This window comes from Hyaena hyaena, unplaced genomic scaffold (genome assembly GCF_003009895.1).
Source record: "Hyaena hyaena isolate Hyena2069 unplaced genomic scaffold, ASM300989v1 scaffold_105, whole genome shotgun sequence".
Taxonomy (NCBI): domain Eukaryota; kingdom Metazoa; phylum Chordata; class Mammalia; order Carnivora; family Hyaenidae; genus Hyaena; species Hyaena hyaena.
In genome coordinates, this window is record NW_024080737.1 from 3,423,871 (window position 1) to 3,568,049 (window position 144,179).

The 144,179-nt window shown below is 39.0% G+C and overlaps 2 protein-coding genes across 4 annotated transcripts; one reads left to right on the forward strand and one right to left on the reverse strand.

Annotated features, from left to right (window-relative positions):
• Positions 1 to 624: 624 nt before the first annotated feature.
• Positions 625 to 26,479, forward strand: MFSD1 (major facilitator superfamily domain containing 1). Of its 3 annotated transcripts, XM_039236059.1 has the most exons (16): positions 625 to 886; positions 3,403 to 3,455; positions 4,978 to 5,090; positions 7,022 to 7,064; positions 7,368 to 7,435; positions 8,976 to 9,084; positions 14,895 to 14,997; positions 16,790 to 16,888; positions 17,343 to 17,454; positions 19,238 to 19,294; positions 19,628 to 19,784; positions 20,996 to 21,093; positions 21,686 to 21,798; positions 23,474 to 23,521; positions 24,654 to 24,711; positions 26,043 to 26,479. In XM_039236059.1, exons 1-16 carry the CDS (start codon positions 715 to 717, stop codon positions 26,044 to 26,046), a joined length of 1,407 nt encoding a protein of 468 aa, XP_039091990.1. In that variant the 5' UTR covers positions 625 to 714; the 3' UTR covers positions 26,047 to 26,479. The 3 variants fall into 3 exon arrangements, with proteins under 3 accessions (XP_039091990.1, XP_039091991.1, XP_039091993.1); XM_039236060.1 differs by lacking the exon at positions 26,043 to 26,479 and having other exon boundaries at positions 24,654 to 24,715; XM_039236062.1 differs by lacking the exon at positions 625 to 886 and having other exon boundaries at positions 3,409 to 3,496.
• A 10,938-nt stretch (positions 26,480 to 37,417) lies between these two features.
• LOC120234253 lies at positions 37,418 to 62,015 on the reverse strand. Its single transcript, XM_039236029.1, is given in 7 exon segments — positions 37,418 to 37,535; positions 37,537 to 37,844; positions 37,847 to 38,487; positions 40,762 to 40,833; positions 45,093 to 45,199; positions 55,904 to 56,017; positions 61,807 to 62,015. Coding segments are annotated over 7 exon segments (1,569 nt in total).
• Between the last annotated feature and the right edge of the window lie 82,164 nt (positions 62,016 to 144,179).

Below are 144,179 nucleotides of genomic sequence, written 5' to 3' on the forward strand. Positions count from 1 at the left end.
CACCTGTTCTCCCTTTCCGAAATGTCCTTCTTGGGCATAAGCATAGAAATAAGCATAAAATTCAGTGCTTATTTCAGTCACTGTTCTCATTACATTCGTCCATTCAGCTAGTTTTTTAAAATACCAGTTTTTGTCAATACCTCCAACTAAACCGTAAACACCTTGAAGTCCAAAAGCTTATCTTATGACATTTTGTATTCCCAGTACCTGGCATGTCACGACATATCATCAGGCGCTCAATCAAGTATGTGAGTATTAAGAGCACCCAAAAAGGATGCGGAGAGCAAAGCTGCGAGAAGGGCGGCGCCTCTTTCCGGGTCTCCAGCCCACGTCCGATCCCGCGGGAAGAGCCTGGCGTCCAACTGGATGCAAGTTCCGCCCTTTCTTCCGGTGGAGCTGCGCAGTCTGCAACCAGGGCACGGCCGGAAACACAAAGCGCTGCCGGTTTGTAGAAGGCCGGAGCTGAGCCCCTTACCCAGCCCCCCCCCCCCACCCCTCCCCGGGGAAAGGGACGGTGAAAACTCGCCCTCTCCACCTACCCGGCGAGTTCTGCCCACCACGTGATCAGGACGGCTCACGTGAGCGTAGCTCGGCGTGACCTGCCCTGGTGACACGTGAGCTGTTGCAGTCATGTGAACACATTCTTCGCTCGGCTTTTGGCCGCGGAGCTTTATTTCGGAGTTAGCAGTCTTGCGTCCGTCTCTCCCTGGCTCAATGGGAGAGGACGATGAGGAAGCGCGGGCGCTGCTGGAAGGCAGCCCCGGCGAGGACGGCAGAGGGGCTTCGGCCGTCGCCGCCGTCCCCGGGGCGCTGCCGGCCCTCTGCGACCCTAGTCGCCTGGCGCACCGGCTTTTGGTGCTGTTGCTGATGTGCTTCCTGGGCTTCGGTGAGCCATCTGACTGGGTAGGGTGGGGCTGATAATCAAGAAATTTCCGATTTTTACTCGGAGCCCGGAGATCCGCCCTGAGCTGACAGCCGCCACGCGGCCTCAGCGCGGCTTCTCGTTTCAGCTTCTGAGCTTTTTCCCACCCCACCCCCCACAGCCCCCTCCCGCGACCGCACGCTAGCTCTTCGGCATCTGGCTGGTGGGAGTCGGGGGACTGAACTGGGCGAGTTGTGTCCCACCCTTTGCTCTCCCGAGAAGTCCCAGAGGCTAGCAGCCCGCTCCCTGGGGCCGTAGAAGTGAAGCAATCTCTGTATCGTTAAAGCTCCGTCGTTATTCTTTGTTAAGAAGGGGTTCAGAAAGATTTAACTACCCACTCCTAAGCACCCCCCGCCCCGCGTTTAAGTAAATAACACGTTAGCAGTCTGTTTCCCATCGTCTTTGGGTAAAATAGAGGAGTGTGGCTTGCCGATAGCTTCAGTAGCTGTGTTCTCTTACTCTTCCGCTTTGCCGCTAGTGAAGTAATCCTGCTGGACTGGGGTGGTTAGTCTTGGCGGTATTTGGTTTCGGTTACGAAATCTGAGGGCTCAGAAAGCAGTTTCTTAAGATAGTTCTAAAAACACCTGTTTGGGGGCGCCTGGGTGGCTTAGTCGGTTAAGCGTCCGACTTTCGCTTAGGTCATGATCTCACAGTTCGTGGGTTCGAGCCCCGCGTCGGGCTCTGTGCTGACTGCCAGCTCAGAGCCTGGAGCCTATTTCNCAAATAACTCAGTTGTCAAATTATTTTTGTATCCTGGAGTTGGTGCTTACTAATATTAACCTTTTTGAAAAGGAGATTGAGTTTAAAATGTGGATGCTCTTGGGGCGCCTGGGTGGCTTAGTCGGTTAAGACTTTCGCTTGGGTCATGATCTCGCGGTTCGTGGGTTCGAGCCCCGAGTCGGGCTCTGTGCTGACAGCTAGCTCAGAGCCTGAAGCCTGTTTCAGTCTGTGACTCCCTCTCTCTCTGACCCTCCCCTGCTCACGCTGTCTCTCTCTCTCTCTCTCCTAGAAATAAATAAAACATTAAAAAAATTAAAAAAAAATAAAATAAAAATAAAAACACCTGTTTGTATTCCAGCAACTGATGTATTCAGAAGCATTCTAATGTCAGTTTGTTATGGAAGTAATAATGTGCTTTGCAGGGGGCTGGCTAAAACCAGTGTCATCGACAGGTTTAGAACATTAGTATGGTGGATCACTTGATGCTGCTGCTGGAATACTTAAACAGGCATGAAAGATGGTTTGGTCTTAGTTTCCTTGCAACTCTTTGTGCATCCCTTCCCCTACAATTTGTGGAAAGATGATGCCCATCAAAGCTTTAAAGCATGACATTGGTAGCCTATACAGCAGTTAAAGCAGGAATCACAATTTGCTGAGTTTAGAAACCAAAAACAAGAACTATACAAAACACTTAGAATTGCCCCACTCAAGCAGACATTATTTTTGGTAAATTTTGGTTAACTGCCTGGTTTCAGAAGCCAGATTCATATATTTATAATGATAATTTGCTTTGTTTTGAACTGGTAGCTTCTAATTTGTACTTCTAGAAAGTGAAGAAGTGGGCGCAGTATTATCTTGTAGCCCATTAAAAATCTGTTAGTTATATTACTTTATTTTTATTATTTTAAGTTTATGTATTTTGAAAGAGAGAGCAAGGGGGGTAGAGGCAGGGAGAGAGAGATTGGGAGAGAGAGAATCCCAAGCAGGCAACATCACTAGTGCAGAGCGGGGTGCGGGGCTCAGACTCAAGAACTCTGAGATCAAGACCTGAGCTGAACTCAAGAGTGGGATGCTTAACGATTGAGCCGCCCAGGCGCCCCCCTCTCCCAGTTATATTCCTTCAAATCTGAATGCATGAGTATCAAACCTCTCTACACTGCTGTCTTACCCACACAGACTTTATCATCATGTTTTAACTTAATCTTTTAGAACTCTGTTTCTTCTTCAATCCTGGTGCTTTATTCACTAAATTATTTGATCTCGGGTATTCTGTTTGTAGAGTTAGATTCTTCAAACAGAAAGAGTAGTTAAACTACATTCTTGTGCTCTCATGGTAAGTGGTGACCTCAGGTAACATTATTAGGAAATTGCTGAGGATGTTTATTAAATATCCTGTGTGTGTGTGTGTGTTGGTAGCTTTAAATATGGAAAATGTAGCTGCTTCATGAAGATGCTAAAAAATAATAAACATATGAAAGATAAAAGTAAAATGGAAGAACAATTAGTTCATTAACTTCTTAATCTAAGGTCCCAATATTTGCTATATATGCACATAAGTATTTGTAAATGATTTGGCATGTTTTCTCAGCATTGTTTGGCTACAACTTAAAAAATATTAGTGGAAAGGAAGTGGTCCACATGTCAATCCTCAAGCCCCTCATATAAACGTTGAAAATCACCATTTGAGTAGTATTTGCAGCTTGAAACTTTTACATGGGCAGTATTATCACCTATGAAATATTTGTTGTTCTTTATTCTAGGCAGCTATTTTTGCTATGATAATCCTGCTGCCCTTCAGACTCAAGTGAAACGGGTAAATCGACTTTTCACCTTGTCTCTTTCATTGGCTTTGGCGTAAGTATAGTTGTTGAGGCATGGTCAGGTCTCAGATTGCCTAATCTGAAACATTGTCCATTAAGTTCATGTTAACATCCGTAGTCAAATCCATATGTACCAAGGAGTGTTACTGAGTTGAAATGAGTGGCCACAAAGACTTCATTTATAGCACTTGTGACTTGATACTGTTTTATATTTTAAATAAATAATTAAGTGCTATTTCCACAGAAATGCCAAAAAGTATTAGCAGATTTTTGTTTGCATTTCACTCTCCAGTTGCATAATCATGGCAAATGATTGGGTAGCAATAACTTTTTGCTTTCATAAATATGTCTTTGTTATTTTTCTTTCATTTAAAAATTTTATTCTTTAATATTTATTTTTGAGAGAGAGAGACAGAGCATGAGTCAGAGAGAGACAGAGAGAGAGGGAGACACAGAATCTGAAGCTGTCAGCACAGAGCCTGACGTGGGGCTCTAACTCCTGAGCTGTGAGGTCATGACCTGAGCTGAAGGTGGATGCTTAACTGACTGAGCCACCCAGGCATCCCTGTTCGTTCATATTTTTTTTAAAGATTTATTTATTTATTTATTTGAGAGAGAAAGAGAGCAGAGGAAGAGCAGAGAGAGAGGGAGAGAGACTCCTAAGCAGGCTGCACGCTGTCAACACAGAGGCCGATGTGGGGCTGGAACTTACAAACCGTGAGGTCATGACTCCAGCTGAAACCAAGAGTCAGACACTTAATGGACCAAGCCACCCAGGCACCTAGTTCTTTCATTTTTAAAATTTAAAAATTTTCCTTTTCTTGTGTATTTAACTTTTTAAAATTTATTTATTTATTTTGAGAGACAGAGAGAGAGAGAGCAGGGGAGGGGCAGATAAAGGAGAGAGAGAGAATCCCAAGCAGGGTTCATGCTGTCAGCACAGAGCCTGTTATGGGGCTCAAACTCATGAACTGTGAGATCATGACCTAAGCTGAAACCAAGAATCCGGCATTAAACCGACTGAGCCACCTGGAAGCCCCTATTTTCTTGTGTATTTAGATTTCTCCCTTTGGCCAGGAAGAAATAGATTGGCCCCTCACATTCTAGAATGAAAGGGAAAGAAGGCAGGAGTTAGTTGGGAGAGGTAGGGATAGGCTAAGATAGTCTTTTTCCATGTGTTGGTGGTGGGGGGGGCACCAATGCATATAGTATAATGGGAATAAGAGTGTAGAAGATATAGGCAGATGTAGATGGAGGTGGTCTCAGTAAGGGGGAATCTAATTGACCCTGGACTCCATGAGGCCTCTGAAAAGGCATGTGGACCCAGGAGGTTCCCAGGGAGCCCAGGTATGACCATTTTTTTCTGAGGCAGGGGCCATAGCAGACATGAGATTCTCAAAGCAGTTAGTGACTACAAATGATTAAGAAACTACTGCCCTACACAAAAATAATGTTCTGATTTGTTGCTAAACTTAACTGTTTGGAAAAAAAAAGTTTTATTTTCTTTTCATATAGGATATGCAGGTGAATACCACGAAATTCATGATGCTGTATGCCTGGTATTCTTGGCCCAATGTGGTTTTGAGTTTTTTTGGTGGCTTTTTGATAGACCGAGTATTCGGAATACGGTAAGCTTGAAAAACATTCTCACCTGTGGGTAAAATATTATTAGGAAAGCACAGAATTAGTTAAAATATTTCTAGGAAGAACTGAATAAAATTCTGTATCGACTGTGATTTTATGATTTTTTTATGTTCCTGGAATTGACTTTTGAAACTTGGTTGGTATTTCAGTTAAGATTGGGACTGTACTGCTACTAATGGAATATGGTAACTCAGTTATCTAAAAGTATAAATTTTGTCCTCACTGGGGATCAGGCAAACAAGGTCTGAATCCCATTGCTGCCACTTGCTCCACTTCTTACTGTGAGCTGTCCTAACTTCCTGAGCTTTAGTTTCTTTATTGGTAAAGTATGGGTAGTAATGCCTACTTTACATGGTGGTTATGAGGATTGAAAGAGATAGATGTACGGTATTTGGCTCATACATAGTATTTGCCTTTCCCGTCCCCAGTGAGATTTTCTCTTCTTGCCTTTGGGCATTGAAATTTTTGTGGCCACTTCTGTGGCTGAGGAAGGAATAACATAATAAGCTTTGTCACTTTTCATCTTTATGATTGTGTATATATTGTTAGTGGAGACTTTAAGGGGGATGTAGTCTGGGAATATTTTCAGGAGGCAGAGGGGAAAATGGTCAAGGATCTTTCAACCATGTATGATGGGAAAGGATTGAAGAGAAAGTGTTTAGGTTTGGGGCCTTAAAAATTTTGAAGGATTAAGTATAAAGGAGGAATTAAATTTATTTTGCTTGGTAAAGGGATGGAATTAACTTAAAACTTCAGGGGGACAGATTCCACTTAGTATGATGAAGACTTTGTTTGGTCAAGGTTGATGAGGGGTAGTGAATTGCATTGGGATCATAGCAAGTTTTCCAGTGCTAGAGAACATTCAGTAGAATGTGGGATGGCCATTTCATGAGGATCTTGAGAGGGACTTGAGTTTCAGGAGTATGGTTTCCTCATAGGATCTTTAGGGACTGTTCTAATACTGATGTTTTATTACTCTGGGGAAATGTTAATCAGATATTCAAAGTGCAGAATGTGTGAGTAGGCAGATTTGTAATTGTATTAACTTAACTGATACTTGTCCTTTTAAAAATAGTTATGCTACATGGAATAAATCAGACAGAGAAGGACAAATACCATATGATTTCAATCATGTGGATTCTAAAAAAACAAATAAACAAACCGATGAATAAACAAACTAAAAGCAGAATCTTACCCATACAGAAAACAAACTGATGGTTGCCAGAGGGGAGGGAGATGGAGGGTTGGCCAAAATGGCTTAAAGGGAGTGGGAGATACAGGCTTCTAGTTATGGAATGGATAAGTTACAGGAATAAAAGGCACACCATAGGGTATATAGGCAATGGTATTGTAATAGCAACGCATGGTGACAGATGGCAGCTATATTTGTAGTGAACATAACATAATGTATAAACTTGTGAAATCACTATGTTGTATACCTGGAAGTAATATAACACTGGGTCAACTATACTCAAAAAAAAAAAGCAAAAAGCAAACAAACAAAAACCACAAACAGGAAACAAAATAAAATAAAAATGGTTATCAGGAATTGTAACCACTTAAAATTACTTAATCTTGGAATAAATTCTAAATTATTAATAGTAATTTTATAAAGAATGTCCATTTTTAAGTGGGAACCCTGAGAACTTCTTAAAGATTATTTAACAAGTTTTGTTTAAGGGATGATAATGGTTTAAACTAATATGCCATTGCTAAAGCTTCTGGAATCTCCTTACAAGTCAAGACTTGCGTAGATTAGCATTTAGCCTGGGAAAGCTACTGATTTTAGGGACAGATCAGCACTTTGTTTTTCTTTCCTTAGAGGGAATGGATGGGGATAAAGAAAACTGAAGTAGATTATTACTGAAGGACTTGGTGACAGACTCTTAATTCATTCTCTTTCTTTCTCTAACAGATGGGGCACCATTATTTTTAGCTGCTTTGTTTGCATTGGACAGGTAAGAAAATCCAAAGCATTCAGTGATTATGTAACAGTGACTTCTTGTCTAATTCTACCAGAAAAATGTGTTTATTGAAGGCCTGCCTTAATTAAACAGGGTCCAGAAATACCCATGTAGCATAATGCATGGTCCCTTTTAAGCCTTGAGCTACATGAACATTAATATTTAAATTTCACATATTTACTGAGAAGGGATGTTAAAACCATTATAGAAGTTGTTATTGATTTGTAAATTATTTATTTCTCTTGAATACTTGAAATTCACTTTTTCATTGATTCTACATTATATTCTAAATTGTAGGTAGTTTTTGCTCTGGGTGGAATATTTAATGCTTTTTGGCTGATGGAATTTGGAAGGTTTGTGTTTGGGTAAGTTATATATTAATTTCATTCATTCTAATGTATTATTGTTCGTGTGTTCATCTATCAATTTATTTAAGATTTTTAAAAAATCTATTATTTTCTCTTCTGGAGAATTACATCAATTCCTCAAAATCTAGCTACATATATCAGAACTGTTTATTGTCTTTTCCTTTAAGGAACAATTTTGAGTGGTCATAGTTAACTCTCTTCGCTGTTTGGATATTAAATAGTTCTCTATAAATAATATTTTTCTTTGGTGTTTTGTTTTTTTGTTGTATTGAAGACGGATTTAAGCATCATTTAGAAAAGTATAGACATCAATTTGTAGGCTGGTGATTTTGCTGTTTCTTAGTGGATAATGTGCACGTCCTTTTGAATCCTGTTAAAGAGGCTTGAATGAGCAAAATACCGATAGATTGATTACTCTTTATGAATTTCAGTGTCTATTCAGTAAGTCCATTCTGAGTCCAGCCTTGGTCTTCCTGCCCTGAGAGATGCTGATGACATAACTTATTTAAGCTTTTTTAGAAGTACTGGAGACATGTAGACATATGTGGCATACTCCACCAAGTGCTCTAAGTGAGAGAGAAGGAAATAAAATGTATATAAAAATTTGAAAGGGATTCAGAGATGAAAGTGTGGACAGAAACAGCCTCAGAGATGAAGGATGTTTGGGCTGATTAGTATAGGATTTGGATTAGTAGAAAAGAGGGGGAATATTTTTGGATTAGGACAAAGCGAGGAGGGTTCAGTATTAGGATATGGAGGAGAATCTCCTAAGTGAAAGCCTAGAGGGGAGTGGTCAATATGTAGAATTTATAGAAGGCAAGTTAAAACCCAGGAAATAGGAAAATGTCAAATATGAAAGGGATTGGCCTGAAAAATGAATTTTTATATTTTTACAAGTGTGAACCACTCTTCCCACATAGACATTTTTTATAGTGTAGGTAATAATGTAATCCAGACTCTTTTATTACAGGTCATGGTTTTTATGGCAGCACACCACATTCCCCAAAATTTAGCAGTGTCATACAGCAGTTACAATGTGCATGTGGACGTTGTTGGATCAGGAATTTGGACAGGGTACAGCATGGATGGCTTGTCTATGCGCCTGATGTCTGGAGCCTCAGCTCGAAACATTCATGCAAAGTTGGGGATTGGAATCATCTGAAATCTTGTTGACTCACACATCTGGTTCCGGTGTTGGGATGACTTGAAGACTAGTACTACTGGATGGAGTGCCTACATGCGGCCTCTCCATGTGGCTTGGCTTCCCCATAGCGTGGCGTACTGAGGGTAGTTGGACTTTTTACCAGGTGGTTCAGGGCCTCCAAGTGTGAGTGAAAAGGCAGATGTCACCTTTGATAACACAGCACCATTTCCACCATTATTATGTTGGTTGAAGCAGTCTGAAGCTCACCTAGATTCAGGAGTGGGAACGTAGATCCCATCTTCTAATACGAAGGTTGTCAAAAATTTAAACTTGTATTGTTCACTGTGGTATTTCTGTAAAAGCTGTGACTTTTCTTCCTTTCCTCATTTTTAGGATTGGTGGGGAGTCCTTAGCAGTTGCCCAAAATACATATACTGTGAGTTGGTTTAAAGGCAAAGAATTAAACTTGGTGTTTGGACTCCAACTTAGCATGGCTAGAATTGTAAGTATGACAAAGTAATAAAGCCAAATGGGAAGCAAGAGATTAATCTTGTAGTTATCTTTAAAAGTTTTTTTTTTTTTAGGGGTGCCTGGATGGCTCAGTTGGTTAAGCATCTGACATCAGCCCAGGTCATGATCTCACAGTTTGTGAGTTTGAGCCCTGTGTCGGGCTCTGTGCTGACAGCTCAGCCTGGAGCCTGCTTCCAGTTCTGTATCTCCCTCTCTCTCTGCCGCTCCCCTACGTACACCATCAAAAATAAATAAATGTTAAGAAAATTTTTTAAAGTTTTTTTTAAATGTTTATTTATTTTTGAGACAGAGAGAGTATGAACAGGTGAGGAGCAGAGAGAGGAGACACAGAATCTGAAACAGGCTCTAGGCTCAGAGCTGTCAGCACAAAACCTGATGCGAGGCTCGAACCCACAAACCGCGAGATCATGTCTTGAGCCAAAATTGGATGCGTAACCAACTGAGCCACCCAGGCGCCCCTAAAAAAAGGTTTTTTTAATGTTTATTTATTTTTGAGAGAGAGAGAGAGACAGTGTGTGAGTGGGGGAGGGGCAGAGCGAGGGAGACATAGAACCCAAAGCAGGCTTCAGGCTCTGAGCTGTCAGCAGAGTCCGATGTGGGGCTGGAACTCATGAACTGCGAGATCATGAGCTGAGCTGAAGTCTGACAGTTAATCGACTGAGCCACTGAAGCGCCCCTGTAGTTATCTCTTAAAAATAACAGGATGAAGTATATTTTTGTTTGATAAAGTAGGTATTGATTTTTTATATATCTCTAGACCACAGAATAGCATTTACCTTCCTTTAATTAAGGCATTCCTACCTTTATTTCACTTAGGAAACATTTTAAAAAGACAAACTGAGCTTTCATTAGTTCAAAGAATCTGAGCCTTGGGAAGGATCTTACAGGTTTTGTTATCTAATTTCTTTGCCCACTTTCAGCATCCCTGCTATGAAAGTCTTCACATATGGCCATCTAGACTCTCCTTGCACATTTCCAGTGATTGGAAGCTCTCTCTGTGATAGGGCAACTCATCTACTTCAGTTAACTTTACAGTTCAGTCTCACATAGAGATGAAATCTGCCTCCACAAGTATTTTCTGATTGCTCCCATTTTTGCGATCCAGTTAACGTTTATTTCCTCCACTACACCAGCGCTTTGCTTGTAAAGATGGCTTATAAATTCTTGGTCGGACATGCTCATTTCCTGTGGTCGTCTAAGCCATGTGACATGGGTTTCAGCTCCCTGACTATGGTGCTCTGGCCTGCCTGGGCTTCCTGCAGGTGGTCACTACTTTTCCCAGCATTTGAAACCTGGAAATGTTCATGGTGTTTCCAGTTTGGTTTGGTAGGAAACAACATTATACTTTTATTAGTGCAACCTGTAAGGTATTTGGCAATCCCAAACTCCGTTACATTTTTTTTTCCTCACAAACTCCTATGAATGGAGATTTAAAAAAACAAAAAATCCTTGCCATTGGAAATCAGGGTTCAAAAGACCAAGGTTCCAAAATGGCATGAAAATGCTTGTAATATATTCTTAGGAAAGAAGAAATTCAGAACAACAAGTTTTTTAACATATTATTTCATTATATGAAGTATATGGCATATATGTGTCATCTATAGAACATTTTTGCGGGTCTTGTACATGCAGTTCTTTCTAATTTTTCACGATTATAAACAGTGCTGCTGTTGTGTGACATTCTGCAAAACTTGCCTGCGTCTCTGGTTGTTTCCTGAGGCTAGGTTGCTGGGAATGAAATTGAGTCTAGAGGATTTGTTAGGGTTTGTATAATAATATTCCCATATTATCCTCGCAGCAATATTTACACCCCCTTCTGTGGGATATGGAAGGATCCTTTTTATTATAGCTTTGATAGTACAGACTATTATTACATTAAAAAAAGTCATTTTAGGGGTGTCTGGGTGGCTCAATTGATTGAGCGTGTGATACTGGTTCAGGTCATGATCTCATGATTTGTGAGTTCCAGCCCCGCAGTGGGCTTCCTGCTGCAGCTCAGAGCCTGCTTCAGATCTTCTAGTCCTGTCTCTCTCTGTCCCTCCCCTGCTCCCACTCTCAAAAATGAATAAAACATTAAAATTTTTTTTTTAAAAAGTCATTTTATCAAATTGATTAGAAACACTTAAATATTACTTTAATTTGTAATTTTAGCTAGTGTGATTTCCTATATTGTCTAAATTTTATCCACAAGAATATTCTGAGTACTTGATTATGTATCTTGTGCAAGTCCAGATACGTCTGTGGCAGATTGTGAGTCTTGTTGTGTAATAACTTATCAAACAAGGATGTAAGATGCAATCCTGGCAACACCAGTGTTGTCACTAGTGAGTTTCAGGTTCTTTTCTGTGAGGTCACAAATTAGCTCTAATCCATTCACTTGCAGTCTCCGCCTCCCCCCCCCCCCCCCCCAAGCTGCATTCTGAGGAGCCCCAGGTTTCTGGAAAGGAATCTCTGGGGCTTCTAGGATGCAAGGTGGGGATTTTTGGGGTAATGGGGGGAGCTGAGGAGGAGGTGGAATAAGCGAGACCTCAAGCAGGCACCTCTTCAGCCAGGGTGGCTCAACTTTGAGCTGATTTCTGTGCTTAAGATCCTCGTGAGATGCACAAAACCAAAGGATTCCATTACAGAGCTGTTGGGGTAGATGGGGTTTTGGTGTTTTTGCACTTGCCTGGTCCTCATGCATATTCAAAATGGTCAGAGAGGTTCTGGCTTTACATCTCCTTTTCTGTAGCCTGCGCTATGAGTTTGTCTGATTTTGGACGCTTGATCTGTTACCATTATGCCTTCAGGCAGTGAAAGTGCCTTCTCACTTTTATTATCTATCTCTTACTGGGGGGTTGGGAGTCCAGCACCCTTTTGATTTTCATTTGTAATGTGTTTTAAACTTATTATTTCAACAGATATTTATTACTTGTTAAGCCATGTCGTGTTAAGCATTTTAGAATTAAAGGTTTATTAAGGTGACATCCCTATTTTTGAGAAGCTTTTATTTCCAATGATAATGAGGAAAATTTCTAGTTTTATACCTTATTGCTCCATTTATACGTTATTGCTCATTTGAGTAATGCCATAGGCTAGCATTTTGTAGGAAGTAGCCATCTGTGGGGCACCTGGGTGGTGCAGGTGGTTGAACGCTCTACTCTTCATCTTGGATCTCACGGTTCGTGAGTTTGAGCCCTGTGTTGGGCTCTGTGCTGACAGCGTGGAGCCTGCTTGGGGTTATGCCCCTCTCCTGCTTATGCCCTGTCTGTCTGTCTCTCTCTCAAAATAAATAAACTTTAAAAAATATTAAAAAAAAAAAGCCATGTGAAGTTTGCTATCGTGTTTACTGTGAGAATATTGTTGAGGACATGTTCATTTCTCAGTCTTCAGTGTCTGCCCTATCGATTGCATTTAAAACAGCTAACTTTTGGGGCACCTGGGTGGCTCAGTCGGTTCAGCATCCGACTTTGGCTCAGGTCAGATCTCACGGTTTGTGGGTTTGAACCCTGCATTGGGCTCTGTGCTGACAGCTCAGAGCCTGGAGCCTGTTTCAGATTCTGTGTCTCCCTCTCTCTCTGCCCCTTCCCGACTCATACTCTTGTTTCTCTCTGTCTGAAAAATAAATAAACTATAAAAAAATAAATAAATAAAACAGCTAACATTCCCCTTACCTTGATTTCTTCTCTTTTGTTCCAGGACACTGCGTGCTTTCCCTCTTGCCTTCCTATCTCCTCCTTCTGCTTGTTTTGCTGATTCCTTCTCGGTCTTCTCAACTTGTAAATACGGGAGTGCCCCAGGGCTTGGTTATTAGACATCTTCTCTTTTCTTTTGACACTTCCTTGGTGATCTTGTCTAGTTTTGAACTTTTTAAAATACAAACAATAGCATTTATTTACCATTTAAAATTATTTTTAAGAATATAATTTATTATCAGATTGGGTAACATACAGTGTGTGCAATGTGCTCTTGGTTTTGGGGGTAGATTCCTGTGATTCATCACTTACATACCGCACCCAGTGCTCATCCCAACAGGTGACCTCCTCAATGCCCATCACCCATTTTCTCTGCTCCCCACCCCCATCAACCCTCAGTTTATTCTCTGTATTTTAGAGTCTCTTATCGTTTGCCTAGTTTTGAACTTTTAAATAGTGTGTCTTTGCTCCTGAATTCATATCATTGTCCAGGCCTTTCCCCTGAATCCCACACCCCTATATGCAACTTCCTATTTGACATTTTCATTTAGATGTCTAGTAGACATGTCAAACCCAGCTCTTGCTTTTCTACCTACTATCCCCCACACCAGCTTATGCTGTAGTTTTCTCATCCTCAGTTATGGGCCGCTCTTTTCTTCCAATTGCTTGGGCAAAACCTTGGGTGTTATCTTTAAAATTTTTTTCTAAATGTTTATTTATTTATTGAGAGAGAGGGGGAGACAGAGTGCAAGCAGGGGAGGGGCAGAGAGAGAGGGAGACACAGAATCCGAAGCAGGCTCCAGGCTTCGAGCTGTCAGCATGGAGTCTGATGAGAGGCTTGAACTCACAAACTATGAGATCATGACCTGAACCGAAGTCGGACACTTAACTGACTGAGCCACCCAGGCATCTCCTTAGGTGTTGTCTTAAATTACTCCTTCTCCTCCAACACACATTTTCTATTGTCAAACCCTGTTAGCTTTACCATCAAAATACATCTATTTTCTGACCACTTCTCACCATGCCCACTGCTATACACCTAGTCACAAGACCCATCATCTCCATTCTGAATTATTGCACTAGCTCCCTAACGCCTGTCCTTGCTTCTGCCTTCATCACCACTTGTAGTCTCTTTTGAATATAATAGCCAGAGCAAGTCTGTGAAAGTGTATGTAATCCTGCCACTTCTCTACTCAAAACCCCAGTGGCTTCCCATCTCACATAGAATAAAAGCCAGAAGTCCTTATTATAGCTGATAACCTGTCTCCCCCCAGTTTCCTCTCCAGGGATGTCCTCTCATTTTCTGTCTTGTTCACTTACACTGTTCTAGTCCCTGCCCTTCCTGTTGTTCCTTGAGCACGCCGTGTGCACTTACTGGCTATTCCTTCTGCCTGAATACGCTGTCCCTCCCCGGTTCACCTGACAGCTAGCTTCCTTCAAGTTTTTACTCAAAGGCACAGTCTCAGTGAGATTTATGTATGTTCTCCTTCCCTGCTTTGTTTTTTTCCTTATTTTTAAAACTATGTATCACAATTTAATATGCTACATATTCTATCTCTTCTACCCCACTGAAATGTAAGCTTTATGAGAGCTGGAGATTTTTCTGTTTTGTTCTTTGTTATATTCCCAGTATCTAGAACAGTGACTGGTTCAATCAGGGCTCAGTAATTGCTGATTGAAGAAGTGAATGAAGATGATTTTTTCTATATTTTTATATTTCTATAATCTTTACTGTCTCTTTATGGACAGGATGATTTTTTTTAAGGTGTCAATATCAGCAAAAGCTGTGCTTTTTCTGAGCTAAAGTTTATTTTATTCTTAGGTACCCTATGAATTTTGTCACTCATTGTGTTTCATTTTTGCTTTGGCTGCTAGGAAATTCTAAATGTATTGTGCTGTTTTCAATACTTGCATTTTTTTATAAACTGGCATTTTTTGGGTGCAGTAATCTTATCTATGATTTTATCTTAGTTTTTTCCTAGTAATGTTTAAAAAAATCTCTTATTTAATCTGAATCCTGTTGTATCTGTGTCTCCAGCCACCTCACATCCTTTTTGAACAGAGTATATACAAATCAAAATTATATACTTTTTCCCTTTTCTTTCAGGGAAGTACAGTAAACATGAACCTCATGGGATGGCTGTATTCTAAGGTTGAAGCTTCGTTGGGTTCTGCTGGTCACACAACTCTTGGGGTCACACTTCTGATTGGTGAGTGGATCCTGATGTCCCACATTTTGCGTCTTCTGAAAGCATCTCATAGAACGTATGGTTGTAGAGAGGGAAGAACACTGGACTCGGGGTTGGACCACTTTGGTGATAGTTTTTCCTGAGAAGTTCCCTGGTTCTTGGACCTAATTAGAAATAGTGAATCCTTCACCCTTTCCATTTACTTAAAATGGAGAATCTTGGCCCACTTTATCTACTTGAGCATTGTCAGGCTGAGCAAATAAGAGAGTGTGTCTGAAAACACTGGAAACAGAGACTTTATACATGTAGAGTGTTACTAGTCCATAGCAGAGAGATTATGATTTCCTTTTGATCAAATTCAGTTGTATACCTACGGAGCTAAGATTTTATAGAAGTCAGAGGTGACACCATATTTCCACTAAGTTGGGAGTCAGGAGTCTGGGTTCTAGCCCTGGCTCGAACTAGTTCTGTCATCTTGGACAAGGAAGTTAAACTTTGTGTCTCTGTTTTCTTTTCTGTAAAATTTCAGGTGTTTGACCAAAACTGTATAGGTCTCTTCTGGCCCTAAGTTCTGTTAGCTAAGGCTTGGGTTGTACTGATTGCTTGGTGGGTCACTGGGAAACATATGAGGCCTTCTGGAGTTACCACCTGTGCTTTTTCTCTGAGCAGAGCCCCGTGGTGGGTAACAGGGCCACTGTAGAGCCCTACAAAGACCTGTGGGATGGGGAGGTGAACATTCTGTGCCACCTTTTATTCCTTACAATTCCTTGATGATAGCTTGGTGGAGAAAGGGCAGTGGAGAGGAAATCTTGGACATGCAGCTCGTATCGAGGGATTCCTGTGTTCCTCCCGGCATTCTAAAATCCCTTGCCTTATTTAAAACCTCTTTCTTACTCTCAGATGCTCTTCAGGATTCCTTCTAGTCCTCTTCACAATGGAGAATATGAGAATTTTAAAGACTTTTAAGCCAGAAAGGATCTGAGCCATCAATTCAAAGCCTCTAATTTTACAGATAGAAGTTGAAACTCTGAGAGATTAAGTTCTGTGTTCAAGATCATTCAGCTTGTTAGTGGCAGAAGTAGAACCCACACCTACTGACTCTCATTTTAGCAGTTTTCAGCTAGACTACATTATTAATTTAAAGATTCATTTATTTTACTGATCTTCTTTTTAAAAGTCTTGGGAAGTCTAAAGTTTATTCACTCTTTATTCTGATTTGCTTAAATAATACGAGATTAGTATTTAGCGAGTAATGGTGAATATGAAAAGGAAAGAGAGCCTGGGTGAGCTGTGCTGTGGGGAGGGTGGGACCCTTTGGGCTGCCAGAGGGTAGGAAGGCTCAAGGGTTACAGACTTTGGGAAGAAATCTAGAGGAAGATGAGATGATCACAGAATCAGACTTTGCTTTTATAATTTTTCCCTCTGGCATCTGTCAATAATTAGTGTTTAGACGGAGATAAGAAATGAGTACTGATTTGCTAGTGGGTCATCCACTTTCTTAAGTCTGTATTCTGCTTTATCAGCCTAGATTAGATTAGTATGTTCTAGTCTTTCCAGTCTAGTCTCCAACCTTCTATTGGGAAATAATATAGTAAGAGTGATTGTTGTTTCTTGAGTTCTTACCACATGTTATTCCTTTTTTTCTGTCCTGATTTAGTATTGTAGGGTCTTCTTAAATGAATCTAGATGCCATCCTTTCAGTTGCTAAGTTTTCTGCTGTTGTGTAAGGTGCTGCCTCTTAGGAACCTTCAGTCTGATTCTCTTTTAAAAACCTTTCTTTAAATTTTTTTTTTTTTTTTTTTTTTAATTATAGGAGGCATAACATGTATTCTTTCACTAATCTGTGCCTTGGTTCTCGCTTACTTGGATCAGAGAGCAGAAAGAATCCTTCACAAAGAACAAGGAAAAACAGGTTGGTCTAAATGCAAGAAAAGTGGGGCTTTGGGAATTGCAGACCTTGGAGGATAATTTACAAGATAAGTTCTTAATGTAATGTCATAAGCCCAGTGAGGCTTAATACATGTTTTTTTTTTTTTTTTTTTACCCCTCATCTTTACCAACCTATTTCTACTTGTCTAAATTTTGGGGTACATTTTTTTTCTCTTAAGCACTGACAGCATTTATATTCTTGTATTTAAATGCAAAATGATGAGTGTTCCTGGAAGAGAACAGGAAAGTGGACACTGATATTAGATTTTGCTTTTTCTAATATCTTCTTAAGTTTTCCCAGAAGCTATGTTACTGTAATTTACTGAGAAAAGTATTTTGTAAAGTGAATGGTAGAGGTTAATCACATGATAAAAGAAAAATAGTCTTGACTTAGATATGCAAAATTATGCTGATAGTTTCTTCCCTTTCTTTTTAAGGTGAAGTTATTAAGTTAACTGATGTGAAGGACTTTTCCTTACCCCTGTGGCTGATATTTGTCATCTGTGTCTGCTATTACGTGTCAGTGTTCCCCTTCATTGGACTTGGGAAGTGAGTATTCTCTAGCATTCCATTTTTGTTGACTAAATTATAATGAGAATGTAATCACATAAATGTTAGTTTTTTTGCTATGAACAGGAATTGTTTTACATCCTGACATACAATGGATTTTCTTAGCTTAGTTAAGATTTAGTATTTGGCTGAGCCTAAGTGTCCATCAACAGATGAATGGGTCAAGAAGATGTGGTTTATCTATACCATGGAATACTACATGGCAATGAGAAAAAATGAAATCTGGCCATGTGTAGCAACATGGATGGACCTTGAGGGTGTTATGCTGAGAGAAATAAGTCAGGCAGAGAAGGACAAATAACATATGTTTGCACGTATAGGAGGATTAGGAGGAACTTGATGGAGGAACAAGGGGGAGAAGAAGGGGGGAAATGGTGGGGGAAAGGGAGAGAGGCAAACCATGAGAGACTCTTGAATGCTGACAAAAACTGCGGACTGATGGATGTAGAGGGGAGGGGGGATGGGCATGGAGGAGGACACATGTGGGGAAGAGCACTGAGTGTTATGTGGAAACTAATTTGACAATAAACTATTTGTAAAAAAATAAAAAATTAAATAAAATTTAAAAAAAAGATTTAATATTTGGCTTAGTACTTTTCATTATTTTTTTGATGAAATACCTAATAACAGTTTTTGATTCATAATATAGCTTTATTTTAATGCTTTATATTGGATTAGGATTCTTTTTTAGTTCCTCTCTATTCCTTTGTTTGGAAGCTGCTTCTTGAAAAAGGAAACAGTGCTTTGGCTCGTTGTGCCTGGCCACAGTTCCATTTGCTAGGATTATAATTATGCCAGGGTTCAAAATCTTTTTTTTTTTTTTTTTTTTTTGCTGTATCACCTGCCTCTCCCTTTACATTGGCAGCTGCTTAAACAGAGCAGTATTATGAGTGTCTTTGTACTGAGTGTCTTTGTAATCAGAGCCTTTAAATTCAGACTCTTTATGTGACTTTGAGACAAGAGCCCTGGGCACAGAACCTACCCAGTCCCACTTTAAGGGAAAGAAGCATTCTTAATTTCATGTAGTAATATATTTGGTTTTCTGAAAACTTATGTGTACTGTTTGCTGTATATTTAAAATGAAAAAAAAATTGGGGGTGCCTGGATGGCTTAGTCAGTTAAGCATCTGACTTCAGCTCAGATCATCATCTCCCGGTCTGTGAGTTGGAGTTCTGCATCGGGCTTTGTGCTAACAGCTCAGAGCCTGGAGCCTGCTTCAGATTCTGTGTCTCCTCTCCTGCCCCTCTCTGGCTCATGCTTAGTCTCTCTCTCTCTCTCTCAAAAATAAAATAAACATTAACAAATTTTTTAAAATAAAAAAATGAAAAATATTGGGGCGCCTATGAGGCTCAGTTGGTTAAGCATCTGACTTCGGCTCAGGTCATGATCTCGCAGTTCATGAGTTCTCTGCTATCAGCACAGAGCCTGCTTCACATCCTCTGTCTCCTCGCTTTTCTTTGCCCCTCCTCCACTGGTTCTCTCTCTCTTTCAAAATAAATACACTTAAAAAATGGTAAGTAAATAAAATAAAATGAAAAAATTGACATCAGTATATTTTATTTAGTTAGTGAAGTATTTATATAAATACTAAAGCTTTAGGTCCAGTTGTTTGAAGGTAATGTTAAATAAGATGGGAAAGCAGTATCAAGAAGGAAAAGTTGGCTAAACTTAAGAGTTGTTTTTATTTAGTTTTAATTATCGAAAACAGAATAGGTTGCTCTAAAATGCTTATTTTTTTTTCTCTCTCTCTCTTTTATTTTAGAGTTTTCTTTACAGAGAAATTTGGATTTTCTTCCCAGGCAGCAAGTGCTATTAACAGGTATTTCATTAATTCTGTAAGTGCTTATTGTGTGTTTAGTGTGGGTCTATAATTATAACCAAATGTTCTATGAGACAAAGACATGCAACTTAACATCCGTATGTGTAACCAAGATTATGTTGGTACTTGATCCTGAGAGGCCATCTTTGCATTAATGGAAAGCCGAAGTCTTGGACCACCCTTTATATCTTTAAATTTCTGTTGATGACCATTTTAGAAGAATGCTAAATAAAATGCTAAATGAAATGAACTACGATTTGGTTTGCCTAGTGGTTTTAGGGACTTTTTGGATGTCATACATTTCACTAAAGATCTTTCATATTCTCTGGACAGTATCGTGTATGTCATATCAGCTCCGACGTCCCCAATATTTGGGATCCTGGTGGATAAAACAGGGAAGAACATCATCTGGGTTTTGTGTGCAGTGGTTACCACTCTTGCTGCCCACATCTTGCTGGCCTTCACACTGTGGAATCCTTGGATTGCTATGGTAAAATCACTGTTGATGTTTGTGGGGCTCAGGGCTTTAGAGAAGACTCTGTACAGTACAGGTGCAGAGCCACACTCAGCTTCTCTGACAGCAGAGCTTATGACAGTGGGAAGAACCATGCCTTGGTTTTAATTTCTACAAAATAACTATTTCTAAAGTAAATATTAATTATTAGTACATAAGGCATTTTTAACTTTATTTGGCTTATTTAATAGTAATCTCCGTGCTGAAATCAAATTTGAAATAAATTAGTCTTATAAAAGCTAAAATGCTTATTGGTTCCATTTATTTTTCTGTACTTTCATCATAGGTGGCAAAAAAACAGACAAAAAACAAAAAAAACCCAAAAACCTCATTAGCCCAGGATTCATGATTTTGCTTTCTTTTGTCTTTAACTTATAGAAGGTTAAAAAGTGATAACAAATTCATCAGGGTTTTATTATTGTTCTTTAGAATGTCATTTTAAAGACCACAGACTTAAGTGCTGCATTTCTTACTTATTAATAAAAGAATATCTTGAGCATATATGTTTGCACTCTTAGATTTCTATAGGACAGATTCCTGGAAGTAGAAATGCTATCAGAGGGCCTTTGTACATGTAACATCTTGATAGACATCGTGAAACTTCTCCTCTAATAAGTTTTTACCCATTTATAGCTTTATCAGTAATACACAAACATGTCTGTTTTTAGTATCCTAGCCATGTTGGGCATTGGCTCTGTTTTTAATCTTTGCCAATATGGTAAGTTTAGATGATTTTATTTAAACTTAAATCATAAATTTTCTTTTTTAATTAAAGAAAAGTCAGCATTAGATGATAGTTCTCTGCCATGCCCTTCAGTTAGGTGTTGATTACCCAGAGATAATATAATGGAGTGTTGGTGTGATGTTTCCTCAGTTGCTTAATTTGTAATTAATAAATATTGGAATATTGGCTTGCCTGAAACGTTGGTAATAGTATTTTGGAATTGAGCTTTATTTTCTTATTTAATCCTTGATTGTACCCTGAGCCCAGTCAGTTATATATGCATAATATAAAATGGTTAAGACAGTGTGTGTGTATCAAATGTGAATTTTAGCATAACTGCAATAAAACTTGTGTGACTGTTGATATATTTGCACTTATGTCACTCTGGCTAATCTGCATCAAAGGAAAATCACCTTTTGTTTAATGTTAAGATTTTTATCCTTTTTGGTATTGCTTTCTACAGTGTCTCCTGGGAATTTCTTATTCATTGCTTGCCTGTGCATTGTGGCCGATGGTGGCGTATGTGGTTCCTGAACATCAGCTAGGAACTGCATATGGCTTGTAAGTGTTCGCACCATAATGTCTCTCTCTGCTGTATCAATTTAATTATCATGTAAAACTCTTGGTTTCCTGAATCCAGTCACCTTCAGGTTCCTTGGACAGCTCTGAACTTGGAAATCACTGGAAAAGTCAGTTTGATCTATGGGTGATATTTTTGTGGCAACAGAAATCCTCCACAAGAGAGCTGGAGTTAAGCTAACCCATTAGAAGTGATTTCTGACATTGACTTTGGCTGCCTGTTTATCAGAGGCCTTCTCAATGGGAATTTGAGGCTTGGTCTCTGGCCCAAAAGACAAAAGGGGGAAACTGCAACTGTGGTTGTTATTCACTTAGCTCTTTCTTTCATTCAGCAGGAAAGAATTGAGTTCATACTTCACTTAACAAAACAGACTCCCTTACCTTTGAGCATAACATCTAGTAGTAGAAACAGTTATGGGATAAAAAACAATTCTAATCAGGTCATTCCTGGTTGAAAACATCTTTTAACACTAATAGTATGTCGTTTATAGATACTAATGCTTCAATTGAATTGTTACTCTGTGTGTGAAGACTTTCGAAATTGAAATGTGCTTTTATATTTCTTGAATTGTAGCATGCAGTCCATTCAGAATCTTGGGTTGGCGATCATTTCCATCATTGCTGGCATGATACTGGATACTCGGGGATATTTGTTTTTAGAAGTTTTCTTCATTGCCTGTGTTTCTTGTAAGTGTGTGAGGTGGCAACATTTAGTTTCTTTTAATATGTGGCAGAATGTTTTTATTTATTCTCATTTTCCCTCTTTTAAACCAAATCTCTAAGATATATCTCTTGGATTTGCCTATTTCTTAGTCTGTACATCAGAATTTCCAAGCTAGTGGCTCAGTTCTATGAGGATTCACAAGCATTTTTTTAGGGAGATGGCTATTTTCAAAGGTAGTGGTGGAATCTGCTTCATATGCTGTTTTAAATACAATTTTTAGAAAACATTATCTTCTTTTAAGTGGACCCATTTAAAGGGTGCCGAGTATGTCCCTGGTGTGAATGTGTGGACTTCTGTGTGATTTAGGTGTGAATGCTCATCATTTATTCATTAGGCAGCTTTAAATTGCTTTTATTCTTAGTCCTATAATTTAATTTTTACCTGCAATGATTTATTGGTTAGAAATAGGAAATATTGGGAACTGTTGAAGACTACAAAAATAAACTAGTATATTTCCTGTGGTAGGCTTCACCATACACATAGTTGTATTTATCTGAAAAAAGTTATTATATTACATATCAAGTTGTCTATTATTATGCTTTAACATGTGTTTAATTGGCAAACCCTAGTGATGATTTTTATCAGAATTCATTTATAGGGATTAAAGACAATTTATACTCAAAATGTCGTATTTGTAGATAATTGTTATGAAAAGCTTGAATGCATTGTATTACCTCAAACTTTTAGGATAAGCATGTCATATTTCAAAAACATATTATTTGGTTTTAAAAAGTTGATGATGTAGAATTCACAATACTAGGTCATGAAAGTGTTTTTGTCTGTTTTTGATGATGCAACATGTGGTTTAATTTCAGTCCACAATTCCAGGTATATTTGATTCTCAAACCATGCCATTTAAAAAATGTTTTTGTTGCCATATTAACTTAAAGTAAATTAAGTGTGCCTCGCTTGTTAAGGTAAAAATAGAAGTTCTGACTTTCTGAGGTTTTCCTGGTCTCTGGGTTCCTGGGATTCAAATGACCATGTTCTCATATTTGGTTAATTTGTAAAATGGACATGGTGTTTTCAGACTAGAAAGATTCCTTCTGTTTGATTCTATGTAAAAAGATAAACAGGTGGCTGGCAGGAGTTTTTGGAAGTGTAAGGAAAGACTACTACTTAAAAGGGAAAGGAAAGAGCTACAGGGATGATCCATGGGTAGGTCAGCCCGTTCTGTCTCAGGTTCTTTGTTTCAGGTCTTGCCATCCCTGGGCTCATGTAGCCCATGGGAAAAAAAATGGTGTGTAAATAATTTTTAGTGATTTTTGGAAAATGATGTGAATAGAGTTTTTATTTTTATTTTTACTTTTTTTTTTGAGAGAATGTGAGTGGATGTGTAGGGTAGGAGATTTGGGAGAGGGGAGGGGCAGAGGGAGTAGTGAATCTCAAGCAGGCTCCACACCCAATGTAGAGCCTGATATGGGGCTCAGTATTATGACCTTGAGATCATGACCTGAGTTGAAATCAAGAGTCAGACACTTAACTGACTGAGGTACCCAGGCACTCCAGTAGTGTTTTTATTTTTAAATGCCAGCCAATAAAGATTTATCTAAGTTTTACTTTATTATTATGATTGCATAGGAATCATTGAGAAGAAGTACATGTTTTTTAAGGGCCCTGTGTTTTTTCTACTTCCAGTGTCACTTTTAGCTGTGGTCTTACTCTATGTGGTGAATCGTGCTCGAGGTAAGTAGAATTCAGCCATTTTCTTCTTAAACCACCATAGATCATCTTGTGGGGTCCCTGGATTGTCTGCATGCCTCTTTAGAGGCCAGTGCTTTATTTAGTTCGTGTAATAATGACATTCCATTCATAGTGATAGAAACACAATTCATTATTTAACATATAAATGTATTCTGGAACTTCAGGTTTATTAAAATTGTTGTCATTTTCTTTCTGGCCAGTTTAAGTTATGTAACATACCATTTTAGATTGCCTTTTTTATGTTAGCATAAAGAAGTATGGCGATTTTAAAATAACTTAAAGCCATTATTGTGTTACTGTCTCATATTTTAAAAAATAAGTATACAAATTTATGGCTACAGTTTGCATTTTAAGGTTGAAAGTGTTTGATACAGAATGAGGTGTTACAGAATTTTTCTTTTATTGTATATTCTATATGCATTTGCCCTTTAAAAAAATTTTTTTAATGTTTGTTTATGAGAGAGAGAGAGACAGTGTGAGCAGGGGAGGGGCGCAGAGGGAGAGAGAGACAGAGTCTGAAGGAGGCTTCAAGCTCTGAGCTGTCAGCACAGTGGCTGACGGGCTGGAACCCATGAATTGTGAGATCATGACCTGAGCTGAAATCAGATGCTTAACCAACTGAGCCATCCAGAAGCCCCATTTTCTTTTCTTTTTTTTTTTTTTTATAAGATTTTGATGTTACCCTTATTAATTTTTCTAACTGGCTTGCCCCTAAAGGTTGTTACGTACCTAGAAAAATGTGTGTACCTGCTACTTAAATTATTTTAGGTCATTTCCTTTAATTTCTCCTAATTTTCATTCTTATTGAATAGTTAATATGATGTCCCAGTTAATAAGATGTAATAAAATACCTACATCCAAACTTAAAAAAAAAAAACTCACATTATAGAGTGATATTTGTATTTCTATCATATAGAGATTTTTAAAGTACATTTTTTTTCCCCTTGGGAAGTTTCCAGGAGACAAACTATTTCTTTCTCATTTGCTGTAGCCTTTACTGTTACTTTAAGGTATACCAATGTAAATGTGGTATGTGTGTGTGTGTGTGAGTGGATGTTGGAATTTTACTTTTAATAGCCTTGCAGAAAACGTTCTATGCTTATTTGTGTTACAGGGGGGACCCTAAATTATTCTGCAAAACAAAGGGAAGAAATAAAACTTTCCCATGCTGAGTAAGTATTAAAAGAGAAAAGTTGTCTTTCACTTGCAAATCTCAAACATTAGCATTTTATTTCAAAGTATTAGGTTTGGACTTTTAAGAAATTAATCTTGAGGTTTGAGAGCTAGCTAACAGTGATCTCTGGAACTACTATAACAAAATTCTTCTTTGTTCAGAAAATTTATGTAGGGTGGATGTCAAGGGTTAAAATGAAAGGGAAAAGAAGAATTGGGGCTTTAAATTGCTTTCTGAGAAAGAGAGAGAGAGAGACTGAGACCTGTAGTATTTTAATTTATGGGAGGAAAGGTCTTTGTCCTGAACTCCTATTCTGGGCTTACCCTTCCATTGTCTCTGATGTTTTCCTTTTCTTAACTAGTTGAGATAATTTTTCATCTTCTACTGGTACTAACATTCTGTGTCTTCTGATTCATTTGGAACAGATGAATTATATAGTGTGGTGTTTAAGTTAAATTCATTTTTTCCATAAGTATATGCTAAAACATAAGAGGGATTCTATTTCCTGTTATAATTTCTGATTTTTTAGATATTGAATTTTTTATGATTTAAAAATGTGTTTATAAACCTATACCATGTAATTATAAGTTTTGTGAATTTTAGATAGCTTAAAATCTTGTAGAGCAAAGCTGTTTTTTAGAGAGGTGATTCTTGGCCCTTTCAAGTTCCCTGTTAACATAGTAATTCTACTTCTTGAAATACATTGTGAGAAAATAACCAAAAGTATTACATGTTTTAAATGTCTTTATGACAGTCTTGTTATATCAAACAGTTGGAAAGGACATGAATGTCCCAAGGTGGCGAAATGGTTAAATAAATTATGATACATCTGTATAATATGTTGTTAAAATCATGCTTTAGAAGGATTTTAAAAGTCAAGATGACTTTTTTCCATCCCTGGCCCAAGTCAGAGATACCTACCCTACCAGATGTTAAGTAGACAAAAGATTAAAATACGAACATAATATCTGTTTTGTTCAAAAAAGTATGCAAGCATGTGTATTTCTTACTTATTTACTTGTATATGATGAACAAATACTGAAAGGAAAAACCTCAAATACTAACAATTCCATTTGAATGGTAAGGTTACAGGCATACATTATCCTTTATCCATATTTTCCAAATTTTCTACATTGATCTTGTGTTACTTTTGCCATCAAGAGGAGTTAAGAGATACTCAGCAAAGTGTGCAACCTTTAATAATTTGGCACTACTACATATTTTGTAATGCTGTAGTATTATAAAAACTATAGGTTTTTATACTGTAAACCAGATGAGATCTGTTTTTTTCCTCTCCTTTTTGATAACTTACTGCATTGTGTTTTGCAGATGAGAAGATTAAATGTTTGTCGTGAGATGGGCTGCACACATCGTTGGTTTGAAAACTTCCATTTTTTTTAAATCTAGAGATTAATCATTAGGAAAAATAATGATCTGGAAAGTTATTATATTTATATTTCAAAAACGCCTATTTCAAAGTATACTTGTGATGGCTGTTTTGGCCTGTGTCTTATGAATTGTGTATTGCTGAAGAATTCTACTTTGGAGTGGGCTAATCAACAGTGAAGTTTAGAATGTTCCTCTGGCATATGCAGGTGAACTTTAGTAAGGAGAGTAAATAATGGAAAACCTGGATCTTATATTGAGATAATTTTCAAAAGGTGTGTCTTTAAATCTTAAAGCAAAACAAATAAATAAATAAAGGCTTTTGAGGGGTTGAAGGGATATTTTATACAGAATAAACAATGGCATTTTCATAGGCATTCCCTATTTTGATAGGGGATATTTGAAAGATATTTTTTAATGCACTTTCTTCATTTTCACAAATAGCACGTTGTCTTCTGCTCTCATTAGTTATAAGAGGTTGCTGAGCAGTGACCCCTTTTGAGCTTCTTTATATCTCCATTACTCAGGACCCTGATCACTTAGGAATACAATTTTGTGGTAGAGTTTTCCCCTACAGTCTAATTAATTACTAAACATTATCTTTAAATTATAATAATTTCATATCTATATGGATTAAAACACTGAAAAAGGAATACTTGGTGTCTTTTAAAACTTTTGATTTTTTAAAAAAAATATTAAAACACTGATTTTAACTCTTAATTATTTGGAAGATGATCTCTAAAAAAATCTAAGTTGGAGGGATGCCAGGTGGCTCAGTCCTTTAAGCATCTGACTCTTGATCTTGGCTTAGGTCATGTACTCACAGTTTGTGAGTTTGAGCCCCACATCAGGCTCTGTGCTGATGGTGTGGAACCTGCTTGGGATTCTGTCTCTCCTTCTGTCTGCCCCTCCCCAGCTTGTGCTCTCTCCCTCACTCTTTCTTAAACAAACAGACAAACAAAAAATTCTAAGTTGGAATAAAGGAAATTTGCCTAAATATAGTCTTTAAGTCAGTGGAGCACCTTTTTCTCCAGAGTAGGACCTTAAGTAATATTTATATATTTCAGATTAAATAAAATATGGTTATAAAATTTCTTTGACAAGCTTAAATACTTTTTAACTTAGTCCTAGCATATTATATGTTAAAGTTGAGAAATTTTTCATGTGATTTGCTTTTCAGGGACATGCAGATATTTTAGACAACTACTAAACTGTCATATTTAGCTAATTATATTGTTTAAATACATGACATTTTATGCTTGAAAGTTCTTGAACAGATTGAAAATGCATTCCTGATTCAAGTTGTTTATTTACACTCATTTTTTTTCTGATTTAGAGTTTATTGTGTCATTGTTCAGTTGTGAGTTCTTTAGGTTTTGACTGCCCTGTGACTGTTCTAGCCCAGATCATTGAATGCTGGCTTTCTCAGTTGGTGAGAGTAGAGGAAGCCCGCTGCTGCTGTTGCTGGAGGGTTTGTGTGGTCCAGCCCTTGCCTTACTCTTTCTGCCACCTCTGTGCCTCAGCCACAGTGAGCTGCTTAAGTACATTTTTTTAAATGGGTCATGGTCCTTCCCTTTTCAGGGGCCTTGTCCATGCTGCCTTCTCTGCCTAGAATATTTAAATCAAAATTCTCCACGATTTGCTTTCGCCTCATTTACAACAGGAAACCTTAGCACCAGCTCAGAACCATTCTTCCTGTGGAAACTCTTCCAGACCCTTCAGACTATATCAAGTTCTTTTCAAATTTCTGTCATCTTTGAAAAGCCCTGTAACGTTTTCCATCTTAGCTTACCTCAGCTTATAATGAAGAATTTGTGATAGTGGGGGTGTGGTTATCTACCTCTTCCTTTAGATTGTAAGCTCCATGAGGGCAGGGACTGTGTCTATTATGTTATGATTGTGTCAATAGTGCCTAGACAAAGTAGGCACAAAATAAATATTTTTTGAATGATGCATAAATAAAGAGTAAAACGGAATAATCTTTTTTTGGTGGACAAATTGGCAGTATGAATAAAAAGACCTAAAAAAGATGGTGGTGGGTCCTGTGCCTTTTGGCTTAGCAGTTTCATTTCTAATAATTTATCCTAAGGAAACCATTATACACGTACACACATAAATGTCTTTTAAGAAAGTATTTTGATCACGAGATTGCTTATAATAGCCTAACATAGGAAACTACTCGTGTTTATAAGAGTAGAAGTTTTGTTAAGTACATTGTATCATACACTTAGAGTGAAATATTAAAGCAGTCATTAAATGGATTTGTTAGAGAGCATTGACATGGAATGATGGCATTATCACATGAAGATTGAGTGCTGCTGTTTTTGTAAAAACACACAAACGTGTCTGAAGGTTGTGTATGTAAATGTTTCTGGGTGATTATTTTGGCTTATTTGTATTTTCTAATTTTTCAACAGTAAACATTATATAATAAAAATTTTTTAAAAACCTACAAAAAAAATTTAGCACAAGTTTGAGTTCTACTTTTGAGGAAAGTGGAAGTTGGTGTTCAGAAGGGAGAAAGGGAATAGGTACCGTTTCCCAAACAACTTCGGGGATGTAGGTGGGAGTTAAACAGGGCTCTGAGTTAGAAATAGAATTTGCATTGACAGGAAGAAAATTGAATGTGAAGGGAACCTTGAGAGACGGAATAGAGAATGGGGTAAAGGCTAATGAAATAATACACATTCTGGTCCCACCAGTGGCAAAGAACAGCTTCAGGTTGTCTGCAAGCTCCGCATGATTTCTGGAATGCCTTAACCTCAGTTTCATACCCCTTGGCTTCTTCCATTTGCATGTTCTTGGAATGCACCATGGGGAAATTTAATTTAGGTCCTGAATACAAATTTGCTACCTAGAGGTTAATGGGGAAAACTTTGATGTTTTGTAAGAAATACTGAAATGTCCTTGACATCATGCAGGTAGGCCAGACAACCAAACTTATTGCATACTTTTACCACTTACTCCCCTGAGGTATTATGTATAAGGTCATGTACTCAAGCACACATTTCTTTCCCCTGTGGGTCTTTATCAGTCCCACATTTTGGCAGAGGCCCTGCGTAACTCCCTCAACTCCTAAAAGGATTTTTTTTTTCCCAGTAGGTTTGACTGCAAATCAATTGTGTAATGGAAAATCAGTGGACCTATGAGACATTCCATTTGGGATTAGTGTGTACTTTGTAGAAGTTTGCCTTTTTGAAGATCACCTTCTATGCTTGTCTCCCAAGCTTTATTAGGTTGTAGTTTTCTGTGCTTCCATTTTCTGATTAGCGAAACGGAGTTATCACTAGAATTCTTTCTAGCACTCACGTACTTAATGTGTGAAACATACAGATATGGTTGATTGCCACTTGTTAGATGTATATTCATTGATGGATGACCTGAAACACTGTCAAGGGAAATATCTGTCCATTCTTTGCCTTTAGTTGATGGGTTGGAGAAGACAGGCTGCCCTGTGATTATGCTCAGATTCCTTTGGGAACTCTGGCAAATAAATGGAGCAGGACACAAGGTGAACCCTCTTCTCTTTTCCCCCCTCCCCAATCCAATAGAGCCCAGATTTCACATGGGTATGGTGGATAAGAAGTGGACGGTTGATGGAGTGAGGTGGGAAGAGGGTGAGAGGGAGGAGAATCTGGGCTTGAACAGCCACTGATCTGGGAGAGAAATGGCTGGGACATATGTCCCAGGCTGGGACACAGAAGGGGCAGGTGGGCCTGGAGAGAGATTATCTCAGATTTGAGAGTCACTGCTCATGAAATGGAGAGTGTCAAAGGAGAAATAAGTGTCCTCTTTGGGTACTAGTGGGGTCTGGAAGGTGGAACGCAGGCTCGGTGGATGGAGAGTGGGAGGATGGGCCTAAGAGGGCAGGTGTACTTAATGGATGTTTAGAAATATTTTCCATAGCTTTAGTTTTATTTTAAAGTTCTCTGAATTTTAATAGAGATTTGTGTTCAGGCTACCACAATTAAGATACAGAACAAACAATTCCTCAGTTACCATTTCAAAGGAAAAAAATACTATGATATATTAAGGTAAAGTACACATGTTCCCTTCATTTAAGAGTTGTCTGGTTTATTATTTTTTTTTCTTTTATAGTTTATTGTCAAGTTGGTTTCCATGTAACACCCAGTGTTAATCTCAATGTTTGATTTATTTTTTTAACACTTCAATTGCTAAACTGCTTTTCTAGTTTGATGACTACATAAATATGTAAAGTTTTCATGATCATGTTACTTAAGTTAATATGCTGTACTTCATAGACTACAATATTTCACCTTTGACATCTCTGAAATTGGGACATATGTGTGATACCATCTTATAATTCAAAGAAAACCAGTTGTGGGAAAAACCAAGCAGGACGCTAGAATAATGTGATGATGCTTGATGATGTGAGATATGCACAGACTTCTGTGTCATCACTTATTTCTGGCATCACTGAACCTAAAGCTCTTCAGTAGGGGTGGCGATTCAGAGATGTGGAAAATGTAGACCATCCCCCTCAAAGGTTGCATAGATGCATAGGGTAAACAGACAAAGGCTCAGTGATTCTGATTGTGATACAGTGTGATGAGCAGTGTCCTAGAGCAATGGCTAATGGGGTTCAGAGGATCTAGAATACTTCCAAGATTCCCAGAGGAGATGGTCTTCGATCTGTATCATAAAGAATGAGTAAGATAATTCACTTAAGTAGGGAAGGAGTGGGGCAAGAATGGGGAGGACAAGAAGTCCCATAGCTAATGCTGGGCGAGCTTGCTGGTTAATGAAATGGAGTGAAGGGGTGCGCCAGGAGTTGAGCTTGAAAGTTATGTTTGGTACAAACATCATTCCATGTTTGGCGTGATGTTAATCCTGAAGGAAAATGGGAGGAGTTTCTTTTGGGGGCGGGGGGAGATTTTTCTGTTGGGGATTAAGATAGGGTTTGCATTTCAGAAAGATGACCCTAGAAGCAGAAGGAGGGAAATGAAGTAGAGTTTGAGGGGACCAAATCTGGAGTCAAGAGGACGTTTAATAGGTTGGAGCAATGAAGCTTACGAGAGTAATGAGGACTTGAACTAAGGCAGTGGCAGGGAAAATGGGAGAGGAGAGCGCAAGTTCTAGTGATGCTTAGAGGCTGAACTGACAACATGATCATGACATGTGAGGTGGGGGAGAAGCTGGGATTGAGGATGACTCCCAGATTTCTGGCTTGAATGGACGGTGGTGCCATTTAACCAAGAAAGAGCAGCCAGGTTGTAATGATTTGGAGTAGGAATCCAAGGTAGAAATTAGAATAAAAAAGGTAGCCTACTATTACAAGAAACTAGCTCATAGCAAATCAGAGAACATGAGATGCTGGCGAGGATGTGGAGAAATGGGCACACTCCTACACTGTTGGTGGGAATGTAAACTGGTACAGCCCCTCTGGAAAACAGTGTGGAGGTTCCTCAAAAAATTAGCAATAGAACTCCCCTATGACCCAGCAATAGTACTGCTAGGAATTGACCCAAGGGATATAGAAATGCTGAGGCATAGGAGCACATGGACCCCAATGTTCATAGCAGCACTCTCAACAATAGCCAAAACATGGAAAGAGCCTAAGTGTCCATCCACGGATGAATGGATCAAGAAGATGTGGTTTATCTATACCATGGAATACTACATGGCAGTGAGAAAGAATGAAATCTGGCCATGTGTAGCAACATGGATGGACCTTGAGGGTGTTATGCTGAGAGAAATAAGTCAAGCAGAGAAGGACAAATATCATATGTTTGCAAGTATAGGAGGATTAGGAGGAACTTAACTGAGGAACAAGGGGGGGAAGAAGGGGGAAAATGGGGGAAAGGGAGAGAGGCAAACCATGAGAGACTCTTGAATGCTGACAAAAACTGAGAACTGATGGATGTAGGGGGGAGGGGGAATGGGCATGGAGGAGGGCACTCGTGGGGATGAGCACTGGGTGTTATGTGGAAACTAATTTGACAATAAACTATTTGTAAAAAAAAATAAAATAAAATAAATAAATAAAATAGAATGTGCATTGACCTAAAAAAAAAAAAACACGAAACTAGCTCATAAAAGAGAGAACATAAGGAGTCTTCAGTGGCTGTGTGTGTGTGTCTGTTTTATTGTGAGGTTAATGCTTTACAAAGGTCTTGTTAATGTGTTTTTCTACTTGGAGAGTGGAATATTCTCAGACTCTGCGATTCTTTAATTTTCTTGAAGTGGCACTTTTTGCTTTTTGTTCATGGTTTAACCACTGTAAACATTCCCAGCTACAGCTTGCTGCAAGAACATAAATTCTACTTCTCATCATGGATTTCTTCTTGAGGCCATTACCTTTGAAGTTTGATGCATTTAAAAAAACCCTCAACAAAACAAAAAGTTGAGAAATTGAAATACTAGAGAGACTTGGCTTGTTTACAAGAAAGTAAAAGATAATGAGAATATATAACTTTATAAGACTAGGTTAAGTTACATTTAATTGCAAACAACTTTGTGAAACATTTCCCCTCTCTATTGTTTTTATTCCTCTCTTTAAAATGTGGGCTACAAAGGATGAATGCTTGCAGGTATTGTATATTCTGGAATTGCTTTGAATTGGAGTTGGTGAGTGTTAGAACAAATAAATCCCAGGCAACTTGTGATTTAATGTTAAAGGCACACATTCATAAATTGGATTTAGGCAGTAATTCCAGAAAAGCATACACAGGAGTATCATTTGCTTTGTGTTCATTTATTTTACAAAGATTTAGTGAGTACCCATATGTTGAAGCCTCTTCCAGATCCTCTCCAGGGTGGGGGGAGGGTAAGTAAGAGAATTTAAATATTGTTGCTCATGTTTGGTAGAAGGGAGATGCACCTTTGGTGTGGTCAGAGAAGGGAAAGGACGTTCTGATGCATGATCAGGGAAGGTTTCTTGGAAGAGGTGGCGATTGAGTTATTTGCTGAGAGATGGTTGTTCATTCTCTGAATAGTCTGTTTCATGTGACACTCTTGATTAATTACCCCCTTTCTTCAAACTGTTCCCTCATTTGATTTTCCAGCACTCTATTATCCAACACCATTTCCTATCCCTGTGTTACCTGTCAGGATTTCTATGGTTGCCATATCTATAACAGAAACAGGTCTTCTGTTCTTTCTCTTTCCTTTTTCAGAGGTACCATTTAAGTCTGAAGCTTTGAATATTTTGCTGGACAGATTTGTAACTCAGAGCTTGAGCCTAAGCTGTCTCTGAATCTCCATCCTTCATTTCCAGCTGAGGCCTCCCTAGACATTCACATTTAATTTGTCTGAATCTGCACTTTCCCCTGCAATGCACAGCCTGCCTCCCTCCCTCCCTCACTTTCTTTCCCCAATGACTGCTGAGTGCCTACCATGAACTAGGCACTAGTTTATCATTCCTTTGATTTCTCAGACTTGGAGTCTGAGTCATTTTTATTCTGTCTCCCTTATCACTCTTGTCTAAGTAAGTATTTTATTTCTGTTCATTCTTTCCAGTATGTTTTACAATCGTTTTAGTTCTCCTCATTCCCATTATCTGTATGCTTGGATCACTGCAGTGGTCTAAATGTGGATTGCCTTCATCTTCATTATCAGCATCACCATTGCTTACTGAGTGTCTACTATGTTCAGAATGTTGCTAGCATGCCATGTTCTATAGACTGGAAAATGGGAGTATTGGGGGAGAGAAAACAGACCTGGGATGATAATGGAACCCCTCATCAACTCCAAGGTGATAAACCAGTGGGGGAGCCAGCAGTGCAGAGTGAGATGGGAAAGCAGCTGGAGGAAGTAGAATCCAAGGCCTGGGAAGATGAGCACTTAACATGTGGAGAAGTTTTTGGGGAAGGTGTTGAGTGGTAAACATGTGAGGGGTAGAAATCACATGTAGATAGGAGAGTTGTGAGTGTGATGTGGTAGGAGAGTTGTGAGCTTAAAAGTTCAGCTGGGACTAGACTGTGATGCGTGTAGTATGCCCGTATGAGAAGTCCGGGCTTTGTCCTGTAGAAGTGAGGGCATAGGGAGGGCATGGACAGAATTGGGGAGAGTGTGATGTATGAAAAATGCTCTTGTAAAGAAAATGTGGAGGTAGTGTATAGGCTGGCTTTGAAGGGAAGGAATTAGGAGACCTCACAGAAGTCTTCTGTGGACAGTTTGTTTTTCTTCCTTAATTCATTCAAAACATGGGGGCTGCGAGATTAAGCTCCTGAATCATAGCTTTGGTCATATCACTCTCCTGCCCTCAGAGATTGCCTGTGCCTTGAGTGGTTCTTTGCTGGCTTTGGGGTGGCCTTTGCAATCATACTTCAGCCCACCTTTCCAACATTATCTCCACCACCTCCCCTTCAGGAACCAACATTTGGCTCTCACACAGATTTTCCATTTTCTTGAACACTGTGTGGGAAATTGTGCTGTTTGAAATTTCACCGGTCTTCTGCATGCTCATGGCCCTCTCAGCCAGTAGTAGTCTTAACCCTGCTTGTGAAACTTCCCTAGTACTTACTGCCTGTACTGTTCATTTTTGCTTAATCAACAACTGACATGATTTCTTCTGTAGCTGCAGAAACTGTTTAATTAGCATTCATATTGTTTGTATGTTTTTGTTTTGTTTCTCCAACAGTCTGTAGCATCCTTGATCCTTTGGTAGGTGGCTTCAGCCATTATATTGTCATCTACTACAGCCCCAGTCATGGTATTTTGAACATGGTAATATTTGCTGACCTTCTGCTTTGTTTTACCCTGTCAGAACAGCTACGCACATTATGCAAGATTCTTGGGGCTCAGGGCAATATCACATTTGAGGATCCCAGCTTTTACCAGGGTGGTGGGCATTGAATGAGTAGATCCTGGAAGAACTTTCATTTCTTCTAGTCTTCTTGCCCCCTTATGTAGGTGGGTTTTCAATGACCACAAGGGAGTTAGGAATATACCTTTGATTTATGTTGGGCAGTGGGTCCCCAGCTCCTATTACAAGGGGGTCCTGTTTTCTTTTCCTTTTTTTAAAAATTTTTAATGTTTTATTTATTTCTGAGAGAGAGAGACAGCATGAGCAGGGGAGGGTCAGAGAGAGAGGGAGATACAGAATCTGAAACACGCTCCAGGCTCTAAGCTGCAGTCAGCACAGAGCCCAATGCGGGGCTCAAACCCATGAGCCATGAGATCATGGCCTGAGCCGAAGTAGGACACTTAACCAACTGAGCCACCAGGCACCCCTTGGGGAGGGAGTCCTGTTTTCAAAGGGAATAGTCTAGTTTGATTCTTGTCCTGATATAATTGTCCCAGAAAACTGGGATATAATATCAACTAAGTTAAACTTTTTTGATCCCAACTACCCAGAAGTAAGTTAAAAATGGATGCTTATACTTTGCTGTTAAGTAGGTCAGAAGATCTGCAGATGCAAAATTAGCATTATATGGATCGAAGAAATAATTGCAAGTACCTAAGTTAACAAAGACTAAAGGCTGGAAAACCTTGGTCAGGGGTGTTAAAGCACTTGCTTTTTAGATAAAGGTGATATATTCTGAGGATTTTAGATTAGTTTTTTTTTCCCCACCTCCAGGGTTGGCAGGCTGGTGTGCATTAGAGGTAAGGTCTAAGTGGGGGACATGGGGTGGCTTTCTGCTTTTATTGAGGAACCTAGTGCACCAATTTTCCAGTAATATAAACCATATTAATTTGTAAGAGGTGATAATTGGGACTGTTGGTCAGCTGACTCTTCCCTGTGTGCTATGCAAAGAAAGGGACAAAAATGAATAATACAAGCAAGAGAGCTGAGAGAATGCTCAAAAGAGCAAAGTTTTAAATTCTCTTAGCTGCTATAGAGGCACTTATGTAGAAACAGCTGACCTGCTAATTAGAAAACATCCTTGCCTATTCATTAAATTAATTATCCTAAGGCATTCTACTAGGCAACACTTTGTCTGGTTCTAATTATTGTGTGCCCTTGAAAGCAATAAACTGTACTTTTAAAATAAAATTATATAATTTAGACATCTACATGGCTTACTCAGACACTTCCTGTAATTAGGGTAGGATAGTAATGAGGGGTTACACTTTGGTTTTTATTAAAAAGGCTTATCCACCTCTTCATAGGGAGATTATAATGAATTATTAAATAATGCATGTTTAGATTTGAGAACTCCTTAGAGATCATTATTGTTCAAATATGAGAGGTTTTTAAGATTATCTTTTGGATTACTTTGGATCTTTTTTTTTAAATAATGAATATCATATTATGATTAAAGATAGCAGTAAAACTTTTCTGTCATAAACTGACATTATGTTCAAATAAGAATACGGTGAATTGTCATTCATGCAGCCACATTATCCTGTTTTCCCCACTTTATTCTGCAGAACTTTTTCTAAGCTTAATCAGAACCCTGGTTAAGAAGTATAGGAAAAGAACACATACTGTATACCCAGTGGTCTGCCCATGAGAGCAATTCTGTGAAAGTGAACTGACCTAAAACGATGAGCTGGTGCTGTCGAGGAGAACCTGGCTGGCTCTTGACCAGTGCTTGGGTTGGGCTATATAAGTTTCAGTCTTAGGAGTGTATGCTTCAGAGGCCAGTGCCTGGGTTCAAAGCTTCCATCCAGCACTGTGATCTGGGCATTCTCCAGCTGGGTGACCTTGGACAACTACTTAAAGCTCTATGCTTCAGTTTTCTTATCTGTACATGGGGCTAACATTAGCTCCCACCTGCAGGGGCTTTGTGACGATTAAATGAGTCCCTCCATGTAAAGTGCTCTTTCATAGTAAGGGCTTTCTTCACTTATCCATCCAGCCATCCATCCAGCCATCCATCCAGCCATCCATCCACCCATTCTTTACTTATTCAGTCCACTCCTATCCATTGTGCACTCACTATGTGCTGGGCCCGCTGTGGAGGCTGGTGTTGGGGTACAGCAGTCAGGCAAATGAGGTCCCTGTCCTGTTGGAAGGTAAGTTCTAGGGGCAAGAGACACACTATAAATAACTAAAATTAACAAGTTCATGTAGTAAGTGTTAAAAAGACAATAGATAGGGAAATAGAGAGTGACCAGGTTGTAGAGAGAGAGGACATTGCTAACTGAGGTGGGTAGGAATGCCTTTTGAGGAGGTAACAGGTTAAGCTGAGGCCTGAGTGCCAAGATAACTGTCAACTCTGGTTAAAATAAGAAAGTTTTCTTTTGTGTTGTTGGCTCTCTCCATATGCTTATTTTAAAATTTCTTAACATCAATATAAAATCCTTTGTAGCAGGACACCACTAGGAAACCTTGAACCCCTCTCCTAGTAGCAGATAACTGTGTTCACACAAGTCATTGTCAACATCTTGGAGCTCATTGTCCCCAAACTTCATCTTGTCAGTACCCAGATCTGCCCACCCTTGGGTCTCTCGCCCTTGGCTCTAGCTGGATGCTCACCCACCTTGTTATGTCTGAGTTTCTGGAAGAGCTTGACTCTGTTGTTGCCAACTGATAGAAAGTACAGGATTGGGTTGAGGCAGCTGCTCATGCTCACCAGTGGCCTCCATATCTTATAGGCCAAGCTGGCCACCATCAAGAGCTGGCAGTCCTCTGAAGACAGGAAGCGGAGTGTGAGGTAGAGGGAGCGTGTAATGTGGAAGGGCACAAAGCAGACAGTGAAGAGGCCGCACACCAGCAAGATGGTCCGGATGGACTTGGTCCGCGCTGCGTTGCCTGTCCTCAGGAGGGTCTCTCCTGGCTTGACCAGGCTCTTCACCATCAGCGAGTAGCACACCAAAATAACCAAAGAAGGAAAGACGAAGCCGGACAGTGTTAGAACCATGCCGTAGGCGAAAAACTGGTCAAATTTTTCAGGGCTTGTCGTGTCATAGCAGACCGTCTGGCCATTGATGTAGTCTGTTTGGGAGAAGAATAATGTGGGCAGTAGCTGGAGGACCACCAGGGCCCAGGTGGTGGCGGTGCCCAGGAGGGCATGCCGGCGGGTCCGGAAGGGCAGTGAACGCAGGGGATGGCACACACCCAGGAAGCGGTGCACAGATATGCAGGTCAGTAGCAGGATGGTGCCGTAGATGTTGGTATAGAACAGGAAGCGCACCAGCCTGCACAGCAGCTCTCCAAAGAGCCACCTGTCACCCAGGGAGTAGGTGATGATGAGGAAGGGCAGCGTCAGCACGTAAAGTAGGTCAGCTACCATCAGGTTCACCAGATAGATGGTGGCACAGCTCCAGCGCTTGGTTTGGCTCCAGGAGAGCCACAAGACCGTGACATTCAGGGGCAGCCCTAGCATGAGGATGATACTGTAGGTCAGGGAGAGGTAGATTTGCTTGTAGTCTTCTGAGAACTTGCAGAATCTCTGTTCCACTGAGGCATTAGTATCCAGTGTCTCCATCTCCCGGGAGGGTCCTTCTGGGAGAACAGCTGCTCCTCTTTGTACTTCCCCTGGGAGAAAAGAAAATGGGCAGCATAGCATCATGACCTTGGCTGAGTGTTAGCCTCTCCCTTGATCTTGCATTTTATTCTGTGTTCCCAAAGTCTGGTCAGAGTCTTTGTTTGAAAGAGGCCAGCTCCAGGAAAGAAAAGTTAAACCCAAGGGCACAGCAGCCTTTAAAAGGTAAGCTTGTAGACTTACCAAGTCCAGAGGGCTGGCCTTACACTACCTTGTATGCTCTCTGCTCTAGGCTGAGTTGTGACCGGAAACTCAAATACACATGGTATAGGAAGGTGCTGCTGTCATTTAAACAGGGTATACAACCTGGAGCACTCTGACTGCTCCTCTGGCTAGAGTCCTTTGCATAGAGTCAGGAAATCTCCAAGGGGATTTTGATTTGTATCTCTTTCAGGATTTATTAACTGCATATTTGAATACTGAAGCTGATTTGCTTATTAACCATCTCAGCATCCTGAACATCCAAGAAAACAGATGTGAGCCATGAAGCCAGGTGCAAGTTCTTCCATATTCCCATCTCTGTTGACAAAGCAGATCCATAGGCAGATCCGTGTAGCTGAGGAAGCTGTGTGTGGAGCCTGCCGGACTTCTGTCCCATTGGGAAGTCTGTGAGTGGGTCAGCCAATCAGCATGGAACCTACGGGAATGAAAAGTTTATTTCTAAGGTTTAACATTCAAAAAGATAAGTTAATACAGGGCAAGAGAGAAAGATTTAAGATAGGTAATTTCGGGATAAATTGAGTGTTGACTATACAAATTCACAACAGAAGGAACCTCCGTTGCTCTGTCAGTCAACAAACATTTATTGAGCATATCTATTGAGTCTGGCAATAGGGATACAAAGATGAATAAAATCTGTCTCTTGCTATCCAGGATTTCACAGTCTGGTCGAGAAGACAGAAACCAAAACTGCTAATTATAACAGGGTAAAGAAGGGTCATCAAAATGCTGTGAGGACCAGCAGCAGGATGCAGCACTTCTCTGCTAAGGGAGTCGAGTGAAGGCTTTCCAACGAGGTGCCATTTGAGCCACTTGGGAGAAGAACAGAGACCAGGGTAAGGGGCCGTCCCGTGGGGATGGGGGAGGCAGCCCATGAAAGGGAATGGAGCTTAAGGGCACGTGTGTCCTGGGGTGGCAAGAGAGCCAGTGGGGGATGCCGTCATAAAGAGGGTGGAGGTTCTTCAGTAGGATGGTGATGGGATAGGCTGTTTGAGGAAGATCCCAGCAGCCTGGACCTGGGCCTGGAGCAGTCGGACTGGAAGGGGCTGTAGCAGTGCATGCAGGTGAGCGATGCTCAGTATCCCCAGTGAGCCGTGCAGGATGGGTGGAGGGGAGGGACCTGTCCCCAGAGATGCCGCTGGGGCAGGAATGAGAGGACTGAGTGGACTCGGGGTACGCACCAGAGGAGGAGGTGAGGGTGTCCCTCAGACTGGGTGAGGGGGTGGCGAGGCCTGAAGGTTAGGACTGACCTTCTGAGGTTGCAGGATGGTGGCTCTCCTGTGCTGCAGCTTGCCAAGCGGCTCACCACCTCGCTAACTGACTTTACAAATCTACTTGACTGGGAGAGCTAAGCTTTTTGGCTAGGTGAGTAAAAATAATCTCATTTTCTCTCATTTTGTTCCCTGTAATCTTTCATGTGGGGGGGCTTTCAAATGCTTAGTCATTTCCAGCGAAGCTGCCTTCCTAGCTCCGTGTGGGCTCTCAGAGGGAGGCCAGAGAAGGGGACCAGCCCGGCTTTAGTGCAGACTCCGCCAGCCAGTTCACACTGTGATCTTATTTAATCCTCAGAATAACCTTGTGGACGAAGCGTTATGAGCTCCAGTTTACTCCTGAGGAAAGGGAGAGTCAGAGAAGACACCCCTATCGGGTGGGCTCACTAGGCCCTCTGATCAAGTATGCTTGATCCTGATGTGGCTTGGGGGTTTCTGCTCCCTCAGAGCACATTGTGGTGCGGTGGAGAGTGCTCAGACTGGCTCTCCCAGGGACCACTCGTACAGTTTGAAACAAGCCACCTTGTCTCTCTGAGCCATCTCTGGTGAGATTACTGAGAGAATTAGGTGCAAGAAAGGCACACAGGCCCCGCAAGCCTGCCGCAAGGGCGGGCACAGACACATTTTAGTTCTTATCCCACACCCTCCTCCCTCTTTCCCTAGAGACTAGGGTGCTCTGAAAACCTGAGCTCTATTGTTTATATGCGAGGACTGGAGGGCGAGTGTGCCTTTGCCACCCCGGAAGTGGAGAAAGCGACTTTTCTTCATGGCTGTTACCTTCTGCTATGGTCTCAATTGTGTCCCCTACAAATTCATATGTTGAACACTTAAACCCCGCTGTGACTGCAGCTGGAATAAGGAAGTGATTAAGGTTGAGTGAGGTCGTAAGAGTGGGACCTTAGGTCTGTAGGATTAGTTTCTTTGTAATGAAAGGCAGCAGAGAGCTTGCTTTACACGAGGACATAGCGAGAAGATGGCCTGCAGGCCAGGAAGAGAGCTCTTACCAGAAACCAAACCTTGCAGTTTGTTCTTGATCTTGGACTTCGCAGTTTCCAGAACAGTTTCTCTGTTTAAGCCCCTCAGTCTGGTATTTTGTTACAGCAGCTGAGCAGGCCAAGACACCTTACTTGGACTTCAAGGCCAACCTAGTCTGGAGGGACAGCTGTTTAAAGTGAGAGGATGATCATCTTAGTCAAGGCGTAAGTATAGAGAACTATAGTTCTATAGGGTTTGGACTAGTGCATCCCTGAGGTTGCTGTTATGGAGAAAGGAAGAGGGAGAAAAAAGTCAGGCCGTAAAGGGTTAATTGACTTGGCAAAAGCTGTGAGTGTTGACCCCCTCCTTTCCCTTGAAGCCTCTCTTCTGGCTTGTATCATCCGCTGGCTTTTCTCTGCCTCCGTACAACTTCTAACTGTCTCCATTCACTGGGATGAATAACTGAAGGACTATGTAGCTATTTATAGAAGACAGGAAAAGAGTGGAAGCGAGGTTGGGGTTTGACAACAGAAGAGAACGTGGGGGACATTTGCCACGATGAACAGGGTTCTAAGAGGAAGCCCATACTTCCAGGACGTATGTATTGCATATGCGGTTTCCCCTCTTTGCCACCATTTCTTCAAGAGCTTTCAAAAAGACTGACACAGTTCAGAGTTGGAATTTTTTTTTTTTTTTTTTTACATGGGCTCAGTGGGAAGATGGACTTCGTGTAACAATGAAGCAGGAGTCCCCAGTGTGCTGTTAAATGGGTACCAGTTTCTGACCTTGAGCCCAGGGTTCCTCACAATGTTAGTCTCCAAAAGCCTGGGCCTGTCTCTGGGCCCCTGCTGAACAGGGGCCTCAGCAAGCCGTCCCAGGAGCAGTGGTGATCTCTGTGGACCACACTGGACATCTCCCAAAGGGGATGAGGAAGTCTTTATCATCTCAATGGTCTAAAATAGTTATGACCACCCAGGAAAACAACACACCTAAGATGAAAGAAGTGTTCTCCCTCCTTTATAAATGTTTATGAGGTGGTACATATTTCGAGAGTTCAGGAAAGGGAAGATTTATGAATAAATGTGGATAACTGCAAAGTGTTAACTGCCTTTCAGTTGTGGAGGAGTGGTTGTTGAAAGAGAGAATCTTTAAAAAAGATTCTGGGCCAAAGCAATGGGCATTGCTCATTTTCATTTTAAAACACCACTATTAGGGCATCTGAGTGGCTCAGTTGGTTAAGCATCCAACTCTTGATTTCCACTCAGGTCATGATTTCATAGTCATGAGATAGAGCCCCACGTTGGGCTATGAGCTGAGTGTGGAGCCATTCCCTCTCACTCTCTCTCTCTCTCTGCCCCTCTCCTTTCAAAATAAATAAACAAGGGTGCCTGGGTGGCTCAGTCAGGTAAGCGCCCGACTTCAGCTCAGGTCATGAACTCATGGTTCTGTTTGTGAGTTCGAGCCCCGCATCGGGCTCTGTGCTGACAGCTCAGCGCCTGAAGCCTGCTTCAGATTCTGTGTCTCTCTCCCTGCTCCTCCCCTCCTTCTGCGCACGCTCTCTCTCTCTCTCTCTCTCTCAAAGAGAAATGAACATAAAAAAAAAAAAGTGTTAAAGAAAATAAAATGCCACTATTGTATTATACATGTTTAAATCGGTGAATTGATTTTAAAATTTAATATTTTACCTATATTTGGAAACTCTTCTTGTTTAAACAGCTGAAGCTATGTAATGGAGTCTCATTAATGTGCTCAGACAGTAAAAGTTCATTTATACAACTTATTCTGAAAAACTATTGATTAATATGTGTGCTTCTTAATTTATAAAGATGAATTTGGGATGCATTATTCATATCACAACATAATTATTTGATTTTTCAACAGGTTTTTAATTTTAAAAAAAATTAATTTTATGTTTGAGAGAATGCAAATGGGGGAGGGACAGAGAGAGAGGACAGAGGATCCGAAGCAGGTCTTATGCAGATAGCAGTGAGCCCTATGTAGGGGCTCGAACTCATGAATAGTGAGATTATGACCTGAGTTGAAGTCCGATGCTCAACCCACTAAGCCACCCAGGTGCCCCTGATTTTTCAACAAGTTTTTAAAAAGTGAATCCCCTAGGTACATTTAATTAGGTGGTGGGTTAAAGTAGTTGGTGGTTTTCTTTGAATTAACTTTTCTGAAATGTTTCAAATTCACTAGATAATTTGGTGTCATTTGGCCAGCAGACCACTGGGTGGCAGATGAAGACCGACAGGTTACAATCCCCTCCCCCTCGCCCCCAAGGAAGTAGGAATTGAGGTTGGGCTCAGGTCCAGGAATAGCAGTTGTGGATGAGGTATAATTCACTGAGGACATAAAGAAAACCCCACCAACCAAACCATCTCTTATTTTTGTTTTTTGTCTATGTTACAATGCTAGGTTCACACTATGATACATAGTTACAGTTTGCCAAAAGCAGCCTGTTACTGTAATTTATTTTTAAAAAGATCTTGTGAGAGAGGTGTGACAGGCATTATTCCTCCCATTTTGCAGCTGAGCAAACTGAAATTCAGAGAGGTTCAGCAGAAGTCCCATCTGCGATGATTTGGGGAAAGCCTGCATTTCTTTTACAGTCAGAGACTCAGCACATTTCCAGATTTCCAGAAATGGTTTCTTGCCTACCTACCTCCTCCCCCTCTCCCCGCCCCCTTGCTCATAAAACAAAGAAAGAAGACATGGAAATAAAAGAGCAGGTCATCCCTGAAGCACCTATATGTAGTGCCTTTGTTATAGGAGCTGGAACCCTAGCTTAAACAGCATGATCTGGAAATAATGGTAAAGAGAGAACAATGGATAGAATTAAAAGAAAAAAAAAAAAACACCAAGAGTGAGACCTACATAGCAACCCTCCGCCCAGTTTTAAACTATACCTCGAGTCTGAAGATAAAAGACACGGACATTAGCTTTTTAATGATTATATACTATATTTTAACAGTGTAAACTTACTCCTGCTCTATACTTGGATCTCTCTCGTATATTTGAATTGTCTGTCTTAAAACATTGGAGACCAAGGGCCTTTTTTCCTACTAAGGAAAGCAAATTGGACCCTTTAAATAATTTAGAGGACTGTCTAGAAACAGTGAGTACTTAATTTCAATAATTAATTTGTATAGCAGCTTGCACATTTTTGTTTTCTGTTGACAAGGATCTGACATAATTGGCAGCTTTAAATTAGTGTAAACATGGGAAGTGATTGGGAAACATTGCTCTGACATTGTACTGTCACAACAGAGAGAAGGTGGCTGCTCTGAAACTGATGTTACTTTGTCTAGAAAAATAACCACTACTGAAAAAATAACTTGTTTATTCCATCTGCACAATTGTGTGATCCCTCAAACTGACTTTGAAATCAGAATTTTTAACATTAATGATGCAGTAAAAATAACCATAGCTATCTTGTCCTGTGGTGATGGAAGTTCATCGTTGCCTTTGGGTTCACAACCTTGAAAGGGGATCTTTATGAAACTTTCCCTTTTCCTTTCATTTGGCATCAGACAGAGATCTTTAAATGCACCACGACTGAATCTATCCTTCCCTGTGTTTTGTGTCAAGAAAATGTAGAAAGCTGGTTTGGTTTTCGGGGAGAGCAGAGATCAGTAACAGAGCCTGGGGCTCTAAGACTAGTAAAGTTGCCCAAGGCATCTGTAGAGTGGAGGGCTTGTGTCCCAGGATCCCTCCTTCCATCTGCTCTTACCCTCAGGCAGCAAGTTCCCCTCACAGCCTTCACCTAAAATACCGCTTAACGCAGCAACATGCTGACATGCTGTCCATTACCGAAGCCTTTCCTGTTGCTAGGGCGTTGCTAAGGAGCGGGGCAGGGGTGGGAAAAATCCACAATAGCTCTGGACACTGACCACATGGGGGAGGTGGGAGAATACTGTTGTCTTAACGTGAGTCGCCTGGAAAGTAGAGCCGAGGTTTACTGTGCTACCATTTTATTAGGGGGTACAGTCCTAGGGAGCAGGAATGAGGGACAAAGGGGAATAACCTGGTGAATGAGGCAGATTAAGAGGGGGACTCAGAGGTGGGCTATTGAGTTGGCCCCCACAAAAGGCAACTGCATGTTCAATTTTAAGAGGCTGTGATCTGAAAACCTGAATCAATTGCATCCCAAGATGGACCTCCCAGGGCCAGGAAAAAAGGAGACATTTGTCCACCAGTTTCTATCTCCACCTGACCAGGCCCTGCTGGTGGGTTTGTCCTGTGAGCACAGGAGAACATCAGAAAGAGGAGATGCATTTTCTCACCAAGCCCCGTTTCTCTTTTGCCCTATGAGGTGTTACCCATTTCCTTTACACACACTTCTGTGTTGATTTTGCATGGAGGATGAGGGGCTCCTGGTGTATCTCATCCCTTATCCTTTTTTAAAAATATTTTAATGTTTATTTTTGAAGGAGAGAGAGAGACAGTGTGAGTGGGGGGAGGGGCAGAGAGAGGGAGACACAGAATCTGAAGCAGGCTCCAGGCTCTGAGATGTCAGTAGAGAGCCCTAGGTGGGGCTTGAACCCACGAGCTGTGGGGTCATGACCTGAGCTGAAGTCGGATGCTTAACCGACTGAGCCACTCTGGTGCCCCATCATTCCCTATCCTTTTGTGTGAAGTCATTCTTGCAGTTTTTTTTCTGTTCACTTTTTTCTATTGAGTTGCCTTGTTTTTGTTGTTATTCATTTTTAGGAGTTCTTTACATACTTTGGATACTTTGTTCAGTTATTCATGTTATAAATATTGTTTTTTAAATGTTTTATTTATTTCTGAGAGAGAGAGAGAGAGAGAGAGCGAGCGAGCATGAGCAAGGGGGGGTCAGAGAGAGAGGGAGACACAGAATCTGAAACAGGCTCCAGGCTCTGAGCTAGCTGTCAGCACAGAGCCCAATGTGGGGCTCGAACCCACGAACCATGAGATCATGCCCTGAGCCAAAGTCGGACGCTTAACCGACTGAGCCACCCAGCTGCCCCATACAAATATTTTTTCTACTCTGTGGCTTTGCTGGCTTAATATATATATATATATATGTGTGTGTGTGTGTGTGTGTGTGTGTGTGTGTGTGTGTGTGTGTTTATATATGTGTGTGTAATCCCCAAAGGCAAGGGAATCAAGAGCAAAAATGAATTACTAGGACCTCATCAAGATAAAAAGCTTCTGCATGGCAAAGGAAACAATCAATGAAACTAAAAGGCAGCTGACAGAATGGGAAATGATAGTTGCAAATGACATATCAGATAAAGGGCTAGTATCCAAACTCTATAAGGAACTCATCAAACTCCACACCCAAAAAACAAATAATCCAGTGAAGAAATGGGCAGAAGACATGAACAGATACTTCTCCAAAGAGGACATCCAGATGGCCAACAGACACATGAAATGATGCTCAACATCACTCATCATTAGGGAAATACAAATCAAAACCACACTGAGATACCACCTCATGCCAGTCAGAGTGGCTAAAATGAACAAATCAGGAGACTATAGATGCTGGTGAGGATGTGGAGAAACGGGCACCCTCCTACACTGTTGGTGGTAATGTAAGCTGGTGCAACCCCTCTGGAAAACAGTGTGGAGGTTCCTCAAAAAATTAGCAATAGAACTCCCCTATTACCCAGCAATAGCACTGCTAGGAATTTACCCAAGGGATACAGGAGTGCTGATGCATAGGGGCACATGTACCCCAATGTTCATAGCAGCACTCTCCACAATAGCCAAATCATGGAAAGAGCCTAAGTGTCCATCCACGGATGAATGGATCAAGAAGATGTGGTATATTTAGACAATGGAAAACTACATGGCAATGAGAAAGAATGAAATCTGGCCATATGTAGCAACATGGATGGAACTTGAGGGTGTTATGCTGAGCGAAATAAGTCAGGCAGAGAAGGACAGATACCATATGTTTGCACATATAGGTGGATTAGGAGGAAGCTAATGGAGGACTATGCAGGAGAAGAAGGGGAAAATAGTGGGAGAGAGGGAGTGAGACAAATAATGAGAGACTCTTGAATGAGAGAACAAACTGAGGACTGATGGGGGTGGGGGGAGAGGGGAAGGGGGGTGATAGGCATGGGGAGGGCACTTGTTGGGATGAGCACTGGGTGTTATATGTAACCCAACTTGACAATAAACTATTTAAGAAAAAAATAAGATAAAATAGAAAAATAATTATTGATAGGGTGTTTTCCAGAAAACTAAAACTATGATATTCCTTAATTTTCCACTTTGAATATAGCAAAGGTGAATTATGTTTTATATTAATAAAATATGTGTCCTTCTAAAAATGTGTATATATATATGTATGTATATATATGTATTTTTTAAGACACATAGAAGTTCTTAATTTTAATATAGTTGCAATGATCAAGTTTTCTTTTATGGTTTGTGCTTTTTTAAAGTTTATTTTATTTTATTTATTTTTTTAAAAGTTTATTTTATTAGTTTTGAGAGAGAGCACAAATATGCAAGTGGGAAAGGGGCAGAGGGAGAGAAGAGAGAGAATCCCAGTCAGGCTCCATGCTATCAGTACAGAGCCCAATGGCAAGTCTCAAACCCATGAATTGTGAGATCATGAGCTGAGCCAAAAACAATAGTCAGATGCTTAATTGACTGAGCCACCCAGGTGCTCAGTTTGTGCTTTTCGTATCTGGCTTAAAAATCTTAATAAGGATGCCTGGGTGGCTCAGTTGTTTAAGTGTCTGAGTCTTGATTTCAGCTCAGGTCATGATCCCATGGCCCTAAGATCAAGTCCCTGCTTGTGTTCTCAATCTTTCTCAGAAAATAACCAAAACAAAACAAAAACAAAACAAATCTCCACTATCTTGATGTCATAAAGATATTCATCTGTATTAGCATATGATAGTGTTTCCCAATTAGATCTAGTTGATTTTGTCCTACTAATGGGCTTAATGTTTGTATGTGTGTGTGCATGAGAAACACAGGAAAACATGATCAGATTAGACGCTTTTTGGAGATTGGAGAACGAAGGACATTGGAAATAAGTTAGGAGGCATTTGCTCTAGTTTAGGAGGGAGAAGATATTAGCTTTAACTTGAGTGGTGAGCGTGGCAGTGAAGAGAAATGGGCAGATTCAGTTGACATTTAGGAAGTAAATGAACATGACCTGGCAATAATTAAATATGGGGCTGAGGGAGGGGTTAGGGTTTCCCCAGTGGCTTTATTATCTGCTGCTACCAACCAATGCTTTGATTCTTTTGTCTATTAATTCTCTATTTTATTGCTTCTCTCTGTTCAGTTTCTGCTTCTTTCTTGCTTCTTCTGACTTGGCTTTCGCTCTGGGCATCCTTAGGCTTCTGCTACTGTTGTAGATGGCTAACTGAACTCGGAGGCCAAGAAAATTTTCCTGAGACTCTAATTAACCCAGGTATTCACCATTATTCAGAAAGAGAAGACACACTTATGAGAATAATGGGCTTTCTTTTTCACCAAACCCCATTTTTCTTTAATAATGTCTAAACTATGAACTTGCTTTCTAAAATACATACTTAAATAGAAGCTTCTTAAGCTTCTAAAACAGTTGTGGTGGCAAATATAAAATTTAAAGCTGGTCTCCAACACAGAGAGTTTCATTTAGGCCTGTCAGAACTTTGGCTCTGAGATATTTGGTTCATATGTAAACCTTAAATTTAAATTGACAGTCCTATTAATGATGGAATGCAGCTATGTAGGTTAATGGTAAAAGAACAAAGTGGATATTTTTGAACTTTTTGTATGCAAGACAGATTAAAAACAGTAGTCATAGAGAATGCAAACAGACCTTGATGTCATGTTCAGTAAAACATGTCAGAGGTGAGGTCTCGGAAAGCACTAGACTGAAATACGAGGGGAAGGTGTGGAGTTGCAAGGGGTTTCATTTAAACACGAGGCTCCTGTATTAATATTTTCATTGATTTATTTTCATGCCAATATGTTCTGACATAAATATGGTGATCTATAATGTATCGACCATAAAAGTCAACATTATTTTTAAAGCTGACTCAGGGAAATAAAACCTCATTGTTAGTGCTGATATATATGGTATGTTACTGTGTTGAAAAATTAACCTCTCCTGTTCTGCTCCCGATTGAGCTGATAGGAGAGATGCATGCAAACATGCTGACCTTTTGTGCATGTTTTGCTTCATGACCAAAGTTTAGTTTGCAAGGGAACTGGCCCATGGTGTGTAAAGTAAAGAGCAATGCGTATTGGACATTCTTCTGAAAGGAACTTTGACAAGAATGAAAGCTGATCAGCAAGAACCTTTGTCTTTCAGAGGTTAGGCCTAGGAAACTCTCTGGGTTAGATACCGTGGAGCCCGTACCTTGAATCTTCAGTAAACAGTGAGAGTGACTTGAGGCCCCAAGATGTAGAGGAATCTGGGGATAGCGTTGGCCATGGGTGACTGCAGAGGAGAGACTCAGTCTGGAATGCCAGAGGCAGGGGCACACCCTTGTGGTCTGTGCAAGCCAAACCACAAAAGTGATAGGACCTTTTATGAAACGATTCTACGAAGTAGAGAGTGAGCCCAGGAGAGTTTAATTTAGCAGCAAAGAAAAGTATGCTGGTGAGACCTGAGTTTTTGCCACTAAGTTGCAAAAACAGTATAAAGTTTGCTTAAAATAAGAAAGTGCTGAGATTTTTAGAGCCAGAGGAACCCCTGGGTACGAGGCAGGTGTAATCACTTGATAGATGAGGAAACTGTGAAGTGAGCAGTTTGTCTAAAGACATATAGATGGTTAGTGGTTGAGCTGTGTCTAGATTCCAGACCTTCAGATTCTCTGTCCAGGGCTCTTCTTGCTCCATTTTATCAAATAGGAGCCATGAATGATAATATGCGTGCATGGAGGATATTCTATAGAACCACTTGAATCTGGTTTCCAACCCACCACTGTACTGCAACTGATCTTGTCAAGACTCTCAATGGCCTCCATATTGCTACATCCTATGGAAACTTTCTGACTCCATTTAAACCTCGAATCAGCATATGCTATATTCATTGAAACAGTCTTCTCTTGCTTTCTCCATTGGTTAGGATTTCATTGCTGGTGAGGGAAACCCATACCATAGGGGGTACCAAGTAAAACAATAATTTATTGCTCATATAATCACTGACCTGGTACGTGTGGCTTTTGTTACACATGATGCTACCAAGACTGCTTTCTCTATATTTCCTGGCTCCACTGTCTCCAAAGTGGCTCCACCTTTATATGTACTCTATTCTCATAGTGACAGGATGGCTGTCAGAGACTCTACTCTTTCATTTAATGATATACAAATCCAGCAGGAAAGATTATGCATCAGCCAGGAATTCCCAGGATTAGCACTGATAGGTCCTATTGTCTCATTCTAAATTCTGTGTCTATCTCTGAACCAATCACTGTGGCCAGGGGAATGGAATGCATTGATTGGCATAGGCCTTGGTTACATGTTTCAGCTCTAGGACCTTGAGGAGAGAATTGGCTTCATCCAAATCCCATGCATTTAGAGTTGAGGGAGGGGTGGCTCTCCTAAAGCATATTTGGGGTTCTTTTACAAGAAAGGGAGTGAATACCAGGCAGCAAAACTAACAAATACCTGTAACAACTTCTCTGATGTGACAGTGCCCTAATATGCTTCCTACTTCACTCAACTTGCCCTCCTCAACTTGATCCTCAGGGCTCAGCTCCCAACCTTCTCCCTTTCCATGTCTATATCTGCTCTCAAGGTGATTTTATCCAGTCCATTGTGAAAGCAGATCAGCCTAGCCCAGGGCATTTCAAGTCAACCTTGGTTAACATGGTAGTTAAAATTGTAGGCATGGAATTTAGTGAGAAAGAGTGTTGAATGGGAATTCTTGAGAGGAAGGATGATTATTGACATAAGTGTATCTGAGAATATGGAACACCAAGCTACTCCTTATTTTTTGTTCCAAAGGTAAAGGACAAGGTTGCAAAAGATTTACAAATAGTTGCCATAAATGCATAGCAAATAAAGTGTATTAGTCAAGTGGGTTAAAAGTCCTCTTAAGGTTAGATCTATATATACTTGCTCTTCTTCGTGTGAAATTGAATTTCTGACTGTTTTATTTTCTGGGAAGGTAAAGAAATCTCCTAGGATATTTTCCTTCTTTATTACAGAGCTTTATTGTAATCACCCATGGAATAAATTCTTTAACCCCAAGGCTATGGTTACTGCAAAGCTTGTTTTACATATCTGTTGTGGGAAATTGCATTTATTTACTATGTGTCTATTATAAGTAATTGTGTACATTGGAGTATATCTGGGTAGGAGATTGGATTTATGCACCTAAGCTGTTACATTCCAACCAGCACTGTTAATGACCTCACTAGCTTTATTCCATAACTCCATTTCTGCATAAATCCATAAACCCAATTTCTAGTTAGGAGCCATTAAAACCCTTTGTCTTGGCTTTCTTGTTATAAGTTTATTTGAGAAAATAAATTTGTGACTCCATAAGAATAATTTCTAACTAGTATGTGAAACTTGTCTTTTTCATGCCACCCATGTCTTGATAACTCCCTAATCCGCATCCACAGCTCAGTTCTGTGAGCTCCAGTCTTGCGTATCTAACTGCCCTTTTGGCACTACCTGGATATTTACAGATTTCACCAACTTAACCTAGGAGTGAGTTCCTGATTTCCTCTTTTTCTGTGTCTTTTTCTGTGTCTCAGCTCAACATTCTTCATAATTTCAGTAAATGGCATTGTTTCCCTACAGTCCACTCCATTACTTTCACTCAGTCCAGATTATTCTGATGTTGAGTTTGGTCCTAGGTCTCAAATCACAAGTCTATTTCTCTGAAAGCCTGTCTGTTCTATGAACATATCATGCTCATTCATGCCCCCAGAGTCTCTGCAATTCCCCATCCACTCCCCCTCCCCGCCTCCCTGCTTGATGCACACTTTCCACAGCTCTTTATCTGCATGGCTGAATTCATCTTAACCTTCAGATCTTAGCTAAAATGTCATGCTCTGAGAGGATTTTTTATTATCTAAAACAATTTGTGCTGTAATCCCTTACTATAGCATCTTATTTATATGTATATGTTTGTGTGTATATAATTTTTTTTTTTTTTTACAAAATTGGTACATATAGCTTTGCTTGGTTTTTGTCTGTCTGCTGCTAAAATGTAAATGAATTGAGGTCAGGGACCGTGTCTGTTTTGTTCTTTAAATCCTTGGGCCTAGTAGTGCCTTGCACATAGTAAGCATTCAACAGATATTAGTGGAATGAGGTATTATTCTGTGTACTGTCTTAGAAGGGAGGGGTACCAGTGGCTTGCTCTGTTGAGGGTCATGCCACCTCACTCACCCCAGCAGGATGGACTATTTCCTGGATTCATACAGGTGATTATAGGCTGGCTTCTGAGACAGTGGTTGTTGGATGGCTACCATCATGGATAGGCATAAAAAGAAGTAGCTTGAGCCTCCAGCCCCCAAGGCCTTGACTCTGGGAGTGTTGGACCTCTCTATGGCCTGTACTCTTTAGCCTCCTTTTTAAGAGCAAATGATGCTGAGATAGAACATCTTAATTTCATGCAAAGGTCTTGATTCCTTTGATATGAGATATGCATTCTTGAAAAAGCTAAGTAAAAAGCACCAGTAGGGATCCCACAACCAACTTTTAGCACTGCTCTTGGAAAAGAAGTTCTATGCAATGTCGAAGTGAATACATAAAAGAAGAAAACATGAATTATGGCTTGTTCTTATCTTTAGAAATGGTGTATTAGGCTAGTCTCTCTATTCACGATTTGATGGGTTGTTTGTGATGACTGAGCAAACATTTTTGTTGTTTTTGCTTTTTGTTGGTAACTGTATCCGTCAGCTTTTACTAGAGGTGCTGCGATAACAAAGAACTCTGAACTCTTCCTGGCTTACAATAGTTAAGTCTTATTTCTTATTCACAATGTGTTAATTGTGAGTCAGGTTCAGCTCTTCTTTGTGTCTCTTCTTTATCCTGGGATCCAGGTGGTAGGAGTAGTCCCAGTCTGGGACATGCTTATCTTATAGCAGAGAGAAAAAGAGAGAGACAGAGGAAACATAAAATAGTTTTTAAAGCTGCTGCTTAGAAATAGCATGCTTCACTTCTAGTCATATGTCATTTGTCAAAGTAATTCACACAGTCAAGCCTGATACCAATAAGGTGGTTTAATCCTCTCACAGAGAGGCAGAGTAAATGATTGAGAATGTTAATATAATCTTTCACAGTTTTCTAATGAAGATCTAGAATACTGCTGCTGGAAAATTTTGACAATATGTAATGAATGAACATTTAATGAAGAGTGAATGTTTTTTAAAAGTATGTTTTATATATTTTTTAAATGTTTGTTTTTGAAAGAGAGAGAGAGAGAGACAGAGAGAGAGAGACAGAGAGAGAGAGAGAGAGCAAGCACCAGGAAGGGGCAGAGAGGGAGGAGGACAGAGGATCCCAAGTAGGTTCTGCACTGTCAGCACAGAGCCCAATGCAGGGCTTGAACCCATGAACTGTGAGTTTATGACCTGAGCCAAAACCAAGAGTAGGATACTTAACCAACTGAGAGCCTGAAATGGAGAATTTGGAGTCTTTGTATGCCAGCAGTTTACTGTGTGAGCTTGGACAAGACATTTAGTATTGCTGGGTTCCTATTTCTGCAAATTAACGGGTTTAAATTAGATGACCTTAAAATTCATTATAAATAAAAAAATGTCTGTGCTACTCTGTTTCTAAGTACAAGATGAGTGGTGTGTCTGAGCAATGGCAGTATTGAGGACTCAATTTGTGGGGCGTCTTAGGGCTGTTCAAAAGCATGGCTCTGCACTTTAGAGGCAAGTGGGGAGATCTAAGATCTTCACCCTCAGCCAACTTCGAGGGGATGGATCCTGTGCCTAATTTCTTCCCACTGAAACCTTGCCTCTTGCCCACATGAGATTACAGTTTAGTTTAAAAGGAATTTTCATTCTCAGTTCACTTAGCCAAAGGGCAAGTTCTGACAAGGTGGCTGTTTGAGTGTTGTCGATGAGTGATGATGAAACAAAGCAGCAAGCAGTAAGATGTGAATGGAAATCCTGACTCCAGCCTGGCCCTAAATTGTTAGTTTTTGAAAATAAAAAATTAAGAAAAAATAAATCAGGTTTTGAAAAATTTCAGGTATTTGCAGCTAATTCTGTATAACTCTTTATGTTGGATGAGCTTCAGGAGTTATGGGAGACTTGTTCAGTGAGCAGCTAACCTGAACCTGTCAAGATTTTTTTTCTCCCAGTACATCTATTCCCATTTTTCCTTGCTATTTAGATCTAGTTGGCATATGTCTTAAATTAGAAACACTCGGCTCTTTTCAGCCAGATTTTCAGCTTAGATCAGATTCTGTAGAGCTTCAGCCACTGAATTAAAAACTTGACCAAGTTCTGTTTGACTTCTACATGCCCATTCATCACAATATAAGTGATTTCATATAGTTTTGAGTAAATTTCCTGAAAATGGTGGCTTTGGACTATTCCCTGTAACCTAAACATATTACTGTCATTGTTGTCACAATAGCAATTAGGATATTACTTCAATTTAGTGGACTGCTTTCCTCTAATGTGTTAAAACATTTTACAAAGATATTGTCTCTCAGGAACACTCTCACATATGTGCATCAGGAGATAGATAAACCCAAGGATATCCACAGCAATATTGTTTGTGATCAGAAAAAAATAAAAAGAATGTCCAAATACCTATCAACAGGAGAATTGATAAGTATATTGTACTATAATCATACAATATTTGTGCAGTAGTTAAAGTACATGAACTAGAGGGGCACTTGGGTGGCTCAGCTGGTTAACTGACTGTTGATTTTTGGCTCAGGTCGTGATCCCAGGGTCGTGGGATCCAGCCCCGAGTCAGGATCTGTGCTGAGTGTGGAGCTTGCTTGGGATTCTCTCTCTCTCACTCTCTCTCTCTCTCTTCCTCTGTCCCTTTCCCCAACTCACATGCACTGTCTCTCTCTCTAAACAAACAAACAAAAATAGTAAAGTGAATGAACTAGAACTACATGTACCATTATGAATATATCTCAAAAAACTGTTGGGTAAAAAAAAAAAAAAGCAAGTTGCAGAATTATACATACAGTACAAAAAAAATTTACTTAAAGTTTAAAAGCATAATACGAGACTACATATTATATATATATATATATATATATATATATATACACACACATTTATAATCAAACTAAAAATAAAATGCAGAATAAGCGTTCACAAAAATTTGAATAATGGCTACCTCTGGGGAAGGAAGAGAAGATATCCACAGAGGGATTAGTTTTTTTGTCTGTAATATTTTATTTCTCAACAAAAAAGGAAACCTAAAATCTTGTAAGATGTTAATCTTGGCTAAATCTTGCTGGTGAGCATGAAGGTATTAGTTATTTCTTTATGCTTTTGGGTATATGGGGAATAGATTATAATAAAACAGTTCATCCCCCTTCCCCATTATCACCTTTTCTCTCCTACCAACCTCCAAGAGATGTAGTAGCATTGCATGTGAAAAACAACTTCTAGAAGACTGGGTTTACTTCATGTGGTTTGGAGAAGGTGACCTCTTCTTTCTGTTCAATTTAAAAACATCATCTCAAACTCAGATTTGAGATTGGTTTTGAAAAAGAGCTGGACAATCAGGGCCTTTTTGTTCACAGTGATTTGTTGCACACATCCCTGAGGCTCTTCCCCCACTTGTGCTACCTCCTTGCCCAAAACCCTCTAATGGTTTCCTCTTGTCATCAGATGAAGCTGAAGATAGCCTGCTGCCCTGCAGCATCCGGCTCCAGGCTTCTCCCCTCCCTGTTGGACTTCCGGTCTTCTCCAACCACATTCTCGGTTCTCTCCCTTCAGGGTCTTCACAGGTCAGCAGCTCTGCCTGCCTTACCCTCATCCCTCATCTCCCTTCAGCTCTGAGTGCTTACTTAAAGACATCTGCCCTGACCCCCTCTCTGGGGTCTTTGTTGGTCTCATTCTCTGCTCGATCCCCGCTGTTCCCAGGACACATGATCAATACATATTTATTAACTCTCACTAACCTGAAATTAGAATTGTAGAGATTAAATGAAACTGGTCACACCCTAACACCCACTTATTCCTCTTTCCGAATGGGGAGATGTCTATTCTTGCTTGGTTTTTGCTATCATAAGACAATAATAGATATAAAGTTAATTATCTTGCTAGATTAATAGAAATTCCTGCCATGTTTTTTTAGATACATCGAAATTTAATATTACCTAATGATACGTAATATAAAGGGAATCATGAATTCAATATTAGTCATTATTTTTTAAGTCCATTGCCTGTAAAATAGATGATCTGTGCTCCAATTCAGGAGCATTTATTGGTAATAAAAATATCCTTACAATTTCTCTTTAGTTTAATACTAGCATGAGCAAGCACTATGCATGGAAAAAAAGTCACTGAAAATTCTACAGGAAAGTAGAGTCATTCTGAAGCAGATTTGTTCTATTTTTATTTTTTTTAATGTTTATTTATTTTTGAGAGAGAGAGAGCGAGTGGCAGAGGGGCAGGGAGAGAGAGGAGGACAGAGGATCCAAAGCAGGCTCTATTCTGATAGCAGAGAGCCGAATGTGGAGCTTGAACTCACAAACTTGGAGAGCATGACCTGAGCTGAAGTCAGATGCTCGACTGACTGAACTACCCAGGCACTCCATAAAGCAGACTTGTTTTAAAGCAAAGAGTTTGATTACTAAAGTAAAGATAATTTTTTGATAGTTTTATTGTATCAGGCAGTTCTTGGGAAGGATTCACAGGGTGGTGATAGAATCAGAATCTTCTGAGCTAAATAGTGCAAGTGAAAAGTTACGGAGTGTCTCTCTTGCTTTTGTGTAAGGGGCTGAAAGTCTGCAAATCTTAATAGGGTATGTCTAATAACATGTTAATAATTCACAGATTGCCAGCTTTGGACTACAGACCTTGAGTGAAAGAGTCTTCATAAATTATACATGTCTGACAAATAGGTGATACATTTTTCAAATCACATAAGCTCCTCAGAATCAAGTCTGCTCTGTGGAGATAATTAAAGAAAATCGATGTGTGTTGATTGATAGATATTTGACTTGAAAACACAGTCTCCACACTGCCTCAGACAATGAGGCGCCCCAGCTTTAAGACTGTTCTCTGAAGATGGTAGGAGTGCAGTAGAAGGCTTGAGTGTGCTGCATGTAGTGCTTATTACTCTACATGCTGAGTTCTCACCTCAGTGCTGGCCCTGACCCTAACTCCCCACATTGCTGAGGGCAGCTGATCTGACCTATCTCTGTCTCCTTTCCTGAGTGAGAGAGTATGACTCTCTGTTCTAGTCTCACTGGGATAGTGGGGGGCTTAATTCATCAATGTTGGTAAAGTGCTAGGAAGATGAGAAGTGCTGTGTCCATTCTAAACAACATTATTGATTCAATTTTTTCCTTGTCGTTAATACAAAATTCTCCACATATCAGATAATGGTTCAGCATTGTATAAACAGCCAAGAATTGCTGGCAGAAGAGATGTGGCCTTTGTTTTCCCCTAGGAAAATTGATGTCTGTAAAATGCCTTCAGTTTATCTGAAAATACATTATTACATGATTTAAACTGATTATATATTCTTATTGCATTTTTATTTGCCTATCAGAGTATTATCTTTTTGTTTGTTTTGGTTTGCTTTTCGGTAACCATCTATAATAATGTTGAGCCCAGTAAAATGCTTTACATTATGGAAGGTCTGGATTGGTAAACATTTTGCTTTTCCATTCTGGATAATCCTATTCATCAAATAATAGTGCAAATATATATATATAAATATAACATATATAATTATATATGTGTATGTGGTGTATGTGTAGACATATATGTATATATAAATATAAAATCTAACTTGCATTATCCATAATGCATAATCCTGTTCATTACATAATTGGGATAAATAAATACATATATCATGTTAATATCTTTGTCTATGTATTATTATTATTCGGAAGTAATAAATATGATAAGTAACAACTAATTATAACATTTAGCTAATTCACCATTCTTGAAAAGATTTAGGAATTGTACTCCTAAAATGACTTTCAACAGGTATTTTAAAAAGCATATGAGAAATCTAGGCCAGTTACTTTACCATTATTAAAAAAAAAAAAAAACTAAACGGTAATAATATTGGATCATCTAGCTTATAATTTATTAGACTTGGTTCTGAGTCCCTTTTGTATGCTTCCAAATTCCAAATATACCCTCAGAAGGTGGAAAATTCAACAGAATTGGTTATTGTAAAACATAACGTGCAGAGGGCTATAAAGATTGCACTGAAGATGAAGGCTATCCTTTGGATACATAGGGCCTGGTTCGTTTGTTAAAAAATAAACTTGTTTCTTCTTCTTCTTTTAATGTTTATTCATTTTTTGAGAGACAGAAAGAGACAGAGCATGAGGAGGGGAGGGGCAGAGAGAGAGGAAGACACAGGATCTGAAGCAGGCTCTGGGCTCTGAGCCGTCAGAACAGATGGGGGGCTCGAACTCACAAACTGCGAGATTACAACCTGAGCCGAAGTCAGATGCTTAACCAACTGAGCCATTCAAAAAAATTCTTTTTCTAGTGGTATTAATGATTATGGCTCTTAAAAAGTCTTTATCTTCCCATGATACATACTGGAAAAAGAAATCCGTTTCATTTTCATATGGTTGTACTATTTATGGGTAGCTCAGCTATGAATTAAGGGCTACCAAGGAATAAATTTGCTTGCTTTATTTTTTATTCATCAATTTATTTCCTACTTCATTTATTGGATGCTTGGTATGAACAAGATGCCATGAAATTTGTTAAAGGGTAAAAGACTACTCTTAAGGAAGTTGTGATCTAGTTGAGTCAAAGAAAATGTTCTAGAGACAAGAGATTATATAAATTACTGTGGTCAAGGGCTGGTAGTTGTCCCCCAACATCTATTCTCTTCATTTTCAGTAACAGAATTCCTGGTTTTTAGCTGGGCACATGGCCACCCAGAGTACAGATGCATCTCATCAGCCTCCCTTGCAGCTAGATGTGGGCAGTGCCAAGTCTGGACAATGCTGTGTAAGAGGAATTGTTCTCTGACAGCTTCTGTGACCCTCCCTTATTTGCCTGCTCTGCCCCCTTTGGCCCTTCTTTTTCATGTCTTTTTGCTCACTGGATGCGGATGTAACTGTTGGAGCTCCTGTGACCATATTGGAGCCTGCAGATGAGGGCCTTACCTAGGGATGGAGAAGTAAAGTCTGAAAGGACCCTGGGGCCCTGTGTTTATGGGGACTGCCATACTGGCCTGGGCAGCCTATCTCTGGGTTTCTATGTGAGAAAGCAGTAAACTGCCTTCTGATATAGGTGTCTGGTACTTCCAGCCAAATATTATATTGACAGGCACATCCTGTGAACTGTGCATTATAAGTGTGTGTTGGGGGATACAATATGCAGAGCAGCGATCAGAATGGGGAATTGCCAGGAGGGAAGGCTTCCTGGAAGCATTTGCTATCCCTGCTTCAACTCTTCTCTCAACCTACTCATTATTTCTTTCACCTCATCATTTCTTGAATATGACAACACTTTCTTGCTTCCTTACATTTGCTCATGCTGTTCCTTTTGCAATGCTTTCTGTATGCATCTTCCTGCATGTTGAGTTAATTTTATAATTATATTAAGTTACATAGTCTCTATGAGCACTGAACTTAGTTTAAGTTAATTAAACTAAGTAAACACTCAGTACATTTAGCTGTTATCCTCATGATTACTACTGGCCAGCTCAAACTTTGCCTGTGTTCTTTCTTGAACACTTGTCCCTTTTTCTCAGAAAGAACTGTCCCCTCAGTATCCTAAAACCTGCAACTACGCAATAGGGAACTGAACTGTTTGGGGGAAGTGACTGGCTAGTTTTGTGTGTAGCTACCTCTCAGGAACACTGGATGGGCATGAGAAATATGGCCTTCCAGCATTCTTCCTTTGCATTCTGGCTGCTTCTTTGACATTGTATCCCCAGGTTGCTGTTTCTATGGCCACTTTTCAGAGGCAAGGCCATAGCAACATAGCTTCAGCCTTGCTTTAGCTTTGCCTCTTGGATCCTGAGCTTTGCAAACATGAATTCTTATCTTTGTTATTTGTGGGTTAGGAGAGCAGATTAGAGTGTAGGACTGGGGACAAGTATGCTTTGTTTGTGAGATTACCCCAACTTTTTTTTTGATAACTACAGGACTGGTATTTTGAGACCAACTTTATGACTATATTGTGGTGCTCTTTGGCTTTCAAGTATTTCTTTTCAGGTGATTGCTGTGCCAGCATGACCCAAATGTGGGGCTTACTCTCAGACACGACACTGTCAGCTCTGCTCAGGCGTCCCCTTTGTGCTTTCCTCCTTCCAGCCTGTCCTGTTGCTGTCCTGTGGGCTGGGGCATGGTCACAGTGGGGTCTGTGCAGCTGAGCAGGCACTATTCTGGTGTCTTGGTTTGGCTAGCACAGAGATTTCTTGCTTAGTCTTTGGGAGTTCAAATATTCATATATATTTTCAAATATATACATACTCAAATATATATATATAGATATTTGAATATATATATATTTATTTATCTCCCATTGGGAATAGTGAGGGCCTTGACACTCACAGGATGAAGTGGATTTCACTCCAGATGGTGGCCTTTAGAAAAAGAAACTGGTACTGTCAGATTTGAGATTTTCAGTCATTGAAAAAGAAGGACTGATTTTGAGAATCATTTCCACAGTCCGTCCCCCATTTCTTGGTCTTGCCTCTGTTTAGGGAACTGAGTGAAGGATGGTGTCCGTTCAGCTTCCCCCCCATTGGTGCTGACATACCTATGCTGGTTAGTTTTTTGTACCATGTTCCACACTGGCATGTCTCACATCCCTGAAGCCAGCATACACAGGACCATATTTCATTGTAATTGCCTATTTCATTGGGGGCTTTTAAATCTTACTTGCTTTACCCAGTAGGGCAAATTCTTACATCCTTATTTAAAAGCTTTCTTCTGATAAAAGGTAATTATAATATGTTCTTAATCTAAGCATATCCACCTGTGTTTCCCAAAGAGCAAAGTCCTCCAGGTCAATATTGGCTATTAAGCTCTAACATTTCTTTCAGTTCTATTACTTTTTGGGTCTATACTGAGAGTTAAGGACATGTATATATAAATCTCCTGGACTAACTGGTTTTAAAATATGCCCTTAACTCTTGAAATCCACTGAAACCACTCTCTCCAAAGAAGAGAGGGACCAGAAGTCAAAGGCCATGTTGGCGGGAGCTTCTGTTGGGTAGGGCCTTTTGATGTTTTTTTTTTTTTTTTTTTCTTCTTCTTAAGATTGTGAGAGGGTTGCAGCTGGCCCAAGGAGGGTTAAGGGGGTCGATTGCTTGGCCAGGTAGACCAGGAGGTGGAAGGTTTCTTGAGGGTCTATTTTCTGATGATGAAGGGCACCATGATCTGGAAAAACAAAGGAGGCCAAGTACAGACACCTGTGAGTTTTGTCTGCAAGCTTGGCTGGTGAGGGGGACTTTGAATAGAACCCTTCTGGCTGAGATGCAAACTAAGGATATCTGATGTCCTCTTATATGCTGTTTTGTTTTGTTTTGTTTTTTAAACCTGGATTAAGTAGGGTTTACAGATCCGGGGACAAATCTGGCTTTCAAATACTTCGGAAATGCTTTTGAGTTTCAGTGCTTAGATCTTACGACATTGCACAGAAACCGCGTGATCTTCTAAACAGCTCTCCTGCTTCATCAGGACAGATAACACACACACAATCTCTGCGTCTCCTATTTAGCGAGCTAGGTAAGATTAAAGGAACTAATAATCACTTCCATTTCGGAGGGAAGGCCGCCTCTGCGCACAGCTGCAACTGCATGCTGTGCCCATTGCGGAGCATTGTGGGAGTGACCAGGCAGCAGCCAGCGGAGGGGGCGGGGCTCACGCTCCACTTCGAGGAGCTACACGCGCGCGCGGACCAGGGCAGAGAACGCCCGCAGCTCATAACCCTGTGACTGCAGCTGCCTTGGACGGAGTTCATGGCTTTAGCACATCCTGTGTGCCTGCTTCTCTGGAAGGCCTCCTCCAGGATGGAAAGGCAGGTAATTGAGTTCCTGTTCGGGAATAAAGGATCCTCTGAGAGCAGATGGCGGTGTCGGAGTCAGGTGTGGAATGAACGTGGTATTCTTGGAGACGGTTCCTTGTTGGATTTCGAAGCTCTCCCCAGTTGCAGTGAAGTGAGGACAGCAAGCGTTGAACCGGCCCAGGATAGCCGTGCTTATTAGGAATGAACGTTGAAGGCGATTTCCTTGGCACTGCTGGTGCACCGCCCTTCAGTCCTGGTCTTTAATGAGATCTGAATCCCAGAGATTGAGCGGAAGGTGGGGGAATGCAGAAAATCTGTTAGTTCTTTGTGGGGAAGCCAGGTGGCTGGTGGCCATGTTTGCAGCGGTCGTTGATTTGTCGTCCTTCAAAATACAGGGTCCTGTAGGCAAGAGGTAATGGCACTACCCTGATCGAGGCCAAAGACAAGCCTGGTAAACTGCTTCCTCAGAGGATCGTGAAAACTGGCATTTTGGACAGTCTTCTCAACACCCCTGCAAGGGTGTTGTTAGCTCTAGTTTACAGGCTTATCTTTTTTTGTTTCGACATGACATTAGAAAATGGCTAAAAAAAGCTGCCTCACTGTGATTCGCTTTTTCTCCACCTGTCTCGTGGGTCGGTACAGTAGTGCTAAGCTAACAAGATGGCAGCTGTGGAATGGTATGAGGCCCACAGACTTGGTTTTTATTTGGTTTATGGAGGATTTAACATTTTGGGGGGAGTTATTAATAAGTAGGAGATTTCACTTAAAAAATGATTTCCAACTTTTCCTGAAGTCAGTTCTTATTTGATGACAGTCCGCTAGCACTGGGTGATGGCTACCTTTGTTAGCTGAGGCATTTGCTCACCAGTTCAGCATGGCCCACATTTGTCCAGTTTTGTTCATTATCCATTCCAACCCAGAAGGCATTTGGGTTTGAGACCCTTGACACAGCCTCCTCCCCAGCACCCACACTTTTGCGTGTCCCCTTTGCCACCCCTGCTATCTCAGGAGCTCCCTCAATGAGCCTGGCCTGCATGTCCCACTGTAGTAGATTCTGTACAGCAGCCCTCTGTTCCCTTCCTGGGGAAAAGCTCTGAGCTTTGCTGTGCTGCAGACTTTGTTGCAGGTGTAGGAGTTGGGAAGCCAAGTGCTGACCTGAGGTAACTACTGGGGTAACTGTTGCTGAGTGCAGGTGCTGGTTCTGAGTGCTGTAGTGAATGGATCTGGCCCTGCGGTTGTTTGTTGTACTTCTGAACTCCCTGGAGGTGAGCTCAGTTACAAAAAAGCAGGGGCAGAGGAGTATGTACTTTTGTTTTTTGTTTTTTTGTTTTTCGTTTTGTTTTTAATCCTCTTGGAGAACTGTGGACCTTCCCTATATAAAGGTTATAATATTAACAACAGAATTATTATATATGTTTTTAAAAAGCATTTTAAAAATCATTTCTTCACATCCAACCAAGTGTTTATTATTAACCAAGTATTATTGTTGCCCGTGTTTTGTAGATGGGCCCTAGAGAAGGGTCAAAGCACCTGCCCCAGGTCTCAGTCACTCATCCCAGCAGGGCATCAGGAGCCTTTTAACATTTTTAAAAGATTTAAAACTAAAATTTTTTGTCTGCATCTTGCAAGGTCACAGTTTTAACCTTGAATGTTTCTGTATAGAGAAATATATGTAATTTCTATGTGTTTACGTATGTATGTATACGTATATATATAGCCACAGTTTAGTGCACAGAAATTATCCAAATAATTACTCACATTCACCCTATCAATGAATAGGTCATTAAGGGACCCTAACGAGTAAAAATCCTTATACTTGTAAATTTCTCAATTTAAACTTTTGATATCCTGAACTACTAAATATTAAAAACAAATACACTTCTAGTAACAAAAAAGGCCTTGGAACTTCTAAATATTCAGAAATTTGCAAACCACCATTATTGTTATTCCTTTAACTGTATCCACATACTGTTACATTCTTAAAATTTTAAAATTCAGATCAACACATCAGAAGTTAAAAGTGTGTCATTTTAAATTTGAATAAAAAAATTTAAGAATAGTCACATCTCAAAAAAATTGAAGTTAGTCTGCTAGTTATATTTTTTAAATGTCCATGAAAATAAATATATAACTACTAATTTCATTTTAAGGTTAATTTGCATATTATCGAAAATTATGGCACCTTTACAAGCCTTTGGGAAACTCTGCTTCTGATGGAAAAAATCATGCAGATTGTAGCTCTTTATATTGGTGTCACCAGTGAGTTTCCCTGGCTCAGTGTTGGAAATATATAATGTATAACACAACAGTCATGGAACAAAATCATTGAGGGACTTGGCAACATCTGTGTAGTTCTCACAGTCTGTCAGGTCTTCCTAGGATTTTGTGTGGTGATGGGTAAAGCTGGTGCTTTGGTGGATATGGGATGTGCTAGGCACATGTAATGACCTATGTCCTTATGCTGATCCTGCCCGAAGGCTAGGGACCTGCATTCTTCACCTGGCTTTGTGGAGAAATCTGAGTTTATCCCTTTTTGGTAACCTCTGTCTATAAGAACTCATAACAGGAACTGTCATATGAATATTTATTTTCTCTAATCCAAATGTTAACTTGATTGATTCAAGAGATGGTAGGAAAATACTCTTCATATCTTGAACATTGAATTTAAATGTACTATAGAATTGAAGCAGTAAGTCATTTATTTTATTTTATATATTTAGACTTAGAGCCTTTTGAACTCAATTAAGCAAATTTATGCACATCATACACTAGTTATTAATTTGAACTAAAGGTCCTGATCTTTTTTTAATAGATTTCAAGTACTGAAGATAAAGTGAGAAAATTTGTATGTATTTATTTAAAAGTACTGAAAGCAACACTAAAGCCGGCAGGAATTCTTGTGGCTTATGCGCCAGAAATTCATATTGCCTGGATCCCAGTGTCTTCCTAGGCACTAACTTTATTAATTGAGTTATCTGTATGGTTAGTATTGGTAGGCGAAGATGGGGCCATCTTACATGATCAGGAAAATAAGAGTTTGGGAGATGCCCTTTGGGCTGGTTGTTAAGAAGAAGGCTCTGATAGGGGCGCCTGGGTGGCTCAGTCGGTTAAGTGTCCAACTTCCGACTTTGGCTCAGGTCATGATCTCAGGGTTCGTGGGTTCGAGCCCCGCGTCAGGCTCTGTGCTGACAGCTCAGGACCTGGAGCCTGTTTCAGATTCTGTGTCTCCCTCTCTCTCTGACCCTCCCCTGCTCATGCTGTCTCTCTCAGAAATAAAATTTTAAAAAAATTAAAAAAGAAAAAGAAGGCGGCTCTGATAGCTCAACCTTTCTATATACCAGCTCAGCCTTTTGAAAACCAACAAAGGAATTGCTGTATAACATTTCTTAATACAGCTTTGAAAAGCTTATATTGTTCTTTAAATATGTTTACCGAATATAATAGCTACTGTAGTCTTCTGAAAAATAATTCATAATTTGTAATTTGGGAGTGATTATGTTTTTTAAATGTATGCATCCAGTCCAGAATAGCTCTCAGAGGATATGCTGCACATAAGTACCAGGCTGTAGACAGGGCTTGGATTAATAGACCGCGGAGGGCTATTTTTATCGAGAGTTTAAGTGCTTATTATTATTATTGCTAAACTGTATTAATAATAATATCCTATACATGTCCAGCATGTGTATGACATTTTACTGTTCTACTGAGTGCTGTTGCATACATCATCTCATTAGTTCCTTGCAGCAAGCCTGGGAAGGAAGTTGGGATGTTTTTAAACATTGACACTGAAATCCTTGGCCGCAGATTAAGTCGTCGTAATGCGGCTGGAAAGAAGATGCTACTATATTTTTGACCAATGTCATAGCAATTGCTTAGATTGGTTTTGGACACGTTAGTCCTTAGGGAGAGACCATATCTCATCATTCCTTCTGCCTGCTAGGAAGAAAAAAAAAAAGAGCAACATATATGAGTGTTTTCTTGGAGGAAAAACTGCAAGAATAAGGGATCTACTTCCACTTCACAGCAATTAACAGCAAACCCTTGGATTCCCTGTTGAGCACTTCTGGATATCCTTCTTGTTTAAAAACACTTTTCTATATCCCTCTTGTGCCATACGTGGTAAAATCTGGAGAATCAAGTAAGCATGCAGAGTTTGTCAGGGGAAACAGACTATTTTGGTATTATAGTCAATAGTGATTAAATCTGGACTTATGTATTATTTATGTAATATTTTGTGCTTTCCTGTTTTACCAACAGCAGCAGGGAAACTCAGAGACAGCCACCTGCGTATATATTGACAGCCAGGCTGGAAGAGTGAACCTAGGACTCTGGAATCCTAGAATCTGTGTTGAAAAATATTTAAATAATTTATTGCAATGATTATTTCTACAGGATACAACTGCAGGATTAAATGATTTTATTTGACTTACATAAAGGGAAATTATTACTGCAGTTACTTTTAAAGAGCTCCCTGGGTTTGCAGGGAGTATCTGAATTAACAGAAAATTGAGCACCATTACTTATTAATGGGGTCCAGCTGATTTATTGGTGGTATATCTGGCAATTAGCCATTCTGCATAGTGTCTTTTGTTTGGCCATTACTTTTTCCCTATTGAGTACAAGCTCAGAGATGAGCGAGCACCTTGAACCAATGGGGAAGTTGCCTGTCAACCTAATAGGGCCTTGCATCATCTTAATGGTGAGTTATGATCTGTCTTGAAGGATATTTGGACACACTTAATATCTTTTGGATGACAACCATTGGAAGCGTAAGTGAAAGTACATGTTGTCATTGAACCACTAAAAATCTGTATTCAGTCACTAGATAGCCATTATATTATCTGAATCTCTTTGGACATTTATTTTATTTCTTAAAATTATACAGTTGCTTTTGGCTTTTGTGGCACTTATGGAATGAATTGCTGTGAGTGAACAGTAGCACAGCAAGGTATGGCCAATAGTATTTGGTTGCAAGAGTCACTTTGGGATGCCTAATTTGTCCTCAGGAGAAATATCTTTTTGCTCAGCCTGCAAAATGTTGTAATAAAAATTGGTGATTGATGTTGATTATAAGATTAAATGGCTGGGCCACAGTGGCCAATGTCATAAATCAAAGCAGCCTAAAGTTGTGATTGGCCACTAGAGAAGGTTCTAAGTAGGAATGTTTTTTTAAATGAATCACTGTATTTGAGGTCTTTATGGTTTTGACTCCTACAGTTTATTGAAACTGTATTTAAAACATCATTATACAGTGGTTTAAGTAAGTTTCTAGTACAATTTGGTTTTGCTTATCTAAGTATGCAGTAGTGGAAGAAAATAGGTGGGAAAGCAGTTTAAAAGGTGGTTGGCATAATGTTGATTGTTTAACAAAAACTTTGATCTTCTCAATCCATATATATATATATATGTGTGTGTGTGTGTGTGTGTGTGTGTGTGTTGTGAAGAATGCTCTTTGGACATTGAAAAGTAGAATACACAGTAATAAAAAGATGTGGAGTCCTGGAGATGAGAGGTGGTGTTATAAGAATACTTCTGGCTTTTTGAAAGTGGTTGTGAGATACTTAGGGTCATAGAAGAACTTCCTTGTGAATTTTTCAAACTGATGCTCATAATTGCTGAGGAATTATTCTGCTCCTAGCTGTAGATAAGGGAGTTAATATATAGATAAATGTGATATCAAACAGGGGTCAGCAGACTATGGTCCATGAACGAAATCCATCCTGCCACCTGTTTTTGGAAATAAAGTTTTATTGGAACACAGCCAGGCCCCCATTGATTATTATACTGTCTATGGCTGTTTTCATGGTAAAATGGAAGAGTTGAATAGTTATAACAGAAACTACTTAACCCTTTACTGAAAGTCTGCTGATCCTTGATAATAGAGTAAAATTGCTGTTAGGAATCATACTCAAAATGCTATGGAAGCATGGAGAGAAATCAATTAATGGTGATGAGGGAAGTCTTCAAAAGATGGTAGCAGTTGAGTTGGACCTTAGTGATAGGATGAAAATTCCTAGAAGGCCATGGCCCTTTCCCTCTCTGTTCTCTTTTTTTCATGCTCTAGCCGCCTTATGCTCTCTGTGTCTAGCTATGTATCTCTATAATTTGTTAAAGTTTCCTTTTCAGTATTTCATAAAAGTTTGATTCTGTAAGCTCCATGTTCTAGTCAATTTTGATATGGAAGTCATCAAAAGTCTGTGAAGTTTAAGGCCAGGAAGTGGTATTACTTTGGTGAAGTAAAAGTTCAGAAATTCTTCTTTTCAGTAGGCAGATATCTGGAGAGGACCCCAGAGTGGTATCTGGAAAAATGACCTAATGGTGATGTTACAGCCACTCCTTGGGCCTACTGTTGGTGCAGAGATGGGTGCTATTCTTGGCCACAGTAGACCAGTGGGGCTCCAAAATTTCTTAAAATTTCATGTTGTAGTACCTATAACTGTGTCAGATTAGTGAATCATTTCATTAACTGTATTTTTATACAACCTATTAATGAAGACATTATCTAATAGTTCTAACATAATTCCTTTTAGAGTTTACACTTCTTTAAAATGTTTTTACTGTTTATTTATTTTTGAGAGATAGAGACAGAGTGCTAGAGGGGGAGTGGCAGAGAAAGAGGGAGCCATAGAATCCAAAGCAGGCTCTAGACTTTTAGCTGTCAGTGCAGAGCCTGACATGGGGCTAGAACCCATGAACCATGAGATCATGACCTGAGCTAGTATCGGACACTTAATCGACTAAGTGACTCAGTCGCCCCTCCTTTTCACTTCTAACAGAAGCCAAAAGGAAAGGTGACAAGCAGTGATAGCTCCCTGGTGTCTGTCTTCTTTAGAAGACTGTTTTCCCCCATCAGTGGAATAACTTCATAATCTCTTTTAGCAACAGAGAGAAAATTCCCTTCTCCCTTCCGTCTTTCCAGGTGCTAGTTGAAACTTGCAGATAATTTAAGTACAGTGGTTAAATGTACTCATTAACCACTTCACTGAAGCTCAAAACTCATAAATGTGGTTCAGAACACAGACAACTTAACGTTATAGGGGCCATATCTCTTCCTAGTAACAAATCGAGGCTTAGCAAGCATGTATATTTCCAAAACACATTCAGAAGGAATTTTAAGTTTAAAATAACAAAACTATAAAGAGGTTTCACCCCCGTATAGTGTTATTTATCCCAGATTATACTTTGCCTTTTTATAAAAGCTCTCAGGGATTGAATCCAAATCAATGAATAGTGGGGTGATTTTCTGGAATCTGGGAGGATTATAAATAAGAAGATTTCAGTAGGAAGGATTTTGTTGCCCTTCAGTTGCCACTTTGGGTTGTTATTTACTCATATCTAGGTCTTATTTAGAATCCCAGATGTAATAGAGTAAAAATCATATTGTTCATGGTTCCTGAGTCAAATGAGAGAAAGCCACCAGAAAAACCCCAATGGTTCTGTGGCTCTACAAAAACAGAAGTTATGTCAGTTGAGAAAACCTAGGGAACAAAGCCTTTCTTAGAACCAAACCACCAGTCGATCTGGTAACAGCATATTCCAACTAGAAAAAAACACATTTATCTTTTATTGTTGAAAACAAGGAAGAAAGCCTAGACTGCTGAAAATAGTTTTCTCCCTCACCAAATGAGCATGCCATGTAGGTTAATCTGTTGAGCATCTATGAGTACCAGCTTTGTGCAAAGGCCGCAGTGGGCAATGTGAAGATGTGAAGGTGAGTCCCCTGTTAGTCCTGAAGAAGTTTTCTTAGTACATGGCTTTGCTTTGTGTGGTTCCTCAAGAACCTGGGAAAAGTAAGAGGAAGGTCTTGAAAGTTGAATTAGTAGATCTTCTTTCTGCATGAAGAGCAAATCAAATATAATGGGTGGCTTTGGTCTTATGGGAATGGAACTGTCAGAATCATGACATTGGTCTGAGCAACAAAGCAAATTAAACTTTCATTTAGCCTTGGATATCTTTTCTTCCAGTGCACTAATTGTTCATTGTGATTCATACATTGTTCTGACAAGATGGCAAATGGAAAATGTGGAAAGTAATTAAAATAAGTGTGTGGTTTAAATTATAATAATATATTGCCCTGAGCTGAATGCCATTATCAGGGGGGAAAGGGCTGCATTCAGGCATAGAGGACTAATAGTTTCTGGGTTTGTCTTTATAACAAAAAATTCAGCTCTAGGCAATGGACTAAAAAGAGACTTGGAGCTTAACTTGATAGTTCCCGGAAGTTGAAATAAGAATTCTGTCATTGGTTAAGATCAACTTTTCTATGGTATTATTCATGTATTCATGTATTCATTCAATGTATTCATTCATGTATTCATTCAATACATGTATTCATGTATTATTCATGTATCTATTCAACTGATTAGGAGGGCTGTGATTGAATTTATACATGGTTTTCATATGACCATGTAAATTTTGGCTCTTATTGAAGTAACATTGGAAAGTTGGTCTTGTAAATATTCCGTATTCTTTTTGTCAAGTTTTTATTTAAATTCTAATTAGTTAACATAGATGGTAAAATTGGTTTCAAGTGTAGAATTTAGTGATTCATTACTTACATATAACACCCAGTGCTCATCACAATGTAAATATTCCTTATAAATACAACTATACATCTCAGAAATTGTTTCCCATAGACAAAATCTTCGGGATTTTGCCTATTTAGAACATTTGAAAAGTACTTTATTACAGATAACTTAGTTATATTTGTATTTATTATTACAAATATAACAATGCTCATTACAGATATTTTAGGAAACACAGATAACTGTACAGAAAAACATTTCTTTGCATTCCCATTAGGGTAAGCTAGTAATCTCTGTAAATCTTCTGGTATTTTTATTTTTTAAAAGATAATGTGTATATGTGTGTTTGTATGTTTACATGATTAGTTTTATGTTCTACAGTGTTTTGTATCATGACTTTTATTACTTTTGATTTCATTGAAACTTGTAGAAAAATGTGTTTTTAATGACTCCATATAATCTGGTTTTGGGTCTTGGCCATAACTTATTCAAACTATATACAGAAATGTGGGGTTTGCCCACATTTTTGATGCACAAACATTTGACTGCAAACTTATGGACTTCTCTTACATGGATTCTTTAAAGTAGAATTTCTGGGACAAAAGGTTCCTATCATCTTAAGAGGTTACTTTAGTACAAACAGACAAATGTTGAGCAGTTGAATTGAAGCAGATCTCATTTTTAGAGTCAGGGTATTATTTTTGGATTCTTTTCCTTTTTTTTGGTTCTGATTTGTTTGTCATGGTGCTAGAGTTATTTGAACTCTACCATGAAGACCAAGATTCAAATTCTAGCCTGACTGCTTATTAGCTAATTGGTGTTGATCAAATGACTTAGCTCCTCTATCTAGTGTTCTCATCTATCAAATGGGGTCAGTAATAGGTTGTCTGTGAGGATTAAGTGCCTGTCTCTTGCTAGAGGCTCATGGAATGCTTGTTCCCTTTTCAAGGAGTGAATGGAGCTGGTAAATATGTGAACATCAGTTGGAGGATGAGGGCACCAAAAATGCTTGCAGAATTGTATTTTGAGATATTTGCTTCATACCATTTAAAAGTTACTCTAATATGAAAACTACAACAGACAAGGATCAAAACCATATATCATTCAGTTATTTGATAACCCCACTCCAAGGAGTTAAATAATTAGAAAATTCAACCTACTGATAAACACACCAGTTTACTACACACTGCTTGACTTCTTTCAGAGGGAAGTTGAGTCTCTGGAAATGAGGAGAAGCAAAATTAGCATCTAATCAGGATCCTGTTCTTTGGGCTATGAGGCCATCTTAATGACAAGTCTCACTTTAATGAAGTATAAAATTATAAAACTGGTAGTAATGCATTAACAACAGAAACAGTGGTAATTCTGACTTCTGAATGATCTCATTCTTTCTTAGTAGACACTCATTGTGGTTTTTTTTTTTTTTTTTAATGTTTATTGAGAGAGAGAGAGAGAGAGAGAGACCTTGTGTGCACACATGAGCATGAGCTGGAGAGGGGCAGAGGAAAGGAAGAGACCCTTTCACGGCTGGATCTCACAATTGTGAGATCATCACCTGAGCCAAAATCAAGAGTTGGAGGCAACCACCCAGGTGCCCCATGAGGTTAGAAGTCACAAGCCTTTTAACAGTTAACTTGAGGATGAATCGAGAAAGTTTTATAAATTTACTAAAAATGTATAAAGAAAAAATAAAATACAATATTAAAAATATTATTTTCTGGTGATTCCTACAATAAACTGCATCCTAGATGATGGAACTATTTAAACTTTCTCTAATTAAGCCTCATAAACTCACTATCCAGAAAAGGGACAAAGCTTTTGAAGAAGAAAAAGATTGGTGATTAGAAGTTGAAGAAGAAGTATAGTATTTTAACCCCTAAGAAAGAGAAATGACTAGGGATGAGAACAGAAATATCAACTATAGCCCCTTAATTTTCTATCTATAGCTTTCCTGTGTGAATTAAATGCTACATACACTGAATTTTAATGAGCAGAATCAAATAGTTTGGAAAAATATAAGGATTAGCATACTTTTAATCCAAAAATAGGTTGTATTCTTTAATGTACTAAAAAGTATGATGAGCTTTTCCTCCAAAGATAAGGCATTTGTTTGTGTCTGGCTGGATTTGCAGGGTCAAACCAGGAGTTAGAAGCCATACAGTAATTTGAGAAGGACAAGTTTCAAATAAAGAATTAACAACTATAACAGAGGATTGGAGCAATGAGGAATTGGTTAGTAAGAAATAAATAGAACTGAAAAATTTGGGACTAGCAGATCTAAGGGGTAATCACTGTATCTAGGACTGAGGTAGAATACCCAAGGAAGGCCCCCATCAAGCTGCAGAGCTGAGATACAGACCTCAGTGGAGAGGGAATGACCATGGCTAATGGATGCTAAAGTCACTGAGATGCTGTGCTGTCAGAGTTTACTGGAAATCTGCCCTCTGGGATTCAGGAAAGCATCCATAGGAAGGGGTCATATCTTGGAACTTGCCTCAAGGCCACCCAAGGGGAGGCTGGGGAAATCCATTCATGGACAGATGCTTGCCACTGTGAAGCTGCTGTAGGGGGACTGTAGAGGGAAGCTTTTGGCCACTGGGAACTGTCAGATGCTGTATGTTACAGGAGCTGCATGCAGGAGTGGACATTGGTGAGCCTATGTATGCTGCAGGGCCTTTATGAGAGGAACACACCAGACTACAATAGGAATTCCTTCCTCCTCCTGTATACAGCCAGCACCATCAGGTGACTTAGCCTATCATGCCAGCTGGCAGTGGAGAAATATTTACAGATTTCAGTACCAAGAGGAGGCAATGAAGGATGGATCTGGCCCCTCAGGGGCAATACACTGATAATTGCCACCGTGTAGGCCTTTGGTTACTCAGCTTCCATATACACTCTTCTATACGCATTTGAATTTCTGTACAACAATGAGCAAATCCTTCTTAGAAGGGTGAAGAAGATCTTATCCTTTTCCCAAAATGAGGGGACACACAGTCCCAACCGTCATTCTGTCTATCATTGGCTATATTAGTTACTCATCAAATTCTGTCAAAGACCCACAGAATATTTTGCTACTTGCAAATGAAATTGTAAAGTTAACCTCTAACAACGTCTGTATAAAGAAGAGAAGGAGAAAATTGTTAGCATATATAAATATACACATACATACAGCAAGCAAAGAGAGACTATGCAAATCTATAGACCTTGTTTCTCTAAATGGTCAGAAGGCTGTACTCGATATGAGTGGCTTCCTTTTCCCACTACCTTTATTATATTTCCTCTTACTTTGCTAGAACCTTAGCTGGTTGGCGTTCTTTATCTGGTGGAGTAACCCAAATCTTCCCAAGGGTCTGACTCTTCAGTTATCCTTCTTTCTCTCTCTCTCTCTCTTTTTTTTTTTTTGGTTGCTAGAATTTTAGATTAAGCTTTACTATTGTTTCTGGAAATACTGAGAGACACTGCAAAGAATCTCCTGTGTTCCAGAAATAGTTCTTTTTGTTCTCATTTGTACTAACAGCCTAATGTCCCCTTGATAATTGGGATCAATTACTCCAGCCAGAAGAGTAGTCTTTTTTTTTTTTTTTTTCCTCCCTGCTTGTTGGTTCAGTGGCATAGGCCTAAAATGGCCAATCTCATTTTCCAGTCCAGTGGAACCATTGTTGTGCCCCCGATTGAAGCATTGCCCTCTTGCGAATTAAGACCTCTCAACTAGCAGAGCGCAGATTGCCAGGACAGGAAGCAACAATTCTGGGAGTGATTGATTAGCTATAATAATAGGTGGAGCAACTCCCAGGTGCAGGGTCCTAACTGGTGTTATAACTGAGTCTTCAGTAAATCATTCTACCTTTCAACTAGCCAGTTTATTTTATGGGAGAAACCCATTGCTGTACTTCCCTGTGGAATAAGTTCATTGATCAGAAGCAACAGTATGGAGAATGCTATGACTATGTATAACCCGTTCTGTGGGTTTATGGATGGTGATCTCTACTACCACCACCTTCCCCTTCAGCAAAGCAGGCAAATCTTTACATATCCAGAATAGGTGTCTATTACAGTGATGATGAATGTGTGCTCCATCCATGTTGGGTGGAGTTCAGTATAATCAACTTGCTACCTGGTGGTGATCTCTATTCCTGGAAACGGTGCCTTAACTGGGGATCACTGCTGATCTCAGCTATGGACAGATTAGTTACACTTAGCCTGGTCATTTCTAGGGAAAGTCCATGTTGTTGAGCACATGCACAGCCTCCAGAGTCACTTTACTCATGGGCCCCATGAGAAAGCACTGGGTGACTGAGGAAAGGGAATAACTGGCATTATTTTGCCATCTGATTATGAAGAGTTTCCTCTGCAGTGGATAAATATGGGGATTTGTGGAACACAAATATCTTTCTCAGTCACTGGTCATAGGAAGCCATGGAATGAGAAGCCATGGATTGGAGGCAATGCAACTGGAATTGTGTTGAAGTCTGAGTGACTTAATACAGCTTGTGGAGTAGAGCACTGCACTGTTAACCTATGCCAGGGGAAGATTCCAACTACATGGACGATAGCAAAAGATCACCACAAACTCTCCCACCAGGAGTGGAACTCATAGTTTTTCCCTACTCTATCTTAGCATTGGAGTCACCAAGGAAGACATGACATTGTCACACACTGGATGGAATAGTGCTTTTCTTACATAGAAAAGAGACAGAGCAAGATCAGCTCTAGTAATGTGCTTTGGTCTTTCATGACTAGTGGGTGCCCCCTGGTGGCCCGTGAAGGACAATTGGCCTACATGCACCTCTGTCATGCCTTAGCAGGAGGACTTCTCCCCAATCATCATGGAGTCTGAAATACTGAAAGCTAAAGGCATGCTTTTGGGCTATTAATGCACACACTTAAGGAGATAAAAGGAATATACAGTGAATCTGAAACAGGAAAAGATATTACCATATAAGGAGTATACAGTGAACCTGAAACCGGAAAAGATATTGCTGGGCAATAAGCCCAGCACAGGCTGTATGAGTTCTTTATCTCTTGAGAAGACATGTTCTGGACCCAAGGCCTATTCTAACTTGGCTAAGGTAGGATCAAAAGATTGTGCCCATGAGACTGCCTTTCCCAGCACAACTTTTTCAGACCTTCCGACTTGCTTCATTTCTGTTTTGACAGATAGATTGCTACTGTGCATGCTTAACCTATGACTATATAGCACTCAGTTCATCATGGGGAGCTCAGGCCTCAAGGTCACCTGCTGTCCCATGGTTAGGAGTTCAGTCTCTGTCGAAGCCCAGTAGCAAACCAGAAGACGTTTCTCCTAAGGATAATAGTTTTCCACAGAAAAGGGCATATGTTTTCTCCATAATCTTAGTGGTCTGTATTGTGAGTCCCTGTGGGTAGATGTCAGAGGTTCTACACAGCATCCCTATTTGCCTCAGAGATTTCAAGTGTCATTGAATTGGCTGGAAAATAAAGGTCAAGTGGTAGAGAGGCTTGTACTGCAGCCTGAACTTACTGCAGTGTCTTTTCTTCCTCTGGTCCTCACTTGAAATTGGTAAACTTGTGCGTGGCTCTCTAGAGGAGCTCAGGTAGCACACTGAAATGTGTGTTGCTTCCAAAATTAAAAAAAGGCCTCTTAATCATTATGCCTTTTATTTGGTGGTAGGTGATATGAAGTGCAAGATCTTATTTTTAACCTTGGAGGATATATCTCAACTTGTTCCAGACCATTAAACCCCTAAAACTTCACTGAGTTGGTGGGGAGGGGTTCTAAAATTTTGGGGGTTTATTGTCCGTATGTTATGCTAAGACATTACGTACTTGTTCCTTCCTGCTGATTAGATCCCATCAGCATAATCATGTCAGTATAGTGTGTGAAGTTAGTAGAACATCAAGACAATTAAAATCTCTGCATATTATATTATGAAGAGAGCAAGAAAAGTTATTGGGTATTTCCTTTTTTCCAATGTGCAGACACTCACTCCAGTAAATGGCCACACATCTTCTGGGGAAGACTTGGAGAAATGTGTATAGTAAGAACTTAGGGTCTCTTTTGAGGCACATTCCATCACAAATTTAAATAGCTAGGAAATCTGTAGTTGCCCTGAAGTAAAACTGTGAAGGTATACTTGTCTTCCCTTTGAAGTAAAATAAACTATTTTTTTAAGTTTATTTATTTTGAGAGAGTTGAGAGGGGGAGGAGCAGAGAAAGAGAGAGGGAGAAAGAGAATCCCAAATGGGCTCTGTGCTGTCAGTACAGAGCCTGGTGTTGGACTCGAACTTATGAACTGTGAAATCATGACCTGAGCTGAAACCAAGAGTCAGATGCTTAACCGACTGAGCCACCCAGGTGTCCCAAAGCAAACTATTTCTGATGGTCTTTGCAAATTACTATGGAAAGAAAGGCATTTGTTACATACCATGTTACAAAGGCTGTTTATTTGCTTAGTAAATATGGTACATCTGGGTCAGCAGCTGCATTTATGGTCACTACTTGATTAAGACTGTGATAATCCGCTATCATTCTCCAAAATTGATCTGATTTCTGCACAGGCCAAATTGATGAGTTAAATGGGCATGTGATAGGTACCACCATCCTTGCTTCTTTCACATCTTTATGGTGGCATTAATTTCTGAACTCCCTCAGGGTTACTACCTTGGTAGGAAGGGGAAGTTCCAATAGCTTTCACTCCATAGAGATATACTTCCAGTTACCAAATGTGTCTATTCCAATTATATATTCAGAAATTGGGAAATAACTGCAAGCTAGGTACATAGACCAGATGGGCCCATTGTAATTTGAGAATAACGTGACACTCCATCTATCATGTGAGCACTGTGAACCCTTCCTTAGCTCATAGTGATATTGTTGTTGTTTTTAGAAATTAAGCAAGATGCTCCAAAATGTTGTCGAGTTAGGGAAAACCTCAAATCCACACTTGATCCCTCAGCCCAGTTGAAAACTGTAGATTCAGTTATTCACCCCATTGCCTATTTTAATGATTCTACAAATTGCACCTAGATAGCTTGGCTTGAGAGTCATCCTTCCCTTTCTGAAGGTACACTGTTACTGCTAATGAGCAAAGACATAAGGAGATGGCTCAAAGTGGGTGAAAAGCAAAGAGTTTTGGAGAAACCACAGACTAGAAACCCTGACAAATAATTGACAGCTTAGTAGCCTGTGCAAGCATTGTCCAGAAGCCTGTTTCTACAAATACAGGGGGCACAGCATTACTTTCCTGGGAGGAAAAGTGACCTTTGAAATTATGTGCTAGGAGCTTTTGCAGTTCAGATGGGCTCCCCATTTGAGGGAATAGCTTACTTAAAATGGTTTGAGATTTGAAATATTTGTTGCTAAGGTTTATGTACCAAGGTCTTTTTTTTTTAATGTTTATTTATTTTGAGACACAGAGAGAGAAAGCATGCATGGGATAGCAGAGAGAGAGAGAGGAGAGAGAGAATCCCAAATAGGCTCCACACTGTCAGCACAGATCCTGATGTGGAGCCAGAACTCATGAACCATGAGATCATGACCTGAGTTGAAACCAAGGGTCAGATACTTAACCAGCTGAACCACCCAGGCACCCCTACCTAAGATCTTTTTTTAAGAATAAATTTGTTTCTAGTTTTAGATAATTTTAAAATCATTGGTTTCTCTTCTTTTCTCTAATGTAATAATAGATACTAATACTTATTTGATATTTTACCTGATTAAAGCTTAGATCTGGCTTGCTTTTTAAGATGCTTCCATGTTAAAAATAGTAAACACTGGTGATGTTGCATTACTGGAATTTTTTCCCCTCCACTCTTCATCTCTGACCACTCTTACTGATTACAAAATATGAAATGACCAAAAAAGAAGGAGAATGAATTCTATGATGTACCATGCACAGGATGTTACACTTTAGAAACCCATTTATATTTTTAAGAGCCAGGATCACATTAGAATATAATGGCATATTGGGGCACCTGGGTGGCTCAGTTGGTTGAGCATCCGACTTTGGCTCAGGTCATGATCTCACAGTTCCTGGGTTCGAGCCCAGTGTAAGCCTCTGTGCTGACAGTTCGGAGACTGGAGCCTGCTTCAGATTCTGTGTCTCCCTCTCTCTCTCCCTCTCCCCCGCTTGTGTGCACACTCTCTCTGTCTCTTTCTCACCTCCTTTCTCTTTTGCTCTCAAAAATGAATAAACATTAAAAAATTTAAAAAAAGAATATTATGGCATATAGCTTTAGTAATCAGCTTCTATTGATTTTGAAAATGATAATCCTATAGAGATGATTTTCTACACTTAATTTTTCTCCTAATCTTTTCCAGGTAAATGTCTGCATAAACTCTGGCCATAATGTATTTATAGCCTTCAAATAATTCCATGTGTTGGTGCATCCATTTCAGAATCATATATTCAATAGCTTTGGACCTGTGCTTAATAATATTTGTCACATACAATTCTTAAGAATTTTTTTTTTTTTTTTTTTTTTGCCTTAGTGGTGTTATGGTGATTTAACTCTTTTGCAGGGTAGAGGGAGGCATTTCATAATAATATAAATAAATGATCAACTTGCTACTCAGTTATAGAAATGCCTTAATATTCATAATATGAGGCACTGCAAAATGCTGTTTCCTACTTCAGGAGGATTAGGGATACTTTGGGAAACACTTATGTATGTATAATGGTCTCTGTAGAGATCATTGTCTTTAGGTAATAAGTGGTAAAACACAGGCACAAGGAGAGCCCAAGATACACATAGGTACTCATAGATGACCTCTCACTTACATTGACTAGGTCTCGGTCTCTAGGTTCAAGAAAGTGTCATCCTAAGTGAAGAAGGAACCTGCACAGGTAAACTGTTAACCTGAGAAGATTTGGGCACATATCATGGTTTCTGAGGTGGAAAATGGTAAATTCTGGACATGGTAGATTAGAACCAGTATAGATTCTCTAAGGAGAGTCTTGGTGACTTAATAAATAAAACATTGGCTAGCTATTAGAGATGCTTTCAGTTAGGTTGGATCACATGAAATTGGTGATACTAGAAGATTTTTGTCTTAGAAAAATGATAATTTCATAAGATTGAACCTACTAACTACTGTGTTTTGATATTATAGCATTTTAAAAAAGTTTTCCAAGAGTGAGATGATGGAATCTCACCTGAGTTAGCTCTTTCAGCCATTGGTAAGGATAATGGCTCAGTGTCAATTTGGTGTCTCTTGCGGAGTTCTAAAATAAAGGGCTCTGACTTTGGCTCCAGCCTGTCCAGTATTTTCATCAGTGTCTTAGGTAAAGCTAAACAAAGCAGACTTATTAAATTTAGAGGGAACATGAATTAAGAAGTATAACTAATGCTGAATTTAGACTGCAAATGACCTCAACTAACTGAATTTCAAGGCTGATTCAAAAATTAAGTAAACAGCAATGGATGGAGATTCCTAAATTGAGATTTGTTTCTTTCACTGGCTCTTATTGAATCCCTACCATGTGCTGGACACTGTTCCGGGTACTGGCTTTACAGTGATGAACAAATCTGCTAGGGTCCTGCTTTGGAGGTTGGGCTAAAAAAATAGACAGACTAAACTATCCCTTACCCCAAACAGTAAAGGAAAAGAAAGATCCTCGATGCAGCGAGTTCTTGTGCAAAAATTCTGGAGGCTTTTGATTATCAGGAATTCCAATGCCCCAAACTTTCTGGATGTGTTAGGAATTGTACTAAAATTGTTAAGCATGTGGTATATTTGCTAGAAGAAAAAGAGCCGTTGAAATCTTAGGATTTGTTGTCATAAATGCAATGTTCAGCCCTTTGGGAGTGATTTGACCACAGTTTTCTGGGCCTTTCAGACCATCATAAGGGTCATTTAGGGGTGGCATGGGTGGGAGGGATAACATTTTAAAAGAAATGTTGACAAACCAGAGTGTACCTAGAAAAGGGGAATAAGGATATCAGTGGATCTGGAAGTCTTGTATTTTAAGAAATAGCTGAAGGAACTATAGAAAAACATACACTAAAGGGAGACATGGTAATTATCTTCAAATATTTGAAGAGCTGACAAGTAGACAAGGAAGGAGCTTATTCTTTGTTGCTCTACTTAGCAGAAATAGCATGAAGCAAGGGAAGCTTCAGGAAGAGAAATTTTTATTTGGTATTATAATGATTCTCTCAGATATAGAAGCTGTCTGTCATTGGGACACGTGGTGCTTGAGGTAGTGAGCTTCTTGTCTCTGGGAGTATTTAACCATAGGCTGGTTGATTCTTGGCCAGGGGCAATAAGAACACTCTTGCATTGGATGAGAGGTAGGAGGAGGTGCCCTGGCAGTGTATTTTCAACTTCACATCTGTCATTCTTTTTTTTTTTTTAATTTTTTTTTAAAATTTATTTCTAGGAGAGAGAGAGAGACAGTGTGAGCAGGGGAGGGTCAGAGAGAGAGGGAGTGACAGACTCTGAAACAGGCTCCAGGCTCTGAGCTGGCAGTCAGCACAGAGCCTGACGCGGGGCTCAAACCCACGAACCGCGAGATCATGACCTAAGCGAAAGTCGGACGCTTAACCGACTAAGCCACCCAGGCGCCCCCACATCTGTGATTCTTGTGTGTGATTGCATGTGTTTATGTGGAAATGTGGGTACTGTGTAGTTTTTCTTTTATCCCCAAAGGAACAAAGATCAGTCTAAGTTGGAGTTGGAGGTAGATTACCTCCCAATTTTGGGGGCCAGTCCAAGAGTTAGAGAGTCACTACAAATTAGGTATAGAAGTTCTAGGAATGGGTGAAGAATGGGCCCCAAGGCTGTTCCAACTGGCTTGTCTATGACCATTAACTGGGAGCAGGCAAGGTCCCAGTATAAAATGGTGAGAGTTCACTCTAGTTGCCAATCCTAGACTCTGGGGTTGAGAGTGGGATTCTGGTTAGGACTGTTGGTTGCAATAGACAGAAACCACAAATTAAATTACCTTAAACTAAAAAGAGGTTGACTCATATAACTAAAAAGTCCAGAGGTTGATCTGACTTTAGGCATAACTGAATCCAGATGCTCCAACCATCTGTCTCCCTTCTTCCCTCTCTTGTGTTCCTCTGTGTGGCTTACATCTGCAAGCCACAAGGGTACCTGCCCGGGTAGATCTCTAACAAAGATTCGCTGAATGCATGCATGAATGAGCCTGCCATCTCGGCAACCCTAATTAAAAGCCCCATAGCCAGTGTTCCAGATGGACTTCAGTTTTGTCCTGCTTTGGCCATGTGCTTGACTTTAAGCCAATCACTAGCAGTGGAACACACTGATTGATTAGGCCATTAGGCTAGACTGACTAGACCTGGGAGTTAGTAATATCTGGTTGCGTTTTATTCTCCATCTTCTATAGGCTCATTAGAGGGAGAGGGAAGGCTCTCATAACTTTTTTTTTTTTATATCCCTATAGAGACTAGTACTAAGTGCATTGTTTTTAGTCACTAAGGGTTTATTCTTCTCCTCTAACCCAGAATGGCTCTTAATAAGCAAAGGTACTGAAATAAGTGAATTGTAGCCTGTTTCTTTGAGAACTGTGCAACAAAATATTTGAATGAATTAAAAATTTAATATGTTGCTTCCAGATATTTTCATGTGCATGAATATAAGTGGTAAATAGGAATTCTGAATTCATCCTACTCACCACAGAAAGTTATCCTTTCAGCTTTTTTTATGCAACCAAAAGATTAAAATTGAGTGAATATTCCTGCAAGAGGAATAACTTTCATGGAAAAGCTTATCTTTTCATCAAGGGTGTCTGACTTCTATCCCTGGAACAAAATTAAGGAATGAATGAATGATTTTTTATATTCTTTCACAGAATTTTTAGCTCCTCTATAGTCAGGACCTACAGCCAAGGGTGGTACTGCCTTGTTCACCAGGAATAGGGCTGGGCTGTAGGAATATAAGGAAATGGTACAGAAAATGAACTTGAGCAAAGAAAGAGAACTTTACAAGTAGGATTGTTTTTAAATACTTTGTGGAGACAGCCACCCTGGCCTCAGGCCACCTTGCCCAGCAGCGGGGATAGTGGAGTCCGTGAGCTCTTCTTTTTTAAACCTGTGGGGAGCTGATTTTCTCGAACACTGGAATGTTTCAGTGATTTGGTCTGGCAAGGATATGATGAGAAATATCCCGATACAGCGTTTAGGGGACTGTGTTTTTCTAACCGCAAAAGAAAATGATTCTTTTTTCCTTAGAGAATCCTTCCATTTTATATTTGAAATGGCTTTGCAGTGATATAACAGAACCACAGTCTGTGTGGATTCTTTTTTTCCTTCCAGTTTAATTTAACAAAAACTGAAATATATGTAGTGGAAATTAAGTGTATTTGCAGCGTATTTATCCTACCTGATCACTTTTTAGTTTTTTAATCATGTTCTTCCCATGTCATTATTATAGCATTTTCTTCTGATACTGTAAAATATATGATGATTAAAAAAATAAAACCCATGAGACTGACACCTCTAATGAAAACAGGCCTGTCATTATTTTATAGGCAGACCTAGTATTAGAGTATCTGACAATCAACAGAGACTACATTGATAAATATAACTCTAGAATTCAAAATGAACAGATATTAAACATCATTTTACTTGTGTATATATTTATCTTTTGTTAAATCTTGTCTTTCTCTGTCAGCTTCTCATAATTGAGATCAGATAACTGTTGGAGGGAATGAAAATGTGGATAATATTGTACTGCAGTATAGCTAGAATGTGTTGGAAGAATTTTATGAATGTTGTTTCATTTGTATTCTATATTTATTTGATGGCGACAGATGTTATCATTATTCTCACCTATTAAGCCAGATGACATTTGTGGTGAAAAACATGTACATATACAACTAACCATGTGCAAATACTGTGTGTGTGTGTGTGTGTGTGTGTGGTGCGTGCGTGCAAATAACTATTTTATAGCTAGATGGAAAAGTCTGCTTAACAGTTCTAAGTATCTTATTTTCTACTCAAAAGTTTAATTGTCTAAAGAACATCAGAACCACTGCTACCAAAATAACTGAACAGGTTAAAGGCATGACTAGTGACTCCCTATTGGTTTGACAAATAATCTTACCTTAAGGAGCAGAGAAGCCTGTCTACGAGATTGACTGAGCAGATTGCTCATTCAAACCTTCCACTTTTATGCTTGTAGCATTTTGGAAGACGACACTTTCCACTTGAGGAAATCTTAGCTTAGTGCCTTCAGACTCTCTTCAATAACCACTTGGGCATTCAAATACTTTTCTAGCTGGATTTTAAGCTGTCGGTGCAATAGGGGGAAAAGGGCAAATGGAACATTTTTTAAACTTGAACATTTGTTTTTTAAAGTAGCCTCTCTCTGAGGATTTTTGTTGTAATTCTGAGCATTAGATGCATCATGGCCAATTTTAGTAAATACAAAACACTGCTTGGAACTATAGTTTAATTTTTGAATCATTCAGATACCCACCTTTCTCATATAGACTAAAACCAACACATTAGCATTTGAAGCTTCAGTGATCTCCTGCTAAATTGTGCTGAACAATGAAAATTTAGTCAATATTCTTTAGCATTCCTCTTGCTTAGTAACTTGTGTTCGTTTGTGGCTTTCTGATGTCAACCTGATGGGTTTTGCATAATTTGGGTGCCTGTGCATCTTTTAGAAGGAAGGAATGCTTTCCAGGACGTATTAATATTGTCACTATATTATGGCCAGCGAGATTAATGTGTACTTCTTAGAATTTCACCTAGTTTAGTCTTGGTTGACAGAATTTGATTTATGTATAGACAATGCAGATGGTCCCTTGCAGATATTATATGAGGGCAGTAGGAAAGTTCTGCCTAGAAATCTCTCCCATTTCTAGGTTACCTGAAATTCCACTTTATGATATTTGCTACTTTGGGTTCAACATTGTCTTCTTTGACTAATCCTTTAAAACTATAAAAAGTTAGTAGGAATTAATTTCTCCCAGTTGTATTTGTTTTGTGTTACGGAAACACATGTTATTTTACGACTCCAAAGTGGAAAAAAAAAAAGTATATAGAAAGAGTTTTGCTGAAGGTAAACTCAAGTTACTTCAAAAGTTTTGCTAATGGTCAACTTTGATGTGTGAAAGATTTTTTTTCCAGAAATATTGTCTTTCTTATGTTTTCTAATTCCTTCTGTTTCTGGTTAACCAATATAATAGGTTATAAAACAAAAAACACAAAACCAGAATGATCCCGATGTTGCAAAACAACAACAACAACAAAGTAGGCTACAAATACTGCACATTAAAACTGATTCGTCCCCTTTTTTATCTTTTGGGTTTTGTTTTTGTTTTTGTTTTGTTTTTTTGCAAATAAAAGAACTTCTAATGATCTTAGATTGAGCTTTGGATGAACAGTGATAGAAATAACAATACACTATATACTGGTTTAAGAGTAGCATTTCTAAATAATTGAGAGCATATATATGTCAGAGACCTCTGTCTTTTGGAAATACATAGTAGCCCAGTCATTTTTTGACAGTAAATCAGTTTTCTGGTAAAGAACAGTTGTGAAAATAATAATAATTTGTGGCTTGAGGTTTGAGGCACTGAGGGATAATGATGATGTTACCTCTGGCCTGGAGTGGTCCTGGCCTGAAGTGGATGGAGGGGAATGACACTATGGTGGCCTCTTGATGGGGGTTGGAGGCGAATACAACATTTTTGAGAATGGTAATGTCTGGTGGCCAGTGAGTAGAAACAGGGTTATGCCTAATTCTGGCTTTTGTTGTCTGGACTATGTTGCTGGGTTCTTTAGAAAGATGAAAGGGTAATTTGCTTACTGATAAATGGATGCTGAATAGGCTTCATCTGAAATAAGGACAGATCAGCTGTGAAATTGAGCAACAATACAAGTTTATAAAAAAGCAACCACAGAGTAGTAAATATTAAAAAAAAAGTTCCTATTAAATAATTGTACCTCTTGTTGGCTTTTTTTTCCCTCTGTGATTTGGGATGGGCCATTGCTTCCTTTCCTTTTCCCCGGACTCCTGTTGTTAATTACGTGCCTAGTATAGACACCAAAGGGAAATGCACTGGAAGGTTTGTCGCGGTTATCTTTGGATAGAGAGGCATTATGGGTGATTCTTATTGTCTTTGTTTTTGTTTTTTTCCATTTTCCAGATTTTCTGTCATGAACGTTAATTACTTTTGTAGTGTGTAAAATAAAAGCTGTAATAGTAGCAGAGTGTTTTGATCTCAACATGAACATGTTTAATCTAGTTCTGCAAGCCAAGGAAGCTGCTTCCTTTGCACAAATTGGACTGGGGGAAGACAGAGTTACAGTCTTCATAAATGTGTCAAATCCCTCTCCACTACTCTAATTGCTTCCCTAAAGGGCTGAAACTGTTAAATTATCAAATGCTTAATTTACTGCAGAGGGTAATTTACTTACCATGTAGGATTATATCAAATAAACATGTCTTATAATTTGTATTGGAAACTGGCCGGTTTGTAAAAGACCACCGCACTGAAACTTAGGATTTAGAATTTTATTTGTTTAGTTTTTGTAGCTGTATGGTTTTATTAACACAAATATGATATGCACATAAGCTGTGTATTCATTTTCTTTGCTACACGGCATGGCGTTAGGATTGGTGACTCTGATGGCCAGCTGGGCTGCTCTTTCCACAATGGTTTTACTCTTTTGGAGGAAACATTGTAAGCAATCTCTGTACAGTAAGATTTGTTGCACATTAGGAGCACTTTAGGCTCCTTGACTTTGTGGACTAGGAACTTCTGGAATCCACTGGGCGGCGTATGTTTTGTTTTCTTGTTCCTCCTGTAACCAAGGCATCAAGATCTGGCCCTTGAATCTTCTGCACCACCTATTATCACTGCTTCTGGGTTTCTGCCAGTTGTGCTTAATTTTGACATATCTGACTGGTGCCAGATGAAGTTCTTGGTCCTCTTTTTAATGATTTTGGGCTTCACCAGAGGTCTGAGGGTGGCCATGACGCTGAGTAGGAGTAGGCTGCCACCCACACAGGCAGTGCCAAAGAAGAGTGATTTAGAATTTTACAACACACCGATGAAGAAAACTTGAAAAGGGAGAGGCTTTTCATTGTGCTAAGAAATACGACTTTTAGGGGCTCCTGGGTGGCTCAGTCGGTTGGGCGGCCGACTTCGGCTCAGGTCATGGTCTCAGTGCATGGGTTTGAGCCCTGTGTCGGGCTCTGTGCTGACAGCTCAGAGCCTGGAGCCTGTTTCAGATTCTGTGTCTCCCTCTCTCTCTGACCCTCCCCTGCTCATGCTGTCTCTCTCTCTCAGAAATAAATAAAACATTAAAAAAAAAAAAGAAATATGACTTATAAGCAAGTTAATAGCATTAACTTAGTTTAAAAAAATGTTTTAAAAGAACTTTTAGCTCACTGTTAACACAGATGTTTGTATAGTCTCTGAATTGAAACAGATGAAACTGTTATTCTAGCTTAGGCAAGATTCTGCCAAGTTTTATATAGATATGTATATATACACATTCTGAAATATTTATAATTTATTCACATTCTGCTTAACTTTAGAAAAGGATTTGATGAAGGTCATATCTGCTTCCTATTGAAGGAAGTATAGTTGTTTTGCTTCTTCAAGCAAGGATGCAGTTAGCTTATTCTTACTCCTATGCCAGAACTTTTCTTTACTGTTTTTAAGCATAAGTAGCCAGAAGTAGGATTATTGGGTCAAATCATGGCTTTATTGGGCTGTAGTTGTGGTTGTTTGTGTTCTCATAGCAGAATCTGAGAGTGTGTTTCTCTGATTTGCCATGCTAGGTATTACTCCTCTTACAGGTTTGTGCCAATTTCTTCACTGTACGAGAGCATCTCGCTTTTACCTAACTTGCATTTTTTGAATAGTGGTCCGGTCTTTTCTGTAGCCATTATTTTGTTCTACTGCTACTTGCTTTGTCATGCGTAGTTTTTGCCCAGTTTTTGATTGATTGCATTTTCTTCTTATCAGTATGTAGTAGACTTATGTATTTTATGAACGATAACTTTTATTGGCTATCTGGATTGTAGGCTTTTTCACTGCATATTGTTTGGGTCTTTTACTAAAACAAATTGCTTAGTTTTTAATGTCACCACGTATTTTCCTTTTTCCTTTTAGGTTTCCTGTTTATCCAAGAGAGGTCTCCTCAAGTCCCAGTTTATAAAAATATTTTCTTATGTATTTTCTATATTTTAGAATAGTCTGTTAATTTTATATATAAACACTTAATTCATTTGGAATTTGTAGTTGTAAGTGGAGTGAAGTAAAATTCCACCTTTCCCCCCCAAATGCATAACCAATTATGCCAGCATCATTTATAAATAAATCACTTTTTTAAATGCTACCTTTATTATTCCTCAAGGGCTAATGCATACTAGAAGAGATAATTAAAACACAGGCTCTGAAATATGTATTTTTTTCCATCCAGTTGACTAATGCAATTTCATGGTAAATGAGATACACATGCATACGCATGCTTGCACATGGACACACTCTCCCAATTTGACACTAGCAGCCTTTTTTACCAGTTGGTCTTGAAATGTATATATAACACACATTGTTCACTAATGAACCTGGTTCACTAGTTTTCAATCCTGAACTTTCTGAATTATAGCTGGTCCAGAAAAGTATTTTTTTAATTACTAGACATCTTTGGGGATAGTAGCCCATGTAGCATTTCAATCATAAATTTTTGTTGACACTATATGAATTTTAAACAACAAAATCTATCATCTAAGCACCTTCAGGAAGGGAATTAGTGTCTTTTTTTGTTTATGTATTTCCTCAGTTTAACTTGATCTAGGTTCATCAGACACATTGTAAACAATCAATTTGCTTTTGATTTAATGCTATTTTATGATATCTAGTGCTTCCAGTAAATGAAGTTGTACTGGCAATATTTCTAGACATAAATATAACCAAAAGACATGAGATTTAATAAGCTGACAGAGGTTTTAAAATGGCAGAATTCTTATTTAATGTAATATTCTTGATCTTCTCATTTAAGAGGGTAAATTGACCTGAAATTTTTATTTATACCAGGGTAGCAATTGATTTAATGGACCGTTGTCCCACATGTTTATATATTACCCATGTGACTGGGTTAAAACAAGTCCTTAAAGAATTAATTCTAGAAACTAAGTAGGCATATATAGGGTTTTTTACTAGAACTTAAAAATCTTAATTTTCTCTATTTTAATTTTGAAGATAGATAATGTAAAAAAAGTAGAATTAAATGAGTTTTAGTTATTTATTTTATCCCCAATAACTGAGGAATAAATGAGATGAAAGGACTAGAACTCTTTTTTAAAAGTTTTTTTTTAATTGAAGTACAATTAACATATAGTGTTATATTAGTTTTTATATTTTTATATTAGCGCACTAGTATACAACATAGTGGTTCAATAGTTTTATATATTACTCAGTGTTCACCACAAGCGTTGTCACCATCACTGACCTTGTTCTTTATGCTGTACTTTTCGTCTTTGTGACTTACTTATTTTATAACTGGAAGTTTGTACCTTTTAATCCCCTTTATCTATTTCATGTGTCCATCTCCCACCTCCCCTCTGGCAACCACCAGTTTGTTCTCTGTTTTTAAAAGTCTGTTTATTTGTTCCTTTGTTTTTTAGATTCCACATGTAGGTGAAATCATACAGTATTTGTTATTCTCTGTCTCTCTTCACATAGCATAACACTTGTACGACATCCACGTTGTTGCAGATAGCAAGATCTCATTCCTTTTTATGGCTTAGTGATATTCCAGTGTGTGTGTGTGTGTGTGTGTGTGTGTGTGTACACACCACATCTTTATTCATCTCTTGGTGGATCCTCGGATTGCTTCCATATCTTAGCGGTTGTAAATAATGCTGTGATAAATATAGGAGTACATGTATCTTTTCAAATTAAGGTTTTCTTTGGATAAGTAACTAGTAGTAGAATTGCTGGATCATATGGCAGTTCTATTTTTAGCTTTTTTGAGGAACTTCCATACTATTTTTCACAGTGGCTGCACCAATTTGTAGTCCCACCAGTAATTCATAAGTGTTCCTTTCTCTCCACATCCTTGCAGTACATGTAAATGAGTGTAGCTGGATTCTAGCTTTTCTCCTGGCATGATGTTCAGTGGTTTTTCTGAATAAAGGTGTTTTCTTACCCCTAAATCCTTGTCATGAGCTCTTGTGGTAATCATTGTTGCTGCTACTTACAGACAGCCTACCTCTCCTCCTGCTGGACACATACCAGGATCATTCTTCTCTGGCTCTGTGAAATTAGGTGTCACCATGTGACTTGCTTTGGCCAATGAAATATGAATAGAAGTGACATGTTTACCTCTGGGCTAAGCAAGTGAGAACTGTGTGTGGCTGCTATTTCCCTGTCCCCCATTTGACCCGAAATGTTTCTGAGGCTGGAGGCACTGGCAGCCTGGTTCCCAGAGTGAGGAAGACATGGAGAAGAGCCCCATACTGACCTGCCTGAAGTGGGCATGGAATGTGAATGGAAATGAAACCTTTGTTGTTTGAAGACTTCTAATATTTGGAAGTTGTTATTACAGCATAACCTAGCTTATCTTTCTAGACACAAGCCTCTTGGGCAGCTTTGCAAGGCAATAGGGACATATTTAGGTTTCTTTCAAGCTCGTTAGGACACACCTTTCCTCATTCTGATCCCCGTAGGGATGAGCACCTAACAGCCAAATTTTTACTATTTTCTTGACCTCACTTTTTGGCTATAGTTGATAGGATACCTCACCCAAAGCTGGGCCAATCGAATTATCTTTCACAGAATTTAGAGCGGACACTGAGAGAAGTACAGTTCTGGGTTTGGGTGCATGGAGTAACAAGTGACATTGAGCAGGGGTTTGCTGGACCCTTGTGTGCAGAGTAGCAGAGGGCAGCAGTTTCAGAGAAAGCCTCATGAAATAATATGTGCAGAGAACAGCAGCCCAAGCAACTCTGAGAGGGAGGAAGGAGAGAGGGAGAAGAAGAAAGGGAGAAGGAAGGAGAAAAGGAAAGAGAGTGAGAAAAGAGGGAGAGGAAGAGAGAGAGAGAAAGAATCTGAAGGAGGGGCTGCTGCTTTGGTTTCTGACTGGTCTTGCGTTTCTAGGATTCTGTGAGGCACATGCGTGTTATAGTTAACCCTCCTCCCCTCCCCCTTTTCCTCTAAGATGGTTTGAAAGGGTTTCTGTTAGTTGAAACCAAAAATCTTTGGTTAAGGAAGTCCACTGCAAGTGCTACAACCCAGTCCCTCTGCCAATATTCCGTGGAAGGTTCAAGGCATCAATTTACATTTCTATTTGAAAGTCTGTTTTTGTCTCTGAGTTAGAGTGTGCTACTCTGCCACAGAATAGTACTGCCTTTCAGAATGCAGTAATAAATCTGTTGATTGTGAAAACAAAACTAAAATAGTCTCTTAATAGTCTGAATTGTGGGGAAAATAGTGTGTACCTGTTGTAAACAGTGGAGACTGTTTTGATTACCTGTCCTCAATAGTATCTGAGAAAATCTGATTTTAAGACATTAATGTTATAATAATGCCCTATGGTTTATAATTTCAGAAGACTCCTGTTCAATGTGGGGTTTCTCATTAAAGGGAAAGGAGTGCATGGCATGTACACTCTATCCAGCATAGACCCATAGTCTATGATACTGGGGAAAATTTGAGGGTTAGATAGGAAAAGCATTGCTACCTGTAAGGTTAATTTCTACTAAGAAAGGCTGGATGAAGAAACACGAGTATTCAGTGATCAAATTATGAAATGATTAAGATCAACGATGACCTATCCAAATCCCAGTTGCATGTTCGAAGCCTTCCCAGAGCAGGTAGAAAAATGAAGACTATCCAGAAAGGTGGCAATAAAGCTGAAAGTATTTACAGTCAGAGCACTGATTGCTAAATAGTGTTGTGGGACCAAAATTAACAATTGCTGCTTTAAATTTTGAAGTAAAGGTGTACAACCCAGGAAGCAGGTGGGGTAGTCAACTATGAATGAAGTTGGGGGCAGAGTAAGGATTGTAATTAGGCTTGATATTTAGAGCTTTGTAAAAACAAAAACAAAACAAACCCAAAAAACCAAAAGCAAAACATTCATTGAAGTTGGGAAGACTCCAACTAGATCCTACACTCTTTTTAGGACTGTTTTCAATTGAAATATTTTATAGTTAAAACATTTTTTTTATTTCTTATTTTTTTATTTTAATAGTTTATTGTCAAGTTGGTTTCCATATAACACCCAGTGCTCATCCCCACAAGTGCCCTCCTTCATGCCCATCACCCCCCTTCCCCTCTCCCCCACCCCCATCAGCTCAGTTTGTTCTCAGCATTCAAGAGTCTCTCATGGTTTGCCTCCCTCCCTCTCCCCCACTATTTTCCCCCTTCTTCTCCCCCATGGTCCTCCGTTAAATTCCTCCTAATCTACCTATATGTGCAAACATATGGTATCTGTCCTCCTCTGCCTGACTTATTTCGCTCAGCCTTATAGTTATAACATTTTATAGTTAAATTAATTAAAATTTTTGTTCATTCAACAAGTTTTTGTTAAGCCTATACTTTATGCTAGAAACTGTGTAAATCCTGGGATTATAACAGTTCTGAATTCTTAGATCTTTTTTGTCTAATTTGAATACAAAAGCTATAAAATTGTAGTCTGCTAAAAAGAGTTTACTTAAATCTATTCAGACCCTACCCTGTTTCAAAAGGGACTTAAGGAGGCTCAGAAATTATTATAATTAGCTTCAGATGTGGACTGTATTTGAATTATTTAAGCTCCATTTATCAGAAGCAAAGCAGACTGCTGTTCTAAACTTCCAGGCACATATGCTTGTCATATAGTGGTGATAAATAATGAAAAAAGATACGGATCTTTAAAATTCACAGAAGTCTTTGTTCTGACAGTATGTTTCCCAGTACAGATGATACCATATAACTATTGCATACAAATCTATATAATTGTGATATATATTTTTAAATTTACTTTTGAATGGGTAATGCAGATGTATGCCACACAATTCTAGATATAAAATGGCATGTAATAAAAAGCGAGTTTCCTACCTTCTGTCTTCCAGTTGCCTAGCCCTGCTTGCTTAATGGCAATCACTTTTTTTTTTTTTTTTTTTGGTCTATTCTTCCTGAGATAATTTTTGCAATTTATAAACATAGGTGTATGTATTAGTCCCTACATCAGTGACAACACACTTTATATTGTTTTGCACCTTACTCTTGTTTAGTATATTTTGCAGACCGTTCCTTAGTCCATCATGCTATCCAATTTTTTTTACACGGCTTCATCGTATTTCATTTTAAGGATAAACTAGAATTTATTTACTAGTTACCTATTATTGGTGAATGTTTAGATTGTTTTACATTTTTTTGCTTCTACAAAAACAATGTTTCAATAAAGATCCCTGTATAAATATCCTGCATATAACTATGTAGAAATAGAGCTAGGTATAACCCTAGAAATAGAGTCAAAGAGTGTGTATACTTTAAATTTTGCTACATATTGCTACATCATCTTCCGTATATGTTGTGTCGATTTCCAGTATAACTAGGAATGTATGGAGTTCTGTTTTACTCACACTGTCTTTAATACTTTGTTTTCAAATATTTTGATTGTTGTCTCTCTAGTAGATTAAATGGGGTCTTGTTAAAGTTTTAACTTGTATTTCTTCTAGTATAAGTGAGTTGAATATCTTCATATGTTTAAGATCAATTCATATTTCTTTGTTAGTGATGTATCTGTTCATATTCTTTGTTGCTTCTTTTCATTTGCTGACATTTTTATTGTTTATAAGACTTCTTTATTAAAGAAATCAATTCTTTGGAATATAAGTTGCAAATGCTTTTCTATAGTTTGTCATTATAAAAAACTTCATTGTTTAACAACATTAATTTTAGTATTGGTCAGATTTATTGCTCTTTCCTTTATATTTTTTTTCTGGATTTTGTATCATGTTTAGAAAAAACATCCTATTCTGAGACAAAAAAAATTACGGGGGTTTTCTTATGCTATGCTATTATGGTTTGCTATTTCAGATTGATACCTTTCATCTATTTATATTTAATTTTATTAGAGAGTATAGAAAATTTTATTATAATTAATTTAATTAGAAAATTAAGTTTATTAGAAAGTGTACACTATAGAAAGTGTAATGACCCTGTGTTCATATTTTTTTCCACTGTCTGGCTAGCCAGTAGTATCACCATGTAGTACATGTAAGATGGTTTGGGATGGTAGAAGAAATTTTTATGGCAGTAACAGCAAATAGAAAGACACTCTGGAGGATCCATGTGATGAATTGTGACACTTGTTGTTCTTTTGCCTGGACTGTTTGTTCTTTTTCCTCCTGCTCCCACTTGGGTTACTCTTGATTTTTGTTGCTCTAATCTGATTTCTGAATGGTTCTACAAGAGTCTCCGGCCCTGAGGGTGAATTGAATTAGCCTTTCTTCTTCCTTTTGGAAAAAAGGAACAAGCAGGTACAGAATACACATACGTTTATGTGGTGAGGTTTGACAAAGCTGAAACTAAACCTAAGATGCATATAAGGCTAAATAGTACCTATTGATTGACATTCAAGCTTCTTGGGCTTTTGAGTAGATGCTGACTTCCTGGGGAGGTCACAGAGATACTCTTGAGATTGAAGACTCCATGTATTTTTCAGATCATTTTGCTATTGACCTAAACATTTATTATAGGACATGGTTTAGAAGCTGGTATAACATATACTTAATGAATGTATTGGTATTATTTCTATGTGTAAATATATTATCAGTACAGGTAACTTTTTTTTTGGATTTTTAATTTCTTTGCATAGTGTTTAGTCAATAGGGACTCTGAAGTCGGTGCTAAGATTGACTTTATTTCTCTTGTGGCAGCAACTTTTCTAGGAAGGCACAGATGACTTAAAACAATAATTTGGAAAAAAGCTTGGCAGAAAGCAAGGTATCTAGAAAGCTGAGGCTGGCACCAGGCTTAGTTCACCCTTTTTTTCTCTTGGCACAGCACCTCCCACCTCCTTTATGACCCCATACACAGTCTCTCATTCGCCTGAATCTGGAACCTTCAACCTTCCTCATCTTCATAGCTTCTACTCTTTGTTTATAAACACACTTAAGCCTCTCATGTTTACAAAACAAAGATGTAAAACAACTCTCTCATTACCTCGTTCCTTTCAATTATGACATATTCTTCTCTTTCTGTTTTTAGTCTTTGTCTTTCAAAGTTGGGCTTCTCTTCCTCTTCACACTTGAGTCCCAAGGTTCTAGCCTCAGCTGTGGTTCTTACTCTTCACATGCTCTTTATGAGTGATATCATGCATGTTTGGGTACCAACTGTTACACAATTGGAAAAAAAAAAAAAACTTCTCTATATAACAGCAGACCTGTACTCTAAGCCCTAGGTTAAAAAATTCAGCCATTGCTGGTGGTCCCAAGCACAGATGATGACTGGGCTCCTTATTTTCATTCTACATTAACTTCTCCTCCTTCTTCTCCCCTCTTGTCCATCTGATTCAGCAGCATCATTCTTCACTCAGTTGCCAAGTACCCCAAACCAGAGGCGTTGCTGCCTCTTCTCTCTCCCTCACCCTTGCATCCAATGAAGCAGCAGCCTTTGGCAGTTATGCTTCCTGTGTTTTCAATCTTTTCTCTCCTCTGCCATAGTTCAGGATCTTCACGCTCTTCTGGACTGTTTTTAATCGGGCACTTGATTCTGGCCAGACCCGTTTCTCATAAAGTTCCCACTGGAGTCTCTTCAAAAATGTGTATCTTATTAGGGTACTCCTCTTCTGTGGCTTCATACTGCTTTTGGTTAAACCAGTCTTGGGCTATTATTGCAAGACCCTCTGATCTGCCCTGCTCACCTTTCCACACAACTCTTGTTACTCCTTGCCTGGCACTGCTTTCACATTCCACAGTGTGGAATAGCTCTAGTCTCCTCTGGTCTCTGTTTGTTCAGGCTGTGCCCTCCGTACACTACACTCTGTCTTTGAGTGAAATGATGTTTGTTTTCCCTTAGGACAGCTCAGGTGTCACCCCCTGCGAAAGTATCGTCTTGAAGACTTCTCATTTTGTTTAGGTAGTCTTTATAGGAGATAGAAAATAGCACCTATCTCTATCATTGCACTTATCCTACTTTTTTTCTTCTTCTAAATAATTAGTTCTTAAGCACAGGGCAAAGGTAAATGTTTTCATTTTGTATCTCCTGTGCTGAAGTCAGAGCTTACTGCATGCTTTAACATATTGTTGAATTAATCTTGAATGAATAGATAAATGAATGACTGAGTGATTGAAATTCAGCAAGCATGACATTGTTGACTCAGAAAATATCCCAGGAAGAATTTTTTATTAAAGCACATTTAAACACAAATGCACATCTTTGCTCATATTTATCAAGAATCTGAAGCAGAGACCCTTAGAGCCTTAGAAATAACGTTTCTCTGCCATTCCATTTTTTCATTGGCCTAATTTTCTTTGCAGCTGGTGTTCGTTGGGAACTGTTAGGCATACTTGTATCCTTTTATTGTGATGCCACTGAAAGTATAGATTGGGGACAATGAAGATATTGGCAAATGAAGGTGGGGACATTGAAATGGTCTCTTTACAATCTGCTTTCAAGGCGGTTCTAGGCCATTTTGATTGAAAAGTAACCCATCTTTTTTAAAAAACTTTAAAAAAGTATAAATATTTTAATACTTTTTTTTTTTCAGAGAGAGAGAGAGAGAAAGAGAAAGAGACAGACAGATAGACAGACATAGAATCTGAAACAGGCTCCAACCCACAAACCATGTGATGTGAGCTGAAGTTGGACGCTTAACCAACTGAGCCGCTCAGGCGCCCCTAAGCTTTTTATGTTATGTATGTATGTAAGTATGTGTGTATGTGTGTGTATATGTATGTATGTAATCTCTGCACCCCATGTGAAACTTGAAGTCACCACCCTGAGATCAAGAGTCATATGCTCTTCTGACTGAGCCATCCATATGCTATAGTCAATCAGCTTTTTTAAACATCCAGAAGGTATAGATAGCTTAATGCAGAAACAGGTGATACCGTGTGAAGGAAGGGACATAGCAGTTGTGGTATCTGTGAGTTTCTCTGTGGAGCTATTATTCTGTATACTGGCCCAGCTCTTGAATTAATGTGTTACTAGTGGAGTCTCTTAAAAGACTATGTTTATTGATTGACACTGTAATAATAGTACTGCATGCCCAGTGGTTGCTATACAGTCTTTGATCATTATTCCATATTATTGAGCCTTCATCCACACTCAATCAATCATCCAGTACAGTCAACTGCATTAGGAAATGAAGGCCAGCTTTTGTTCAGCAATGCATTTGATAAGTTCAGTCTTCTAAACCTGGAACTAGGTGATGATATGGCTAGTCTGTGTTCAAATGGAGAATAATTTATTGTGATTTTTGGCATGCAATTTCACCCCTGCTGGTCCAGAAACTCATTACATGGTGGAGGTGATTGCTAATCAAGATTTCTGGGCTCTCTTCTGTCCCTGATAAGTCTTGGCACCCCTCCCACTCTTCATATTTTATCCCAATTTTCAGCTGATATCAGCATGTAGCATTTCTTGCCGCAAGTAATAAAACATTAGGGAGGGTTGTATGATATTTCTAAATATTAGGGAATAGTTGTAAATCATGTAAAGTGATTTTCCTTTGTGTTTTTTAATCATGACATCTCTGTAATGGGGACTGTCTGAATCTGAGGCATTGGAGTACTAAAATGGTCCATTATCTGGAGGCCTTTCTTCTCATTGGTCTATAAAAGCTTGAAAGGTATGTTTTTGTGCCTATTGCATAGCCATCCTTTAGCAGAGTAGCACTAGTTGGTATGGTACTGTGGGGGAAGCTGACATGGCATTTATGACTGATAACTGGTATGGGATATTTCCAGGGCATTGAGCAGTGTAGATGAGGGAGGACATCAGAAATGGGATTTAGAGTGGGACCATATGGGAAAAATGTTACATGTATGTTACTCAGTTATTTCACAATCGTTATTATTAAAAAATAAAAATTGAGCTTTGTATAACTTGATACTTAAACCCATTAAAATGAAATTAATAAGTTAATCCTATTTTCCAGAGCACAGTAACATTTATACTTTTGTATATTTTGCCATTTTATATAATATCCCTTTATTATTATCTTAAACAGCTAGCTATTTGGCAGATCAGAATGTGACTATTCTTTATACTTGGAGGGTTTTTGTTGTTTGTTTTGGTACCTATGTTTTAGCAAAGTCTTAAGGAACATTATTATAACTACATAATGGGCGGGTGGTGTACTCCCCTAATATCTTAGCTATGTGCCAGATTGTGTATTATACTTTCGTAATGTATTTTTAAATGCATTTGGAGAAAGTTGCTAAATGAATCCTTGGCGAGAGTTCCTGTAAAGCAAATTCTCCCTAATCAGGATGTTTATTATGTGTTAAGTTTGCTTAAAGCAAAGCATGCAGTTATATGTATAGAGTTTTAGAATCCCAACAGAAAATATTTTTGAATTGTAGCTAAATTCCAAGGTAAAGTTGCTTTGTTTTAATTCTCAATGAGACTTAAAAAACCACATTCCAGGTGGTTTTTTACCCCCAGTAGAAAATAAGTCTGAAGTTGAGAGTCTCTTTAGTTGAGAACATGGGAAGCAAATTCTCCTCTGAGAACATTGTGTGGCCTTCACACAATGTGCAGCCTTCCCCCACATCCAGGAGCAAGCCTTCTAGTTGTGGCTGCTCTAAGTTGAAATTTGAAGTCATAAAATGTTCAGGGTATTTTCTTTTCTCAAATTAAAGTGTTTGCTCTGTGTTATACCTGACCCCACGGAGAGATGTGCGGGTCAGAAAGCCAGAACCACATCCAGCTTCACTCAAGATGCTACTTTGAACAGTTAAAAAAATAAGGGAACTCAAATTATAGTATGAACAAAAATGTCTCTCATAAGGAGCCAGCTGACAGTTCTGTCAGGTTTTCGTTGCTTTAGTAGGTGACTGATTTCACCTTATTTGACATTTGCTAAAATGTCATTACGTTTATGGCAGACCACGTGCCCTCAGCAGGCTCCATTAGTAGAGTTACTTTCTGAATGGCCTTCCCCTGCTCTCTCTGAGTTCCCTTATCCAATCTTCACTAGGGCCACATCTGAGGATTTTGCTAGAGTTTAGAAAAAAATGCTCATTGTTAAGTATGATCCTCAGCCCAATAGAGGGGAGAAAGCCAAAGATACACAAAAGCATTATATGTGTCTGTAAACCCACAATGTTTGGTTGCCTTTGGATAAGGCTGTATGATTTATTTACTGTTACTACTTAGTAATATTACTCTGTAATACTAAGTTTCAGTATTGAGAATATATATACATATGTATGATTTATAAAACAGTAAAAGGAAAAGAAGCAATATTATAAAATGCTGGACAATTTAAACTGGAAGAAAATACATCATAAAAGCAACATGTTCCCCTTTCAGTGGACTTTCCCAAGTGGTGTGGAGGGCAGTGATTTAGGGTCTCACCCCTCTGAACAAGCCTAGCAGACAGTTTGCAGAGAACCTAGATGTCGCTCCTGGGTGAGGTCTTTCTCTAATTTTTGGTAGAATGAGAAAGCTGCCCTCGTGTTGACTAATAATAATTTGTTTTAATGATTGATGGAGACCATTTCTCTCTAAACCCAGTTATTCTAGGTTTGGAGTTCATATATGGAACTAAATAGCCCTGACTCCTGAAATTATATGCTAACTTTTGTAGGGATTTGCATTTGTGCATATTTCTGGGGATAGGTTTATATGTGTGTACATTTTTCTGGGGATAAGTTCTGTACTTTTTGCCAGATTCTCAAAGTGGTATGTGAACACTCCAACACTGGTCAAGCAGCCATGTCCTAAACCATTCAAGATTTTATAACATAGGAATGGTAGATTGTATCATTGTTCAAAACTTTTTTCTGCATCTCCCTGTGACCCTTTCCTGCAGGAAGTTTAGAGACCCACCCTTCAGATACTGGAGTTGGTCATGGATTTGCTTTTGCCCATGAGATGTGAGTGGAGGTGACACATCCCACTCCCACTCCTTAGCAAAAACTGTAAGAACCATTGTGTGATTCCACCGTTATTCTTTTACCCCTGCGTAAGACTGACCTGCTACAGAGAAGGGTTATGCGTACTGCATGGGCTGGGAATGAAGATAGTAGAGCTGATGAGGTTAACTTTTGAACGTGTTACATAAGTAAAATAGACCATATTGTTGTAAGTCATTGAGATTTGGATAGTCTTTGTTGCTGGCAGCATAACTTAGTCTGGGCTGACTACTGCAACAGGTAGAAGCCTGAGATAACATTCAGAATCCAACAGGGCACACTGGAAAGCCCTAGTATAATGAGCTTCCTCAAGTTTGAGGTGTTTAGAAGTGACACATTTTTCCTATGGATTCTGTGTGGTCCTTCAGGTTTTCCCCATGGAATCAGAAATAAGACCTTAGTTCTGTAGGATTAGTTTTTTAAGGGTCAGAGAGTCCATTTTGTGGAGTCAAAATCCTTCTTTCTAGCAGAAGGGAGCTATGCTGGGTCTGTTTCTTTCACCTGCCCTGTGGTTAGTGTGTCTCAGGAAAGAATTACTAACACCAGGAGTGTCTGAGGTCACGGGTAGCTCTCTGAAGCATAATGCAAACCACCTAACACAGTAGATATGAACATATTGAAAAATTATGGGGTGCATATCATTTGTGGCAGGAAGTATAGTGCAGATTCATTTTCTAAAATGCTCCCTTACTCCAGGCATGACAAGGATGAAGAATAGGTGTTACCACAATAAAGCACAATGAAAGGCCACCCAGGAAAGAAAACAGATTTCAGAGGTGACTCATAAACAAAGTACTACCTTCAAGAAAATAAAAAAGCCATCCATTATCTACACAAAGTGCATAATAATAAGGACAAGTGCTTCATCACCTTCTGTTTGACAGCTAGAGGTCAGGACTCCCATAAGGGAAACACTACAAAACCTCATACTTTAGTCAGAATAGGCTGCACTGGAATCAAAGAGCTGTTCTGTCTTTGGAGAGATTTGATTTACTCTCCACCCCCACCCCTATTCTTAACTATGGCTACCATTAAGCAGTTTCAGTTTTTAAAAATTTTATTGTTTAAAAAAAACTATACAAATTATCCCTATTGACTTAAAAATGGAAGATTGATGGCGAGCTCATAAAAGGTCTGCCCTGAAGCTTTTTACTCAATGAAAAATGATTCTAGGAAATTATATTGCTACTGCAAGTGGGATAATTTCTTCCTAATCTAGTGCATCTAAGAAAACATTCAACTTCTTTTCATTACAGACCATAAGACTTTATTTTATATCACTTTATGGTACGTATTCATTTATTTAACAGTTATTTATTGATTGCCTACTCTTTGCCAGGGATTATTGTTCAAGCTGGAGCTCAGCAGACTCTGCCCTCAAGGTGGTTGCATTCTAATGGGAGAAGATAGAAATTAAGTACCAACAACCAAGACAAATAACTATATAATATGTCAGATAGTGATAAACGCTCTGAAAATAATAAAGCAGAGTAAGAAGATATAATCATGAGCATGGGATACTAATTCATACAGGGTGGTTAGGGCAATTCTTGCTGACTGGGGGGCGTTTTGAAAGTCTTGAGTGATGTGAAGGAATGACCAAGTGTCTGCTGGTAGAGTGGGGAGTTGGATTTATATCTTGTTTTACTCAGCTATATTCCTGACAAGTGGTATGTGAATTGAGTTTTATTTTAAGCATATCATGGGAATGTCTTAAAACTTTTTAAAAGTGAATCTCTCTCTAAAATGAAGATCCCATTGATGAAATGAACAATTATATCTTAAAGGTAGTCTGCATTATAAGTACAAGTTTCCTCATATTGAATTCATTTTAAGCAGGTTACACTTGTTTAGATTAAGATGTTATAGAGGAATGATGGACAAGAAGAACAGTTTGAGTGAAAAGTCTTGGGTGTACATATTTTTAAAAATTTGTTATTTTAAACCATGCTTATAAGGAAATCAATAATGTTGCATGATTATCTCTTCTTACAGTATCTCTTTGAATTAATAATCAGAATGCTTTGTTACTAGTATATGTTAACCACATAAATACTTTCAACATATCTGAGAGCTCTTTAAAAAATGATTCCTATAGTCAGGTTAGCATTTTCTTTGTACTTCTGTGTCCCCTGAGGATGCACTAGAAACACACATTTTTCAGAGACAGGACATAACTCAGGCCTTGGGCAGGTTATCACAGTTTCCAAAGGACGGTGTTTAAACCTGCAAGACTGTGCTTTTCCCTTTAGGTACACCCTTCCTGGATTCACTGATTGTTTTGAATTAACACTGTTAACAATACAGTGAGTCCAAACTTGTCATCATCTCTCTTTAACCCTTATGCATAACTCTGACTTTATAACAAAAATTTCATAATCTGATGGTTGAAGTTAAAACCTCAGGGAATATGAGCTTTGATTGCTATTTTAGAACATTAAGGTGGTTGTTAATTTGTAGAAGAGTGCAACTATTGTAAAAGTGAGCAGTCAATATCAGAAATACAATTCCTCATCCCCTTCACTACCTCCAAATTTTCCTTTATCCCCTTTCAGTAAGTACAGTAAATGTCAGATGCTGAGGAGTTAGATCTATCCTTTTGGCATTTATGGCCAGTGTCAGGATGGGACATTTCTGGGGAAGTGCTTGTATGACATAGTCATTTCCCTCCCTCCCTCCGCCCCCACCACAAAAGAACTCTAAGTGAATTAACTGAATTACTATGCTCTTGCTAGATCACAAGTGTACAATTCATGGCCCTCTTTCTTAGGGTTACCTGAGATAGTGTTTTTGCATGTATTTTCTCTGTTGAGTTAAATAACACAGCTGTTACTTTTAATATGTAAAAACATTTGCTTCTTCATGGTAGAATGGTAATTTATAGGCAAAATACTTCATCTTTAATTTACAGGTGTACCAGACCAAGCTCTTTGTTTTAAAAAATGCTCAAACTCAAGGTGCTGGAGCGTCACACTCTTTGACAAGGCTCTAAGATACAGTCTTTCCTCGCCTCTTCTAGTTTCGGTTAGTTGCCAGCTGTCCTTGGGGTTTCTTGTGTTGTAGATGGGACACTCGAATTTCTGCCTCTGTCATTGTGTATCTCTGTTTTCACATGACATTCTTTTCTCTGTGTCTGTGTCCAAATTTCTCTCTCCTAAGTTCAACAGTCATTGGTTAGGACCCACTCTAATCCAGTGAAGACCTGTCTTCACTTGATTACATCTACAAAGACCTTGTTTCCAGATGAGATCCCATTCTAAGGTCCTAGGTTGGCATGACTTTTGGAGGACATCATTCAACTCAGTACACATGCCCAGAACTGGTCTTGCCCAGAGCTTGAACATGGCCAAATATAATTCTAGTCTGAGGCTTTTTTTTTTTGTTTGTTTGTTTTTGGTAAATGTTTCAAACACATAGGATAATTCTCTTCTTTTTTCTTTTGTAAACTTTCTATTGAGATTTAACATACATTCAGAAAGTCCATAAATTATAATTGAATGAGTTTTTATACCATGAACAAAGTCATGTAACTACCACTCATCTTAAGAAATAGAATGCTACCAGCACCCCAGAATCTTTCATCATGCTTTTCTAGTTATTATCTCTCTCGAATAATTTTTATTATGATTTCTGTGAGCATAGATTAACTTCATTTGTTTTGAACTTGATATATATTATTATTTTGTATCTAACTTCCTCCCTCCCCAGCCTTAAAACTGTGAGTTTCATCTATGTTATTGCACACAGTTGTAGTTCATTCTCTTTGTGACATAGTATTCCATTCTGTGAATATGTTGTAATTATTTTTCCATGCTATTGCTGGTAGACATTTGAACTACTCCCAGTTTTTGCAGTTATGAATAATACTTTGTGAATATTTCTGTTCATGTCTTTGGATGCACATACATATGTGGCTGTGTTAGGTAAATGCTTAGGAGTAGAATTGTTAGGTCATAGACTATGTATTTATTTAGCATTAGCAGATATTCTCAATTTTACAAAGTGGTTGAACTGGTTTACACTTATACCAGCAGTGTATAAGAGTTTCAGTTGCTCTATATCTTTGCTGTACTTGAATATTTTTGAAAAAAATAGCCTTTTGGTGAATATATTGTGAGATCTCATTGTGGTTTTAATTTGCATTTCCCTAATGACTGGTGATGTTGAGTAACTTTTTATATGTTAATTTGCCCTTTGGATGTCGTCTTTAGTGTATTGATTTTTAAGTCTTTTGCCCTTCATTTAATTGGAGTTAGCTATAATTTTATTATTAACTTATACCAGTATTTTACATATTCTATATATGAATTCTTGTCAGATATATGTTGTTTAAAAATCTCCCAGGCTGCAGTTTGTTTTCTATCTCTTACTGGTGTCTTTTGATAAATGTAAGTTCTTAACTTAAATCATGTCAGTTTAACTTTTCCTTTATGGTGAGATCTTTTTACATCTTGTTGAAGAAATCTTTGCGTCAAGGTCGTGAAGATATTATCATATGTTCCCTAATAGAATATTTGTTTTTACCTTTTACATTTAAGCCTATGATCCATTTAGAATTGATTTATATGTCTGTGTGAAATAGAAATCAAGGTTGTTTTTTTTTTTTATCCCTTATGGATATAATTGATCGAGCACCATTTATTGAAAAAACTCTGGTTTTCCCCTTTTTATTGATAGTAAGATTGTGTATGTGTGGGTTAGTTCCTGGACTTTCTACTCTGTTTTATTTGCTTACCTTTTGAGCTAATAGTATTTTATTTTCATTACTATAGCTTTATAGTAAGCCTTGATACCTAGTTATAGTAGATCTTTAAGTTTGCTGTTCTTTCTGAATATTATTTTGGCTATCCTTGGCTTTTTGCATTTCAGAAAAATTTTTTGAATCAACTTGTGAATTTACAAAGAAAATATCTATTAGGAGTTTGATTTAGACTTATTGAGGATAAAGATTAATTTGAAGAGAATTGACATCTTTATAATATTGTCTTCTAAATCATATACATGATATATTCCTCTATTTCAAGGACTAGTGACATTTTCTGTGAAAAGTCAGAAGTGAATATTTAGACTTTCTGGGCTAAGTACAGTCTCTGCACATAGTATTCTTTCTTTTTGTTTTACAGCCTTTAAAAATGTGAAAACTCTATTTTATGGGCAATAGAAAAATAGGCTACAGGCTGCAGTTTACCCATCCTTGCTCTAATTATTTAGGTTTTCTTTTTTTTTTTTAAATTTTTAATGTTTTATTTATTTCCAGGAGAGAGAGAGAGAGACAGCGTGAGCAGGGGAGGATCAGAGAGAGAGGGAGTCACAGACTCTGAAACAGGCTCCAGGTTCTGAGCTGGCAGTCAGCACAGAGCCCGAAGCGGGGCTCGAACCCACGAACCGTGAGATCATAACCTAAGCGAAAGTCGGACGCTTAACCGACTAAGCCACCGAGGTGCCCCTAGGTTTTCTTTAATATATCTTAATAATGCTGTATAATGGAGAGTCCTCAAATGCCTTTCATTGTATTTACTTTTAAATATTTGATGATTTTTGATACTATTATGAAGGGTGTTTAAAAATTTTTTAAATTATCTACTTATTTCTTATGACTTTAAAATTATCTACTTATTTCTTTTGGCTTTTTAAGTATTTAATTTAGTTCTAGTTAATTAACATACAGTGTTATATTAGTTTTAGGTGTACAATATAGTGATTCAATAAACCCATATATCACCCAGTGCTCATCACAAATACACTCCTTATTCCCTATCACATATTTAACCCATCCCCAGTTAACCTTCCCTCTGTTAACGATCAGTTCTCTATAATTAAGAGTCTGTTTCTTGATTTGCATCTCTCTCTTTCCCTTTACTCATTTGTTTTGTTTCTTAAATTCTACATATGAGTGACATCATATGTTATTTGTCTTTCTCTGATTGATTTATTTTGCTTAGTATTATACTCTCTAGCTCCACCTGTGTCATTGCAAGTGTCAAGATTTCATTCTTTTTTATGGCTGAATAATATTCCAGTGTGTGTGTGTGTGTGTGTGTGTGTGTGTGTGTGTGTGTGTCTACTTTATCCATTCATCAATTAGTGCACACTTGAGTTGCTTCCCTATCTTGGCTATTGTAAATAATGCTGCTGTAAACATAGGGGTACATGTATCCCTTTAAATTGGTGTTTTTGTATTCTTTGGGTAAATACCCAGTAATGCAAATTCTGGATCATTCTCTTTTTAACTTTCTGAGGAACCTCCATAAAGTTTTCTGCAGGGGTTGCACCAGTTCCCCTTAACCACTTTCAGTGCACAAGGATTCCTTTTTCTCCACATCCTTGCTAATGCCTGTTGTTTCTTGAGTTGTTGATATTAACTCTTCTGTCAGGTGTGAAGTGATATTGCATTGTAGTTTTGATTTACATTTCCCTGATGATAAGTGATGATGAGGATTCATGTATCTGTTAGCCATCAAGATGTCTTTGGAGAAATGTCTGTTCATGTTTACTGCTTATTTTTTAGTTGGATTGTTTAATTTTGGGGTGTTTAGTTGTATCAGGTCTTTATGTATTTTGGATACTGACCCATTAACAGATATGTCATTTGCAAATATCTTCTCCCATTTAGTAGATTGCATTTTAGTTTTGTTGATTGTTTCCTTCACTGTGCAGAAGATTTTAATTTTGATGTAGTTACAGTAGTTTGTTTTTGCTTTTGTTTCCTTTGTCTTAGGGGACATATCTAAAAAAGTGTTGCTATGGCTGATGTCAGAGAAGTTACTGCCTGTGTTCTCTTCTAAAATTTTAATGGTTTCAGGTCTCACATTTGGTCTTTCACCTGTTTTGAATTTATTTTTGTGTATAGTGTAAGTGGTCCAATTTTTTCCTTTCACGTATTGCTGTTCAGTTTTCCCAACAATGTTGAAAAACTGGGTTACTTCCATTGGAGATTCTTTACTGCGTTGTCAAAGATTAGTTGACCATATAGTTGTGAGTTTATTTCTGGATTTTCTGTTTTGTTCTAATTTGTTCTACTGACCTTTGTGTCTTTTTTGTGCCAGTACATACTGTTTTGATCACTGCAGCCTTGTAATATAACTTGAAGTCTGGAATTGTGATGCCTCTAGCTTCACAAAGCTTTTGCAAGATGCTTTGGCTATTTGGGGGGGGGCTTTTGTGGCTCCATACAAATTTTAGAATTGTTTGTTTTTGTTCTGTGAAAAATGCTGTTGGTATTTTGATAGAGATTGCACTAAATGTGTAGATTGTTTTGGGTAGTATAGACATTTTCACAATATTTGTTCTTCTAATCTATGAGCATGGAATGTCTTTCAGTTTCTTTGTGTTGTCTTCAGTTTTTTCCACAAATATTTTATAGTTTTTTGAGTACAGGTCTTAGACTTCTTCAGCTAGATTTATTCCTAGGTATCTTATTGTTTTTAGTGCAATTGAAAATGGGATTGTTTTCCTAATTTCTCTTTCTGCTGCTTCACTATTGGTGTATAGAAATGCAACAGATTTATGTACTCTGCTTTTGTGTCCCAAACTGCCTCCTCACACTTTCTACCTCCTTCTATGTGGTTTCTTCTTGACTTTTAGTTGTGTAGTTTGTTCTGCCAGTCTTCAGGTCAATTTCTGGGGTATTTAGGATGATTTGATAGTTATCTAGTTATATTGTGGGATAAAGTGAACCTAGGGTCATTCTACTCTGCTATCAACTTCCAACTTTCCCTATAAGAATACTTTTTAAAATTTATTTTTCCAGTTGTTTGTTGCTTGTGTTTAAAATAAAATTGATTTTTATTTATTTACTTTCTGCCCAGTGATTTTACTAGGTTAATTATTTATAATAGTTTATTTGAGCTTCTTTTGGAGTTTCTGAATATAAATAATACCATGTGATAAATATAGTGTTCTTTATCTTGCTTTCTAAACTTCATAGCATTTATTCCTTTTCTTATATTACTGTACTGGCTAGGACTTCCAGTATAAGGTTGAATATCATGATGACTGTGAACATACTTCTCTTTCTAAGAAGGTATTTAAATGTTAAGTATGATAGTAGCTATAGGATTTTTGTATAGATACCTTTTGGGAGATTAAACATGATTCCTTCTATTTCTAGTTTGCTAAGAGTTATTTTTAAGTTGTTAGTGAGCATTGAATTTTATCAGTTGCTTTTTTCTGCATCTGTTATGGTAGTCATATGATTTTTATTTATTAATGTAAATTATACTTTTCAAGTTATATTTTAGTTTCAAACATTAAAGTAACCTTAAATTCTTGAGATAAACTCTAATCAGTAATTATGTATTATCCATTAATATTTATATTGCTGTTATAGTGGTGTGTATTTTCATGACCAAGATTATACTATAGTTTTACCCTTTCTGAAATGTTCTTTTGATGCTTTAATATAGAGGTTATTCTAACCTCTTTTCTATTCTTTCTCTTTTTATTCTGTTCTCTTCCCTGAAACAATATGTGTAGTTAGTGAAACTGTTGTGGCCCCTCAAGTTGAGCCTAGTTGCCAACTTGAGTACCAGTGAGTGACCTCAGTCAGTGCAGAAGAACTGTCTAAGCTTTGTCTGAATTCATTACCCACAAAAACACAAAACAGAATTATATGGTTTTTGTTTTAATCAACAGAGTTTTAAAGTACCAGGTATATAGTCTCATGGTAGTCTTAACTGGCATTTTCAAAGTAGAATAATGATTTTGAGAAACTTAGCATGTATTCCTCTGTCATTCAGATATATTCTTGGTGAAGTATCTCTTCAAATTTGGTTTCAGTGGATCTTTTGTCATTATTGAGTTTTGAGAGTTCTTTATATATGCTGGACACAAGCCTTTATCAGATATACATTTTGCAGATATTTTCTTCAGTTTGTGACTTTCCTTTTAATTTACATAACTGTGTATTACAAAGAAAAACGTTTTAAATTTTGAGGGAGCTCAATTAAAAAAAAATTTTAACGGTTTTTCCTTTTTGTGCCTATATCTAGGAGATCTTTGCTTATCAAAAGTCTCAAATATTTTCTTTTATCTTCTATATATTTTATAATTTAATTATTAACATAATGGTCATGATCTATTATGAGTTGATTTTTATTTATAGTGTGAATAAGGTTTGATGTTTACATCTTTCCATATGGATGTCCAATTGTTCCTAGTACCATTTGTTGAATTTCTCCCTTGAATTACTTTAATAGCTTTGTTGAAAGTTAATTGACACATCTATTTCTAGATTTTCTACTCTCTTCCACTGATCAGTATGTTAAGTTTGCAGTCAGTCTGTGTGCATCCTTCAGCTTTGTTTTTCTTTTTCAAAATTGATTTGCTATTGTGTGTTCTCTGTTTCATATAAATTTTAGAATCAGTTTGTCAATTAAAAAAAATTCTAGCTGGTATTTTGATACAGATTACATTGAGTCTATAAACTAATTTGGAAAAATTTGATATCTTAACAAGTCATGACATAGCTTATCTCTCTATTTAAATCATGATTGATTCTTTCAGTAATATTTTATAGTTGTCTGTGTACAGATCATAAACATATTTTTTAAATGTATTTCTAAATATTTCATGTTTCTTGATGCTGTTGTAAATGTTAGTCTTTTAAAATCATAATTTTCAGTTATTCATAGTGTATAGAAAAAAATTGATTTCTGTATACTGATCTTAAATTGTGTAACATTGCTGAACTCATTACTCCTAGCAACTTTCAGTAGAGTCTTTAGGATTTTCGACATAATTTTTACTTTCAAAAAATTTTCACTATTTTTTCAACAGTCACTTGCATTTTTTTAAAAGAACATAAAGGATAAAAATGGTCTGTTTCAGGTGCCCAGATACTTGCCATTTTTGTTTCTTTTGGTTCTTGAAGTTCTGTATTTTCCTTTGGTATTTTTCTTTATCCTGAAGAAATTTCTTCAACATTTGTTTTTTAGCAGATGTGCTGACAACAAATTCTCTTAGTTTTCTTTGATCTTAAAGAATGATTTTATTTTGCCTTTATTCTCTAAAGGCTATTTCTGATAGAATTTTGAGTTAGCAGTTATATTCTTTCAGGGCCTTAGAGATGCTGTTCTGTTCCCTTCTGGCTTTTAAGCTTCTGATTAAAAATTTCTAGTCATTCAAATCATTATTCCCCTATATGTGATGTGTCATTTTTTTCTCTGGATGCAGTTTGATTATGAGGTATCTGAGCATGATTTCTTGAGTTTGTCCTGCTTGAAATTCTCTGAGTTTCTTGGATCTGTAAGTATATTCTTCCCAAACTGGAAATCTGTTCCTTTTTGTTTTATAGTCCTTTTTGATCTATGTGCTTTGTTAAGTTTCTATTGCTATGCCTCTGATATTTTCATTATGTCACTAATATTTTTTAATGCAGTGTCTCATGGGCTGCTAATCTTATTCACTGCATTTTTCATTTCAGAAATTGTATTTTTTATCCAGTTTCCATTTGAGCAGTTTTATATCTTTTGTTTCACTACTAATTGTGCTCATGATTTTTTTTCCCCATATCACTGAACATATTCATGAGATTTATAGCAACTACCTTAAGGTATTCTTCTGCAAATTTAATGATCTCTCTTGTTTCTAATTTTATTTATTGGTAGAATCTTGTGGTTAAAGGTCATATTTTTCTTCTTTGCCACATGTCTGGTAACTTTTTATTATGTTCCAGACACTGAATTTTACATTGCTTAATGCCAGATTTTGTTTTATTCCTTTAAAGAGTGTTGGACATTGTTCCTACCCTTGCAAATTAGTTTAATCCCTTTCAAATTTGTGTTTAAGTTTTCTTATGGCAGATCCAGAGCAGTTTTTACTTCAGGCCCTGCTACTAAGGCATGACTCTTTTGAATATTCTACCTAATGTTTTGTATGTTATGAAGATTATTGACTTTGAGTGATGGGAATGTGAACTCTTCACATTACTGGGTGATTTCAGGGACATTTCCAGCCTATTGCTTTCAGATAGTTCTTTCCCCAGTCTCATGGAGTGTTATTCCAGACATAAGAACATTGGTGCGTGGCTGCAGACTAGAGGGGACCCCTTTGAAGATATCTGGAGCTCTCTTTCTTTTTAGCTCTCTTGAGTATTCTGACCTACAAATTCTACTTACCATGAGTGATTTGAAGTCTGATCTTGTCTCTTCAACTAAGTGAGTCTGCCAGATTCTCTTTGAGTTTCTGCCCTCTGAGCTGCAGCCTTGAAAATGTCTCCAGGCAGTCATAGCACTTATCTCATCATTTCCCTTCTCTGAAAGATCACAGTCCTGAGCTGTCTGTTGCCTAATATCTGAAAAGCTGTTTTACATATTTTCCCCAAGTTTCTAATTGTTTATTCTACAGCAATCCCTGTAGCAGTTAATCCTTTATGCATAAGTGAAAGTCCAAAAGAAGACTTCTGCACATCTTTTACATACAGGGCACTGAGTTAGAGTCAAGGTTAATTAAACACATCCATAATTGTATTTGAATGCATGCCAAATTGAGACATACTGTATCTCTGATATATTATCTGTATATTTCCTTTTCCCCAGGCCTCTATTTTTGATACTTTTAATTTGTTTATTCTTTCTGTAAAATTGATTCTGTTTTAGTATAAATGACTGTGGTTGCAGGTTAGAACTATTGAAACTCTTAGTTATTTCATGGCTGGACTATTGCAATAAGGCAGTAAGGTAGTCCTGACTGATCCTGGCCTTTTCAGTCTCGCTCTTTTCTTCTCCTGTCTCCTCATTGTCTATATAGTGAATTTTAAAATATGTAATCTGGATAATTACAAACACCTACAGTCTCCTCATTTGCTTCTACCTTCCTCCCTCTTTCCACCACAGTCTGTTTTCATTGTAGCAGCCAGAATGGTCCTTCTGTTTTTTATTTTTAAATTTATTTTATTTAAAGAAATGTTGATTCCACTATAATTAACATACAGTGTTATGTTAATTTCAGGTGTACAATATAGTAATTCAACAATTCTGTACATTAGGTCATTATGATAAGTGTACTTTAATCCCTTTACCTATTTCACCTATCGCCACCCACCCACCCACCTCCCCTCTGATAACTACCAATTCTCCATTGTTAAGAGTCTGATTTTCTGCTTCTCTCTTTATTTTTTTGTTTTGTTTCTTAAATTACACATATGACTGAAATCATATGGTATTTATCTATCTTTGACTTATTTGACTTAGCATTATACCCTCTGGATCCATCCATGTTGTTGCAGATGGCAAGATTTCATTTTATTTATAGGTACATATATATATATATGTACGTATAAATATACATATTATATTTATATATGTATGTATAAATATACATATAAATATACAAATGCACATATTCATTTATACATACGTATGTATGTATATATATGTACACAAATACATACATACCTGCCACATTTTCCTTAACCATTCATTTTTTTAAAAATGTTATTTATTTATTTTGAGAGAGAGAGAGCACATGCAAGAGAATGCAAGTGGGGGATGGGCAGAGAAGGGGTGAGAGAGAATCACAAGCAGGCTCTGTCATCACATAGAGTGTGATGTGGGGCTTGATTTCATGAACAGTGAGATCATGACCTAAGCTAAAATCAAGAGTTATACACTTAACTGACTGAGCTACCCAAGTGCCCCCCGAACTTAACTAGTAATTCCTAACCAATATAGGCTCACCTATATTTCTTGGCAACATTTAAACCCCAAATTTATGTCTCATCCACTGCCAAGTTTCTTTCCCTTTCTGTGCCAAAGACATAGGCTGAGGAGTCTACAGTGGAGAAGAGTGTGTAGTGTGCTTTTTCATTTTTTATGCCTATCCTCGCTCTACTCTTCATATTCTTTCCAGAGTCCAGTGAAGAATCAAAGACAAAGGGTGGAGTCTGTCATTAATTGAGGTTATAATCTGTTGGAGCCTTCTCTGAGGCAGGTGCTCATGTGCATGTCACACTTCCCTCCCCACCATTCAGGGACCTCTGAGATGCACAGAATCCTGATGTAGGTGACATCTCCTTGACTGATTTCTAGCAGGATGACCCACCTATAAGGTGCCTTTTGTGCTACGATATTCTAATATTGGTAAAAGTCCTGTTGGCAGGATCCTTTCACAATGTCTTGAAAGAGATGCTGGATATAAAGCTCAACTGCACAAAGAAAAACCTTCCCTTAAAGATAACTGTTAATACAGTTTATTTTACTCCTGTTATTCCTGTCCTGGGCCATGATGCAATTAGGTAGAACCTAAGGAATGATTTGAATATGTGGACCCAACAGAGAAGTGGAGATAGTCCTAGGTGGGACTCAGTCAGTGATTTCTGGCTCAATACAAGTTTCTAAACCTTAGTCTTCTCAACATTCAGGTGAACAAGTACGTATAAACACAGTAATTCTACCAGTGATTAGTCATGTGAAGTAACAAAGTTAATTCATTTCTGGAACTCACCTTCATCATCCATAAAGTGAAGTGGTTGAAGTTTTAAGTTAATGTTTAGCTGTAATAGCCTATGATTTCCTTTGATTCTCTGTATGTTTATTTCTTGGATACATCATGGAGACTGTGCTTTGCAAGGTGAGTTAAGCTCCTGTGTTTAACTCTTTCTACAAGATAGCACTTCTAGCACTATCTATAGTGGAGGATTGTTTTCAGAATCTATATTGAACTATTAATAAAATCCCATTTGTGGAGAGTAAGGCTAGAACATAGTGGAGAGGCCAAGAAGCATGAAAATCTCAAATAGGGAATAGTGCCTCCTTTTTTCTGCCAGAGACAGAGTGGCCACTAGAGATGATGAGAGGGGCTTAGCAGTGTGTGCCAGGCATGCCTGCCATGGGTCTTGGAAAAGAGAGGCTGCTCAGTAGCTGGGGGATATATATCTTCCTGTCAAAGCTCCTGCCAGAAGAGAATGTACATAACTCAGCCCTGAGCCTTTCTATGAGCTCTGCCAAATCCAACAGGCAGGTAACAAAACACTGAAAAGAAAGTAATGTCAGTCCTGCCTAGCTATGGCCAATACTGCACCTTAATTACTCTACCTAGTGACAAAAGGTATTTATCAAGCTTGAAATAAAGTGGTTTTAAAGTCAGAAATTTATGTTCCAGCCAGCCAGAGGCTGTAATTTTTAGGGCATTGGTTTAAAGAAACATAAACTAAAATGAAAACAAATTAGAAAATTAAATAACTTTATGCGCAATAAATATCAGTTTTTTTCTGGTTCTTTCTGATTTTTCTGATACTTTCTGATTCTTTCTGATTTTTCTACCATGTCATTGCACCCATATTTCTAGCCACTTACACTTCATTCAAGTCAAAGTCCTATTCTGTAGCCAAAAGGATGACACTCAGTTTTGATTCATCTATTCAACAACTACTTATTTTTTTCATAAATATAGTTGAAAAGAAGACTGAGGAGTCCTGGAGGAAGTAATTCTTTTATTTAACAAACATTTGTTGAGTGCTTACTTCGTGCCAGGCATTGACTGAGGGGCTCAGCATGGTGGTGAACAAGACAGCAAAGACTTCGCTCATAGAGCTCCCATATGTATAAATGAGAACACATGTAAATAAATGAGGAAATATGGGTAGTGATAAATGACAGTGGTTGGGGGAAGAATAAAGGATGCATGAAGAAACGTGAAGATTGGGGAATAGAGTTTAAAGTGAAGGAAGCAATATTTTACAAAAGGTCTAGAGCAGAAATAAACTTGGCCCATCTGGCGAATGCAGAAAAAAAAAAGGTGAGTGTGACTAGAGTGGGAAAGAGTAGAAACAGATAAGATTAGAGAAGTAAGTAGGGGCCAGATGAGAAAGGGCCCTGAGAGCCTTGTGGACCAATATGAGGAGTAGGGATTTTATTCTAAGTACAGTGTGGGCCCTTGGTGAGTTTTAGGCAGGAGCACTGATGTGACCAATATTTCATTGAAAGTGAAGGAGTAGAAAAGAATCTTACAAAAAAAGAGGTATTAGTTACGTATTGATTAATTAAAGATACATTTATGAATTTCTCTATGTGCCAGGTGCTGATGACAGAAAAATTAATAAGACACCCTTTGTCCTCAAGATGCTTACAATCTATTGATGATAGTCATGTGCATGAATAAGAACATGGCAGTGGACATTTTGGTTGCTTCAGTATCTTGGATATTGTAAATAATGATGCAGTAAACATAAGGGTATATATAACTTTTTGAACCAGTATTTTCATTTTTGGGGGGGGGGCTTAAATACCAAGTGGTAGAATTACTGGATTTTATGGTATTTCTATTTTTAATTTTTTGAAGAACTTCCATACTGTTTTCCACAGTGGCTGCACCAATTTACATTCCCACTAATAGTGTCCAAGGGTTCCCTTTTCTTCACATCCTTGCCAACAATTATTTACTTTTTTTGATAGGTGAATTGGTAAAGAACATGTAAAACACACACACGTGTCGGAGGCCAGCTCCGGCAGGTCCAGGGGTCCCTGAAGGATGGATGGTGTCAGCGAGAGAGAGAGTGAGAGAGCCCCAAGATTCTTTCTGATCACCAGGCAGGCATCTCTGTCCTGTCGGTTTTGCTGTCTTTATTTAAAGGTTTATGAACAACATGAGATCAGAAAAAGGAATTTTTACAATGAGAAGCCTTTTGTGAATTACCCCGATCATAGTGAGGTTGAATTTTACAACTAAAGAAATAACAGGATGTTCTTAATGAAAAATAGGATGGCATATGTATGTTAAGTTGTAAATAGTTAGCTAGGAATTATTCTGTTTGGCTCTCAAGAGGATGAATGTTTTTGAACTGGTTTGTTTGTGGAAACCTGTTTGATGCTGAATGTGTGAACACCATGGGGGCCCTAAATGTGTTAGCCTTTTGCTTTTGGGTTATGTGTTAGCTACTCTTATCTATCCTCATCCCAGCCATCTGTAAGGGAGGGCATTTGCAGAAGGTAGGCCTTGGGGAAGGGACTGCCATATATCACCAGTTAGAAGAAGGTATAAGTGTTAAGTTCTACCCCCATTTGTTCCTTAACTCTAAATTAGGCTCTTTGCCTTAGGGCCAGGCTCAAATATCTTTGATCTGCAAGGCCCATAGGAAGAGGCTTTTGACAATCACCCACAGAGCTCTCATCTGAAATCTCTTTTGTAAAGGCAGGAATATGCTTTTCCTTATGAGGTATCTGTGTTCAGAATATGGGTCTGATATGGAATATTGTGAGGCCTGGTCAATACCAGCAGGCTCATTTCCAACATGAGCCAGTAGTAGCAGAAGGAAATACCAGTTTTCGTTTCTCATGGCAAGAGCTGTGCAAACACTGCCATTTCCTTGCTGTGACTGCCATCCAGAGAGGCCAGTGCAGCTCCCAGCACACACACACACACACACACACACACACACACACACACACACAAAACACGCACACAAGGAATATTACTTAGCCATAAAAAAGAATGAGATCTTGCCATTTGTGACAACATGGTAGACCTAGAAGATATTATGCTAAGTGAAATAAGAAAGACAAATACTGTATGATTTTACTTCTATGTGGAATCTAAAAATCAAAACAAATGAACAAACAGAAAAATAGAAACAGGTTCATAAATGCAGTGAACAAACTGGTGGTTGTCGTAGGGAAGGGGGAGTGGGAGGTGGGTTAAATTAAGTGAAGGAGATTAAGAGGTATAAACTTCTAGTTATAGAATAAATAAGTCATGGAGATGGAGTACAGCATAGGGAATATAGTCAATGATATTTTAATAACTTTGTATGGTTATTACACTTATCATTGTGAGCAGACTAATATATGAGTTGTCAATCACTATGCTGTATACCTGAAACTAATATAACATTGCATATCAACTATTCTTCAGTGAAAACAACAACATGGCAGTAATGTACAGTGATGCCTTAGTGGGCAAAGTCTTGTGCAGTCACTTCTGTTTATTAACAGACAGAATATGGCCTCTTAAAAGAGACATTTCTGCATGTGAGTTTTTTAATGTGAAAAGGCACCTACTACATTCCAGACAATGAACATGCCCCTAGGTCACCTCTCCCAGAGGAAATGCAAGTATTCTAAGAAGAGGCCCAGTGGAACCACAAGTCACAAGCCTGGGTTCTCTTCACTACGTGGCTGTGAGATGGGAGCAGATGTTACCAGGACTCTAGGCTTCACCTTGTCTGTAAGAGCTGAAACAATTGCCTTATAAAGTCCCCTCCAGCTCTGTTTCTGTACCTCAGAGGATGCTTTGCCTTGATCATTCATTTTAAGCTCTGTTTCTACCATGAAAATATAGAAGACTCTTTGAAGTCCATTTAAGCAAAATGTTATCCCTTCAAAAGAATTTCATTTTATTAGTAGAATTACACTGTACAAATTATACTCAATTATTATTATGTTTCAAATTTCATTAAATATTTTTGGAAATCTTTTCTCTCTTATATTTAAGTATCTATATATCATATACTTGATTTGGGGCCATGACCTGCGAAGGCTGAAATATTTACTCTCAGGCTGATTCATATTTTAAGGCTACAATACTGTGGAGCAAAGTGTTTCTGGAATGAGATCCCTGAAACCCCAGTCCTGCCAGATGCTTAAGGGAGAAGAGATTTCCATGGTCAAATAAAGACCTGACAAGTCCTAAAGTAAGAAATACACCAATCCGTGACCACAGTCAAATGAAGAAACAAACCCAAGTCCCTTTGTTTAACCCAGTGTTTCCAATTATGTTTGAAGTCAGACCTTTAACTAGGTAAAAAACCTTGGTTGAGGGCGCCTGGGTGGCTTAGTCGGTTAAGCGTCCGACTTTCACTTAGGTCATGATCTCACGGTTCGTGGGTTCGAGCCCCACGTTGGGCTCTGTCTGACTGCCAGCTCAGAGCCTGGAGCCTGTTTCAGAGTCTGTGACTCCCTCTCTCTCTCTGACCCTCCCCTGCTCACACTGTCTCTCTCTCTCCTAGAAATAAATTAAAAAAAAAAAATTAAAAAAAACAAAAAAACCTTGGTTGAGTTTTGAGTCCTGGTCGTGAGCAGGTCCCATCATAGGTATTCCTCTGTGTTCCAGGAATCCACTCTTAATTTCAAGTTGCCTGGCTGTAATGTTAGGGGATTCTATATTTATTTCAAACTATGTAGTCTTTCCCTTTTGGTGGACCAAGTTTGCAGCAAACTGGGGAGCTACTCAGGCTGAAACAATATTTATTTCTTCCAATCCTGAGGAATGTTCCTTTTTAAGTGTCCATATTGTATGCTAGTTGGAGCAGAGCAGCCACAGGATGAGGATATATAGATCTACAGTGTAGAACATCTGTAATTGCTCTGCCTGGTTGTGGTGAAGGACTTGAACCAAGTCATCTGCCTTCTCTTGCCTGATTTCTTTTGGATAGCTCTCACAGAACACTCTCCAGCTCACTTTGCTTCCTTGAGTTTCTCTGTAGGACAGCTGCAAACAATGAGAGCAACACATAGCTCAGCCTATGTTGTGCAGGCCAGGCCTGTACCTATCTGACTACTCCCTACCCTCACGCCACGTAGCACCATTTCAATATTAGTAGCCACCATTTCTTTTCATGAACCTCCTGTGTAGGTTATGGCACTAGACTTTGGCAGTGGTCAGTGAGTCACATGGAATGTATAGGGTCATATTCATCAAGAGGGCTTTATCAGCAGATATTCAACATCTGAGGCATAGACATTGGTTGAATCAGTGAGTGGGTGAATAAATGCTGTTTAGCCCCAGACATTTGTGTCCTGATGGGCAGGGACTTGTGCAGTATAGGGGTTCTAGATGATCTCTGTGCAAAGGATTCTATATATAAGAGAAGGCAGGACAAAAAAGTTGAACAGGCATAGGTTTGAGTTCCAGACCTACCAACTAAGCAAGGTATCACTTTGATCAAGTTCTTTACCTCTCTTGAGTGCTTTTTTTTTTTTTGTAAAATGGAGCAGCGATATCCCTGTTGCTGCATTAATGTGATGATGAGGCTGCATTAAGGGAATTGATGTGAAAGCTAGCAAGGATCTGGTACATGGCAAGAACTCAATGGAGTGCAGCTATGATTAAGAGGTTATTAAGGATGGGAAGCATCATCAACCATCATCCCATACAGACCCCTCATTCTATAGATGAGGAGACTTGATTAGTATGTCACAGTTAGGGAGAGAGCACAGGTTTTCTTAGTGCTAGTTTAATGTTCTGTGTATCACCTTTCTTTCTTCAGCCATCCATTAATTGCTGATGGGAAAATTCTGATTCTAACCTTGCATTACCCCTTATAAATCCTGACTTTACTTTGAGACCCAGGATGGGTGCCTGGCCACTAGTGTGCATGGGTTATACATTATGACCTTTTAAGCACAAAGCTGAGAGAAAATCACTTTCCAGAAGGAAGACCTCTCTCCAGCTGGTACCTCTCACATTGCCATGTTAGGACTTGGGAACACCAGGCTCGCAGATGCTGGAGACACATTAGTGGGTGGCTTTTCTTTTCATCAGGGCTTGGGGAAGGTGAATATCATCAAGCCAGTTGCTGCTGCCTTCTCTCTCTTTTTTTTAACTCCAAGATTTTATTTAAATTCAAGTTAGTTAATACATAGTGTAGGAGTGCCTGTGTGGCTCAGTCGGTTAAACTTCCGAATCTTGATTTTGGCCCGGGTCATGATCTCAGTTTGTGAAATTGAGCCCTGTGTTCAGCTCTGCACTGGCAGCATGGAGCCTGCTTGGGATTCTCCCTCTCCCTCTCTCTCTGCTCCTCCCCTTCTCACATGTTCTCTCTCTCAAAATAAAGAAATAGACTTAAAAAAAAAACAAACCCATATACGGACACCTGGGTGCCTCAGTCAGTTAAACATCTGCCTTTTCTGAATTTGGCTTAGGTCAAGATCTCAAGTTCAAGTCCTATATTAGGCTCTGCACTGACAGCTCAGAGCCTAGAGCCTGCTTCACATTCTGTGTCTCTCTCTGCCCTTCCCTGACTTGTGTGCTCACTTGTTTTCTCTCTCTCTCAAATATAAATAAATAAACATTAAAAATATAGTGTAGTATTGGTTTTAGGAGTAGAATTTAGTGGTTCATCACTTAAATATAACACCCATTGCTCATCATTAGTGCCCTCTTTAATACCCATTCCCCATTTTGTCCATCTCTCTACCACCTCCCCCCAGCAACTTTCAGTTTGTTCTCTGTAGTTAAGTGCTGCCTTTTTTTTAAAAAATATTTTAGTTTTTTGAGAGACACAGAGCATGAGCAGTGAAGGGGCAGAGAGAGAGGGGGACACAGAATCTGAAGGAGGCTTCAGGCTCTGAGCTGTCAGCACAGAGCCTGATGCGGGGCTCGAACCCACAACAGTGAGATCATGACCTGAGCTGAAGTCGGATGTTCAACCAACTGAGCCACCCAGGCACCCCAAACACTGCCTTCTTATCACACATTAGCGTGGAGTGTGTCTGACCAGGGCTCAGTAGGTGTACAAAGGAGCCACCTGACGCAACTCAGATGAGCAGTGATATGTTCGGGAAGAGAGAAGTGGAGGCAACAGAAGGGAAGAGAAGGACAAAAGCGATAGGCTGGAACAAGCAAGAAATGTAGTATACATACAATTGAAAATTATATACAATGGAGTAATATTCAGCCATGAAAAGAAGGAAACATTATTATTTATGACAACATGGATGGACCTTGAGGGCATTATGCTAAGTGAAACACATTAGACAAATACTGTATGATCTTAATTATAGTGGAATCTGAAAAAAAAAAAAAAAACAAAGCTAAAATACCCTGAATTCATAGATACAGAAAACAGATTGGTGGTTGCCAGAAGCAGGTGAGGGAAATGAGTGAAGGTGGTCAAAAGGTACAAACTTCCAATTATAAAATGAGTAAGTCCTAGGGATGTAATGTATAGATAGCATGGTGACTATAGTTAACAATACCATGTTGTGTATTTGAAAGTTGTTAAGGGAGTAGATCTTAAAGGTACTCATCATATATCACAAATTTTTAACTTGTGGTGATGGATGTTAACTAGAGTTACTGTGGTAACTATGATGTTATATGTCATTTATATCTAAATTAAAAATCCCATTCAGCACAGGGGTGCCTGGATGGCTCAGTTGGTTAAGCATCCAACTCTTGGTTACGCTCAGGTCATGATCACACAGTTTGTGAATTTGAGCCCTGCACCAGGCTCTGTGCTGGCAGCATGACACCTGCTTGAGATTCTCTCTCTCTGATGCTCGCTTTCTCTCTCTCTCTCTCTCTGAATAATAAATAAATAAACTTAAAATCCCATTAGACACATAAAGTATATGAACTATAATACTCCAGAACTTATAGGGCTACCTGGGTTCCCGTGACCTGACCTGGTTATCTGCTAACTCAGCATTATTATATTATTAGCTACCATTTATTATTTTACTATAAAAATATCAGAAAGTATATGAAAGAGTATAAAATAAGTCCTTTCCCTCGCCCTGCTCCCAAACCCTTCCCACTTAAACTGAGTTTTCTGCTGTTAACAGTTTATGTATCTTCCAGACACTTTCTATATGTATATAAATGTAGTCGGTACAGATTCCATGTTTGGAGGAGGGTGCCAGGCAAGAGGGACCAGCATGTGCAGAGTCCTGAGATGGGAGTGTGCTTGGTGCATCTGAGGAGCAGCAAAGAGGCCATGGGGCTGGAGTGGAGGGTAGGGATACATGGACTGGGCTGGAGAATACACAAGCTTTGTAGGTCCTGGCAGAGGCTTGTGTTTTTATTCTGAGTGAAATGAGCTCTGTGAGCAGAGGCCTGACACGATCTGACTTGTAGGGAGAATTATTTGGAGGCTGTTGTGTAATAATCCAGGTGAAAGACGATGGTAGCATGAACTTTGATGGTAGTGGAGTAGAAAAATGGTTGGGTCCTGGACATACTTTAAACGAATAGCTAACTAATGTGATTTGTTGTTGTTGGACTGGTTGTATAGTGTGAGAAAATGAGACTGTAGGGTCACTTCTAGATTTGATGGCTGAACAGCTAGAAGGATGGGGTTTCAAATTCATGGTGGGGTCATTGTTCAGAACCAAGTGTTCTGGGCTGCAGGGTCATGCTTCACGCCCCATACCTTGTCTCCTTGGCACCAAACAACTGTCCATACTACCGTGCTATGGAAGAATGCTGTGCTCCAAAGCAAAGAACAAAATTTTAGAATATTGTCTTGTATTAAGTTGGGGACTTTCTAGCCCAAAACAGTTATAGTGTCTGAGAATATGCAATATTGGTCATTTCTCATATTTAAAAGATGGTTGTTAGAATCCAGGTAATTCATTTCTAGAACTCTGAACTCAGTTGTTGGGAATGGCTGCACTAGATCACTCTTTTGAGTCTTGTGTTTCTGCTTTTGGTGACCATATTCTCTGTGCCCTGAGTTTCACTGTGCTTTTTTGTCCATTGATTACTTTCTGTGTCTCATAATGAAAGTACAGTGAAGACAAATGTGCTATTTATAATTTTCTTCCTGGAGCCATTTCAATTAAAAGTTAATTAAATGTCTTCACATCATAATTTTAAAGTATCCTTTCAGTAATAGATAGTATGAGAGCTGTAAGAATCCCCAAATCTAAAATAAACTTATGCAGATACCTTTTCAAAATGCTGCTATATGTGTAGACAGCATTACTTAAACATGATTAGTACTTTTATATCTTTATTAATTTTATTAAAGTATTAAGAGAGTGAGCCTGTGATTAGGGGTATTCAGTTAAGGCATTCTTGAGTGTTGGATTATAGCATGGGAGTGAGCTGTTGACCGTTTTGTAGCCAACTTTGCTTTAGAGCTGTGGTTCTCACGTTCTGGGGGCTACAGGGAGACGCTTGAAGAACTAACAAAGAACACTAAGGCGTAGGCTCATTGGAGTAGGGATTGAGCCTTTTGTATTTTTACTGAGTTTCCCACATAATTCTGACCCACCAAAGTGGGAGAAGCACTACTTTAGAGCATGAAGCTGTTTCAGCAGTTTCAGGTTGATTCTGGGTATGAGAGTCTGGGAGGCAAATGTATTGTGTACTGCTCTAGGTATAATACTTCCTGCATTCTGAGTGTGACTATATTGTTTACAAAGTGACTGAAGTCAGCAGGGGCCTCAAAAACTTCATGCCTAGAAACACCTCAGGCACCCTTTAAAGTTAAGCTGTGGAATCCTGAAGTTCCGTTAATAATACTGCACATGTGTGGATTCTCAGGTGATATATTGGCTTGTGCCAAAGCAGTTCTGTCATTTCCCTACCAAACGTATATCCTGCTATGGCAGCTCCTAAGTCTACTTTTCTGTCAAGGACCAGTGGTGGCTGTAGGTGGGAGGAACCTGTGTGGACCACCTAGGGAGAGAGCCTTCTCAAACCAAAGGCAGCAAGAGTTGCTAATCTATGGTCAGGAAGGATAGAGTTTCTGCAGGGTTTGGCACTTTTAGGGCCACATCTTATTTCTACTATAGGAGAGAAAGATACTCTTGGTTTTCCTAGCAATAGTAACTATTAATGAGTACTAAGCACTGTTCCAAGTGCTTTACATGTAATGATGAATCATAACTTAACATGTAGTAATTAATATATAAAAACTATAAATCCTACTAACAGTTTATTATCCCCATATTTCAGAAAAGGAAATGGAGATATAGAGCATTTGTATCCCCAACTAGGTGGGAACTAAGATTCAACCTAGGTTGTCTGGCTCCAGAGTTTATCATTTTAGCTATTTATATTTATATTAATTTATATTTAGCTCTGCTCTCTTCCAACCTATTGGGTTTTATGCTCCCCCTTCCATTGTACTGGCTTAGGAATCATAAATGGGGGTGACACAGAGAAGAGATACTTTAGGTGAAGCCCTGAATGTAATTCAGGAGTCTGGTGGCCAGCAAGATAACAAGATCTCCTAGGAGCCTTCCCTCACCTGAGCAATCAGGACTGGGAGCAGATGGGGTACTGGTGGGGGGCGTGTAGGTGGTATTCAAGGGAAAGTCTGAAATTTCTCCTTCAGGCAGCATCCATTCTGATTGGGCAGTTCCATGGCATACCTGTCATTGAATGTTTTGAATATTGCTCCTCGATGTATGTACCTCCCCTGGAGAGCTATAGCTGGCTTGGTGACAGGCTCCTGAATTATCATGGACCTTCTTCTAGGCCAGGAGAAGGAGGAGGCCAATTGTCTACTGGAGGTTTTCAGTTGCTCCTGGTAACTGAGAAGCTCCTGGGTTACCAGGAGGAAATGGGCAGAAGGCAGGGGAGGTGTGATGAATAGGATAGGTAACGTGATCCAGGGCAAGATTTCTAAAACTTGAGTAATGTAAGGGTTTCTTTTCAGAGAAAAATATTATAGCACATTTTAGGGGTAAGTGAAATTCACAATATTACTATTACTTAAATATGTCCAGAGTGCTTTTTCCTAAAATACAGAGCTAATAAAGTCACCTCCTTACTTAAAAACCCTCTGGTGGTTCCTCTTCAACATTAAAATAAAGTCTAAGTTCCTTAGCAGAGATTATAGGCCCTTGGCCCTAGTCTTTCTCTCCGGGGTATTCTCTCCCACTGTCCTCCTTGAACTCTCTGCCCCAGCCACACTGAGTTTGTTTCTATCCTTACACATGGCAAGCTGCCTTCACATTTGTGTCTTTGTACATGCCATTTCCTATGCCTATGACAGTCCTTCCTCCACCCTTCATCCCCTCCTCATTTCCTGGATACCTCCTATGTATCTTTCAGGTCCATGTTAATATGTCACTTCCTTAAGGAAGCTCTCCTTGAACCCCCTGCACTGTTTGGCTGTCTGATTCCTGGTGCTGTGCACTGCTCTTGTAGAATATTTTTCACTCTCATATCTCACACCAGATCCCCCTTTTCAGGAGCTATGCCCCCTGCCCTTTGAGACCTGGGACAACTAAGGGAGGAAGAAAACCAGTTTGGATAACAGAAACCTGGGAGATTTTATTGTCACAAAGTGTGGCCAAGAGTCTTAGGAGAAAAGGAACAGACGTTTCCTACCTGATTTTAAAATGTGCATTATGGACAAGGCTTAAATAAATTGCAGAAATCCTTTTCCTCATGGCAACACTTGATAATCCCTTCCCTTTCATCACTTCCATCAAGGACCCTTCCATCCATGATGAGGGGCTTATTCTAGTTGGGGCCAGACAGCCACTGTGTCCTTTTCTCAATTGGGAAAGGTTAGTTATTGGAAAACTTGTGACTTGTCTGTCCTTGAATATTGAGAGTTTTTCCCAGCCCCCCCCGCCCCCTTCAATTACAGTGACTCACATAGTGATTATAGTTAGTGTGCATTATCAATTAGAACAGTGGTTCTGAACCAAAGGAGCGCCTCAGAATCATTAGGGAGTTTTCCTAAAGTACAGTTGTCCAATAACCACCCTCTCCCAGTTCACCTGCAGCCCTATGAAACAGAATCTTTTGGGATGGGGCCAGTGGTGAATAGGCTCCTCAGCCAACTCTGATGTTTCATCTCTGGTGAAGATTCACTGAGCTAGGATAAGAGAAAGGCAGAGTAGTCTAAAACCAAAACCATTGCAGATTATGATAGGTGCTTCTTTAATGAGGCACTTGGTCACCTAAGGGTGGTGATATTTCTGACTCCCAGAGCACAGTCTGGAAGAACTGTTAGCCAGGGCAGAAATGGGCAGCCAGTATGAAAGTCCAGAGATTTCCAAACCTGAGTGATCAGGCTCTATTTGTTTCTGTGCAGCTCATAATCTTAACTTTTTATTATTACACGGCTGCCAATTCAATTTTACAGTCCAAATAAAAATCTGGTATGTTATGACACTTTGCATTTATTGTCCATCATATCTGTTAAGAGATGGAACAGTTTATTAAAAAATTGTTCTTAAACTACATTCAAATGCCTGTTGATAAGCAAGTTAACATAATAAAATCTGATATTTTATCTTCCATTGGCCATGAGGCTGTAGAGCTGAGGATAAAAAGTAATGCCTATATATTTGGGCATTTTTATAGGGGGTTGGAGGAGATACACAGTGCTGGCTATTACAGTATTTTATATTCATTCAATATGTGCTTATTGAGGGCCAATGATGTGCCAGGTCCTCTTTCTAGCAGTGAAAAAACAATCTGAACCCTCTCCTATGCTGTACATTTTAGTGGAAGAGACCAAAATATATAAAATAAATACATAAATCAACTGTATAGTACCACAGATGTAATTGCTATGGGGAAAAATAAAGCATTATTGTGTTTGGAGTGGTGATGGGCAAGGGTGGTGGTGGTGGTGACATTTCGGCACAGACCTGAAGGAAGAAAGGGGGTTCAGGTATTTGAGGGTAAAGTGTTCCATATGAAACACTAAGTGCAAAGGCCCTGAGGCAGGCAGAAGTATCTGTGGCATCATGAGCCAGTGAGGGTAGCATGGAGAGAAGAAGGAAAGCATAGTAGGATGAGGTCAGGAGGTAGCAAGGGGCCCGAGAGCCATGGAAGGTAACAACAAGGAGTTTTGCTTTTCCTCTGAGTGAGACAGACAGCCACTATTGACTTTTGAGCTGAAGTATACAAGACACAACTTAATTTCAAAAAGACCATCCTGGTGGTAAATGGAAACTACACTTTACAGGAACACCTTCCTGTAGGAAGCTTCCTATAGGAATCTGTTGCAATATTCCAAGTGAATGGTATAAGTGACTTAGATAAGGGTAGCAGAAGCAGAGGTGGTGAGAAGGGATCAGGTTCTCAATATATCTTAGAGGTAGAGCAAGCAAGATTTGCTGAGTATGGGGTGTCTGTGAGAAGCAGAAGTATCAAGGATGAGGTGGGTTTCTAACCTGGGCTACTGAAGAGATGGAGTGGCAGTTAACTAGGATGGGGAAGCTCTTGGGGAAGCAGGGCAGGGACAGTGCCAGAAGTTCAGGGCTTTTGTTTTAGATCAGTTTATAAAACTCTAGCAAGTCTTGGTTCCATTGCAGCACTGAGATTGCTACTACACAGGGTTGCTGATTCTAAGGTTGTAATGCTTCTTGTCACCTCACTAGCTTAGGTCACATGACAGCCTGCTTTTGCTCATTTTTGTGTGGGAAAATAGTTAAGATTTTCCAAAAAATTTTTTGATCGACTTTTATTACTTAAAAAGAAAATTCTTGTTTGTAACATATTCTCTATACTCTGTGTGATTAATTTCTTAGCCCCTAATTTGTCACTGTGCTTTAAGATGTCTAATTCATCTTTCTTTTCAAAGTTCCCACTTATAAGGAATTGAGGTAATTTCCGCCCCTCCCCTCTTTCTTGAGGTATTTTGTCTCTTAAGTCGTTGTTTTAGAGTGTTCCTACCCAGCTTCCTAAGTTGCAAGAAACAGATCTACTCATGTTACACTTAGTGATAAGAAGTTCATTGTAAGGATTTTATAGGATCACCTCCGGGAAAAGAGGTTGGGGTGGGATTTTTTAAAACACTACTTATTTCTCTATGTTTTGCATATGTATATTCTAGAAAGAAATGGCAGTAAAACTGTAGTTGAATAAGTTACAAAATATAAATAAATCTATGGGCTCATAGTGACACTAAAAATGAAATAAAAATACATCTCATTGGTCATCATTGAATACTTCTAAGGCACCAGCTTATTATTCTGAAAACAATAAAATGATAAAGAATCCAACATTTAAAAAAAAATCTGCCTTTCTTATATACACTATATTTGAAGTTAACCACATGTTAAGGAGGGATAGTTTCTTATAGAAACTCAGCTAAAATGCAGAAGGAATTATACAATCATAAATAAATAGATCTAGGCCATGTGTACCAATGTGTGGTAAAAACATTGAGTGGAAGGCAGGTGTAGAACTTCATGATAGATGGATTGGGCTAGCAATACCAGAAACCACTGATTAGTCCATCTCCGCATTGCTCGAGGTCTAGCACTAGGTGATAGGTGTAGAGAGTTCAGTATATTTTATTTTTGTGATGTTTGGCACTTTTCACAATGTGTTTTTAAAAGACAAAAAATGTTTATACTATGTAAAAATATTTTATTTTTAATTTAACTACAAACAAGATTGTACTTGATATACTGCTTGGCATTTTACTCTTATACACTGAATTGACTTTTGTGGGTTCCGTATTGCTTGACAAACTGGCTTCTAGACTTTCATAAAGTTGGCTTTGCTGAGGGTTTTTATTTATCAGGACTGGCAGTGAGTATAGGAGATCAAAAGATCAGTTACAGACAAGCACATTTCTTCCCATACAGGCTTGCAAAGAGCACTCTGGCAAGGACCTCTTGAGTCCTATGAGATAAAAGGGGACCTTTAGATGAGCAGCGTCAGGGAAACAAAAATATTCAAAACTATTCTCTTTAGCAGAGAAAGGATGAATTCACAGATTGTTCATGTTCATGATGCCGTTTAGTGCATATAACCTTGGGAGCAGCTGGAGAGGAGGGCTGCTTCCTGATCTTGGTCTGAAGCCCTCTCCTCAGTATGTACAGCTGTGCTAGAAGCCAATCAGTTAAACCCCTTTTCGCTGGGTTCCATCTCCAATCTCAGCAGTTCTTCCCAGAGAATTTGAATCTTTAGGTCTAGAGTCTGATATCCCAGAGGTTATTATTAATGTGGTCAGATACAGGAGGTGAGGGCAGTAGATGGAAATCTAAAGAGACAGCTCTGTTGGAAGATGTTCTGACAAATAAATGGGGAGAGCAGCCTGATATGTGTGGAAAGAGCATGAACTTCAGAGTCAGGCCTGGATTTAAACGATTGTGTGTCTGTGGGCAAATAATTTAATCACTCTGTGCTTCCCTTTTACTCTTCTGTAAAAATACTGACAAAAACCTCTCCTTCCTGTGGCTGTGGTAGGGCTCCATAACACTGTATAAACAAAGCCCATGACAGTACCTGGCATTTGACGGATACTTTACAAATGTCCCGTCCCCATTTCTCCCTTCTAAGAGCAGGGCTGCTAGGTGTATCAGAAACCATACTATAGAGATTGGAACTGAAGGGACGAAAGTTAAGAATCATGGTTTGGTCATTGAGAAATTGGACCATGGGGAATGAAAGAGACTGGATCCAGAGCAAGGCTTCTCAGAGCTGAAGACTCTATATTTCGGGGAAACAGCATTGACCAGCATCTGCATATATTGCTAGCTCATTTGTGTCCAACTGTCATAGCCAGGAAGCTCTAAAATGACCGGGGCCTGAATGTCTCTTACTCACCATGGTGTCTTACAGTACCTCACATGCCACGGGGACTTAATAACTATCTGTACACGAGTGAATTAGTGTTTATGGAAGAAATTCTAGCAAATACAAATTGCAAAAAAGAAGAATCACCCCTAACTTAATCACCCATCCTTTCAGTCCTGTTTGTTAAATTATAATATACATTTATAATTTATAAAACTGTGGTCAGACTGTTTTGTAATCTGCTTTGTGAAAATATTTTGTGAATGGCTTTCCTATAAAATGTTTTTAATAGCCACATAGTATTTATTTGTGCATATATATGCCACATATTTTATAATGAACTAATCCCTTGCCTTTAGACATGTAGATAGTTTGTGCACTATTTTGATGATATATACAGCATTGTGATGAACTTCCATGTAGCTAAGTGCTTGATCAAATAGTAGATTAGCTTCTCCAATTGAATACCAATTTTCTTTTCCTCTTTATTTTGACATAATTGTAGATTTGCATGAGTTGTAAGAAATAATGCGGAGAGACTCCTCATATCCTTCACCAGTATCCACCAATGGTCAGATAACATATTGCATACCTGTGGGACAATATCATAATCAGGAAATTGCCACTGATACAACCCTTCAATGCCTATTTTTAGTTTTTTAGTTTGCTTTGGTCAGACAGATGTTATAGACATGCTATTGGGAAGGTCTAGTTTTGCATTTTCAGGCATGTTTTCTTCGATCAGCACCCTTCTCTGCTTTTCCCTTTCCTCAGCTGAGCTGTGTCTACTAGTTAGCCTGCCTGGTTTGGCAGTATTCTGGTGGTCTTTGCACAGGTGTGTGAGTTCTAGATTCTCAGAATTCTAAGCACTAATGTTCTCCAGAATCCTTGTAAGATAAGGTCAGAGAGTATTTCTTCTGCTATGAAACTGTAGCCATCTGTTGGTTTCTACTCTTTAATACCAATGCAGATAATGCAGGGTATCAGAGCTGGCAGGCATAATAGATAAAGTCTGCTGCTGATCAGATTCACTAATTAAAGCTGTGAGCCAGATGGTAAGGTTACATTTCCTTTGTTCTTCAGTTTGTATAGTCACATTTTATGTGCATATGAAAGGGTCTATTAAATTATTAACAGAATTTCACCTTATGCACAAATGAAATAAAAAAGTATTTCAAAGCAAAATATCAAGAATTGTGTAATTCCAGAGCAACTTGAGTGAAATGGTAGCTGTGTTTAACTTTTGCTTGACAGGGGTCCCACTTCAGCCCTGTAAATGGACAAACAGGAACTTCTATAGGAGATGTTGGTTGCTCTTGTGTCTTTATCTGAATATTCACTATTAGTACAATTAGTTGAGTCTTGTTGTAATCATGAAAAAAATTATATATATGTTTTCATTAAGGGCACTGTTGGTATTGATGCTAGTTCTAAAAATACACCTGAAAACCAATAACTAAAATAGAATGTAGACATGATAAAGCAGTATTGAAACAAACTAATGCTTCAGTATACTGTGCTGTTAATTTCAGAGACAATACTTTATGGAATAGTATAGGCAGTGCTGAGGAAATAAAAGACTACATTACAGCAAAATATTGCTACAATGGTTGTAGATTTATGTGCCAGCATCTTCATACTTTGTATTTATTCCAGTGGGAAAATTAGTTGTGGATTATGCAAGTTTTGATTTATACAAGGTCTTCAGTAATTTATCCTTAACATAAAATACATCCCCCTGTATTGGATTTACTTTGTACTTTGCCCATGATTCAAGGAGTGTGCACGTTTAAGATGCACATTTAAGATGGGAGTTTGAAACTTAATCCTAGTGGAATTTCTTTTTTATTTTTACAATTTACAAATGAGATTTTTAAGCCAGTTGCTTAAAATTCAAGAATACATTTCTGAAAGAAATAGTCATTAAATAAGAACTCACATTTGTTGATTTCTTATTATGTATGTGTCAGTGCTTTATATATTTTATTTTAATTTAGTCCTTAGAACAACTCTGGGGTCTGTCACCACCCTGAATTTGTAGAGGAGAATTCCCAGAATTAGAGAGGTGAAGTCCAAGGCCCTATGCTGAAGATGGGAGGTTCAGGATTCAGATTTATGTCTGGTTCCAAAACCTGTGTTTCGTCCAGGGGCTCATGGACTCCTAGGAAGTTATTAGATGGGATTGGGTTCACTACCCCTAAAATTATAGGCAAAATTTTATTGGCCTGTGTGTTCATTGTTATGAGCAGAAGGTCCATGGATTTTACATAACATTCAAGGGGCTTGTTGATCCTTTCTAGTGTTATGCACCTCAGAACTACACCAAAATCCCTCTTAAATGCCCCACACAGCCCTACTATACCCTAACCATGTATCATCTGTTGCAGTCAGTGATATTGGGTGTTAATTAAGCACTGATGTCTATGTGGAAACATTTTACAGCATGTAGCACCTTTGGAAATAGGGTTTCTCTCTGCCCTCACTTCCTCTCAACAAGTTGAAGGGTAGGGTAAAACCTGTTAGCTGCAGATTGAGATTCATGATGACCCTTGCAACATTTTTGCTCCCTGGGTTTCTAAGAGATCCCAGACATTGTGCTGTCCTCAACATTGGGCATCCATTTGAATGTATACGACTATGCAAACAAAAATCCATCTGATTTCCGATAGCTTTTCATTTGTTTCTCTCATGAAGATTTTTTCTATATACCGTGTTGCCTTAAAACGATTATGTTCATACTTCCTCTCCCCATTCAAATTAGAAGGATTCTGAAAGCAGGCACCTAGTTTTGTTTATCTTAGGGTTCCCTGAATGTCCAGGATCATGTGTGACAGGTAGGAAAAAAACACTAAAGTATCAGATTCACAAAAGTCTTTCTCTCCAGGTCCTACTTAGTGTGGAGTCCTCTTTGTTTGCTGCTGTGGCTCCTGGCCTTTGTGGTGTAGATATCGTAATGGGCAGGAGGTGAAGAAATGAGGTAGTGAGTCAGTGCAGGCTGGAGGTTTGAGAGGAGAGTGTGGAGATGGGAGGTGCTCTGAGAAGGGGGCTCTGAGGAGAGAGAAGGCCGAGACTTGTACATCCTCCCATCTCCCACCCCCATGCTTCTACCTAACTTTCAGAATTTCATGGATTTTCAACGCTTTTGGGACTAGGTTTCTTGTTACATTTAAGTGTGTAGCTGAGCTCATCCTGACGGGGGACATGCAGAATTAAGTTAATTACACATATATTTTAAGAGCAGAATAACTATTAAATGAGTGAGCCAATTGATTGGGTTAGCTTTTAGTAAATGTTTGCATTTTTTCAAATTAAAAAATTTAGTTATAGAACATAGTATTTTCATGTAATTTAAACAATGATGAAGTAAGTGAAATAAAAAAATATCTCTTTGCCTTTATCTCCCCTTTTTCTCTTCCTATCCCAGATAACTACCTCTGCAAATTATGAGGATTTGTCTCACCAAAACTCTTTGTATGGTATTTGTCTTTCAGTGGATAAAGCCCTGTGGAGTCTAGAGAAGAAAAAAAATCTCCTCTTGAAGTACATGAAGTCTGAATAGTGACAACCATAGAATGCCTTCACCCAGCTTGACCAGAAAATATAATTGCTTCTTCTGTCACACTTGAAAGACCACTTGTACCTCACTTGCAGGAAACCATCTGTGTGAGTAGGTCCACAGTTGGGAGATTGTGAACTCAGAGCACCACATAAGGAAATCCCTTAAGTCTTTGTGGCCCTCTCCTGACCACACAGAAATTGCCTTTCCCCGCTGTCATTCATTTGGTTAAGCTACAGCTGTTCTTATGGCTGTTTTTCTTTCTTCATATTTTTTTGTTTGTTTGTTTGACAGCGTCCTCTCAGTCAAAACGTCTTAGCAAATGCTTGTCTTTGTTCAGCTCCCAAGGCCATGGCAAATAGAGCATCAGGAACCTCTGAAATAAAAACGACGTCCGTCACGGTGTTGCTGGCTGTAAATCAGTGCATTGGCAAGGTTTACAGACCATGGCTGACACTTGTCAGGGCCTGCCCACATACTAGGCTGCAGACTTCTTTACTGATTCTATACATTTTATAGATTCCTAGCACTGTTCCTGAGGGCTTTATGGAAGCTCATTTTGGCTTCTCTGGGCTTCTGTCTTGTTTCACCTCACTGCCTACCACCTGGTGGGGTCTGTGTTTTTGCCTTAGGTCCTTTGAACCTGCAGTGTATTCCCTGGACCGCTCTTATCCTGCTCTCCCTACTTGTATACACTTTTTATAGGGCCCGGCTTAATGTAATTTCCTCAGGTTTTCCAGATCATGTCAGCTGCCTCTCTTGTTCCTCCTCCCCTTACAGTATTTTGTATTTCACCTAACAGTCTTCACACTTGGAATTTTTTGGTCAACATCTCATTTCCTTGTTAGGAGGCAGTTTTCATAAGGGTAGGGATGGTGTCTGTCTCTGCCGGCTATGTCCCCACTCTCTTGCCTAGAACTTGGCACAGAGGATATGCTTAATAAGTAAGTTGTCAAATAATGGAATGAAGTGAGAATGAGGTTTCCCCACACTTGCTTAATCAGAATCACCCTGAGAAGGTTGGTTGAAACACAAGTCTTGGGCTCCTCCACCCTAGAGATTCTGATAGCAGGTCTCAGGTAGGGTCCAGAAGTGTGTGTTAAAAATTTTTTCTTAATGTTTATTTTTGAGAGAGCGAGAGAGAGACAGAGACAAAGAGAGAGAGAGAGTGTGTGTGTGTGTGTGTGTGTGTGTGTGTGTGTGTGTGTGAGAGAGAGAGAGAGAGAGAGAGAGAGCACGCACAAGCGAGAGCTCACAATCGGGGGGAGGAGCAGAGATAGAGGGAAACACAGAATTTTTTTTTTCTTTTATTGTTTATTGTCAAGTTGGTTTCCATATAACACCAAGTGATCATCCCAACAAGTGCCCTCCTCCATGCCCATCACCTCCTTCTCCTCTCCCCCACCCCCATCAGCCCTCAGTTCTCAGCATTCAAGAGTCTCTCATGGTTGCCTCCCTCCCTCTCCCCAATGGTTTTTCTCTCTTTCCCCTTCCCCATGGTCCTCTGTTAAGTTTCTCCTGTTCCACTTATGAGTGAAAACATATAGTATCTGTCCTTTTATGCCTGACTTATTTCACTCCGCGTAACATCCTCGAGTTCCATCCACGTTGCTACACATGGCCAGATTTCATTCTTTCTCATTGCCATGTAGTATTCCATTGTATAGATAAACTACATCTTCTTGATCCATTCGTCCGTTGATGGACACTTAGGCTCTTTCCATGAACTCCCATAGGGGAGTTCTGTTGTTAATTTTTTGAGGAACCTCCACACTGTTTTCCAGAGGGGCTGCACCAGTTTACATTCCCACCAACAGTGTAGGAGGGTGCCCATTTCTCCACATCCTCGCCAGCATCCAGAGTCCTCTGATTTGCTCGTTTTAGTCACTCTGACCAGCATGAGGTTGTATCTCAGCGTGGCTTTGATCTGCATTTCCCAGATGATGAGTGATGCTGAGCATCATTTCATGTGTCTGTTGGCCATCTGGATGTCCTCTTTGGAGAAGAGGGAGACACAGAATTTGAAGCAGTCTTCAGGTTTTGAGCTGTCAGCACAGAGCCTGATGTGGAGCTTGAACTCATGAATGGTGAGATCATGACCTGAGCCGAAGTTGGATCCTTAAATGACTGGACCACCCAGGTGCCTCCAAGAAGTGTGTGTTTTTAATAAGAATTCCTTCTGATTTCTGTGGTCAGACTAACTTGGAAGACTTCTGGGAGACCCTTGAGGAAGAGCAGAGAGAGCAGAAGGAAAATTGGCCTGGGTATCTGAATATCTTTCACTATCTTTGTGTGTCTGGGCCTTGCAACAACCAGCTTTCTCAGCCTTCATCACCTCATCTGTAAACAGAGATGTGGATTAAATAGCCTTTGAAGTGCTTTCCAGATCTGACAGTCCCCATTTCTAAAACCTCTGATGAACCTTCCATAAACATTTATGTGTGTAAGTCTTCTCCCGTTCCCACCGTCCTTTCCTTTGGGTTGAAGCAATGGATATATAAATGTGAGGTGGGACTTACAGATACAAGGCACCTAATAGCTTATTCACTAAGTTGTGGTACAGTCATTGGCCTGGGAAAAGGAGCATGATAATGCCTTACATTCCTCTATAACAGACAAATGTTAATTTGACTCTCCTGATCTCTGCTTTTTTGGTGTTCATGCCCTTGTATAATCTTCTCTTTGTGTGACTTGCTTCTAACCAACAGACTATGCAAAGATGATGGGATGCCACTCCAGTGATGATGTTACATTAAAATACTTAAATGGCTTTTAAACCCCTTGTAAGATTACATCCTGCTAGCAGATGTGCTCTAGAGTCTTTCCCTTTCTGTTTTCAGCTTTGAAGGAGTATCAGCTATAATGAATCCTATACCTACAAGGACCTGAATTCTGTGAATAAGTCGAGGGAGCTTGGTTCTCTGATGAGAACCCAACCTTGTCTGACACCTTAATTTTACAGCTTTGTAAGACGTTAAGCTGAGAACCCATCTAAGCCATGTCTAGATTTCTGATCCACAGAAACTAAGATAACACACATGTGTTGTTTTAGGTATTAAGTTTATAGTAACTTGTTATGCAGAATAGCCAGCAATTGAAGAAACAATGCCACATAACAAACCACACAAAATTTAATGAAAGCTTAGAATGATAAGTATTTTTTCTTAGGCTCTTAGGTCCACAGGTATACTATGGCATAGCAAATGCTGAAGGTAGATTATGCTGAAGTCTGCTCCACATATGTTGGTTCAAGGGCACAGTTGAAGGGCAGCAGCTTATTCTCATGGTGACTCACTGGCACTCAAGAACCAAGCCAAAATCTACAAATACATCTGAGGCCTATTCTTGTGTCACTAGTATTTCTTCAGCCAAAGCCAGTTATGTAGCTAAGTCCTACATCAGTGAGAAGTGAATATTTTCTGAACAATAACCAAAATTTGTCTGAGTTTTTATTTTTATTTAAAGTGCCCTCATATATACTAGCTCATTCTATTCTCCCTGCAATCTTATGAAGACAGAAAACTGTTTTTTTTTTTTTTTTCATTATCACATGAGGAAAGAGAGGCTCAGATTGGTTAAATGAGATTCTCACTGTCAGATGGCTGATTTCTGGCAAAGTTGGGACCATAAGGAAGGTTTTTTCACTCTTTGTCTAGTATTCTTTCTGCAGCACTAGAATTTCTCAGATGTAGTTGATTTATGTTAATAGGGCATAACAACATTCTATTTTAAATGTTTTAAAAGCATTGTAAATATTTTAAGCTGTTTTGAACTGCATCATTTCCCTGAATGCCCTACTCCTTCATCCTAGGTCTTTGTACTGGCTATTCACCCTGTAGTGGCTTTACCTGACTCTTACCAACCCACAGTGCCCCTATACCTAATACCCCTACATAGTGTTCAGCTTTTGATCTCAGCTTAAACTTTCACTCCTTAGAGAAGCCAGACTTGATTTGTGCTCTTTCCATCTTTTCCTATCATGCTTTGCATTTCTCTCTATTGTAGTTAACCCACTCATTACAGTTACCTAGCTCCCCCTGTACTGTGAGTTCCCTGAAGTCAGGAGCTAAGCTCTGCCTCTCTTTCACCACCATGCATCACAGCATATAGGATATAGTACACACCTATGAGGTATTTGTTTACTGAGGGCCTAATTATAGTGCTTTCTGCTCATGGTTTCAGAAGACACAAATGCTCTTTATCTGTGAGTGACACCCTCCTCTAATGCTTTTATTTATTTTGTATAATCTGGCTTTGTTCCCCCCCACACACACCAATTGTTAAAGAAGATTTGGATAATGTGGCCAGCTAACAGTTTTAAAATAACATGTGACATCTTTTAGACAAAGAATAATAGAATGTTCAGTGCTGGGGATGGAATGAAAGTTCAGCTTTCCAAATCCCATTATTTCTTGGCAAGAACCAGGGCCTTAGGACAGATCATGAAAATCCTGGGTGGTCATATTCAGAAATTTAGATTCCATTCTGGGGCAGTGGGGAGTCACTGTCATTTTAAGAAGATATGAGCATGATCCCGTGAGTGTTCTAGATAGAACACTCTAAGTGGATGTGCGGGGGTGAGTATGAGGGATATCTATGAGAAGCTGTCATTCTGCTAAGAGGTCCTGTTGGCTTAGACCAGGTTAATGGTGATGGGAGATGAGAGGAGATGAAAGATTCTAGAGATAATAAAAGGTCCTTACTAGAGCTTGGTGACTTTTGGATAGGGATGTGAAGTCCCGCCTCCTTGAGGCATTTTGGGTTCTATTTAAAAATAAGAAGCCCAGTCCTGGAGCACCTGGGTGACTCAGTCAGGTAAGCATCTGACTTCAGCTCAGGTCATGATCTCACAGCTTGTGCGATTGAGCCCTGCATTGGCTGTGTTCTGACAGTTTAGGGCCTGGAGCCTGTTTCAGATTCTGTGTCTCCCTCTCTCCCTCTCCTCCCCCACTCATGCTGCCTATCTCTCTCTCTGTCTTTCAAAAAAAAAAAAAAAAAAAGGTGATCCCACAAATCTGTGACCTAAAGAGAACAACTCATATATGTAAATAGAATGGCCATTGGAGTTATAGATAAATTACTTAATCTCTCTGAATTTCAGAATGCACAATGAGGAAATCAAAATGTCCTTCAAAATCAAATGAGACAGATATGCAAATGTGATCAATGGGTGTTGACTGCCATTGAACATTCTTAAATATAACCCCCCTCCACACATACACATACTTGTTCGTCTGTATTGGAAGTCTACTCATTTTTCATGACTCAGCTGAAATTGCCACCCGTTCCCTGATCACTCCCACCCAAAGTGATTTCTACCTCAGTCTTTAGAGTGTTAGCTGTACCTGACTCATGATGCCTGTTTTGCTTTGCTATGTTTTGCTTTGTGTTCAAGAGCAGAATTTTATCTTATTCCTCAAATCTGCTATTTTTGGTCCAAGCGAGGCATTCTCTTGCTTTATTCCTTTTAATCCTCAACCTTTACATGCCTGTCGCTACCTGTCAGCAACAGTTCCAATGTGTTTCAGTGTGTATCTTTTTGCTCAAATGTATTCTTGCAGAATGTCTATTGTGTTGTGAACATATACAGTATTTTTAACTTGTACAAGTGACACTGTGTTCTGTGTCTCATTTTCTTTCCTTTTCCTCAGGAATGAAATTTAAAGCTCCATTCATATTGCTGTGGTGTACATGTGATTCATCCTATTTGATAGCTGCCTACTTTTCCGGGCTGGACATCCTTCACATTTCACTTATGCATTTTTCTGATGACAGACACCCAAGTGACCACCTCCTCTTTTCACAAACGAGGCTACAGTGAACATCATCAAGCATGTTCCCTTGTGCCAGTGGTCCTCAATTGAGGATGATTTTGCACTTCCAGGGATGCTTGGCAATGTCTGGAGGCATGTTTGGTTGTCACAACTAGGAGCTGATGCCACTGGCATCTAGTGGGGGCAGGCCAGGGGTGCTGCTAAACATCCTGCAATGCACAGGACAGTCCCCGAAACAAGGAGCTATTCAGTCTTAAATGTCAGTAGGTCCGGTGTTGAAAAACACGGGCGGATTTCTTAAGACAGGTTCCCAGGAGCAGGCTTGCTGGGTCACAGTGTATATGCATTTATTTCAAGTAGCAAGTAGCAGCAGACTGCAGCCCAGCATGGCTGCACCAGGATGTGCTGCTGCTGAGTTACAGCCCTCAGTGCCCCACATCCCGCCCAGTGGTTGCATTACCCGGCTTCTACAGTTTTGCCCTCTAAGATGTGTAAAATGAGACTTATTATTGTTTTAATTTACATTTCTCTGATTATGAGTTTGCCACCTTTTCATCATGGTATGGTAACTTGGGAGGCCAAAATAACACCCATTTGAAAAGCTTGGAGCCTTTTCAACTGCCATTTTGTCTTTTATAAAATTGTCACCAATTACCTGGTGTCTCTGTTATCTGGAAAATCTAGAATAAAAATAGTGACCACCTTATAGGATTATTGTTACCCCATTATTATCTCATCATCATCATAAATGAGATGATAAAAATAAAGCTTTGCATTTATGTAAACTTATGGGAAACTTGTACCCTGAAGTAAAGGTGTAAGAATCTCTGTATGTTTAGTAAGCACTGAACAAAAGTGATATTATTTTAATGAGAATATAATATACCTTTCTTATTATATACTTCTGAGAACTTGGCACAGAAAAATAATTCATAGAGTGTTATTGAGTAAAGAGCATAAGCTGAAGTGGGGAGTGGGGGCGGATAGGTACTCTTATAACCTGGCCCATTTTAGAGCTGGTGGTTTATTGCTTCCACAGAGGCTATAAATCTCAGGACAGCCAAATTCAAGGATACAAGAGACAACTCCTTTCCTCTCATTTTCTGATGATTTAACAGTCCCAAAGACAAAAGAGTTTGCATCTTAAGGGCACTTTTACTTATTAAATGGCTACCAGGTTTTATGCTTTATACATACAAATGTGTCATTCAGTCCTCATACCTCCCCTGTATGATAGATATTTTATTCCCATTTCACTGGGAGTTTATGTAACTTGCTCAGGCCACCTTGTCTTCAGAAGTAGGGAAGGATTTGAACTTGGGACTTTCTGACTCCACTTGCCACATTCCCTCTGGTCCTGAACTTAGGTGGGCTCTCAGAGAGTATGTGCTTTAGATGTGTGAGGATCACACCACAGAGAACATGGCTGGGGAGTTCTACATCTCAAGATGTTTCATTTATTTGTAAATTTATCAGATGTGACTGACTGTGTGCAGGGGGAACTTACGGGAAACTTGTACCCTGAAGTAAAGGTGTAGGAATCTCTGTATGTTGTGATATGAATTCTTCTAATGGCTCTAAGCAAACGCAATTCAAGAACAACAACATGGTGTATATTGGAGGCAGTGTTCTAATTCTGCTGTGGTTTGTGCAGCTGTGCAAAAGATCTGAGCGTGGTCTTGAATTATCTCAGATTCAATGCAAATTTCATGAACAGTTTAGAAATAGAGATGAATATTATAGATGGTTTGTACTCCTGATCTTCAAGTTTACTTCATTGGATTTACAAAACACCTTTGTGATTCTGGTGGTCTGATGGAAACACTGTTTGCCTAATCTCCATAAAAATTGACTTCAAGAAAGGTTAATTCTGGGCTGTAAAGTGACTAAATCTTTTCTTTAACAAGCTTATTTCCTGCCCAACAAATATAATGAGCTAATTAATAAACATGAGCTCAATTTGGCCACTCTTCTGAAGCCAGGCAGTCAGAGTTCTACTTGTGAGAGTTACAGAAGGACACCCAGAGCTTCATCATTAAGTGCTAAGTGTAGTCACCTTCCTCTGTGCCTGGTTCCTTGTAACTGTTTCTCTTATTTAAAGGCCAGAAGCTCAGATCTGACATCTGGGAAGTTGAGAACTTGGCAACAATACCAAAAGGAAAAGGGGATACTTAATTACTTTCTTGCACCTATCAGTTCCACAAGGAAGGCAGGCCCCAGGATAATGACATCGACACCCTGAAAATGGTGTCTTTGTGCTTCTCTTTGATAGCTATAAAATGCACTGACATGTTTCACTGCAAATTACTTCTTAAACCATTAACCATAACCTAATAAAGAGACATTTTGACAGAATAAAATGGGAGAGGTTATTTTTGTATAATGAAAAAACATTTATGAGTTGATATAAAAATAACAGTTTAAGGGACACAACTTTGCTTCAGCATCCAGCATATATAAAGCACGCTACTCCTTAGAATGGATTCAGCATTTTCAATTCCTTTGTGACCTGACCTAGGATAAACCATAAATTTGTTTTAGCATTGGAGTTTTTTCAAAGATCCATGTAGTAGGATGGCTCAGAATATAGGCATTGAGGTGTTAATGGAAATTTTCCCAACTTCAGAGCTGCCAGGGACAGTAGCCCTTAAAAACTGAAGCGTTGGATAAACATGTAACTCAATAAGGCTCTTAGTGGGTAGATTTTATGTCAAAATGGCCATGTGCTGGCCTCCCAAAGGCGGAGACATTAGCTCTACCACTTTGACAGCCATTCTGCAGAAAGCAGGGCCATGCCAGGGTGTATGGAACCCTGGACAAATGTAGTTTACAGGGCCTTTACTATATAAACAGGTCTATTTAAAATGTCTTACAAAATTCATGAGTGCACGAGAGCTACGTGACTTATCAATGAAGATTTAGAGTAGAGGATGGAGAGGCGGTATTAACTTATATATGGCTTTATTGTCTACTCTGTGCCAGTGAAGACCCTTTGTGATGTGCAGGCACCATCTCTTCCTGTTCACATCCAGAAACCATCTCTTTGTGTTCTTTATTGTTAATACACTCTTCCTGGCTAATTTCATATCTCCCACAGTCCAGAAGAGGTAGTGATGCTATTATTGTTCACACTGGTATGACTCATCATAATCTATTAGTATGGAAGGCACCATCAGTGGAAAGGATAAGGGAAGGTTCTATGGGCGGAGTGAGAAGAGGGGCCCATGTGAGCAAGGAATGTCCTTTCCTCATCTGGCACAGATTAGTACCAGGTCACTGTGTCAATGGGTCAAGTGAGGACATGGATCAGAAGGTCATGTTAGCCTTGTAGAGTAGTTGCCTTGAAAACTCTTGGAGATAGAGGTGGTATAGGGCCTGTGGAGCTGGGGCAGGGGGAGTGGGGTGGTCACACTGCTTGTGAGCAGTAGGGATTGTGCAGGATAGAAGACTCCTGCTGCCACTCCAACACTCTTGTCTGGCATAGATGGGAGGGGGCACCCTGGTCAGAACACAGGCAAGAACTGTAGTAGGGGCCCATACTTCTAGTTCAGGCTCACAGGAATGCTGTGACCCATCATAAGTGATGTGTCCGACATAAGTGAGAATCTCTCCAAATCAGTATGTTAGTACTTTTCTTGGGCCAATCATATCTTATGGTGAGAGAAATACTTCTCCGGCCAGATCACTGGCTTGGAACAGGGAGCTTCTCCAAGACAACTGGAACTCTGGAGCTCTTTGAAGCATGTGGGGATCTCCACATGCAAGAGATGGGTATAAGTGACCTGAGAGTTTCCTTGAAGAGGAGGAATGGGAACTAGGACCCATGTGGTCCTGGTTCAAGTACAGGGAATGGCACTGCTGTCCCTGGCATGTCCCATGTAGGATAGGGTTGCTTTTCCTGACTGCTTTCCAAGCAGAACCTGGTCCAGACCTAGGGTGCTTCTCCAGAACAGCACTCCCCCAAACATGGGAGAACCCTGAGGCCCAGCTCTCAGGTGTGGTTGTAAAATGAGCAAAGGGTACAAATGGGCACAACTGCAAGGAGATTGAACACTGGGTCTGTTGGTGAAGCCAAGAAGGATGGGACAAAATGGATGACCTTCCAGCCTGGAACCTCTTTGACTCACAAGCTGCCCTGCCACACCTCCAGGCGTCTTTGATGTTTGCATTGTTCCTCTCCAGGGTATCTTTGACTCTATGCACTACCTTGCATATTTGCTTTTGCTTTCTTCTTTAAGTGGTAACTAAAGAAATTTGTTTTTGCTTCCCCCATTCATGTATTCTTATTCTTTTTAAAAAATAATTTATTGCCAATTTAGCTAACATACAGTGTATACAGTGTAGTCTTGGCCTCAGTAATAGATTCCCGTGATTCATTCCTTAAATACAATGGCCAGTGCTCATCCCAAAAGGCGCCCTCTTCAATTACCATCTCCCATTTTTCCAGCTGAGCAATGATGAGCACCTTTCCATGTGGTTGTTAGCCATTTGGATGTCTTCTTTGGAAAAGTGTCAATTCATGTCTTTTGCCCATTTCTTCACTGGATTATATTTCGGGTGTTGAGTTTGTTAAGTTCTTTATAGATTTTGATTATGAAACCTTTATCCAGTATGTCATTTGCAAATATCTTTTCCCATTCTTTTGGTTGCCTTTTAGTTTTGTTGATTGTCTCCTTTGCTGTGCAGAAGTTTTTTATCTTGATGAGGTCCCAATAGTTTATTTTTGATTTTATTTCCCTTGCCTTCAGAGACATGTCAAGTAAGAAGTTGCTGCAGCTAAGGTCAAAGAGGTGGTTGCTTGTTTTCTCCTCTAAGATTTTGATGGTTTCCTGTCTCACATTTAGGTCTTTCATCCATTTTGAATATACTTTTGTGTATGGTGTAAAAAAGTGATCCAGGTTCATTCTTCTGCATGTTGCTGTCCAGTTCTCCCAGCTCCATTTGCTAAAGAGACTTTTTTTCACTGGATATTTTTTTCCTGCTTTGTCAAAGATTGGTTGGCCATACATTTGTGTGTTCAATTCTGGGTTCTATATTCTATTCCATTGGTCTGTGTGTCTTTTTGTGCCAATACCATAGTGTCTTGATGATCTTATAACCGCATCTCCATTTCCCTTTAAGTAACCAGGTGTCTTCTCTAACACTCGGTCCATGTTGTATTAGTTTACCAGGACGGCTGCAACAAAGTACAACAGACTGGATGGTTTGAATAACAGAAATTTATTGTCTCAAAGTTCTGGAGGCCAGAAGCCCAAGATCAAGGTATTAGCAGGGTTGGTTCCTTCTGAAGACTCTGAGCAAGAATCTCTTCCATGCCTCTCACCTACCTTCTGGTGGTTTGCTGGCAGTTTGGGCATTCCTTAGCTTCTGCTGCTTCACCCTGTCTGCTGCATCACCGTCTTCCCCTTCACATGATGTTCTCCTTGTGTGCATGGCTGTGTAAAATTCTCTCTTCTGAGGATATGAATCATATTGGAAGAGGGGGCCTAGCCTGCTCCAGTAGGACCTCATCTTAACTAATTAATTACATCTGCAATGACCTTATTTCCAAATATAATCATGTTTCAAGGTGTTATGTGCTATGGCTTTAATGTATGAATTTTGAGGGGACACAATTAAATCCATAAAAGAACTGAAAGAAACCAGTTTTTCTTTTTCCTCAGATGCCAAAATGGTGAAACATATCTCGATAAGCACTTAGAACAGTAACTCCAAGAAGGGCTGTGGCTACTGGTTGCATGCCCAACAGTTACTTCCAATCTCCTTTTTCTTGCTGACTTCCCACTAGAGGCTGGGAAAAATGTATATTATCTGAATTCTTAGCTTCCCTTGCAGTTAGGGGTATCTGTATGATCTAGTCTGGCTAGTGCTATGGAAGGGGATGTCAGCTGGTTGTCTTTGGGAAAGATTCTCTTCCCAAGTCAAAGAGAGAGGCCATCGGGGAGAGGGTTTGGGTTTTTTGTTTGTTTGTTTTTGTTTTTTGGCTCTTGGAATGTTGCTCTGTGAAACTGATGCTTGATGCTGCTCTGGTTTTCTGCAACCATGAGG

Coding starts and splice junctions, on each gene's coding strand:
- MFSD1 (XM_039236059.1), top strand. CDS start 715: ATGGGAGAGGACGATGAGGAAGCGCGGGCGCTGCTGGAAGGCAGCCCC. Junction 887..3,402: donor GATGTGCTTCCTGGGCTTCG/GTGAGCCATCTG, acceptor TCTTTATTCTAG/GCAGCTATTTTTGCTATGAT. Junction 23,522..24,653: donor TGTGGTGAATCGTGCTCGAG/GTAAGTAGAATT, acceptor TTTGTGTTACAG/GGGGGACCCTAAATTATTCT.